Source organism: Dermacentor andersoni, chromosome 4 (assembly GCF_023375885.2).
Source record: "Dermacentor andersoni chromosome 4, qqDerAnde1_hic_scaffold, whole genome shotgun sequence".
Classification (NCBI taxonomy): domain Eukaryota; kingdom Metazoa; phylum Arthropoda; class Arachnida; order Ixodida; family Ixodidae; genus Dermacentor; species Dermacentor andersoni.
In genome coordinates, this window is record NC_092817.1 from 173,184,652 (window position 1) to 173,313,570 (window position 128,919).

General features: G+C 47.6%; 1 protein-coding gene across 2 annotated transcripts; it reads right to left on the reverse strand.

The window, feature by feature from the left end:
• Positions 1-21,681: 21,681 nt before the first annotated feature.
• Positions 21,682-108,885, reverse strand: LOC126530682 (arginine kinase). Of its 2 annotated transcripts, none has more exons than XM_055070720.2 (10): positions 108,592-108,875; positions 105,348-105,395; positions 102,270-102,524; positions 98,016-98,366; positions 93,521-93,574; positions 55,891-56,102; positions 46,967-47,193; positions 41,159-41,485; positions 38,079-38,283; positions 21,682-23,706 (listed from the first exon to the last, which is right to left on the reverse strand). In XM_055070720.2, the coding sequence occupies exons 1-10, from the start codon at positions 108,606-108,608 to the stop codon at positions 23,564-23,566; spliced, it is 1,839 nt and encodes a 612-aa protein (XP_054926695.2). In that variant the 5' UTR covers positions 108,609-108,875; the 3' UTR covers positions 21,682-23,563. The 2 variants fall into 2 exon arrangements, with proteins under 2 accessions (XP_054926695.2, XP_054926694.2); XM_055070719.2 differs by lacking the exon at positions 21,682-23,706 and adding an exon at positions 31,391-32,451 and having other exon boundaries at positions 108,592-108,885.
• Positions 108,886-128,919: the final 20,034 nt, after the last annotated feature.

Sequence of the window (128,919 nt, forward strand, 5' to 3'; positions counted from 1 at the left end):
TTTACTTTTGGCTCGGTCGGCAGGCATCAATGAGCTTTCAAATGGCTCTGCCTCAGCAGAGACAACAGCTAAAGCAGCTACGTGCACTCAATATGGCCTGCTCACTAGCCCGCAATGCTGTGTCTGCCGCATCGCCTACCTACCGGGTGTTTCATAACAACGGACTTTCGTCTGTGTCAATGGCATGGTCCCGAAAGGTTTTGCGAGGAATTTCGAATGGCGTAATATCGTACATAATATTTTGTCAGATATGAGACAGATGACCCGGCGGTTCCAAAAGCGTCATCTTCAATCGAATAAACTTCCGATGTAACCTGTGTGAAATGTCGCACACGCTAATTAGCGCCCTTTGCGAATTAACCAAGCCCGACAAGAGGCCTTGCCAGAGCCGAGATTATTTTCTATCGTGTGGGGGCTTGATAGGATTGCATGGCTTATAAAGGTATGTTGCTTTTTCCATCTCTGTCCGCACTGCAATGTTGCGAGACATCGCTCACTTCAGCGACGCGCGCGTCGTCGTCGCACACTGCGGTACATGTTTGTTCAAGGCTTTGCAGCGAAGACCTGACCACGAAAAGCGGCGGGGCACTAAGATCGCAGGTTTGTTCAAGGCTTTGCAGCAATGACCTGACCTCCACGATAAGCTGCGGCGCACTAGGACCGCAGGTTTGTTCAAGGAATTGCAGCGATGACCTGACCTTAAAAGCTCAGGGGCATTAGAATCGAAGGCTTGTTCAATGCTTTGCAGTTATGACCTGGCATCTATGAAAAGCTCTGGGGCACTAGGACCGCAGGTTTGTTCAAGGCATTGCAGCGATGACCTGACCTCCATAAAACCTCCGATGAACTAGAATCGAAGGTTTATTCAAGGCTTTGTAGCGATGACCTGACCTCCACGAAACGCTCTGGGGCACTTGGATCAAAGGTTTGTCGTTCATTGCTTTGCAGCGATGACCTGACCTGCAAAAAGCTCTGGAGCACTAGGATCGGAGGTTTGTTCAAGGCTTTGCAGCGATGACCTGACCTCCAAGAAAAGCTGCGGCGCACTACGACCGCAGGTTTGTTCATAGCATTGCAGCGGTGACCTGACCTCCATAAAAGCTCCGGTGCACTAGAACCGATGGTTTGTCCATTGCTTTCCAGCGATAACCTGATCTACACAAAAGCTCCGGGGCACTAGGATCGGAGGTTTGTTCAAGGCTTTGCAGCAATGCCTTGACCTCCACGAGAAGCTGGGGGCACTAGGATCGCAGACTTGTTCAAGGCATTGCAGCGATGACCTGAGCTCCATAAAAGCTCCTGGGCACTAGGATCGGAGGTTGGTAAGGCTCTGCAGCTATGACCTGACCCCCATAATATCTCCGGGGCACTAGATGCGAAGGTTTGTTCAAGGCTTTGCAGCAATGACGTGACCTCCACGAAAAGCTGCGGGAAACTAGGATCGCAGGTGTGTTGAAGGCATTGCAGCGATACCTGACCGCCATAAAAGCTCCGGGGCACAAGGACCACAGGTTTGTTCAAGGCATTTCAGCGATGACCTGACCTCCATAAAGGCTCTAGGGCACTAGGATCGGAGGTTCGTCAAGGCTTTGCAGCAATGACCTGACCACGAAAAGCTGCAAGACACTAGGTTCGCAGATTTGTTCAAGGCATTGCAGCGATCACTTGGCCTCTAAAGAAGCTCTGGGGCATTAGGACCGGAGGTTGGTCAAGGCTTTGCAGCGATGACCTGACCTCCATAAAAGCTCTGGGGCACTAGAATCGAAGGTTTGTTCAAGGCATTGCAGCGATGACCTGGCCTCCATGAAAAGCTCCGGGGAACTTGGACCAGAGGTCTGTCCACTGCTTTGCAGTGATGACCTGACTTCCGTAAAAAGCTGCGGGGCACTAGAATCGGAAGTTCAAGGCTTTACAGCGATGGCCTCCACGAGAAGCTGCGGGGCACTAGGATCGGAGGTTTGTTAAAAGCCATGCAACGATGACCTGACCTCCATAAAAGCTCCGGGGCACTAGGATCAGAGGTTGGTCAAGGCTGCAGCGATGACCTGACCTCCAAAAAGCTCCGGGGCACTAGAATCGAAGGTTTGTTCAAGGCTTTGCAGCGATGACCTGACCTTCATGAAAAGCTCCGCGGCATAGGATTAGAGGTTTGTTCAAGGCTTTCCAGCGATGACCAGATCTCCATGAAGAGCTGCGGGGCACTAGGATTGGAGGTTGGTCAAGGCTTTGTAGCGATGACCTGACCTCCACGAAAAGCTGCGGCGCACTACGACCGCAGGTTCGTTCAAAGCATTGCAGCGGTGACCTGACCTCCATAAAAGCTCCGGTGCACTAGAACCGATGGTTTGTCCATTGCTTTCCAGCGATAACCTGATCTACATAACGCTCCGGGGCACTAGGATCGGAGGTTTGTTCAAGGCTTTGCAGCAATGCCCTGACCTCCACGAGAAGCTGGGGGCACTAGGATCGCAGACTTGTTCAAGGCATTGCAGTGATGACCTGACCTCCATAAGAGCTCCTGGGCCAGAGCCGAGATTATTTTCTATCGTGTGGGGGCTTGATAGGATAGCATAGCTCATAAAGGTATGTTGCTTTTTCCATCTCTGTCCGCACTGCAATGTTGCGAGACATCGCTCACTTTAGCGACGCGCGCGTCGTCGTCGCACACCGCGGTACATGTTTGTTCAAGGCTTTGCAGCGATGACCTGACCACGAAAAGCTGCGGGGCACTAATATCGCAGGTTTGTTGAAGGCTTTGCAGCAATGGCCTGTCCTCCACGAAAAGCTGCCGGCGCACTAGGACCGCAGGTTTGTTCAAGGCATTGCGGCGATGACCTGAACTCCATAAATGTTCCGGGGCAGCTGGACCAGAGGTTTGTCGTTCATTGCTTTGCAGCGACGACCTGACCTCCATAAAAACTCGGCACTAGAATCGAAGGTTTCGTCAAGGCTTTGCAGCGATGATCTGACCTCTATGAAATGCTCCTGGGCACTAGGATCGGAGGTTTGTTCAAGGCTTTCCAGCGATAACCAGATCTCCATGAAAAGCTCCGGGACACTAGGAACTGAGGCTTGTTCAGGGCTTTGCAGCGATGACCTGATCTCCATAAAGGCTCCGGGGCACTCGGATAGGAGAGCCGACGCGTTGCGAGTTTGCCGAAAATTGCCCATACTTTGAACTACATTGGACTGATATTCGAGTAGCAGCGTGGCCTGGCGTTATTTGCGATATCTGCATGCGGGTTTGTCAAACGGCGGCAAGCCCTTTCTTACCAAGACCAAAGGTACACACTTGATCAAAAGCTCAGGGTCACATGTTCCGGGAAAAAGCTGAATTTTTTAACAGCTTGGTTGGGCATACGCGTAGCCTGAAATTGAGTACCTTACTCCAAAGTTTACTATACGAACATCACAGTACAGTCGTTAAATTTCAACTGTGCAGGTGAGTGAGTGAGTGAGTGAGTGAAACAACTATTTGGTCCACTATAGACGTAAGCAAACTCCGTAACCTGGCTAGGTCCACTCGGGGACGATCAGGTGAAACCTGACGGCCCTCTCGCGAGCCCTCTGGACTGCCAGGATTTGAGAGGTCTGATCCTGGGCCCTAATTAGCTTGATCATTTCCTCTTGGTTGAAAGGGGGACCGGCAGAGGCGCAGCCCCACAGGACATGTTCGAAGTCCGCATAATCACGCAGAGGGCAGTCCGGACTTGGGAACCGTTCGGGGTACGTTGTGTGCAGCGCCGCGGGGCTCGGGTAAGTGTGTGTTTGTAGAAGTCTGAGAGTTACTGCCTGGGCCCTGCACAGCGAGGAGTGCGGCAAAGGTAGGAGTCTTCTTGACAGATAATTATATTTGCAGATTTCGTTGTACGAGCAGAGAGGCTCGGGTCCCCAGGAGAGGACACGTTGCCCAGCGCACGGTCAGTCAGACCTCGTGCAGCCGAGTGCGCTTCGTTGGGGTTGATCGAGGCACCCTCAATGGTTCCAAGGTGCGCAGGGAACCAGGCCAAAGAGTGATGTTTCATGTCTTTGGCACTTTGGATGATACGTAGGGCCTGGGGAGCCACCATTCTCATCTGAAAGGCCCTGACAGCGGCCTTGGAATCCGAATAAATCGTGTCATGTACACTGTCCGTCAATGCAAGAGCAACAGCAACCTGCTCTGCAACGCAGGAATTAGAAATGTGGATGGTAGCGCAGCTAAGGATTTTAGAATCACAGTCGATGACCACTGAGGAGAAGGCCTCTTCTTCAACGTACGAAGCAGCGTCTACGAAGCATGTTCGGTCCTTGTTCAAGCGGGCACTGGCGAGCAGAGCTTTACCCCTGGCTCGTCTTCGTCCTTCATTGTAGGTGGGATGCATATTTCGTGGCATCCGGTGTATTTAAATCTTGGATCTTACGTCGCTGGGCAGCTTCACAGCGTCGAGACTGACAACCGTGGGGTTACGTCCCAGCTTGCCAAGTATGGCTTGGCCCGCTGGGATACCGGTGAGTTTGACAAACTGGGAAAATTCTTGGGCTTCAACGATTTCTTCGAACGTGTTGTGAATTCCCAAATTGAGGAGGTCTTTTGCGTGCGTTCGGATGGGAAGGCCGAGGGCAAGTTTGAAGACTCTTATGATTAGGGCATTGATCTTGTTGCGCTTCGATACGAGCCAGTTGTGCATAGCCCTTGAATAAGCGAGGTGACATAGCACGAAGGCGTGGATAATCCGGATCAGATTGTCTTCCCTGATTCCGCGGTACCTGTTGGCGATTCTTCGGATCAGGCCGAGGGCGCTTTCGGTCTTGGAACAAATGCGTTTGAAGGCGGTTGCATTGGCCCCGTTCGACTCAATAAACATTCCTAGGACCCTGATAGTGTCTACCCGCGGTACTGGGGAGCCCTTACCGGTGAATAATGTAATGTGGCTCTGTTGCTGGCTTCCAGGACCGGTGTGAACCGCCTCTGGGCCTCTTCTTGTAGAGCAAGAGCTCGGATTTAGCGGGCGAGCACCTTAGGCCGGTGGGGATAAGATACCGCTCCGTCACATCGATGGCCTCTTGCAAAGCACCTTCGACCTGACCCTCACATCCGCTGGAGCACAAGATGGTGATGTCATCCGCGTAGATCGTGTGGTTAATTTTCGGGATTTTGTTCAAGGCCCTCGACATATTGATCAGGGAGATGTTGAACAGCGTCGGGGAGATCACCGCCCCCTGAGGTGTTCCCTTTGGCCCAAGATGGATTTCGTGGGTCAAAAACTCGTCTAGTTTTGTCAAAAGCCTTTTCCAGATCCAAGCCGAGAATTGCCTTAGTGTCGGCGGAGGTAGAGTCAGTGATCTGGTGCTTGATCAGTCTCATGGCGTCCTGAGTGGAAAGCCCCGACCGAAAGCTAATCATGTGTGTATAGCATTCGTTAGACTCGAGATGGTCAGTGAGGCGGTTAAGCATGGCGTGCTCGGCCATCTTTCCAACACACGACGTCAGGGAGATGGGCCTTAGATTGTCGATGGTCGGCGCCTTACCTGGCTTCGGTATGAGTACTGTGTAGGCTGCTTTCCAGCTCTTGGGAATGAGGCCGCTGCACCAGATATCATTCATCTTGTGCGTAAGAAACTCGATTGAGTCGTCGTCGAGATGCTTGAGCATTTTGTTGGTGATCCCGTGGGGCCCAGGGGCAGATCTGCCGTTGAGGGATGCGAGAACCCGCTTGACCTCAGCCATGGTAAAGTCCTCGTCCATAGATGGTACGTCACGCCTTTCGTACTCGGAAAACTGGGGGGAGGGCACCGGATCGTCCGTGGCCGCCATGTACTTGTCTATGAGGTGCTCCGTGACCGCCTCATCTGGAGTCGAGTCGGTGGCCAAATGGACAGCTTTCGCCAAAGCTCTCTTCTGATTGGACTTGATGTTGCCATCGCGCAGTAGGTGCTTAAGGAGACCCCAGCTTTTACCGTTCTTGAGCTGGTCCTCCACCGAGTCGCACGGCTCGTCCCATTGCTGCTTGCATAGCACCTTGCAATGAGCCTCTATCATCTTGTTTATATCGGAAATTTTCTTGCGTAGTCTTCTGTTATGGCGCTGAGTATTCCATCTCGCGAGCAGTGCCTGCTTGGCTTCCAATAGATGCGCCAGCCTACTGTCCATCCTGTCCACCGGTCCATCCTGATCGGTTGTCAACTCCTTGGTGGCTATAGCCGCATCCTTCTTTATCTCGTCGCACCAAGAGTCTACGTCGATATCATCGTTAAGGACGAGCTCGGAGCGGTTGGCTCGGAACAAGTCCCAGTCAGTGAACCTAAAGGTCCTCGTTTTGTTACGGGCAGCCTTGATCACCGCTTCGATGATGCAATGATCGCTACCGAGGTCCATGGCTGTGTTGGTCCACTTGACGTTTTCCAGTTTCTTGACAAAGGTAAGATCCGGAGTCGTATCTCGGCACACCGAGTTCCCTCTCCTGGTTGGAAAGTCTTTATCGGTTATCAGCGTAAGATCTTCCTCCGTTGCCGCGTCCCATATGTCTCTACCCTTCTTCGTATTGGTACAATAGCCCCACGCCTGATGCTGGGCATTAAAATCCCCCATGACGACTAGAGGCTGACAGCCGGCCAAATGCATGGCCTTCTTGAGAATACCACCACGCCTGGCTCTGTGAACGCTGGGTCTGCAGTAAGCATTGAGTATGAAGATACTGTTTCTTCTTACGCGCTGCTTAGGGGGGTCGACAAGGAGTTCGGCCATCTCGTACTCGATCCCATTGTCCGCGGGACCAAGGTCTCGCTGAAGGCACGTAAACTTTTTACTGACCAGGGTGGCGAGCCTCCTTCCTCCTTCAGTGGAAGCCACCGTCAGGAAACCGGGGAGCTTGATAGGTGATGATGTGATCGTTTCTTGCTAGGCGATTACTTGGGGTTTGTCCTTTACGCTTTTTAGGTATTGTCGCAGGGTCGCCCGTTTGCTGACGAACCCTGCGCAATTCCACTGCCACATTGTTATGACGTTAGTTCCGTTATCCATGTTTGGGCTTGGGGGTGTATTGTGAAAGTGCCGCATTCAGAATGGCACCCACCGTCGGTGAAGCAATGACGCTGTGCAACTTTGGGACTTGTGCTGTAGGTGTGCTTGGCAAAGATCCGTGGCTGGTCCCCTCCAGCCTAAGTATTCTAGCTCTGAGGGCGACCATGCCCAGCTGAGGGTACGCGATCATTTCTCTTACGTGAGAGACCTGTCTGCATGTTGGAGATGGCGTTCTTGAGATCAGACAGGAGTTCTACCATCTCGTCTCCCCTTGAGTCATCCAGGGCACGACGCTTCACTGCAGCCGTCTTAGGAGGGGCTTCCACTGTGTCCATGGCCGAAGGGCGTGCGGCAGGCTGAGAAGCTGGCTGTGTGAGCGCCAATCTTCGTATTTCCGCCATCTCGGCGGCTAGCCGACTGATTTCCTGCTTGAACAGAGTGTTTTCTTTCCTAAGATTAGCATTGGCACGCCTAAGCTCTTCGAGCTCGTTCGTGAGACACGGGTCGTGCGAGTCTTGAGAGTTGGACGCCTGCGCTTGGTTGCCACGGGCCCTATCGGCCCACGTTAGAGAGGACTTGCCTTTACCGCCATTGGGGGTCTTCGATCGTGAGCTGTTGGATGAGTCGCTCCCAGTAGGGGACTTGGAGTAGCTTCTGGAGCTGGAGCGCGCTGGAGAAGGCAATGTGAGTCGCGATCTCGAGGTAGAGCGACTTCTGGAGCCCCATCGGCTTTTAGAGCGGCTTCTCGAGCGCAAGCGTCTTCTGCCCCTAAGGTTGGTGCTGGATGAGGCTTGCGGATCGGAGGAACGAACGATCGACGGCGTGGGGAGCTGCTCTTGCTGCCTGGCACGCTCGAAGCGTCGTCGGCGAACAACGTACGGCGTCTTGAATCTATGCGCACACTCTTTACCGGCTGTAAGGTGCGGACCGCCGCAGATCTTGTATTTTGGGGTGCATTGATGCTGCTCATCGGGATTTGGCAGGCTGCATCCCCGACAGATGACGTCGCTCGGTGTTGGACATACATAGGCGCGATGCCCGAGTCTTCCGCAGGCGTGGCATACGTCCACTTGCTTTCGATATAGGGAACATTTCATCAGGAGCGTTCCGTACCTGACAAAATTCGGTACCCGGTGCCCGTCAAAGGCGATGATGATGGTCCCAGTCTGAGCGATTCTCTTGGCTGCTAGTGCAAGAGGGTTGTTCTGGTTAACAATCTTGCCATCCACCTTCGCTGGGTCGTCTTGTAACAGTATGCCACGTATGACCCCCTTGCACGTGGAGTGCGGGGCTGTCTCGTACGCGCAGAGTTCGTGGACCTTGCCCGAGATTTGGATTTGCTTGATGCGGGCATATCGATCGGCATTCTTCCGTCTGGGAGTGCTGGCCACCATGATGTTTTGCTGTAAGTTCGGGCACAGAGTGTCTTGTGTGAGCTCGTGCTGGCTGATGCCGGAGGCTGCAAGTATTGCGTCAGCCACCGTGGCCGCTCCAATTTTGGAAATATTCAGCCCACCTCTTGGTCTAATAACGATCTTTGTGTCTTCTTTGGGAAGAACCGGCATTCGGCTTGCCCTAACAATCTTCGTCTTCAGCGCTGCGCCGCTAGACTTGTCGCTATGGGTAGCCAAAGGCTTTGCCATGGCGTTCGGGTTAGCTTCCCGCGATATGGCGCCAGCTCTTCTAGCACCCGCGGTTTGCCATCCCTGCTATTGAGTGACTTCCTCCGGGAGAATATTTTCTCCCTCTATTTGATATTCTATGATGGTAGCGGACGAGTGGCACTGAGCCGCCCCGGAGGCCAAGGCGTGGTCTCCGAAGTGCTCGTTAGACGATGCCAACGGATGCACAGGAATGCCCGTAAAATGGTGAAAAGTCACTCACTTTGGCAAAAAGGGTATCCACTTGGTCCTTACAACTTCACGGAAAAGATGTGCACAAATAAACATTGGCACGCGACGATTAAATACAAGAAAAGCTGGGAAAATGCGGGAACCGAAGAACGCGTCCTGACTCGCCGCCTTCTTCTCCAACTGTGCAGGTAAAAAAAAACATTTCCTTTCTTTTCTAGAAAGATGCAGCCTGGTGCAAGTTTGCTCAAGGGTGTAAATGTGTGTAGAAATGTAAGTGAACACGGCAACTGTGGCCTAACGGCAGTTAGGGCACAGCGCCCATGTTCAGTTACTTTTGTCCGCGCTTGTATACTTGGTTTTTATCGGCGACGTGCTGGATAACGCTTTGAGCGGTGTCTGGGCTAAGGCCCCAACATCCTACTCACTTTTCCGGTGAATGAAGTGTTATCTCCCTGTTAGTCGTCTGCCAAAATGGACCAACAGGCGCTTTTACTGCCAACAGCGGCTTTAGTCTCGCAAATGGAGCGATCGCGTTATTTCGCTCGCTTTAATATTCGCTTTGATAAAATAACACTTGCGCTGGCTTCCCGCTGCGATCGAGCAGCGATCATGCCCTTTCAAGCAGGGCTCTCTACCCATTGCTTCGCGGTTGGCTTTTGCCAGCGAACAGATAAAGTCACATGTTAAATCGTCCTTCCATATAAAAAAGAACGTGCAGAATGCGCAAAATGAATATTTGCGCGAATTTGTGTTTGTTTGCACTTGTCTGAAGCATAGAGTATTTAGACCTCAGCGAATAACCTTGTTTGGGCCAGAGCCATAAATAGCAATCGATATAAGTATGTTCGAAATTTTACTCGATGAATGAAGCAAAAAAGCGTGTGCAGGAGTTCTTTGAAAGTGTCGGGCATAACAGTTGGCAGCGTAGTCAAAGAGATCAAGTAATCTCCGGAGTCTAATTTACTGTGTGCGTTTCTGTGGCAGTCCCTCTCAAGATAGCTGGATTTTTAAAGTGCACGTTCCGCGTGATAAGCGAGTGTAGGGGTCACTGCTAGTGTGCATTGTCTATCCCATTTTGCTTCCATGGTGCGCTACATTCTCAGACATGTTTGCACCCTTTCAGGCTTATCTTGTTAACTCTGCGCGCCCGGTACTTCTAGGTCACGAACCGCATGCGCGTCATCAGCGTCACATAACATTCTAGAAAGGAAAGTAGGGAGCGCAGAGAGACAGAAGAAAGGGGAAAGGCAGGGAGGTTAACCAGATGGGTAGATCCGGTTTGCTACCCTACGCTGGGGAGAGACGGGAGGGGGAGGTAACGTGATAGCAAAGTAGAGATCAAAAAAGAAATGAGCATAGATATACAATCACAGTCAAATCTTGTCACCGCATACCTTCACCGCACAGCACAGTAGTACTTGTAGCACTATAAACATCTGGTCAGACTACAGCCGTTTTTCCAATTCTGTTGCCCTTAAAAAAGTGCAACAGTGCCCTTGTCGCCCTCCGCTGCGATGGCTTGTGATGTCGGCATTCTAAAATAAGTTCCTCTGTTAGAGGTCTTTAGCCAAATCGCGCTATCGCGATTTCGAGCGATCGTCTCTGTAAATTGCAGCGAGGACAGTCAGAGAGAAGGTGTTGAGTCTCCTCGCTACCACAGTCACCACACAAGGCGTCGGAATGCAAAGGACTTAGTGAAGGCCACTCCTAGCCATATTAGACAAAGCAGGGTAGCTTCGCGACGGCAGAGTCCAGCTGGAATGCAAGGGCGTAGAAAGGAGTAGGTTGTGCAGCCGGTTGGGGGGGGGGGGGGGGGGGAGGGCTTGAAAACTTCCTGCGTTCCACAAGGAGAGCGTGATATCACGGGTGAGCATTCGAATCTATCCTTGATAACGGTATCGGCTCCTCTTCGTCGCCTTGAAGAGCCAACCGAGTAGCGTTATCGGCGTGTTCGTTCCCTATGACACCGCAGTGCCTTGGAAGCCTCTGAAGTATCACGTGGTGTCCTTTCTCAGTCAAGGTATGGATTAGTTCTCTAATGTCGAATACAAGTTGTCCGCGTGGTTCACGCCGCAGGGCTGATAGCAAAGACTGCAGTGCTGCCTTCGACTCACTGAATATTGACCATCTTCGAGGTTCTTGGCTGACGAGACCAAGTGCAGCGCGAAGAGCTGCAAGTTCCGCAGCCGCCGGTGTCATTGGGTGACATGTCTTGAAACTGATGGTGGTGACTTCAGTTTGACGCAGTTCAGTTTGAATCAGTTTCACGCAGCGCGACGTTCCAAGGCGGCTCACGTGCGTGATGACAACACACTCACATGCTGGTTCGACGAGGACAGGCAAGTCCGCGTTGGGAATGGCGACATCAATGTCATAAATTACACCTGCTGTGGATGCGTCATCCATCGACATACAGAAACGCACTTTGATGCGTCCTAGCTCTGAGATTTGCTTCAGTTTTTCGAGCGCGTTTTTGGAAACATCGACTGCGAGGACATTATTGCGCGTATTTATCCGAATGTCCTTACCTTCATTCGGCACGACCCCTTCCAGCGCAGAGTTTTCAAAAAACGAAACGAAATCAAACCAGATGATTATTGTGGGACAAGATAAACCCCAAAGTGTCCAAACATTTAAAGAGTGTATACTACACTCTAAAAACGAACGTACGTCCTTTAGGGCACATCTTGTTCCAAAACAATAATCGTCATGTGTCTCGCTTCACTAAAAAAAACATAGGCAGAAACTCCACTGGAGCTGTCTAATTATGCGAAAGCACTGGACCACTTGCTCATCTCCAGGCAGCCCAATGTCATTACCAATCTTATAAAACTTGATCTGACTAGTGTAAATCCTTATGAACCCTTATCGATCGTTATCAACCTTGAATTCGATCTGACTCTTATTAACCATTATGGGTGGTCAGTCTTATCACACATGATCCGACACTTATCGGTCCTTCTCAACCTTATGATTGTTCCTACCATTACAAGCCTTTATCGCTCTTTAGCACCTTATTTATCCACGTCTAACCATTATCAACCGTGATAAGACCCATATAAACCCCTCATCACTCCTTAAGATCCTTATCAACTCACTGACTGCTTACCTGTCTGTGTTGTGCGACGCGAAGCGCATGAGCCCTCAGAGGTCGGTGGCATTTCGGTCGTTGAAGGAACGCCCCAACGGAAGGCGCATCCCGCGGCCACCGAAACGCATAGGGCATGTGGCGTGTTTGGCAGTAAACCATGGCAAAACTGGAATTTTCCTATGTCTGCAAGGCGCTCAGTCGGCTCTACATGTGGTCCCAAAGGCGGCTTTCATTCCACCATCACCAAATCCTTCAACAAAGCCTTCATAGAAACTATTCTCCTATGACATTTATTTTGTACTGCCTGTACAACACATTCACGTGGTCCAGATATATTCACCTTCTGCAAGCGAGAGTTTGCCCACTAGATGAGACACTAGGCTTCTGAGCGTGGGGTCGTAGGTTCGAAACTCGCCACTGCCAACGTTTTAAAAGCAGTTTCCTTTGCGAACCTCGCCGGGCTTCGTGGCTGCGGATGCTGCGGCCTGGCTGTTCCCTTGCCGAATAAGCCAACCAATCGTAGCGGAGTACGTGCGACGCTGTGTTCCTTGCAGCACCGCCAGATGGCGCTCGCCTCCGCGCGCAGCGGCGACTCCGGCCGTGCGACGGAAAGAAAAAGAAATACAGCAGTTCCAACGAGTTGGAATCTGTATACAGGGAAGATTTGTGCGAGTGCATAAAGAGGTAAAACACGAGTGTACGCCTGACACCGGATTGTACCGCTAACTTCAAGCAAACAACCGCATTTCCAAATGTAAATCCTGGAGTCATTAACCTTTCCCGGAGCACCTCGTACTATTGTATCCCCGTAGCGCTCTGTGTTTTATTATGACCGCATTTCGCTTCCCCTTTGCTGTTATTGCTTTTCCTGTGTTTCCATATTGCCTTCGTTTATCCATATACCAAGGTATTTATATTCTTTTACCCGAGATATTTTCTGGCCCTGTATTGCCACTGTCTGTTCACTGTTTTCATTAGATAGCTTAATGTCTGATTTTCTAACGCTAAATTTCAAACCTAAATTCTCGCCTTCCTGTCCACAAATATTAATATTAGCCAGAAGTTGCAAATAACTTTGCTTGTTAGCTAGCAACACAATGTCGTCCGCACAAAACAAACCTAGAAGCTGCTGCTCTACTACTGTACCCGCCTGTTTGCATGAAAGACTAAACCCGATATTACTTCCCTCTAGCGCTCTTTCCATCCTCATCGTGTACACCATAAAGAGCAGTGGGGATAAAGGACACCTCTGCCTCAATCCCTTGTTGATGTCGACTTTCTCCTCCCTCCTCATCCCTTCCAATTCAATGCAAATGGTATTTCCTAGGTAAATCTCTCTCAAAAGCTGTAGTCAATCGTCGCCTAAGCTTTCTCCTTCCAGAATATCCGACAAAATGTTGGGGCCTACGTTGTCATACGCTCCTGTAATGTCTAAAAAAGCCACATATAACGGCCTCCTGTCAACTATTGATATTTCAATACCATGAGTATCGACAAACAAGTTGTCATCTAGACGCCTACCGATTCTAAGCCATTCTGAAGTTCTCCCAATCTGCGATTAATCTCTGACCATGCTTGCAGATTTGATTTAATCGCCTGCATTGCTAACCTGTATATCACCGATGTAATGGTCAACGCTCGATACGAGTGAATTCCGTCTTTTTGCCGCGACCCCTTCCAGTTTGTTTCCATCTTCGTCTAGGATATGTTGTTGTATTGTTCCAGACTTCCTGCCTAACATGTTCATGTGCTTCCAAAATATTCTAGGTGCGTACTTGTTTTTCTCACGTATTTCTGACAACCAACGTTCACTTTCACCTTTTATCTTTGCTTGAACCAGTATTTGAGCCATAGATGTTTTCTCCCGGCATATTTCCCATTTTCTGGCTACTTCGTCCTGCGGCAACTGCGCGTTTTAAACTCTGCCTGTGCTCTCGGGATGCTTTCTGCTGTTTGGCGATCGCTTCTCGTATCTCCCTGTTCCACCAGCTTTTCGGTTTCTTTTTTCCTTTCCAACGAGCATGTTACTTCTCATACCGTATTTCTGTCGTAATTACACTTGGAAACTCACTACGTTCTACGTTCCCATCCTGCTTGGCCATTTGCCAAGTACTTCTTCGGCTCTTGCGACTATATTTGTTATTAATGCATCTATCAAATTTGGACTGGTCCTTCTTCGCTTCTTGCTCTCTTTCCCAACTACATATCCCATTTTCAAAATGATGCGTTTATGGTCACTGCCTATGCTCGTCAATGACCATTTCTCTCAACTTATAAATTCCTTCTGTCATCAGACGGTAATCAATGGTCGATTGCGGGTTTCCCACTTCTATCGTGATCTGCCCTTCACACTTAGGCCCTGTACTCGCGATAACGAGGTTATGTTGTTCACAAAGGTCTAGCATTGACTTCCCGTTGTTGCCGGTATAGCCATCTAGATCCTGTATGTGGGCATTCATGTCACCTAATGGAATAATTTCGGCGTCTTTCCCGGAACCCTTTCAGCGCTTAGGAATTCCACTAACTCTTCATTCTTCTCTCCGCAATTATTTCCAGTCCACAAATACGTTGCGCCTAGCCAAGTTTTCTTTCCACTCATTGTGCATGATAATCAAAGATGCTCTTGACATTTTGAGTTGACTCTTTTCCATTTTGCTCCCTAGTGGAAGAGCTTACCGACCCCCCTCCCTTTCTTTCCGATTTAGTTCTGTTGCACGCTTCCCAAACAAAATTCTAAAAAAAGAACATAATTCGCTTCCCGCACGCTGATTGGCTGCGGCGCGTGAAACCGCCCTATCAGCTGACCCTCACGTCAAGGAGACGTTATGAAACGTGTTTGAGCTATTTTTTACTTTTTTTCCGGCCGCCATTCCCGGGCCACATGTTGATCGCGCTATCACGGCGCACATGCGTTTAGCAAGTTAGGCGAGCTTCGTTTGTCGGTACCATACCTGGCTGTTAACGAGTGCAGTGCGCTTTCAAGCATGTTTATTTTCCCCCTGCTATCGCTGAACCCAAGGGCTTCCGGTAGGCCAGAGGAGCCTTAACCGGCCGCTGGGTAGATATCTTCACCTTCTAATAAAAATTCTGTTTCCGTAGCTTTATCAACCCACGTAAGGCGAATGCTAGTTTCGGTTTCAATAAAGCCCCTTGATACTTTAGGTTTCAAGGAACATACGCGCTCCAAGCGGTTGCCATTTATCTTAACTCATTTTTCTACTTTTGTTTTTGCGAAATTTAAGTCGGGCGGAGCGCGGGAAGTGGTTGTCTTCGTGCGTCCATCGAGCTTACCTCCGCTCACCCTTGCCACTCGCTCAGCGATATCACAAGTCGGATCGCGCTTGGTCATCTGCTTCGGTTGTCGTGCCTAGTATGAAGATAGGACAGATAAGACAGAAGCTTGATCAAACGTGCAACGAACGGGAGACGCAGGAAACAGGTCAACCAAGCATTAAATGAAGATGGCTAAAGCGGGGCATCATATGTGCTGCGCGGCTCTGTGGTGTTCTGAAACCGGGGAATTCCAGTTCTGCGATGTTTTTCAGGTTTCCGAACGACAGCAGCTAAGAACAAGTATTTCTCTTTATTTTCTGAACAGGTATTCATTTTGCATGAGTAAACCAGTTCTGTGCAAGCCTGAGTGCACTGACATATGAGCAGTGTCGCTCGACCCATTCGTCATGACGGCAGCTGTCGGTGAAATACTTGTACTGAAGGGCTTGAGTGCGTGTTTGTTAGGCTATACATATTTTGTGCACCCTTTGTCGACACATACAGCCAAGGCTAAAGTAAAGACAGCCGTGATGTTTTATCAAATTTCAAGAGGAACGACGGCAAGGTGATGTACGCACGTAATTTTTCGTTCCGTTTGTATGCACCACTACTAAGATATCGTACTGAAGAAGCTTTAAGCGCTCTATTTTATCTGAATTTTGGAGCGTAGACACTACTATACGCTCGGCTACCTTGTTTTAGGCTCAGCTTCGGTGTGTGCAAGTTTTTGAGCACATGTATGGTGAGCATTATATTACTCCTTCATGTTCATCTGTATGTATTCATCATGGCCAGCGTCATCCTCTTCAGCGCGCGGCCTGAAAAATAAACCGTCGAGGTTTAATAGCTGTCTCGCAAGTGGTTGGGGTTTGCACAGCAATCAAGTGCGTCAAAAGAAAGCGGACTTTATTGAACGAAACACACTCTTATATACATACTATCAGAGGGGGCGTTACAACCGAGTGCTCGTGTGCATGACAGTGCATTGCGTGGCAGTGGTGAAGGCTGCTCTCGATCCCTTGGTCCTCTACGACTTCGAGTTTCCGTGGAGCTTCGTTCAGGTCGCCGCTTGCTCCGCCTTACCGCCACCATGCCCCAAGAAGATCCACCAGGAGCCTCCGGCGTCACCGTCTCTGCCCCACCGGCCGTTCCTTCGTGGACCGTCAGCACGCGGCAGCGCGACCCCGGCATGTTCGCTGGCCCTCGTAGTGACGACGTGGACGACTGGCTGGACAATTATGACCGCGTGAGTGAGTCTAGCCGGTGGGATGATCTTCACAAGCTTCGCAACGTCGCATTCTATTTCACTGATGTTGCCAGGGCTTGGTTTCTTAACCACGAGAGCACCTTGCCTGCGTGGGCGGCGTTCACACACCAGCTTCGGCAGATTTTCGGTGCCTCCAACGTCCGCTCTGAGGTCGCCAAGAAAAAGCTTGATGGACGCATGCATCTTCCCGCGAAAACATACACCTCTTATATCGAAGACGTCCTCGCCCTCTGTCACCATGTTGACGCCACCATGACGGAATCTGATCGAGTTCGTCATATCCTAGAGGGCATTGCCCACGTCGCGTTCAGAGCACTGGCGATCAAGAATCCGAATACCGTTAACGATGTGATCGCGACTTGCCAACAGCTGGCCGCACTGCAGGCCGCCTGTTGACAACCTGTCGCCTGTGACAGGTCTCGTTCCTCGGATATGGACCTGCGTATGCTGATTCGTACTCTCATACGCGAAGAGCTCCAAGCGTGTGGCCTGCTCAGTCCTCCCGTTCTTCAGCCTCAACCTTCGGTTCCTGGCCTGCGCGACATCATCAAAGAAGAGCTGTCCCCCATGACCTGCGCTGCGAGCTGTGCCCTTCCTTCCGCATCGACCTCGTATGCTCAGGTTGTGGCTATGCAACCAGCGTTCGTTCTGAGAGCGCCTCCTGCTCCCGCTACTTCTCCCAACCATCTGGCGACTCTAGCACCCCGTCCGCCTGCCACAGCATTTTACACTACCCGGCCTTCGCCCCGCCCCATTTATTATCGCGGTATTCGCGGGCGCATATCGCGTTTTCGTCGAAGACGACAACAGGACGAACGCCGTGGCTACGACGTTTATGTGAGAGACCCGTTGCTTCCTCCGAGTCCCTACCAGCGCCGGCTTTCCCCACGCTTTCTCCACCTCCCGAAGCGCTTCGCAACTACCGTCCAGGGCGCCGCCGCTCGCCCTTCCCTCTCCGACGCTCGACATCACCCCTGCAACCGGCCATCCGCACTCCTGAATACCGTTCGGAAAACTGGATGGTGCTGTTTATGGAGGGAGAGCTGCATGGCTCGCACAGACTACTATTCCTACAGCGTGCCCGGTCAATACTTTATTCATGTGGGTAGAAGGTGTACGAGTTACAGCATTGATTGATACGGGAGCAGCCATTTCTATTATTCACGCTGGCTCGTGCTCTCGTCTACGCAAAGTTACTTCACCTTACAATGTAACTCTCCTACGTGGTGCAAATAATGTTGTGATTCGGCCATAGGCGCTATGCACCGTTCGAGTTTCGATTGACGGGGTACGCCACCTCATCCAGTTCGCAGTGTTGACTTCCTGTGCTCACATGCTTATACTAGGGTGGGACTTTCCCGTTTCGGCGTCTGCTTTCATCTCGTGCCGTCAACGCCTCGTTAACTTGACAGAGACCGACAATTCCGACGACGTGCACGAACCGCGCCTTCGCTTGCGAACTGCTGACGGTTGTATGGTGCCCCCTGGCCGCGAACAACTCCTTGCAGTGAACTCTGACATCACCGATGGTGACGTTTTAGTTGTACTGTCAGCCCTTGCTTATCCAAATGGATTGCTCTGGCACCCAGCCTTGTTCGCTTCCCCAACGGCACGGCCACGTTGGCTGTACTCAACACAACCACTGAGCTAGTACTGCTTCCTAAAGGCGCTGTTGTCATGTGCGTGTTGGACACTCTGCCTGTCTCTGTGCTTACCTCAACTACTGCTGTTTCACAACCAGCGACAGCTATCGATGCGGTCCCTGCTTCTGTTCTCACTAGTGCCATCAGCACCGATCTAACGTCACAGCAGACGGAGGAGTTACTGGCGTTGTTATCCAAGCATAAATACTCCTTCGACGTGCACGCTCCTCTTCTGGGACAGACTTCTGCGACGGCTCATCCCATACACACGGATGGAACTTCCATCGTGCGCCGGCGGCCATATCGCGTTTCTTCCACCGAATGCCAGATCATCGATATCCACGTTGCCGGCATGCTGAAACGAAACATAATCCGCCCATCCTCAAGCCCTTGGTCGTCACCTGTCGTTTTGGTGCGTAAGAAAGAGGGATCAGTGCGATTTTGCGTAGACTATCGTGCCTTGAACAAGATAACCCGCAAAGATGTATATCCACTGCCTCGAATCGATGATGTGTTAGATTCAGTACAAGGCGCTGAGTAATTCTCCAGCCTTGATCTACGCTTCGGATACGGGCAGGTCCTCATGCACAAAGCAGACAAGGAAAAAAACCGCCTTTACCACACCCGATGGACTTTGCGAATTTAACGTAATGCCTTTCGGCCTGTGTAATGATGCCGTCCCATTTGAGCGGTTGATTGACACCGTACTACGGGGCCTAAAGTGGAAGACTTGCTTATGCTGCCTTGACGACACCGTCATATTTTCGTCGACTTTCCATCAGCACTTGCAGTGCCTCGACGAAGTCCTGACATGCCTCTCAGCTGCTGGCTCTCAGCCGAATACAAAAGAAGTGCCACTTCGCCAGCAAAACCATTAAAGTACTCGGACACCTTGTCAGCAAAGAAGGCCTTCGACCTGACCCCGATAAGATTACCACTGTCCTCCGCTTCCCCAGGCCTCAACGCGCCAAAAACTTGCGTAGCTTCCTTGGCCTACACTCTAAAACAAAATTACACCCTTTGGATTGCATCTTAATTGCCACACAACAATAAACGTCATCTGTCTTATCTGCATTTCCTTTCTTTAACGCTGCGAGCCCGGTACTTCCCAGTAAGGAACGGCATGCGCGTTATTAGCATGACATAGCATTCCCGGCAGGAAAGTAGGGGGCGCGGCGTTTTCAAGGAAGGAAACGCAAGCAAGGCAGATGACGATTATCGTTGTGTGGCAGACATACACGTTCTTTGTTTGAATGTTACTTACTATACCAGTCGCATATTTGCTGGTAAGCTTCCTAGTTGTTCCCCTCCAATGTTAATGTTTTTTTCCTGTACTCTATCCAGCCTCCGCGGATGGATGGATGGATGTTATGAGCGTCCCCTTTGGAACGGGGTGGTGGGTTGCGCCACCAAGCTCTTGCTAGTATACGGCCTAATGTCCTACCTAGGTTAAAAAAGAAAAAAAAAAGAAAGTTCACGATGAATTCTAATAACAATATTTTCTGACCCTTATTGCGAACTTTGTTTTTGTACGTATCTCTTTTTTTGCCGTTTACCTACTTTTCTTCTACCAATCTTCCAATCGCATCTTACTAATCTGTATTGCAGACATGTTTACTTTTCCACTGCTCTCGCTGAACCCAAGGGTTTCAAGGAGGCCAGTGGTGCCTAAATCGACCGCTGGGCAGACATCTTCACATTCTAATAAAGCATGCTCCGTCGTTTCCCTAGCTTTACCGCAGCAAGCAGATTCTTCTTTCTTGTTGTATCTTCAAAAAGCAATGAGCTTCCCTTTGAGTTATCATAAATTGTTTCTTTCCTGATTTCATAATTTCCCCTTAAGTAGTTGCCGATGGCAGGTCTCTTTTGCATTGCCGCCACCCGTGAGATTATTTCAGACTCTCTGACTTTGCGCTTGACGTTCTTTGTAGCTGTGTTGCCCACCCTACAGGCCGCATATACTTGCTGGTAAGCTTCCTAGTTCTTTTCCTCCACTGTGAATCAATGTTTTTTCCTGTACAGATACGTCAGCACTCTCCCAGCCCATTTACTTTCTTCCATATTGCTCAGTCGTTCTTCACACTCAACTTTACTGCGAGCTTCCCTCACTTCAAAACTGCGTGGAGCGGTTGCGTGGAGGCGAGCGCCATCTGGTAGTGCTGCAAGGAACCCAGCGGCGCGCGTGCTTTGCTGTGATTGGTTGGCCTATTCTGCAAGGGAACGGCCAGGCCGCAGCGCCCACGGTCACGAAACCCGGCGCGGTAGGCAAAGAAAAGCTTCGCTTTTGGAAACGCCAGCAAGCTCAACTTCGCGCATCCGCGGCAGCGGCATTGCGTTAGCCTCTGTGCAATGCCTGAATGAAGCCCTTCCGTGTAACTTTGTGCGGAAATTAAATAAGCACAAACTCGGGGTGTTTCGACTGCCTGTCCGCTCACCCAAGGCTTCGCTGTACGTAGATTCCAACTCGTTGGATCTGCTGCACATTCTTCCTTTCGAATTTCTCCAGTTTTTTGTCTTGATGGAGCGCATCGGGTCACGCGTAACGGCCGGACAGGCCGTTACAGACGTATTTCGTGGGTAAGTCGCCTAAACATGCTTGCGCATCAAATGTTTGCACCCTTTGGCTGAATTATCGTGTTCCACAGCGATATCGTCTGCCTTGCTTACTTTTATTTTCTTAAAAAACTCTGCGCTTGCTACTTTCCTGTCGGGAATGCTGTGCCAAGCTGATAGCGCGCACGCCGTTCGTGACCTGGAAGTACCGGACGCGCAGCGTTGGATAATGAATTGAATTCTGGGGTTTTACGTCCTAAAACCACGATTTGCTTAGGAGGCACGCCGTAGTGGGGGGGCTCCGGATCGATTTTGTCCAGCTGGTGATCTTTAACGTACGTGCTTTGAATAATGGAAAGGTACGCAGGATAGATGGTAATAATTGTTTGGGGAGAAGATAAGCCCCAAAGGGTGCAAACATTTTTTAGAGTGTATGTGCAGCACGGCTGTCAACTGTGAAAATCTTCAGCGCATTGTGTCTATATAGACCAGGAGTATTGTTCTGGTCACTGTCGAATTCCGCAACGGCGGCATTTTTTAACCAATCAGAGAGGTCCAGAGGGATGGAACGTACGGCGCCTCTGATTGGCTCTGAATGCGGCCATTACCGAATTTGACTATAGGGCAGAATTTGACAGCGTCCGGGATAACGCCAGGCTAATTGTAAGGACCCTGCGCTCGTTCGTCAGCGTGCATTTTTTCTACACGCTCAGCGTTAAAAAAAAATTAAATTATGGGGTTTTACGTGCCAAAACCACTTTCTGATTATGAGACACGCCGTAGTGGAGGACTCCGGAAATTTCGACCACCTGGGGTTCTTTAACGTGCACCTAAATCTAAGTACACGGGTGTTTTCGCATTTCGCCCCCATCGAAATGTGGCCGCCGTGACCGGGATTCGATCCCGCGACCTCGTGCTCAGCAGCCCAACACCATAGCCACTGAGCAACCACGGCGGGTCACGCTCAGCGTCGGCAGCGAACAAAGGAAAAGTGCAAGTTGTCCTGTTTATCGATGCTTTATTGACGTTGTCCGTCGGACAAACCTTCCGTTGGGCTTCCCGCCAAGAAAAATAGCGGCGCCGTCCCCCGCAGCTGCGCCAGTGACTGGAACGCGGCTCGGAAGCTGCTGTGCCTGGCGTGTTTTCCCTTTGAGCATGCCTATGTGTGCTGACTAGAGTCGAGGCTATGGCGAGTCTGTCTGTCCTCCTTACGAAGAGGTAACCGAACGAGAAGAAAAAAAAAGAAAGTGTTGACTAGAGTCTTGCTCAAGAGGTGGCTACAGTATGCGCTGCGGGCTACGAAGAAACCAGTGGGAAAAAATAAACGACGCTAAGGGCACCACTCACGCATCATCATCATCACGTTTCGTTCGCAAAAATAGCAGCACCAAGGAAGGATTTCCTTCTCAGCCTTACACGTCCTCGGCGCCACACTGCGGTCCTGGCCGCCTCTTTCCTTCGAAAAATAGGAAGCAGCATTTCGTTGAAGCCTCTCTGTTTGTTCTAGCGTATTGCGAAGCGGTATACTGCGAGTCTATACAAAAATGAAAAAGAAAAAGCGACAGAGAGTTTACAGTACGCTGTACTTTTCGTGTTTCTCTCTTCTGAAAACCGCGGGTGGTCCTCTCTGAAACTTTGGCGGTTTTTAGAACTGTTCTGTTCCAGGGGTGCTTTTATGGAGGCCGGAGTGAGCGCTAACCGGCGTCTGGGAGAAAGAGGATCGTCTGTGGAATTGCAGTGAGGTATAGGGGGGACCCGTCGATGTCGGCTGGAGTAGGAACGCGGTCAACCTTCATTTTATTTGGGACAAACTGTCACCGAATGACTCAGGATGCGATGTATTTGCCGTTTCATCAACGTTTCAGAACTATAAGCAATAACCCCGAATGCTGGCGCCAGCATGGGCCGGTGAGAGCAGTGAGACCGAAGCAGATGACGTCATCTTTGACGTGATGTGTGCGAAAGTGCTACCGTCGTTGAGGTGGACGCTCTTTGTGCAAAACCAGCTGCAGACATCTTGTACGACCACTGAGTGGAGCGAGTTTCGCGCAGGTATATCCATCTCTAGAAAACCACATCGCTGCGACTGGGCAGTAATAGAGCAGTAGTCACAACCACATACGTAATCGCGCAGCGTTTAAGTAAGTAGTCCTGGCACTCGTGTCGTATGCCGTCTTATAGGCTTCTTGAAATGTGGCACGAGTGTTTAAGAACGAACGGACTTGGACACTTTCAGGCCGACATTGCTTGCAATGCAATTGTGACCCGACCTTTAACACTTCCAGGCTTTTATACCAACCGTAGTCAAACGCATTGACGTTAGCCTGCACTGAGGAAGTCTTCGGAAGCGTAACAAAAGGTGTTTTGTAAGATTAGGTAAAAAAGAGCGTAGCTGTTGCCTGCCACCAATGCTTCGGACTACTTTGTTGAGTTGTTTCACCCAAGAGCAGTAACCGTTGCACACGTGCGCCCCTTAGACATCCTTGGATATATCTGCGGCAGAACGCTTGCGCTCAGCACGCACCTAAATCTAGGTGCACGGACGCTCCCGAAGTTTATTTTTTACCCAATAAATGACTTCTCTAGCAGAGCACACAGAACTGGTAGCTTCAATATGATCAACACGGTGCGGCCCGTGACCTACGGTGACTTGGCGCACACATCCCTGGGGATCATCGCCAGGCACAAAAAATGAAGGCTGATCGAGTGCTACCCCTCCAGCCGTGCACCGACGGCGGCAGCGAGGGGGCGTGTTGCCCCCGCAGCCGTGTTCCGGCACGAATCGCGTCGTCGTGCCTTACAGGGCGCGCAGCAGTGCGCGCATCGGGACAGTGGAGAGGAGGGGAAGGTCAGAGGTGGTGGTGACTTGTGGCGCCCTCTCTAGGCGGCTTGCTCAAGCTTGATAAGTTCTTGAATGCCGTCCTGCATCTCCTTGACGGCCTGGTACTCGGTCAGACCCATGCGGCGCTTGTTGGAGATGTCGTACACTCCGCCCTCGCTTTCCGTGTGTTCTCCGCGCGTGCCTGGGGAAAGAGAAGACAGCGGCGTTTTAGATGAGCAGTTCCGCATGGCCGTGCCTCGGAGCAAGTATACAGCCTAGCGAATGTACAAGACATACGGAAACCCGCGAACCATTGCAGGCGCATAAAGCCCGCTTCACATGCTAACAAGGGTCTGCGATTCCGGCCGCAGCGGCTGCAGAAAGCAGTCCCGTGCGGCGGCGCGGAGGAGTTTGGACTTCGCACAACTTTCTGTAGCAGTGCGGTGTCTGAGGAACGGCAGCGCGGCAGCAGCAGGGTGTGACGTATGTGATGACGTGTCAGCGGTAGCGCGCGCTGGTGCATGGCACTTCGGCGGATAGCGAAGTCGGAACACACAGAGCAAACCTTCCGCGGCAGAACCGCGGGGCAACATCTCGGAACGTTTCGCGAAGCAGAATTGCAGAACGTAGAACAGGCTAAAAAAATCCTAAAGTTTCGACACCGGCCCAAGGAAAGTGTCATGATGATACGCTCTGTGTGTCCTCAGCTCGTGCCACGTACAAGGCATCAGAGTGCTGCTAACGGTGACGAAACGTCGTGGAGGCCCTGCTATGCACTACTAGAGTTTATCGATAGCTTTTATAAAACTGTATCCAGTAGACGATGCAATAAACATTATTATTATTATTATTATTATTATTACTATTATCATTATCATTATTACATGTTTGAAAATTAGTGAGGAGGAAGCCGGTACATTCGAGCTAACAGCTGTCTTTGCTGGACTAGGGGTCGATACTGTTCACGCCTGAAACCCCTCGCTTGAAGGTGAAGTACGGATAAGCGAAAACTCGTCCCTCGACGCGCCACCCTGCGATGCGCGACTTACTCGTGTGAACTAGCAGCAAGGCCAAAGAAATCGCGCGATACTTGCACAAAGGGAAGTATATTGTGTGCCGGTAATAGCAAACAATTGATAAGGACACTCGAGAAAACACAATGCGCAGTTGGTCAGGTATTACAAAATGTACACAAGTGCTCGACGTCCCAGTAGTATGCTCAGACCTCGGAGTGCTAATAAATAACGTAGAACAACGATCATGCCATAGCACCGAGGAACAATAAAGCAATTGAAATACTCGGCACACCACAGATAGTATTACGTTGAGGCACTTCCTGGCACCTCTTGTTTTGTCTTGTCTTGTCTCAAGATACTAACTCATACTCACTACGGGAAACTGGCCAAGAAGCAGGCGGTTTCAAGTAGGCTTATTAAAATTAAAACAAAAATAATATTTGAATATCAAAGCGTGGGTTAAGGGAATTTTAGACAAATACACTGTTAGGAATTTTGAGATATAATAATTTAAAATAAAAGAAGTGAAATAATAGGAATCATTTATAATTTTAGAAATTAAGCAAGGTACTTTTTATGTGTCTGTAATAAAACTGTACTTAGGACAGGTAGTGACTGCGGATCCAGATCATGAGACTGAAATAATCAGAAGAATAAGAATGGGCTGGGTTGCGTTTGGCAGGCATTCTCAGATCATGAACAGCAGGTTGCCATTATCCCTCAAGAGAAAAGTATATAACAGCTGTGTCTTACCAGTACTCACCCACGGGGCAGAAACCTGGAGGCTTACGAAAAGGGTTCTACTTAAATTGACGACGACGCAACGAGCTATGGAAAGAAGAATGATAGGTGTAACGTTAAGGGATAAGAAAAGAGCAGATTGGGTGAGGGAACAAACGCGGGTAAATGACATCTTAGTTGAAATCAAGAAAATGAAATGGGCATGGGCCGGACATGTAATGAGGAGGGAAGCTAACCGATGGTCATTAAGGGTTACGGACTGGATTCCAAGGGAAGGGAAGCGTAGTAGGGGGCGGCACAAAGTTAGGTGGGCGGATGACATTAAGACGTTTGCAGGGACAACATGGCCACAATTAGTACATGACCGGGGTAGTTGGAGAAGTATGGGAGAGGCCTTTGCCCTGCAGTGGGCGTAACCAGGCTGATGATGATGATGATGATGATGATGAATAAAACTGTAAACTGCGAGAAAAGCATTCTTGTGGCTGAATCCCAATGAAGTCACCCCAAAAGAAAGAATAGTTGGCGAGGTTAGCGATAGACCAAGTTGTCAAAATGAAATTTCTAAGAGGTTGTCTTAAAAATCGGCGGCACGAGAAAAAACTGCTCGGTAGATTCAGGTGCATTGCAAGAAGAACGCAGAGTGGACACAGCAGTACCATTCCTGCGCAAGTAAAAATTTAGAGGCGGAATGCGGCGTCTCAGTTTTCTAAAACAAACTTCAAATTGCCTTGAAGGACACCAGATATTATTACACGGGAAATAAAGACGGTGGAATTCAGAAGACGACGCTAAAACGGATTTTGCAGAATTTAGCGATACAGAGAAATTTCTGTACCTAGCCCCGGTGACATAGTTTGATGTCGGCAAAACAAATACGATAAGGCCATTGAGGGATGCTCGTGCGAGTGAATCGGTCATTTCATTTAAGTGCAACCCACGCTTTCCCGGTATCCAAAACGAGTAAACTTGCCCTAAGTACGGAGGAACCACTGAACAATATGTTCGCAGAATTCTTGAAGACGCGGTAAGTCCTGTGCATTCAGACAACGAGCCGGTCACAATAACAGCTAATGAGTCATTTAGGGAAGCTTTCGTAATGCTAATACAATCGCGAACAATTCTGCGGGAAATATGAGTGCGAAGTCGGGAAGGCGAAGAGAGTAAGACCATTGAAGAGATTCAGAAAAGGTCCCTACTTCTGCCTTTCGTTGTACATTTTCGGGCCGAATGGTTCTCCTCTTTCTCTTCTTTCCTTTTGATAGCCACATTACTCCCCCTTTAAGGAAGCTGTAATTTACAAAAGAAAGTAAACACCCCGATAGCCCAAAACCTATAGTCAGCACCATTCATCGCCGCCATGGCCAGCTTCGCGTCGTTTCTGCGAATATTTTATATTTTCGTTTCATGGGCAGCGCAGAGAGCATAAAATTGAGCATTTCATTCGCAGAATAATGCCTTTTTTATCGGCACACCATCAGAAACGCGGGCCAACACGTATAGGAATAAAGTTGCACTGAAGATTATCAGCCGGGATGCTGTTTCGGGAGGGCCTCGTGCAGGGCGACGACGGACCGCGACGCAATGCCGCGAGACAAATGACCGGGATCTAAAGAGGCCGACCTGAGAAAACAAGGTGCGGCAGATGTGGAAGACGAAATATTTTGACGCGAATTGAAGTGTCAAAAGCCGGCGTATGTCGCCCGTAGCAGCGCAACAGCGCCTGAATTCGCATTGCCATTGGCTGCGACGCCACGTCACGAGCGCTCATCGACGAATTGCAGAGAGGCCTGGGAATCCCTGCTGCGGAGCGAGGACCCTACTCCACAGCAACACGCCCTCCGCCTGGCGGAAGAAGCCGCGAAGTGTCAAGACCTCTTTGCTTGCTTCTAATCGCGGAGGTTCCGGCCCCGGTCCCCAAGGCCTGTGTGCCGGGGACGGGGAGTAGGGGCTTCCTTATCTCGCGGGTTACAATAAAGTTGCTATCATCATCATCATCATCATCATCATCATCATCATCATCATCATCATCATCGATGGAGTAGAGTGGGTGAAAGCGAACACCTGCTGCCTTGCCGGCTGCCCGATAGCGTGCCAGGTGCTGTGTGAGGGGAGAGTCAATCGCCGCGAGGCCACGTCCCCCTCGCACTCGGAAGCCAGTGCGTGGTTCGTATATATATATATCTCTCTCTGACCCTCACTGGGTTTAGCTGCCGCGCGCGCCTGGCGGCCTTGGTGGCCGCTGCTGCTTTCTCAGTCTCGTCGCGTAGGACGACGATGGCAGGCCGCATTGACACCGCTAGGTGCTGCTGCTGCTTGCTGGTTTGGGGAGCACGTACTGCTACGGCACGCTGCTCGCAGTGCGAAGTGGGAAAGACCGCTCAGCGCCGTTCTTTTGGACGTAATTGCTTTCGCGTTCACAACGCTAAGAGGTGCTTGGGCGTCCTCAGATTTCATTGAGATTTGGGGCCCTATAACGTAAAACTGTTCTAACATGTTTTCCAATCTCCTGACGTCAAACTTGCGTAAACGCCGACGCAAGCATCGGGCGGTGACCCGCAGAGTTTTCTGAATAGACCAATCAAACGCTCTCCTCGCTTATAGGAGGTCAGTTTTGTTAGCTTTAAAAACGAATAACATTGAGCGGCTTTTCTCATCTAACTCACTGACAAGAGGCGAGGAGCACGCTCAAGTGGAGAGGGATTCGATGGGGCCGAGCCAGTGCACCGAAAATCGATAACCGGATGAAGAGGATAGTGCCGGCGTCTGCGATTGGTCCGCTTCCCCTAACATGGCTTGAGGTGGCTGGTCGAAAATCGCGGCGGCATGCAACGGAAGCCCAAGAATGACGCTAAAACGGAGCCTCAGCAAAGAAGAGTTGGCAGAGCGAGTTCGTAAACGTTCCCAAAATGCTTGAAAACGTTACACGACCACGCAAAAAGGTTTATTGTACGCAAATAAATCCATGCCCTCAGGCAGATGCGAGTAGCCAGTGCCTGAGCGATCAGCGGCAGCCTCTTTTATTCCTTTCTGAACGGGGCAGCCTGCGGCTATTCAGAAAAAAAAATCAGTTTTGTTCGGCACATTATTGCATCTTTAACGCGTACACGTCACTTTGACGTGTGAATTTCGCGGTTTTATGACGTCGCGTGACAGGCGGGGGAAGTGGGTGCAGCCAAAACCCTTTGACCAATAGCCCACAGTTAATGGCTAAAAGGCGTCGAATGAGAAATAACTAGTTTTTTTTTTGTTTGGTCCAATGATGCATATGATGATAGCAACTTTATTGTACTGCCGGATAAGGAGGCCCCCTACTCCCCGTCCCCGGCACACAGGCCTTGGGGACGGGGGCCGGGACTTCCGCGATTAGAAGGAAGCAAAGAGGTCTTGACTCTTCGCGGCTTCTTCCGCCAGGCCGATGGCGTGTTGCTGTGGAGTAGGGTCCTCGCTCCGCAGCAGGGCTTCCCAGGCCTCTCTACAATTTGTTTCCTTTAGCCCCTGGGGTACGCGTCATATCAGATGGGGAGCTATTGCGGTTTTCGTGAAGTCTCGTGACAGACAGGCGAAATGGGGGTGGTTCAGAAAATTTTGGTTGCAGTTTGAAAGTTTGAAAGCTGATTGCAGAATTGGAATAGAAAAGTTTGGAATAGCTTTACGTTATAGCGCGCTTGATTCGGGGCATAGTGAAAGCAGGGAGAAGGTGGTAAAACAAAATTATTTTCCTATTGTCTCTACTGCGATCCCCCCCCCCCTCATTCCTCCACCTGCTGGCGTTATACGTAGTTCCCGATACACACAGCATCACTGACACTACAAATAACAAAAACATATTCTGACTCGGGGTTCTGATAGAAAGAGTGAAATAAATATCCGTCTTCAGTAACATTAATGCGCTTAGCTTTCTCGCGTAACTAACCTGCGATTTTTCGGACATGTCTAACCGTTTAATAGGGGTCCATTCAGAATATAATACAGTCTAAAACAAAAGTAAAAAAGAGCATAGTGGTGCGGCACCACCATGGCACGGTGGAAAGGGGAACGTTCTCGCATTTTTTTCGCATGACAGCTATCGTTTGCAGGCGCTGTCGTTTGAGACGCCGCGCCTCTGGTCGAAGACGCTGCACGGGGTTTCGAACAGGTCCCGAGGAAGGGATGTTCGAGGTACCGGTTGGCACCCCGTACGGGTAAGACACGGTGGCAAGTGGAGCGCCATGCATAACACAAAGTGCAACATGGTGCCACAAATAATCTCCGCCTAATGCATTCTTCGGTATCAACCGTGGTTGGTTGTTTATGGTTGCTTATATATGTATATATATTAAACGGGCTGCCTTAATGTACAAAAGAAACAAGACAAGCAGAACGAGACACGATCCAGGCACAGGGCACCGAGGACACCGATGAGGACTGCCCAGGCATACGACGCATTCGGGAACCCTTGTTCAGGTTGTCTGACCTCTGCAGTGACCGGCATGCTGAATTCAGCAAGTGAGGGGATTCAAGATGAGCGCCATTGCAGAGCTTTACTGGACTTCCTGCTCGATGCGGCGTTACATTGAGATTTACAAGCCTTCAGCCATTTCTTTGTCTGAGAATCGATTTTCTGTGACAGCAGCGGCCTCTTGCGGCGGACGTCGCTACCTTCTCGCATGCAGGAGCTTCGAGGTGGTAGTTCTTGTTGACCACAAATACGGCGCGAGACACAACACATCGTCGTCTTCGTCCGCTACACTATTGCCTGCTGCGACTCCCGAAATGCACGCACAGGCGCCGCCATTCCCAGAGTTGGCGTGGCACGCAAATCGTCGCGGAAATCGTAGAGTCAATTGGCTCCATAACTGGCTCGGTAACCAATGCTCCGAACTGCACGTTGTCGCCAGCGGACTTTTTGTATACAGTCGTCGCGGCGCCTTGCAAAGTTTCGTTTTCTCTTCGTTGTGTTGACGCCACTCTCCTGCTACTTCTCCGGGACGTTGTTCTCGTTCGCGCTAAACAGATTGTAAAGCAGCCCACGCTCACTGTCGCGAATGCAACTGTCGAATGCTCTTACACGACCAAAAGTCTGCACACGTGATTTCCCATACCAAAATCGCAGGTCTCTGGCATAGACTTTGCAAACGTTACTATAGGGGGCACTAGTGCCTATATACGAGAGCTCCAAGTAAGGTGCTTCGGCTAGCATAAAGCATGGTGTGGAGTTCACCATATTTAGTAATCATCATACGTATGACTTCAAAATGGCTTTGCGACTTTGCGAATTGGTCGTTTTGAACAAAAGATTGCGGCATGAAAGCAACAGTTCCTTATGATTTTGTATGTATGCAGATACATATTGCCTTGTGGCTTTTGGAAAACAACGGTTGCTTGAAAACGTAGATAGATAAAAATTAAAGAATAGCGCGACAGGAAGGTCTGAAGCCACAAGCAGAAGCTTAGGCAAATACATGTACTACCCATTATTGTCATGGCAGCTGAAATATGGCAGCGCCGCAGTTCTCTCTAGTGAATTGTTTGTAGTAGAACATATGGCTTCGGCTTCTGGTACAGACATGCCATGCCGGAACGCCTCTAGCAAAATGTTATTATATTTTGCTTGCTATGTCGTACTTGCGCGTCATCCATGTTTAAGTTAAGGTTCGAATCTGTCCCATGCTGTTCTGTACACTGGTGTATCAGCGATAAAGTTGATTAGCGGAGCCAGTGACTAAGGTTGATGTACTTTGTAAATGCTCTACCACTAAGCTCGAACTTTCTGTGCTGCTTGACTTGTTTCGCTTCTGATACACCTACAACTCGTGAGGCCGGGACCAACTATGTCACACTGTGCGTAACACCAGGGCTTGTGTTCGGGAACAAAGAAAAAAAAACTTTCTGGCGCTAGAACTTTTCGTTGGAGCACAAGCCGGCCGGTCAATGGCAAACAGCACTTGCGAACAAAAAGCATCTTGTGAACTCGGACCCCAGTTACCTTTCACGTCTTTCGATCGGTGCCTTCAGTACCGAAGAAAACTCTCGCGCATGTGGATTGCACACAAGCCCTGCGACGAAAACCCTCCTGCTCTCTGTTGACTCCCGCGGCCGTCATGATTTCTTTTCTTCCGCATGAGTTGCCACGCGGCATAACGTCAGTATGAAACAAAACACAGACGTGATTTTATTCGCGGAAGAAAGCAAATTTTCCCAGCGGGAGAAACGAACGTCATGATTCAAAGGTCAACACATACTTTCGCAAGGTTTGCTTTAGATCGGCGAAAGTGGACGCGTTCAGTGACACGCAAGCCTTCGTTGGTCCCGTGGTCTCAATTTCGGTGCGCCACCGCAAGCGCCACGCGCCTGCTGCGGCGGCGTTCAGCTTCCTCCGCGATTCGCCGTGGTTTCGCGAAAATACCTGCGTAACCTGCGCGGCCGGCACATCGTCTCGGCGTGCTACGCGGGACGCGGTGGAGGTGGCGGCGCCCCGCCGCCACCCGGCGATCCTCCTGGCGGTCGAACGCCTGGGGAACCGCCGGGAGCAGCGCCGGCTGGTGCGATGGGCGATGGTCCCGGCGGTCGAGCGCCTGGGGAACCGCCGGGAGCAGCGCCGGGTTGTGCGAAGGGCAATGCTCCCGGCGGTCGAGCGCCTGGGGAACCGCCGGGTGGTGCAAGGGGCAATGCTCCCGGCGGTCGAGCGCCTGGGGAACCGCCGGGTGGTGCGAAGGGCAATGCTCCCGGTGGTCGAGCGCCTGGGGAACCGCCGGGAGGAATGCCGAGTGGTGCGATGGGCAATGCTCCCGGCGGTCGAGCGCCTGGGGAACCGCCGGGAGGAATGCCGAGTGGTGCGATGGGCGACGGAGGCCTGGGTGACGAGCCCGGTGCTAGTGGCGCCGCTGGCCGTGGCGCGGCCGCTGACGGAGATCCGCCTGCACCTGGCGCAGCAGGTGGCGGCGCTGGCGATGGCGCGGCCGCTGACGGAGATCCGCCTGCGCCTGGTGCAGCAGCCGGCGCGGCCGGTGACGGAGATCCGCCTGCGCCTGGGGCAGGCGGGCTGGGAGCGGCCGCCTCTTTGCTCATGAGCTCTTTCTCCAACTTGATGAGTTCGAGCACGCCGTCCTGCATCTCTTTCACGGCCTGGAACTCGGTGAGACCCAGGCGCCGCTTGTTGGAGATGTCGTAGACGCCGCCTTCGCTATCCGTGTGCTCGCCACGGGTGCCTGGAGTGACGCGCGCGAGTTCGAGCGCAGAGCTGTGTCAGGAGGAATGGCCTTGCGCGCTAGGGCGTACTGAAGATTTCTTCCGTCTTGTGCTCTGGGACTTCGCGCTGTCGCTCGCCCCGGCCGTTCACGATATATGCGAAAATACCGCGGCCACCGTGCACGCATACATCGGCAGAAGGAAAGAGACGCGAAGCTAGATAATGGTGAGAATTCGAGAAGGGAGTAGGATTGGGCTTGTTGGTGAAACATGCTTTAAAAGTATGACTACGACTATGACAGGCGCATTTCTCTGCTGTCCTTGCGCTGTTATAAAGAGTGAGAGATCAGTTCCGGCCAATGGGTTTCTCACTGGCTAGTGGGAAATCTGTTGCCACCACCTGTGGAAGCTTCTGCAATGACGCTGTGATATACATGAAAACACCGAAGGTTCTGCTTGTTCTAACGCGACAGCGTTAAGGAGCTCGTGTCGCAGAAAAGCCGGTGTCGTCGGTGTCGGCGTCGGCGGCGTTGGCCGTGAGCGATAAATACCAGAAGGCACTTCATAAATAAAAAAAAACAACTTGCAAGATGAGCTGGTGGGAATTGAACCACGGTCTCCGGAGTGTGAAACGGAGACGCTACCACTCAGCCACCAGTTTTTTTTCTTCTTTATTACCGGCTTGGCAAGTACATACAAATATTGTCAAATAAAACGTCGCTTTATACGACGTTTTAACATTCGGTTTTATTTCACTCAGCCACCAGTTCGCTCCTTCAAAACGGGACAAAATCGCCTCTAGTGAATGCGGTGTTGCCTTAGAAACGTGCCGTAGAAAGCTATACTGCGGTATATATCGGTAATTATGACCATGTAATTTACAGAAGGCGCAGTTTCACGAGTAGCGAAGTACGTTTCCGCTACATTTCTTCTGCGCTCTGCGCACACGCAGAGCCATCTTGCGGCAAACACAAAAGACCCCCTCCTCGCTATGTACGGCGCTGCCCCGACACGTGGCGCGCCACTCGCCCCATGATACCCTTGATCGCGTCCGCCTGCATGGCGCGTCGGGGCCCGGCTATCTGTGCCGATCGCGACGTTTGGCTGGCGTAGCGCGTTTGAGTAGGCGGTGCGAACGGGGTGCGATAACGCTATCGCGTTCCACTCTTGAAGGCGAAGCTTAGGCGTCCTCCAAATTTTTGAATGTGGGTTCCCTATGAAGCTTTCTTGAAGTAGGCCTTCCTAACAAGTCCTGGTTCTCTCGCAATAAAATTTTGCTTGAATGGTCATTACGTTGAAAATCCCACGGGAACCCACGGGATCTCCATGGCGTCGCGACCGTGTCCATGTTATTCTGTTGCATGTATGACTATTACGTTCGTACCTTAATCTTCACGGAAAGTTTGTTTGGTGTGCAGTAGCTTAACAAACGCAGACCCATGTTTTTAGCGACGGTGCAACGATGTAGTACTTTGCGGCTGCGTCAATATAAACCATACAGCAGCTTGAACAATGACGAGAAAAACAGTGATAAGGTACAAAAACTGTGAAGTAATGCCAGTGCCAATAATACCAGTGCCAACGAAATCATTCGAGCCGTATTAGGCCGCTCAACCATTTCTTCCCAACGACTGATGCCTGCGTGGCGCCAGATTTGCTTGACGTAACGCTTCTTTCTTGGGAGAAGCGTGTTGCCTGCCACTAAAAAATGTTGGCAGAGTTTGTTTCCGCAGTTGCCATAGGAAAAAAAAAGAGTTATGTTCGCTCAGTGCAAAGGTAGTAGCAACCGCGTGGCCGCGCATGTTTTGTTTGGTTAGTATTAGCACTTTCTTAGCAAAAGTCACTGATCGTTGTCACGTTATCGCCTATAACTGATGCGCTTGCAACATTATATTGTTGGTAACCCTTAAGTCCATATTAAAATACGTGGCCTAACGTTTCCAAGCAACTCACGAGTTACGTGAGCAGGTGTAATGCACGTGTGGCTCTAGGCTAATAATGGACTACGCGGATTTCCTAAGAAGGAGCTTTATGTCCTGTTTCAGTAGTTACGTGCAGCACTGTGGAAGCTACAGGCTTCATTGATCAATAGGGGAGGCGAACACATGTTGAAGGTACCCTTCCGATCCCTGTCGTCTGCTTGTGGAGAGCGCTGCAGCGCCGGCGGCGGCAGCATCTGATAAGACTGTAACTGCGCAGCGAGATCAGCTGTTGTGATAGCAGTCGTAAAAAATTCGTTCCATGTTCGCTCTAACGGCAAAAAAGTCGAGCTTTTTCAAAATATCTTGAGACATGCAGGAGGAGGAGAGTTGCAGAGACTTCGGAAGCGGAGGGTTCAGAAGGAGCACTCGGCCAGCGAGTCGCACGGGTGGCGGCGCCTTTTCTTGATCCCTTTTGTAACATCTACTTGGACAGGGTGCGCTCGCTCACATTCGTTAGCGCAGCCGTTTCCTTAATTTGGATTCGTGCACGTATACTGCGCTCCTTCCGCACTGTTCCAAGCATGTTCAACGTCAACTTAATCGTTCCTATCGCGCAGAAGAGCAGCTTGGAACAATGTACCACGCAATTAAGTCTGTGGAAGCCATTTTTACGAGGAACGAAGCGCTGCCGAAGATGGAGTCCTCCGCGGTGTTGCGCCTGTGCCGACTACACAAATGAATTTAGCCATGGTCAAATCAATTAATTGTTTGTGCTTTTATTGCGATAGCAACTATACGGACACTCCAGGTGCATTTCTGCCGTCGCCGTGCGGTTCCGCAGAAAGTCAAAAGGCGATAAAATCGTCGACGCGCGCCGTATGCTGTATGTGTGATTGAAATTGTGCGAGGGTGAGACGGCGCACGCGTTTCAATCTTGCGCACGCAAGAGAGGAAAGCGGGGAGGCAGCGCGCCGTTTACCGTCGCGCGCCGTTTTCCGTCGCGCGCAAGGCTTCGGGGTGAGGGTAAAAGGGAGGGACGCGTTCTACTCCGGGCGGCGGCGCTCGCTCGCCCGGACCGTTGTATCTTGACAAGCCATCGGCGACAGGGACGGACTCCGCCACGCCCTGTGTTTTCGCGGCTTAGTTCGTGCTGATGTGAGACGCAGCACGAAGGTCAATTCGCTCGCTGTTGCTGCCGCGCTTCCTCACTCTAGCGTTTCGACAGCGAGTTTCCGCGGCTATCGAGGGAGATGTGCTCATGCTTGCATGCGCGTGCGTGGCACCATGCTTCTTAGTTTAGTTATCATAGCTATGTTTACAAGTTTATACGACCGACAAAACTGTTCTTCTTACTTCGTATAGCTGTCCGCTGATTTACTATGACAATCGATGCTACGCCTTTCGGGCGAGACTGCGACTTTGTAAGTGCCAATAAATGTCTGCACGGGAGCGCTGCATCAATTTTCCTGTGCTTTGCACGCTTTCATTCGAACAAATCGAAAACTCTGTTATCAGTATCATAGAGCTTCAGTCAATATTTTATTAAATAAGGATGCAAAATCGCGCAGTAAACCAGCTTGAGGTCTGCAGAAACGCTTCCAACTAAGCACCTATCGACAAGATCACTTGTCAAGGCCGTTTATCTGTCCGACGGTTTTCGAACTGTGGCACTACATCTCGCTGCGCAAGAACCTGCGCTCGCGGGTCGCGTAGCCTTGGCTCTTCTGCACGGAACTACTGAAAGAGTATAGCTCGGGGGCTCTTATCTAAATACATGGGAGAGGGAAAATAGTTTTTCTCTGCGACGATGGCACAGACTTTGATGAAGTTTGTTGTATATAAAAGAAAAGTTGAAATATGGTAATTCTTGGTAGCGAACTTTCAATTTAGGCCGTGGGTTTTTAAATAAATATGGTTGAAAATCGCCAATTTTTAGAAAACGAAATTATCAAGTTGACAACTCTGTAATTCAGCAATGAAAGACGATATCACAATTCTGTAAATTGCATCCAATAGTCCACCGAAAGAGGACAGAAGTGTTGTATTATACATGGATCTGAAGCAGATGACTAATTTATGAGTAGGACTATTGCAAAACCCCTGTAAACAATGTAGCAAATTGACGCAAAATATAAATTGATAGTTAAATCTGTCCATTTCGACTGCTATAACGGATATAGTCTACAGAACTGCGATAAGTGTCCTTGGTGCAGAGCTACGAATCTGTAAACTTCCTGCTTCTATTTTTTTCACACTTACCAATTTATGAAAATTCCTTTTAAAATATTCAAACCTTAAATCAAAATTCTGCTTGCGACAGTCACTGCAGTTTAACTCTATCTCTCATATGCAACAGATTTCATTAAACTAGGCCCAGTGGTTTTCTCAGAAAAGCGTTTCTGTGTTTTACGTGCATTTGAATAAGCGGAATCGGAGTTGGGCTGCAGTTAAAGATTCCTCTTAACGAGCGCTAAATACATGGTTGCACGATCGCTACTGCGTTCCAACCGCATTTACAAGAGCTTTTACGGGACATTCGTATCAGATTCTGGCAAGTCTATTACAAAGTTTCGAATTTTCGCCATTACAGCCGCATTGGTGTGGAATACGGATACGGCGACGTGGGAACAGGAGTCATTCGATGGAAGCGAAATGCAAGAAAAATAAAACATTCCGCGTACTTAGATTTAGGTGCACGTTAAAGAACACAGGGTGGTCAAAAATTAATCCGGAGTGTCACACTACGGCGCAGTTCATAATGAGGTAGTGGTTCTGGCACGTAAAACTCCATTTTTTTTTTCTCAACAGGGGTCACTCGTACACTGCGCAATATGACACCATCTAAATTCAATTAGCAACGACACTGCTCGTCACGGGCTCAAGAAGTTATTAGATGATTCTGCTGCTGTCTCCGTCGCTGCAGTGTGTCTGCTTTGCGGGCACAGGTTTGTCCGGCAGAAATGATACTTCGTGAATGTTGGTCGTGATGGCTTGCCCGCGGGCCGTGACCCAGCGCGACGATGTTGCTCGACGAAGAGTTCTCCGCGAGGGCGAGTGTGCTTGCTCTAGGACGCGATGACTGTAACCTCATCACTCGACCGCACAGATGGCGCAGCGCGGGCCGTATACGGTTCGTTTATACCAGCTACAATGAGCAGCACTTGCGTTAGCAACAGCGGTGCAGACAAGGCAGCGCAAGCTGGTATAAGAGCGACGCCCGCTGGTTGACGAAGGCGAGACAAGGACAAGGTGCCGGCCTTGTCGGTTATGTGGTCACTCCTTTGCCGCGAAACAGTACGGATTCGGCGGAAAAGTTGCGATTAGAAAGAACGAAATACTCCTGACGGGAAGGTTAAGACGAGAGTGAAACGCGACACCAGTCGACAGTTGTCAGGGTCACTGGTATAATCAGCGTTATTACAAAGCTGGTCGGTGTCATCGCACTCGCGAAACCTGAAAAGGAAGAAATAAAAATGGTGGACTTCGTTTTGTTTTTGGCCGATCCTGTACAGTGTACGAACGTTCGTGGCTCAAGGTGCAACAGATAAATAAATAAAAATAAATAATGATAATAATAAAAAAAAACAACGTGCACTTCCCTCTTCCCGAAAAGAAGAAAAGAAATAGAGAGAAAAGCACAGCGGTGGAGCTTTCTCTATCTGCTGCCGCGGGAACCATTACTGCCGTGTCGATCAGTCACTATAGTGACTACGCAGTTCACCCACCTCGCACTTGCAGGTTGTACTTGGCTGCGATGGAGTCCAGCTTGGCCTTGTCGGCGGCCAGCTTGGGCAGCTTGATGTGCACGCTGGCACGGATGGTGGTGCCCAGGTTTGTGGGGCAGAAGGTCAGGAATCCGAGCCGGTCGTCCCGCGAGAAAGGCAGCTTCTTCTCGATCTCCTTCACGCCGTTCACCATGCGGCTAAACACCTGCACGGACAGCGAGAACGGAGTCTCTCAGCGCAGCCCCAGAAAGCGGCACGAAAGAGCGGCCAAGTACGCACGATTAGGCTTAGCCAACGATCGCACCATCGCAACATCTAGCTGCCGTGGTGGCTGAGTAGCTGCGGCATGTTTGCCCATCGAGGACGAGGTCGCGAGTTTTGTTACCGGCCGCTGTGACTGCACTTCGATGGGGGGGGGGGGGGGCGGAATACAAAACACTCGTGTGTTCATTTGGTTCGATCTGGCATGTCATCATCGCATCTGTCTTACGCTTGCATGAGCTAACCGCTCGCTAGACTTCCCCAAACGCAACCTTAAACGTGACCCAGCTAACTTACGTAGCGTGCAACACATCGCTCTAATACGTTCTCGAGGAAAGTATTCCCCAGCCCTATTCGGGATGCATTCGAGAACTACCCTTATTCGGGAAATCTAATCACCACAGAGTTGCGCGGCCCGTTTCTGAACATTCACTTTACGCCACATGTCTGCAGTAAGGTCGCGCCCCTCTTAACGACTTACCGCACCACCGCACAATCGGTCAACTTTCTCTGCTGCACAAAACCTGTAATCTCCTGTACCTTTACCCAATTTTCGAACCACCCAAAGCATTTTTCCTACGAACAGATCATTATTTCACCATAAATCTATGAGCTGATGCTCAACACTTTAAATCCCTCGAACGATAGTAGAACACTGCTAATCAAACAGACTTCACAACTTTTGAGTAACTCTTGCGCAAAAAGATATGTTTAACAATGTTCATTACCTCGTTTTACGCTTGTTCGCAGTTTTCTCAGCGGATATATTACTTGCTTCAATGTTCTGTTCGAACCCATAACCTAAATTGCAGGTCACACTGCGCTTACACAATTTTTCCAATTTCTTTTTTGTGCCCTTATGTATCTGGTATCTGATTTCGCTTGACTCCTGTCACAATGCTTTACTATTTATGCAATTTACTTTGTAGTGAGCTTGTTCGTCTGATTTGTTCATAGTTTTGCCCATTTCATGTATGCCATCTCCTTTTCATTACTCATATTGTCAATGTGTTTTATATTATGTTTTGTCTATTCTGTAATTTTTGCGTCCCAAAACCTCACCTCGTTCTTTTCCCCTGCGTTACCCCCTCCATTTTTTACGTATTACCCTTTCTGTACTGTACTATTACTGTACTATTAAATAAATAAATAAAAAAAAAGATTCTATGCGCTGCTTTACATTGTACTGCGCGTACTTATTTGTACTTACCCTATTCTTTACGGTTAGCTGCTCTGTCCAGAAGCTTTCTAAATGCGAAGGATTTCTTGGCAAACATTTGGTACTCTGACATTATCTATCTAGCCGCCTACGTCTTGGTGCTCTCATGGTCGTTTCGTTAACTTTGTAAGTTACGAAGTTTGCGGAGGGTGGACAAGAGTGTATGACGAACATAAATGATCGGTCATGACATGAAAACCATGACATGTGTGTCATGGGGTAGGACATCATACAGCGGCCTACGTCTTGATACTCTCATGGTCGTCTCGTTAATTTCGTAGGTACCAAAAGTGGCATAGTATGACAAGAGTGCATGACGAACATAAATGATCAGTCAGGACGTGAATGTCATCAAATGCGTGTCATGTAGGTCATGAAACAGCCGCCTACGTCTTGGTATGTACCAAAATTGGCGTAGTATGATAAGTGTTTATGACGAAGATAAATGATCGGTCATGACATGAATATGAACTTTATATATTATATATATGAACTTTATATGTTTATATGAACATAAATGATGGGTCATGACATGAATGTCATGACAGGCGCATCGTGTAGGTCATGGAACAGACGCCTACGTCTTGGCATGTACCAGGACTGACAGTATGTATATGACAAAAAGTGTATGACAAACATAAATGATTGGTGACGACACGAATGTCATGACATGCGTGTCATGTAAGTAATGAAACAGCTGCCTATGTCTTGGTGCTCTCATGGTCGTTTCGTTAACTTGGTATCTACCTAAACCGGCAAAGTATGACAAGAGTGTATGACGAACATAAATGATAGGTCATGACATGCGTGTCACGTAGGTCATGAAATAGCCGCCTACGTCTTAGTATGTACCAAAACTGGCATAGTATGACAAGAGTTTATGACGAACATGAATGATCGGTCATGACATGAACGTCATGACATGCCTGTCATGTAGGTCATCAAACGGCTGCCTGCGTCTTGGTGCTGCTCTCTGGTCGTTTCGTTAATTTCCTAGGCTCCCCGCACACTGCTTCACATAAGATCGATTCCCACAGGGCGTGGGATCTGCCAGCTTTTAAATGCAAAGCATTTCTTGGGGAACACTTGCCACTTTGACAGCACCTTTCTATCTGGCCGCCTACGTCTTGGTGCTCTTACGGTCGTTTCGTTAACTTGGTATGTACCAAATTAGCATAATATGACAAGAGCATAAGGGATAAATCATGACATGAATATCATGACATGTGTGTCATGTAGGTCGTGACACAGCCGCCTGCGTCTTGGTGCTCTAATGGCCGTTTCGTTAACTTGGGACGTACCGCAATTAGCATAGTATGACCAGTGTATGAAGAAACATAAATGATCGATCCTGACATGAATATCATGACTTGTGTGCGCTCTCATGGTAGTTTCTTTAACTGGGTAGACTCCCCGCACGCTGCTTCGCCTAATATCGATTCCCACAAGGCGTGGGATCTGCCGGCTTTTTCTATTTTAACTAATAATCACTAGTCTCGTTGCAGTCTCCGGTTTAGGGACCATTGCCTGTACACCAGCCATACGTAACGGCGTGAATCCCGGACGAATAGTAAACGAGCGAGCCAGGACGAGAGCGCACCTGCTTGAGGTCCCCTCCCTGCTGCATGGAGATGATTCGCAGGTGGTCCTCCTCGTTGCACCACACCAGGAAGGTCTTGTTGTCGTTGTGGAAGATGCCTCGCCCGGTGGGCCAGTAGCGGCAGGCGTTGGCCGCCTGCAGGAAGCGGTCGCCCTCCTTGAACAGGAAGTGGTCGTCGATGAGCTGCTGCTGCGTCTTCTTGTCCATGCCGGTCAGCGGGTAGTAGGTGCCCTTGAGCTCGCCGTCCAGGCCTCGCAGGGCCGAGCTGACCTTCTCCTCCATCTCCTTGTACTGGGCCTCGGTCAGGCACGGGTTGAACGGGTAGCCCTGCAGTGGAATCGATTCGAGCACGTGTTAAAAGGATGAGGCAAGATATTCCGGGGTAAGATAAGTGTACACAGATGCAGGCAGCGCCACAGTAAATCGAGCGTTTAATCCTATGGCTGTCCCGGTTTTCGAGAAAGCGGGAAATTTCTTGTCTTCGGTGGGGATGCAGCGGTCCGCTGCATCGCCACCGAAGACAAAAAAAAAAAGAAAAACAATCTGTAGCATATTTTATATGCTACCAGATGACGATGCAATCCAGGATGAAGTGAAATACGAACCGCCATGTTAAACATGAATAATAGGTTTATTTACCATCGACGTTGATGAGGGGACGTATAGAGAAGCTACGGCATGCAACACGTTCTTTATTTGTTTTTGTTTTTTACTTGCAATGTCAGCCTGAAGAAAACATACCTAAACAAACGTGAAAAAAAATCGCAGTACAATAAGAAGTGACACGATTACAGTACATGAGGTTGCTGTTGGAACGTGCCATTAGAAAGGGCACAGATTCGCATACACACAGCAATGAACACAATACGTGAATAAAACATGTGCCATAGTCAACTGTGACACAAGCACCAATAAATGTAGAATCACTACAGAGAAATACAGTAAGAACAAGAAATGATGAAAACGCTGGTTTGGAGGATTTTAAGTAATACTCGATGCGATGCATTGTCTCCTTTTTTTGTCATTTGAACAGGGTTTACATTACTACAGAGGCATACATTTAGTAGTTTAGGAAAGTGCGCTTTTTCATTTGTTCGCCATATGTCGTCCTGCAAGAGTATACGTGCCACGTAACAGAGTTTCTTGTGTGTATGATTTCTATTTTACGAACTAGTGCTCCTCCTTTAAGATAAGATACAATCTTAAATGCGATACTGTGACGTTAGGCGGTATTTATAGATATGAAATACCTGTATTATGGGAGTTCCTTCGAACAGTGATGTTGAGGGGTAGTCATACGCCACACTGTGTGCATTTCATAACATTTGTTTCTGAAGTATATTAAGTTTCTTTAAATTTGGCACTGCTGTGTTCCCCCTATTAAGTGACAGATACATATATATATATATATATATATATATATATATATATATATATATATATATATATATATATATATATATATATATATATATATATATAACACAAGGAAATGTTCTGTAGGTCCGGTGCATAGGTAGTTGAAGAAACGGAGCACACTTACGAAAGTTGCATTTTTAATGGTTTAACATTTCGGCCGTGGCACGGCCTTCGTCAGAATACCGTCAGAAGGCCGTGCCACGGCCGAAATGTTAAACCATTAAAAATGCAATTTTCGTAAGTGTGCTCCGTTTCTTCAACTATATATATATATCTATATACGCGGATAAACCAATGCGTTACACAAAAAGAAGCTTCACTTTGGTGTGTAACGTGTGCATATTTGCGCATGTTAAACCAATGATATTACGTAATTTCTTTGTTATGCGCTCACTATCTAAACACTACGTCACGTTTTTCGCGAGGAAGACGCCTAATGTTTTAGAAGAGCTTACTCTCTCTATTTTTCGTCATGAAGCATGATCGCGTCATCGATGCAAACTATCTTCTTTTCAAGACGATAAACAATAGCCTTCGTTTTACTCGTGCGAATATTCAAAGCGTTATACTGTGACCAGATACGAAGCTGCATAAGCGTGGTGTTAACTCTGGTGATGAACTCTGAGTGAGTTGGAGCTGAAAACAGTAATGTCGTATCATCCACCTACATAAACAATTTTGGTTCAGTGTCAATGTGTATCATATCATTTAGGTCGATGTTAAAACGGAAAAGATCGAGAATGCTCCCTGGGAGGACTCCAGAAACAATTGTTCTAATATTTGAGGAATGTCCATCTATATCCGCATGTCGCTGTCTGCAACCTAGATAGTTTTGTACGAGTGTCAAGCTTTCCCGTAAGAATGCATACGTTTTCAGTAAAAAAAAAAAAAAAAAAAGAAACAATATGGGGTTAGAGCGGTCAGACGCATTTGTGAAATTTATGTAAATTCCAAGCGCTAGTTTGTTATGCTCGAATGATTTTAAAATGATGTGCGCGTGTCTTTAGGCAAACAAAAGGTGCCTAATCTGAACAAACTGGAGATGTGGGCTCTATGTCCCCATGTAGACCTACTCATGCTACATGGTAAAACAGGTACTTTTGTCAGATTCGTAAGAGGCCGTTTGAGAATAACGAACTGATGTAAAAGAAGCATTGCCCCACTAGGCTTTCGTTTGGTCTGAGGAGGATGTTAACAGCTCGCCTCCCAAACGCTCATTCGTACCAAGCAGTCAAAAGTTGACGCCAAGTACTCCAAACTCGCGCTTTCTGGTCTTCCTTTCTTGTGTCCTTGCTTTCTTTCCTTTTTTGAGCTGTAAGGAATTCTCACAAACTCGCCCAAATTTGAGTTCTTGTACACTCCAAACTGTCCTTTTGGACAGCGAAGACATCTCGCACGCTTGGGATCGCCGAAATGCACGCGTTTCTCAGCTGAATGTGGGCGCTCACGCGAATATGGGCGTCTGTCTGTGCTGACTGTTTATGAGCGCCGAACCCTCCAGCTTTCTCTCTGATGCGTGTGGGTGAGTGAGCCACATCCGACAATGGAATGCGCCTGCGCGGATTCGGAAAAAAAAAAAAAAGAGAAAGCAGCATGCCGGGACTTGACCGAGCACCGACCGCGCGGGATGGCCGGCCGACGATTCCACCTCTAAGCTGGGCGAGAGTGTTTTTTCGGGAAGACATGAAAGCAATGCACCTTGCCGGCGGGGTAGCCTTCCGCCTTCGTTCTCGAGCAGCATTTGCAGCTGACTTCTCTTCGCGTAACAATGTAGATGAGTGTCTTGCTTTATTTTTTGGTTCAATGTCGCCTCGTAACTGCCCGGGCCTTCTCTGCTGATCAACGGAGTCCAGTTCCGGGCCACTGAACCAACGCTATCGCTCTGTTTGTGGAGCTTCTTGCAATAAATGAAGAAATATAACAGAGATCGGTGCCTGTACGTTCTGCGTCGTGTTGTCTGTCTGATTTTCCACTGAATTTTTTTTTTACTGCTATGGATTACCAAGTGGCACCGAACCAACGTTTTGCCATTAATAAGAACATTGCTGGTGACACAAATGCAAGGCGTGAAATGTGCCAGTTCTCTCGGTAAGGTTAATTTCTCGTGGCACTTAAACGACATGACTATGCTGCTGTGGGTGCGAAAGGCCTCCGTGATCAGTGGCGTAAGTACACCGTGTTGCTGCAGGAACAGTTCCTCCGGTAACGCATACAAAAGAGTGTGTTATAACTTGGCAACGCAGAGGGTCCGATGCCGATGGTTAGCACAGATGGAGGATGGAAGCCAGTGCGTTGTAAGGGGGCGCTCTTTCCTCACAGTTTTATGCTTGGAATGAATGAAAGTGCACTCAAGTGGAAGTAAAGCGAAAGTTTCCTGTAGTAGAATCAAACTTCGAGAGTGCAGCTTTGTTCTTCTCAGGCTCTAAGGTTTCGCTATTCACGTGTAATCCTATTGCGAAAATAGAAGATGAATGATTGTTGTGATGAAAATCTAAAAAAAAAACGAAAAAGAAAATGTCTCCCGCTGCCTGTTTTGTTAAAAGGCCCTCAGGGGTTCTGATTTTGTGCTGCAATAAAGTCAATCATAACGGTACGTTGGTATCCATAAAAGTGGCGATCGGAGAGACAATGGGAAGCGAAACGTTCCCTTCCGCAGAACAAGCTTGGTAGCTGGCGAAAAATTTGTTATGGTTCGATGAGGAAACCCGACATCAACGCATTTACGGGGTAGTCGCTCTGCAAGCAGAGCTAGCGTACTAGAACATTTTTTTTTACTTGAGTAGCTCTTTTGCGCAAGCAGATGCGGCAAATTGAGCATTTTGAGCACGAACTGAAGATGATGGACGCACAGATGCGACAAGCAGCGCGCACACCTGTAGTTTAAACATGAGCTGTAATGTATTTACACTGTCTGGCCGGTAAGAGAGAGAGAGAGAGAGAAATAACGTTTATGAAAAGCAGAATGCTTAACCTGAGTACATTCGTCTACATGCTACTTTGCAGCGAAGGGGACAGAGTGGAACGAGGACCTAAAGGAATGTGGGAGAATAATGTAGAATAAATAAAAGAAGAAAACGTGTGCAAGTGTGCTCATCCTATCGGCAGTAGAATAGGTGCCCTAGGCAACGAGGCCTGTAATCTTTTTATCTCGACGGATGATGCTAGAACTTGACACTCTCGATGAGATAAGGTGGGTGAGTCACAGCTTACAGCGGGTGCCTCCTAGATGGTCATCTTTAAGTTTCAATAATTGTCAATTGATTCGTTTGCCCTGTCCTACTGTACAAATAAAAGAAAGTTGGAAATATGCGCCCTTATATGTCGCGCGTGTGCATTCACGTACTGTTTATTCATATTGCAAATGCTGGCTACCGTGAGAGCAACGTACAAACTAGGCCGTGGACGAATTTTCTTGGACGGTGACTGAGCGCGCGCGATAGGCGTAAAAAACCGTCCAGCAGAGCAAAGTAATTGCTATAGTGCGATAGCCTTGCGCGAAAGGAAAACATTGCACCGTCCTCTTCTGTTCTGTCTTCTTTTGCGACATCCTCTTCTGCGATGCTTGTCTACGCGTGGAAAGGAACCCACACACATCTTTGCACGTTGATGCTGTCGAATCTTCTTCCGCCTCACGAATTTACGCACAACGTATTTTGTCAAGGAAAGGGAAACGGTCACCGATCACCCGTCGTAAGTAGGAATGATTTATAACAAAAAAATACAAGATCTCCCGTAATCGAGAGTAGATGTAAGCATGAAATGGCTACCGCCAAAGCAGATTGGTTGGAGACGATACTAGCCACAATCTTAAAATGGGTGTAGTGCATGTTCGCAACGGCACACCCCACCGCACCGCACCAAGCCATATTGTGCACTGGTCCATACGTACACAATAGTTTCTTGTCATAGACAGAACCTGATTGAAAGTCTCGTCTCGGTCAAACATGCATCGGCGGGGCGCCGGACGCTGCCGGACGCTGGCGGCGCTGCAGGCGCGCCGGACGCGTCGCGGAACTCACGGACCGGCGGCGTTGAAAAAAGCGCACGCAACTCTCTGTCTCAGCGTCAAGATATGACAGTCAAGTATTCAGTGTCCTGTATCTGCCTTTTGAACGTCACTATAGGAAATTATAAATAAAACTTGAGTGTACCAGAAGTTACAGCTTGAGTGATATTGTGAACAAACATTTGGAAGAACTTGGAAGCAATATTTTTTCGTAACTTGTTTGTGAAGTACCTGGCGTATGTAATGCGGCTTTGACTGGTTGCCCGGATGTTCTCGTTTGAGTGCCCGGATGAACTGCTCTGGCTTTTGGCTCAAGGTCACTCGAAGGTTGCCGACAACGGAAGCTACGAAACCATTTCATGATAAAAAAAAAGTGCACTCACCTGCAGCGAGCGACCGCAGCGGACCCTGGTGGAGACGACGAACTTGTTCTCGGGGTCCAGGTTGACGAGCGTGTTGAGGTCGCCGAAGTCGGTGGGCGGGTGCTTGTCTGTGGACTTGAAGCCCCCGTGGTAGTCCTCAATCACCGGGTTGAATAATTCGGCGAACAAGGTGTATGACTCGGCGTCCGGCGCGTACAGGCCGACGCCGCTGTCCAGGTTCTCCACGCCTGAATGAACGAACGAACGTAACCTAGATAAACGGGCCTAATAGTTGCAAGTGCTCATTTTATATATGCACATTATGATAACCACTTACAAAAGTATGTGTGATGCGCAAGGAAACAATCCCTCCCCCCCCCCTCTCCAAGAAAAAAAGAATAGTTTTAACAGCTGGCTCAGCGGCGTTCTCTAGTAAGTAACGATAGTGGTCGAGTTCAATAAAGAATGAATAACTAAATAAAAGTGTTTCATTGTTTTGGTCTTGTGAGATGCAACGTCTCTCATGCTGCGAGAAGCCGGTCAACCGGTTGGTATTATATGGCAGAGCGTCGTGAATGTGAATAAATTCCGCCGCGCTGTTTCTTTTCTTTTTTTCTATTTTTGAATGGTTATTATTTACGATCTGACTCAGTGTCTTATTTATTTAAATATTTACTTATGTAGTAGACCCTCAGGGTCAAAGCTATTACAGAGGGAAGTGGTTACAAAGTGCATACAAAAAAGCTTGGCGCCTAATATAATGTTAGCTAATTACTAATAACGAAATATAGGTTTAAAGCAAATGACAAAGCAATGAACGAACTAATAAGCAGTAGGAAGTTGGTAGTACAAATATTTTATATCTATCAAATGTTAGCTAATGCTAGGTTAAAGGCACGGTGATCGTTTTTTGAAACAACGCCAGCAGGAAAGTGGCTCCACTTTTGTGATGCGCGAGGAAGAGAAGGCAATGAATTAGTTTTTCCGTACAGAATCTAGTCCCTAATCTGTCACGATGATCAACGCAATGTGAAACGTATATCGGTCGAGGGATGAGACGTTTCGCAGTACAGGGTGATGGTATAACTTGTGAAGTAGTGCTAATTTGGCTACTTTGATGGGGTAACTCAATACTGGCAATGAGTATTGCCTGTATTTACCGCAGTCCGACTGAAGCTAGAGAAAATGGAACGAAGACAGTTTTTCTGGACTAGTTTGACAGATTTAATAAGATTGTCCTGATAGGGTGTATTAGTGTATTATAAGGCAACAGATTTAGGGTAGAGGGATCGAAAGAAAAATTTCAGCTCAAGTAACCTAATGTCCTATTAGCATTGGTGACTATGTAATCTGTATGAACATTCAAAGTGATATTAGTTGTTATGTGAACGGCAAGATACTGTAAGAGTTGACACTCGATTCAAGAGCAATGTTACTTAACTGATACGTGTAGATGAAGTCTGAGTTGTGCGAGATAACCTCAGCACTCTACATTTATTAGCATTAAGCTCCCCTATTTCTTACACCAATTATATACAGTGTTAGGATCAGCCTGTAACAATTTTATCATCATAGTTGTTTATTTCACGAAAAAAATACACAATCATCAGTGAACAGTTGAATATTAGACGAGATTGAAGAAAAGTCGGTATATTATAAAGGAATAAAGGGGGACCCAGTACTGAACTCTGAGGTACATCTTAGTTCGCATTAGAGAAAGGAGAGTTATAATCATTAGGGCTGACAAAGTGTGAGTGATTAGGTAGAAAACATTCGAGTGACTTAAAAAGGTCATAATCAAAGTTAACAAGGCTTAGTTTATGCAGTAAAAGCTTGGGGCACACCTTACCAAATTTCAGAAAAATGTAAAGGGAGAATTGTATTCTGTAATTTATGCGTAAGTGACATCTTCTGCGTTTCAGATCATCTCAAATGAGGCAGTTGATACGGTTACTGAATTTAATATGTTCGAGCATAGTACAACACGTGGTCGCTGGAGATATTGATATATAGTTAGCAGGATGTAATTTAGTACCAGATTTATATAGAGGAACCATCATCCCTAATTTCTAGTCTATCGGTAACGTTGATTGTGTCTAAGGAATGTTGAATATTTTCAGTCCATACAGCTCCACTCAGTTCGGAGGTATTCTTCAGAAATTTGCTACCCACGGAATCACACATACACGCACACGTTACAGAAACGTTACAATCTCTACAGCTACGACCTAGAAAGGTCCCGAAGGCATAAATTCATTTCTTTCAATGTCCATCGCTGCGCATGCGGACTAGCGGAATATCGTGCGCACTGCTCTCTCGTATGTTTTAAGGAAATAGTTTGTCTGCGAACTGCCACACGCACCGATAGTCTAAAAAACGCCAGGTGAGCCTGGCAAGAGACAAACATCGAAGCGTCTGTGGCCTATGATGGATGGAGCACAGGGCTTTTGCGCTGGGCGGGACTTGAGCTGTCCATCGGGCAGGTACATTTTTTTTTCTTGAAGACGATTGAAGAGAGGCGATACGGAAGCGTACCTATCGCAAAGTGTCAGGTGTGGGACAAAAGACTACCCGGCATAATGTATAAAACCCCAGATCCATCGCTCTCTTGCTCTGGCGACCGATCGCTGACGAAGAGTGAAGTCGCGCTAAGTATCGAATTGGCGACAAGCGGCCATGAAAGCGTGGATGCCGGACAAGCTGTGCAACGCTCTTTTCACGCCTCGCTGTTTCGAGCTCACGTTGGGAACGGCGCCCGCGCCCTCGATATAATGAAAGATGGGCTTCCCTGTAGCAGGTACTCGTTTAGTGGCTGAGCTTTTATTCTGATGAGCGAAGGAGTTCGGGTATGGATTGTATGAGTAGTTTTGAATATAATGCGAGATGCTCTCTCACGGTGGAACATTGAAAAACGAACAAACATATTTATGCGAATACGACTAAACCGAGTGGCGACGTCAGGATTTGAATCCAGGTCTTGTGAGCCACCTCGAACGACATCTTTTGCGATACTCGCTTTGACAGCATCACCGTGGTTTCCTCGTTATCGCAATCGTACACAAGAAGCGCTTGCTCTATCGAAAAAGAAAACTTTGCAAAGGCTGCTGCGAATCTGAAAAGGCGACAAGCCCGTCCAATCAGGTCGCACGTGCGACGCAAGCAGTGCAATATACTCTCGAATCAATGCGATAGCCACTGGCTGCTTTGGAACGTGCGGTGTGACGTGCGCATAAATATCGGACTGACTCGAACAACGAGATTCGATTCGAAGGGCCGCCGACTGTGCTCTCAGCTGTTTTCATCGCTTAAGCGTTGCTTCAACCTCAGTGCGTAAGCTCGCCCTATAGAAACAACGCCAACGAGTCCAACGAGTTTTAGTGACTTCACCTCATTTAGTGTTTTGACCTCACTATGAAGTAAAACGTTTGACCGAATTGCTCGAAAAGAGAGAAAAAGAAAGCGGCAACATCACAAGTCGTCATTGTCAAGAATTGTGTGGGGCAACCATATCCTAATCTAAGGTTCTCACTTCGCGCGAAACCGCTGACAACAAATTAAAGAAAAAATTACGCATGCCGAAACTTCTGCATCGTTCGAGAAGGCGAAGCAGCCACCGGGTGCAGCCTTGGCGAGCGAAGCGGACTGCCACTGGCGCGATCGAACACGTTGTTCCAAGGTCGGAAAAACTGAGCGTAGCTCGTTCCTTTTCGAACCTCGGCGTCATCGAGCGGCGACTGGCGTGCGACGCGAATGGGTGCCACCGCGGAGAAAGCGGAGAATCGAACCGGTCGCGCACTGTTTACAAGACACGCACCATGTCAAGGGCGCTGCTTGACGGCTGCGCTGCGTCGATAGCTCCGTGACGTGCGTGCAGACACATGCGATCTCAATTCAGACGTCACCTTTTCTTCTTTCTTTCTTTCTTTGGGGGGGAAGCGTGATGAACAGCTACAATATCAGCGGTTTTTATTGCTTGATTAAGCACTATTCTTGCTTTTCCCAGCGCGGTGATGCTGAAATTGGAGCTATGTCAGTGGGGGCAGTTATTGCTAGGTGTCTTTTCTCCGACTGTGCTTGAAAGCTGACTTTCGCAGATGTATTTTTTTTTATCATGTGTAGAGAGCCTCATCACTTGGAGTAGCTGTAGAATGGGGATATGTATTCTTGGGTAACAAAGACACATAAAGAAAAAGAAAACTTTTTTTTTGCGAATGAAGATGTTCGCTACTGTTGTAAGTTATTAATAGGACGCTGTCTGGCGTCGCACGCCAGCTGGATTGCTCGAAGCAGCCGTGAAGAGATTGTTTGACGGAACGCACGCACGTTTTCTTGCGCAGTAAAGATAACTGCAACTGAAATTTCAGTAACCACGGCTAGCTCAATAAATCGAAAGATAGCTCGTGCCTTGTCCTCATCGGCTATAGCGCAAACGTGCGATAACGAAATAAGCGACTAAATGGGATCGGAAATGACTGTAGCCACGAAACTCGAGCGTAGTGTGCGCTTAACCGGCCGGGTGCAATTACATCATGAAGTTTCGACGCTTCGTTCGTATGGAGAATACCATAAAGAGTGCAGAATGGCAGGCTGGAGAGATGACCCGTCGTGGACTAAGCGAAGCGTATAGGCGAACTTTAGCGTTCTCAGTTAGGATCAAACAGCGCGGGCGGTGCCTGTATTGACTATTCTTCCAACACTTCATTTCGTACCTAGTTTGATTCGCACCGATTGTCGTTAGCTATGTTTAGGTACCGGCAAGGAGGGCGCTGAATGTTCACGTTTATGAAGGTGACATAATTCGGGACGATACCAATATGCGCCTGTTGGCGGTTATGTGGCTGACATTTACATATTACAAGATCATTATTACATACATGTTAGGACATATTACAACATCATTCTCTTCATTTTCTTTAGTTAAACATGTAAGAAAACATCATGCGTTCCTAAGTGAAATAGTGTGATTCGTGTTTTGAAGATGTGCAGTACGAAGACAAGGCTGCAACTTTGACGAGAATTGGCGATTACCTCATCTGTATATCGTTAAGCTGTCTAGCATGTATTGAAGTCTGTCTAGTGTTCGTAGTGTTTCGTGCTATGTACGGGGCGGGGTATAGTGACCTTCAAGGTGGTCATCTCGAAGGTAAACGCAAGTATCACCTTCATGTGAGAAACTGCCGCAGTTGGCCTTAGAAGCCGAACCCATCGCTACGGTATCGGATTCCGGTCGTGGCTGCCGAGAGCGAAGCGTGAAACCTCTCACGTGCCCAAATTTAGGTGCGCGTAAGCCATCTATAGGTGCACAAAACTTTATCAGCAACATCTGGTTCACTAAAACAACCATAATATCGCTCGCTGCAAAATGTCTTGTCGTATTTTCAAGACATTTCTGAGGCAACAGCGGTTGTCAGATATGACACCTTTCTGGGCGCCTACCTAAAGGTATTAGATCGAGCATGCGCGACCTCTGTCATTGAGCTAGCTATACACACGGCTGATTGCTGACAGCCACAAGACAACGACATAGGAGGAGGTGGTGATAAGAAGCGGTGCCCGCATTGGGAACACTTCCCTCGAGGCAGAGCCCTTCCTCTCCGACCGGCATTCGGGCATCGGCCACTTACGGTAGCGATCGCCTCGATGATGGCCCTTGCGGCGATGGCCAGTCGCGCACCAAACGTACGGAAGAGGAATTTTGTGATTAGGTCCCATCCACTTTACTTCCGCAGAAACTATCCTAAGGGTGGTATACCGGAACACCGCCGCGGCGCCCTCTTCAATCGTAATATTAGAGCCCCGGGAGCATTAGTAGCGAGTGACGAGAACTTATACCAAAACGACTCTCCCTCCCTACCTCCCCTCTAGCCCTGCCCTTCTACCCCCGCCAGCAAAAAAAAAAAAAAAAAAAAGCGAATAACAGAAATGCCGGCGTGGGGCAGGAACCCGGGGAGATGGAGGGACGAGGGGAGGAAGAAACCCATCTTCCGCAAACAACTCTGCGTCGACGGATCTTCCGCCTTCGGCGGGGCTCCTTTCCTAGATGGCGTCACTCTCTCCCTCTGCGACTTCTCTCTGTGGCGGAAGCCGTTTGCGAAGCTTGTTTGTGTGCGCGCGGCGCTTAATTTAGAGAGAGCGCCGCGAGCAGAGAGGCGGCTCGAGCCGAAAATAGGCGCGCTACCTGCTGCCACTGTGCGCCCGGGGTCCGCTCCGTCCGGACCCAGACACGCGGGCGGACCCTGCGCCGTGATATATAAAAGTGCCAGTCCGCTTTTGGAGCACGTCCGAACAACGAGGGTGGTGGGGTTCGGCGGGGCAACCGAATACCCCGCGAGTAGGTTTATGTATACTTGTCTTAGCCTCCGCGCAGCCGCCTTGGTAGCCGAGTGGTCAATGGCGTTCTGCCGATGAACAGAAGGTTGTCGGTTCGATACCGGGTCGCGAAGGACGCATTTGTAGGGGGAGGAAGTGCGAGAGCATTCGTATGCTTACATATATGCTCACTTAAAAAATAACAAAAAAAAAAGAAAAAGAAAACGAGGTGGTGTATTTATTCAGGAGCCCTCTACTACAGTGTCTCTGATAGCGTCATGTAGCTTTTAGGACGTTAAATATCATGATTGAATTAATTACTACTGTTCACCTGTTTTTTTTCGGCCTTACACGCGTGTTCCTAAAGTTTATGTGTAGGAGCGTTTCCTCATTGACTGGCGTTCTTGCGTTCACAACTATTAAAAGTGATCGGATTGATTGTGACGTCACAGTCACCGTTACGGTGGCCAATCACGGGCGGAACTTGCGTAAACGAATCGAGGGAGATACGAACATTCTTGATAGGAACTCCCTTGATACAAACATGTCTGAGGCACGAAGGACAGACGCGGTGATATACTTATAAGATAGGCGAATATTTGTTCTAAAGTTAACCTTCATTACGCACACATTCAATGCGCAACAAAGAAAGTTTAAAAAAAAAAAAGATGTTTGAATTTGGCGTAGGTTAGCCTTCGTTACAAACACACCAAGGCAAAGGTGAAGCAAGATTTACAGGGGAGAAAGTCACTCGTGTTTCATTGGTGGGTTTCGAGTCCGTACACGCGGGTTTTGTCAGGTCGGCCACTGAGGAAAAGGTTAAAAAGAACGCATGTGAGTGTGCCTGCCTAAGCCCATTGCATGCAAGAAGGAGTATATAAAAAATAGGTTTGTGCTGGGACTGTGTTATGTAATGCCGAAAGCCTTCGGTTGGCCTCGCTTAGCTGGCCCACTGAAACGAACGCGACTAAATGTAGTGAATAGACGCGGTCGCTCACAGAGTTATTTTTTCTGTCGAATCTTTGAGTGAACCCGTAAGACAATGAGCTGTAACTTTGTGACGTTACACAGTGCCATTTGTGATAGTGAGACTTTGCGCTGAGTATTCCAGCTCTCGAATACAGCTCGAAGTGATGCGTCCACTCTGGTAGTCGCCGTGGTGTTTATTCTTTCGCATCGTGTTTCTGTTATACAGAGAAGAGGATGGTTTTGTGCTTTTAATCTGCGCGGAGGCATCTGAAGTGAACCGACAATATGCCGCTAAGGGTCGCGAGTACTCGGAATGAAATGTAGACTTCCGAAATTTCCAATAAAACTGCAGTAATTTTCGTGCTGACCGGAGTTACCCGCTGATTACTGCAAGGGCTGTACTTGTGTTTTGCAACGGCGATAGATCACGATTTGTTCAGTGTGAATTTTACATACAACTTGTTGCACGTGAATTGAGGCATCGTTGCTTTGTTAACCCTGTCTATCCAAAGCATCGTGTGTTTAGAAATCTTCAGCTCAGAAATGGTGAATTGAAATAACGAAACGCGATATCATGAAATAATGAATTTAAATAATCAGTATGTCATGTAAAACGTAATGCCTCGAAAAAGTACATCGGTGTGGCACACTGAATATAGCAATGGCAGTTGCATCAAGTGCCACCACACGAGCAGACTTCCACGTAATTCTGAAGTCTCAAGCATGCGGCCAGCGGATCGTGTGCAGACCACGTGACTGCACTGTTAAGATCCTCGCTCAATATAATCTACTTTGCCCTCAAAAAGTTTTATTACTCTGCCGAAAATGTAACAGTGCCGTTGGCGGGAAGCGATGTGCGACACTGCGGCCCGATATCTGCGGCACTCTCCAGCGTTTGTTCATCAAGTGAATACATTAGCTGACAGCAATTGTGAGAATTGTGGGAAAAAATATACGTAACAGAAAGCTTGTTCATCAAGTGAATACATTATCTGACAGCAACTGTGGGAATTGTGGGGAAAAATATGCGTAAGAGCAGCTTGACTTGTACCACGTCCCCATAAACTATCAGCAGCAAGTGTATAAACATTAGGAGTACGGCAGTACCTATAACTACCACACGAGGTCTGTACTTGAAGGAGCTTAAAGCAAGCAAACAAAAATTTCCTAGGTAATTTTCGGTCTAGGAAGTCAAACATCCTAGAGAATTTTTAGATGCAAGGCGCAGAGTTACTAACTCGCCTGTTTGCATTCGCAGTTAATTTAGTAGGTAGGGTACAGGCGAATGCTTGGAAACACTAGATAGTTAATACGTTGACGAGGAATAAACCAGCGGCCTGTGCGATGGTTGAGACGTTAAGGGACACAACGACGCAAGCTATGAACGGTTCGCGTACGTGTATTATCGTTGATTAGTTGGCTTCTAAAGTAAGCAGTCCATAATCATATGAAGCTTCTACTGGTAAAGTCCTGAACTTAGTAGTCTGCTTGCGCATTCATAAAGAGGTCTGAGGTTGAACGTAGGGTGTTTCTTTGCAATACAAATTAGTTATCAAGTAGGCCGCTAGTTTGTGAACCCTTGTGCAACCTCTACGGTGGCCAAATGCGCCTATTGTATATTGCTTCGGTGGTCTGGTCAAACCGGAAGGGACGTGAAAAGAGCTTACCCGACTGGATGACGTCCAGCAGGGTGGCACCCATAGCGGTCTTGCGGTTCTTAAGCTTGTCGAAGACATCCTTGTTGAGGTACTTCTTAAGTAGCGACTTGCAGTCATTGGCAGCCTGCAGCTTCTTGAAGCCGGCCTCAAGCTTGTCGAGAGTTCCCTGGTCCACCATCTTGTCCTTGGAAGGTTTGTCTTCGCCCTTGTCCGAGTAGACCCTGCGTGAGACGGCGACACGGACGGGTTTATAACTGAGTGATAGACTAGCACAAGTATACTGGGCGCAGGGACATGGTCGGAACCATTACAGCGGTCTAGCGGACACAAGTGCACCCTATAATTCGACACCGCAAATCTCACTTGTTATTCTCTATCCTCTTATTTCAAAGTTTAATTCCCCGTCGGGACGTATGCGCCTTAATCCCTCCGTGCGTATGCTCCGTTCCCTGTAGTCCTGCTCCGATGGAGGAGGTTTATATGTGCTGAGGCGACCCATACCCATTTCGTTAGCTGGGCCTGGGATCCAACCCGTGAATACCCATTTTAGTTGTCCAAAGTATGGTGCTCCATCATCTACTGCGGAGATTCACAACTTGTCGTGGCTCTTCCCAAAATACGAGGTACAAGAGAAAGAATTTCACGATCTGCCTAGCTACGAAGGGATCAAGCAGGCAGTTATACCCGTTGACTCATGGACCATAAGTTTTCTAAGCTTATTGTGACATTTGTTTATGGGGAGGGTCACCCCAGTGTAATTTAACTGCATATACGTCGGAGGCCAAGCTGTCAGAAAAATAACATATGAGAACATCTCGGTCGGTACAACATGGCGATATAGCAGTCACCGCCATCACTTGTGGACAGCGAAAACGTGCCCGACCTAGCTAGATGCGTGACCAGCACTACGGGAAAAGTGAGTAAAATTCAGCTACGATAACTCGATGAGGTGCGTGAAGCTTTCGAGACACAGAGTTCTGAACACATTTTTAGGGTGGTATCGTCTTTGGTCAACGAATGGCGGCTACTGAATATTAGAAGGGTGGGTTACGAAATCTAAAAAAAAAAGAATACAAGAACTAAGCTAGCCGCGGAGTGACAATAGTTCAACGTACGTCTTTTATTAAACGGGCAAGTCACAGAGTTATTCTGTTCAGACTTATCGCTGCAGTTGATTAAGCAATATCTTGCATGCCGAGTCGCGATGACAGAATCACTGCTGCGAGTTAATAAAATTATATCTTCTGCACGTTCAAACGAAAAAGAAGGCACTGAAATTGCCATTTGCCTTTCTTACAGCTACTCAGAAGGAACAAGGACGAGTTGAGAGCTGCTCGTGCTTCGCGAGATTACTAAGCAAAAGAGGTGAGGTCGCGTTCTTGTGTGCCATGGACAGCAGCACGCAACTATTCTGACGCCTTTGTTTTCTGTACAGTGTACGAGAGCGCGTAATAGCAATAGCACTATGAATGGAAGAAATGCTTCAGTTCTGTTGAATTAAAATTAGACCACACACTGCAGAAGAAACTCTCTGGGGAGTAGTAGCATCGTCAATGGAGCGTCCTGTGCATTCATTTCGGCGCGATTGCAGTAGCTGCTGCAGTCCTCGGGTTTCATTAGGAAAGGAAGACTGTTGAAATCTGCGCTTTCTTTAACGGAGGCATTGTGTGCAGTGTCGCCTTTACATGCATTTGCCCTCTTCCGTATAGCGCTTGTCTTTCTTTTTGTTTCTCTCTCTATTCACGGCTCGCTTTATAGAACTTTTTTTTGCAGTTGCATTTCAGCTGATTGGTGCGTCAGCGTCTACAGCAGACGCGGTGAAAACCTTGAAAAGTAGCGGCGTGTTCCGCAGGAGCGTGGCTCATTGCGTCCAGCCTGAATCGCGCACTCGTCGGCAAATCTGGAAAGCTTCTGTTGACGCTCTCGTTTGCCTCGCGTCCTCCGATCGATTTGTTTGGCCAGGCTCGCCCTGGCAGCGACGGCGTTGTTGAGCGAAACGCGTCTTTCGTAGAGCTGCGATTTCCGTAGTGACGTTGGTGGCGCACCGCTGTGACGTTTGCCGTCGCGATAAACTCGCACACTTTACAACAAGCATGCTTGCTTTGTTCAAGGCAATTTTCAAATTGGCTTGGAGTCTGGTATTTACCCGACTCTACATTAAGCGACGGGCATGTCGAGCGCCAACTGGAGAGCTCAGTAAAGATTCGAAACTTGATGACACAAGCGAGGCCACAGTTTCGGATTGCGCCGTGTCAGCCGAGACGACCGTTCGGCTGTCAGTGTCATTACATTTACATAATCTCCGCAGCGAGGGCAAGCTCGACAACGCTGTTTGGTGGCGTATTGAATGGCCACTTAGGCTAGCGAGTCTGTGATTTGTAGCAGTACGATAAAGCAATGCAGCGATGAGCGCTCAACCATCATCATCATGGGCATCATCATCGTATGAAGGCCTCTCGCAGCGATCACTTAGGGCGCTCATGATGGTGCACGTCGGTTCAGCGAACACACATTGTTGCCCAATTTCGGTTAGACCGTAAGCAGTCTACCTTTAATTGTTATCATGGTTCTGGACGCGTGTATCGGACAGCTAATACAGTTGCAGTTAGGTATAGCAAAGCTTTGTAGCGGAACTAGAGGGAAATTCGATGTGTCAGCAATTAGCCCAAAAACAATAAAGCTAAGAGCAATACACAGAGAAGGCGCGTGCGAGTCACCAGAGAGACCGAAAAAGAAATTGTGCAGATCCAACGAACACATTTCCTTAATTCTACGGGAAGCGTGGCTTTCGTGAAACGGTTGGCGAAATGCCCTACCTTCGCCCATTTTCATTCCTGCGTTTTCGGCGTAAAGGAAAATGGCGCGCGCCCACGTTCTCTCGCGCAACCGGGCTATGAAATGTGGCAGCTCTTATATTGCCTAGCATTATTTCATTTCTTCTTACTTATCTTTAAATGTACTGCCCCTTTTTAGCCAATCCCCCCCCCCCCCTTTGGTGAGGTTATCTGCCATAGCACGTAAACCACCATCGTAATCGATACGCGGCGATGATCTGAAATAGCTAAATTGGCATTGGCACGACAGAAGTATTCATGTGATTGTGGCCCAATGGTTAGAGCATCGAGCCACTGTGCTGAATTGGGCGGCCGAGATCCGACCTTAGTGCTAGTTCTCCTCTTTCTTTTTTTAAAAAAAAGAACGGAGGCTATTCGGTAGGACAGCAGCAGCGCCCATCAAGCCAGCAGTCACAGTCGGGAAAGTCTGGGACGGTTTGTAAAGAATGTTTTGGTTCAAAACGACTTTCTACTGGCCGGCTTCTTCAGGAACCTGTGCCCGAAACAACACATAAATGAAAGCAGACTTCAATGATTCATGCGTGTCGGAATTCACTTACGGCGACATCATTTTCCTTATAGTGATGAGGACCGCCATTTCTTTTTTTGCGCTCACCCAATCCGCTAACTGGACTGGGAGCCAACGGTTATTGGATGGTTGTTTGGGAGGAGGGCGATCGTATAAAATGTAATGATTCAAAGTCAGAACTAAATGAAAGTGACATTTAATATTTTAATGATAGTTATATTGCATGATATTAGAGAAGGAAAAGTGTGGATTAGATAAATAAGATGTGACTTTGTCTTCTTTGCAATGTACGCTAGTTCATTTCTCAATTGCACTCGTGCTGAAAAGACCCCGTATTCCGCATACCTACTATAACCTATACCATCATATGACATATGAAAAAAACGGGCTTTTATATGGGATCCTACGTGTTTTCATTTGGATTACTGGATACGAGAGTTATGGGGCGTATGGATTTTTCAATAAGGATAGTAATGCATGTTGTGGAGTTTTAAATACGTGCATGCACATACTTTATCACTCAGACTTTCCAACTCTAAGTATGCTAAACTAACTTAGTTGAAATCTGAAGCTTTACGGAACCCTTTATTCGTAGCTGTTTGGCTAAGGGCTTAAGTTATTTGTTTTTGTTCAAAGCGGTTCAACATTTCACTGTTTGACTATATTTGATTCAGACGATCTTGCTGCCTGATGTTTATTTTCGTTTAGTTTGTGTGTTATAGTGAGGTTGCGCTGTTGTCAGTGTATTAGGGTGCGATAATTTGTGAACGCAGTAACGTCTGTTTTTATCGTTGGGTAGGACAACATCCAAGCACCTACCTACCTGACGTATCCGCAGTGCACCAGATGAAATAGCCTGTAGATATAATGTTGGCTCACAAGCTTTTAATAATTTGTGTTTGTGTATTAATGTTTTAGCCGGTGGGGATGAAGTTGCTGTGTTGAAGGCTTCTTGCCCTTCAGGCTTGAATAGTTTGTTTTTTTTGAAGGCCCTGCCTGGACACTAAGCAGCACTGAGGCCAAAACTTCTACTACAACTCATGTCACGAGCAAAATGACGCAGTGCCACTGACGAGATTTGAGTGAATTTTTTTTCGCTATACATTTGCAGTACTGCTTCATCGGGTACTTGGTGACTGTGAAACCTCTGAGCTACCGTGTAAATCATGTGGTGTGATCGCTGCGACGTCATTGTTTGCATTCACATCGTCCGTGCTTTCCGCGTTTTTCACTGCTGATCTCCACTACCCTTCAAGTAGAGATCAGTGTTTTGCAGCAACTGCCCGAATCACGGCATATCATCTGTTGTGGGTACGTGGCACGTTTGAAGATGACGATGATCAGCATTGTCAAGTACGCCTTTTTCGAGCCGCGTACGATGTTTTCGGGACCATTATAAGGAAGAATTCACCATCTTGTCAAAAAAATTTCTATGCGATGCTTGTAATGTCCATGCTCATCCAATACAGTTACTTTTCGTGACTTTCAAAAATACGTGTACAAGCTGCACCAGCCTCACAGTATGTGTGGAGCGCAAAACGTTGCGGTAATCTCCCAGCGCTGTTGTTGCTAGTCAGCGCACGCGACTTCGAAATTCACACTGCTCCGGCAACGTGGGTTCGAATCCCACTGGGGACGGTTGTGGATCGGGCCTCTATTTTTCCTCGCCCTGCGGCAATGGGGAAACTGTGGAGGACGGGGTGCCCTGTCGATCGACGAAAATCGTCGTTATCTGTCGATAACGGCGACGACGTTCGACTTCAGCGCTAACGGAATGAACGGACGGACAAGGCAGACCCAATTTCGGGCATTGAACTGCTGTCGCAGTGAATAAGAGGCCCTACTTGAATGACGTCCGCCTTTGTGTTTATGTTACTGGACCTGATGGCCATTAAGATATAAACCATCGATTTCTAACTTAACTACATTAAGTGTCTGAGATATAAATCCATGGCGTACTACATCTGCGCCAGAAGCAGCTCGGGCGAAATCCCAAATGAAGCACGTCGCACTCAAGTTCGCGACGCCGACGGGCAACGTTCGAGTGCGCAGCTTCGCAACTTCTTTTAAGGAAACGCCTTGACCAGATTGCATTACCATTCATTTAACCCTTCTGTCCCGTCAGTGACTAGACAAATGACGTTCATTTATGCATTCGCAGGTCTCTTTCGCAAAATGGGATTTCTGTTAAACGAACAACTGGTTCAGCAGAACTAATACGAGCTTCACTCGATCAAGCGGCCCCGCAAGCCAAACCAAATGGACAGAAAAGTCCGCCAGAATCCCCACGTCGGTGCCACTAATTGCGTTAGCTTCTTTCGCAAGGATAGCGACTCAGGACGGAAAGGGAGAAGGAAGCGCCGCTGGGCAGGAATCCCTTCCGCGATCGCTGCTTAATTCGAAGACCTAATCAAGGTCCTCCATAACCGCGGTAACCTTGTAAAGTGGTTCCAGCGGCACTGTAATGTGGTCAGCATGGCAAGAAAAATGAAGGCCGTTCAGGCGGCATGCGTTCATATGAATGACTAAATCCACTTTGATGAAAAGGCAGCTTAATGTATCTGGTTCTCCCTCTCGATAATGTTAAATACAGCAAAAGTAGGATCACTAGAATTCGGCATCTCACCGAGGTTGGCGTCGAAACCATATAACTGAAAAAAAAAAGAGAGGTTCAAGCTTAGAGAAAGAAAAAAAATATAAATTTGTTTCGCTGAATCTTTTCATTAAGTAGTGTTATGACTGAAAAAAAAAGGTTGCCAGTGTTGTAGAGACGAATAATCGATACCGGGTATAATCGTAATCTCCTACGAGTTTGAATCGACTGAACTGTGCTTTTTGTCAATTGGTCGAAGCGGCTATTTTACCTCCCTTTGTTTAGAACTGACGTTGAATAAATGATATGGGATATCTACGCCTGAAGTTTATACTTTGATGAATGATACGTGCCACGAAAAAATAAATTAGACATAAGGGAAACATGTATCTAAGTCTTTCCAAAATAAAGAAAATGTAAACAGGATATATTGTGGTGGTTATCACTGACAAGAAAGCTATTCCTGGAGCGTAATATGGACTAAGAAAATTGAAAAAAAGCGTTATCAATGTTTTAATATGACCTCTGCATAAAGAACATCTATTAAAAAAAAAAAAAGATGCAACCGCTGCCTCAATATCACAGGTCCTTGACTCCACGAACTGTGAACATTTTGGAGATAGAGAATTTATTTGAAAGAAGGCGGAAAACATTTTAGTAGCGCCTGGTAGATTACTACGGACGAGATCAAAAGGGAGTCTAGCTTTATATACGCAGAATATATTGAACACATTCTGTTGTTGGTGATATGTTGTATCCAGTAATATCCTTACAGTACATTTATTGTCATAAAAAATTAGACATTTTTCAAGGTTGAGGAAGGTGAAGTAACGGGTTACGTACGTCGCAACTAAGAAATGGTTGTTCAGGTGTGTTTGTCTGACGAGATTTTGGACGGTGGCTGAGAGAAATAAATCGACGAAAAAAAAAAGAAAAAGAAAACTGCGTATCCACTCTCGACACTCTAAACAGGAAGAGTCAGAAGTGCGGCAGTGATCGCGAAAGGCTCGGTGTTAGGATAGAAATAACGCGAATCATTTTGACGCGAACAGACATAATGACGTCAATCACCGGCAAAACAAACGTACGCCGAAACTTCGTGAGCGAACGCCGTACTCGTCACCTTATTTTTCATTACTTGAGCAATCACGAGCGCCTTCATCAACACGCATCAGCAAATATCGCTGGCACAAATTACTGACGCCTGCGAGAAATTAAAGTGTTCACAAGGGGAACAATTGTGGTTTGATTTCCGTTTTTATAAACTTTTCGAGAAACGAACGACTACTTCGTACTTTCCTTCCGAGTCCTATAGCTGACATTGGCGAAAGGTCGTGTCCCGTCCAGCAGCCCTCCCAGCGGTGCCCCGTGGTGCTCCGGGAGCGCAAGGTCACTCCGCATCCTCCTCACAAGGAAAGTCTCTGCACCTCGCCTTGACTGGGAGCATCATTCGATCGCGAATTTGAAATCGCTGCTCGCTTTCGCGATTTGAGCGCGCATTACAGGGTTGGTCCACGCGATCGCTCGAAGCGTCAACACCGAATTGCACTTCGCGCAAGCGAATGTAGGAGCTCAGCTTGTAGCTTCTTGAACTTGAGTGGTTCACGAAGTCTTTCCCAACCCGGTGGCAAGAAAATACATTCTTCGCGTCGCCCACTACGGGTGATCGATAATATTCCCGAGGCATCCGCCGTTTCTGCGGGCGAAGCGCAGGGACAGTAAAATGAAAGAGTTAAGGGTAGTGAGTGCGAGTTCATAGTGAGAAGTGCGAGCGACTGACCTCTGGTAGTAGAGCGATAGACACCGGCTCCTGCGTGAGAGTGTTCTTTGCTCGAGCGATGCGAACACAGTGACTGTGAAAGCCGCGGTATTGTCGCGGTCCTGGGGGAGAGGAGAGCGAAGGAGTCGTCCGAGGAGGAAGGTAAGCGCCTCGGAGGATCACGGGAAGGCACACGCTCTCGCTCTCGATCATCCCTTCGTGCTGCAATTCTTTCTCTCTCTCTCTCTCTCTCTCTCTCTCTCTCTCTCCAAGCCGACATCGGAGCTTGGACCCAGGGCGGCGCGGCTCGGGTTTAGCGCGCGGCAGAGAGAGGCACTTCGAGGAGGGGGAGGCGAAATAGGAGGAGGAGAGGCGCCGGAATGCGAGAAGCTCGAGTGGCGAGGGAAGGGCCGTGGGAGTTGCAAGACTGAGCGGACAGTGTAAGAGCGGTGAAGGGCAGGAGAAACTGCACTGCACTGTGGTGCACTGCAAAACAAAGACTTCACCTTGCTTGAGCGGACAGCCCCACAGAAAGTTGTGCAAGCGCCGCGAGGCCATTCTTTTTTTGTTCGTGCACTTCTAGCAACATTGTGGTTAGGGACATAAAAGATCAAAGCGCAAAAAAAATAAAAATGGCGGTGCTATATTTTTTGTTGTTAATAGCGCCGTTAATTTCAGAGGGCACTGTTCTGAAGGTTTAACAACAAAGCAGACATACTTTTAGTGAGCGGCGTTGAGCTCCGGGATAAGTTTTTTGGTGAGTTTTTCGCCTAAGACCCGTGAAGCGTTAGCAAAGTAGTGTACGTTGTGTGCGGGAGCGTACAAGGCAATTACCATGTTAAATTCAGAAAGCTCTTCGTCAGCAAGAACTGTTATTCATCGGTCAGTCGACATCGTTAAAGATATGCTTGCCATTACGATTGCCTGACGCCCGTAGTTAACAATCGCAATTGTGCATGAACAGCTTTGCGAATTCAGTCTATGAACGTTTAACGTCTGTTGGACGTTCCAGCGAAGCGTTGCATGTCATCTTAAAAAAAAATCGGACAAGGAGAACATGTTATTCTATCCTGCCGCTTCTATCACTTCCGACCTTTACTTTTCTTTTCGTGCCCCTCAGCTGAGCTAATAAGAGCGTTTGAGGTGGTATGAACCTGCATGGCTTTCCGGAAGCTCCCGTCCTGCCACTTTCCATCAACGCCTTGCGCAAACCGCCTCTGGCACAGAGCTAAAGACGAACTCAAAACAAACACGCCGGACAGGGTTAATGGTTCAAGAGCAACAACATACAAAAAAAAGAGAGAACAACACATCTATGGAGCGACGAGCGACGTTCCTTGTTTAAAACTAGTCGCCTACATGTGTACGCGAGCGGACGAGAGTGAACCGTTAAGCTATACTAGAGAAAACACGATCGCCTGCCAGCTTCGCCAGCCTGCGCGTCGTCTGCACTGGAGAAGTCTGTTCGGCCGCGCAGGTCGCGGTCGAAGAGCCCGCGCCAAGATGGCGGCGCGGATCGATTTCTCGCCCACTCTCGTGGCCTTGTAATGGCACGTCGGATTCGGAGGAGGCGCTCCCGTTGCCCGAAGAGAAGTGGTGCCGGGTAATACAAACACACCTCCCTGCAACCAACGCCCTCGTACGCCAGGCTTTTTGCCTTCTCGTTTACACGCGTCACGTGATGTGCAGTGACCGGCGAAGAGGGACACCGTGACTGCTACGTATCTGCTGCCTGTATCCAGGAGGGTATGGTATGTTTTGGCGTCACAACACCGACCGAAATTTTCTTAAATTACTGCGACAAGAACGAAGCTAAACATACAAGCGAGTAAGACGCCATCCCCCCTTTCCAGTGAAACTGTTCCTGTTGCGCCACTGCTCTGTGTTCTCGGAACAAATCTTCACTAAGTGGAGAATGACCTGCAGCAGTCTTGCAACTTGAGCAGGGCTGTCGAAGACCAAAATAAGCAACGGAAAAGGACGTCTGGGAACGACGCCGGCTTGTAAAACGCCCCCGAAAATCGATGCGCAAGCGCTATCGGGAAATAGGAGGTTGGAGGTTGGAGGTTGTGGGAAGGATTGTTTGACAACAAAGAAAGCGTCGACGGGTGTGTGAGTGTTTCGCGGGCAGAGGGGCATGTATCAGGAAGGCGCCCAGCCAACAGCTCTAATACCGAATAGCTATATGTTGTCTTTCTGAGTATTTCACGGTTGCCGAGGGTTAGCAGGGAGAGGACTAAGTGACCGACAAGTACGCACTTTTCTGAGATAGTTGCTGTTCAGCATTCACCCATGCTTTTGCTCTACATTCGTGAGCTCGGCGAGAAAATGATAGCATCTGAAAAAGCAAGTACCAGTACTTCCTTATAGGCCGAGTAACGCAAGATGAAGGCGCAGAAAGAGGGCCTTCGTGGAGGAGGAAGGTAGGCGGAGGCGCGCAGGGTTGACCTCCTCTGGTAGTTGCTACAGGTTTTGTTTGCGATACGGTCGTACCGGGTTCGTGTCTTGATGACATCGTCCTTGTACACCGTACGCTGTGTGTGCGAGCGAAAGCGCGCGACGGTGAGCCGACGATGATGGCCTAATTTCGCGTGCGCAAGGGAGGAAAGCGGGCAGGAAGCGTGCCGTCTTCCGTCGCGCGCACGGCACCGAGGGAGGGGAGGGAGGGGGGCGTTGTACCTCGGTCGCGCGCGGTCGCGCGGGCTTTATCTTGAAAGCGATCACATTTGCGGGCACAGTCTAGGTGTGCCGATGGTTCGTAGCGTTGCGTGCGCTGTGTTCTCGCCTTCCAGTTTGCGTTGAAGCGATAGACAGCACGAAGGTCACTTCACTCGCTGAAGTATACTATTGTCGCGATTCCTCACGCCAGCGTTTTGACAGCGAGCGGCCACGGTCATCGAGTGTGATGTGTTCATGGTTGCCTGTGCTCACCTACATTATGCTTGTTAAAATATTTAGTAAGCGAATGTCTACAAGGGGGTGTTGTACTCCGGTGGCTGCTGCGCATTGCGCGGCCGCGCGAGCCCTGCTTCGAATACGATCTGTGATGTGGACAGTGTAGGCATCAAGGCGCACCGAGGGCCGATAGCTTCTTGTGCGCTGCAGCACCCATACGCTTGCGCATCCCCCGCGCTCACGAAGTGAAACGTCACTGTAACTTTTTTCGACGTAAATCACTTGTTATGTATGCTGAAATTACTGTTCTCAGAGCTGATCGAGAGAAGCGCTTCCTGTTTAAGGGCCGTTTCAAAAAGTTGTCAGCGCGTAATTTTGCAGAACGCCCGCCCTCCCGTCAGTTGTGGTTTCTTTGTTAAAACGGTTTGACATAAGAAACGAAAACTCGTCCTACAATGCCAGCAAGGCTATTCGCATTAAGATCTGTGAAAGGTCGCAAGATGACGCGGAGTTTATAATCTTGCCTCATCTTGTGGCGTTCCACAGACATGCTAGTAGAACGCGCATTGATTCACGTAACAGAAAACAAAACGAAGATACGCACAGAGAGCGCTTTCTCGCTCTCTGTGTTCTTCTTCTGCATTACGTGATTCAATGCACTTTCCACTAGTGAGTATGCCATACCAACTCCCCCAAAGTTGAACTTTAGCAACTTTCAGCAGGACCTATTGACTCGCGTTAGAATTAGTGGCCTGCAGGAACACATAGCCTACCCTTGCAGTTTGCCCAGGCTCAAGCCATTCATTGTAAGGCGGGCTTGCTGTGCATACTCGTCACTTTTGCGAACCCCCGCCTAGATTGATGCGACACTCGTATGTCACAAATACGTTAACGTTGATGTTTACCTTCTTAGGTCCTAGAGGCTTAGCTTGCCATACCAAAAGATGGTTTCGTTGGGCGCGTAGAAAGTTCAGCCGAGCCAGACATTATTTTATCCACATAGTTCATGCAACAGACGCTTGCAAATGAGCAGTCATCTCGGGGACGTACGTCGATCCGAAATGTGCACGAGGACAACGAGCGATTCCCCGAAGGTCGAAATGGCTGGTCCCTGCGAGAGCGCGGCCTCTCCCGCTTCAGCACATGTTTCTATTTGCAACGACAATAAAGGAAACGGGAATGGATTCCGAAGGAGAAAGGCGGGAGCTCTTAGGCGTCGGGAGAGGAGGTGGAGAACGTGCTCACCGAACGAAGCGGCGACTCGAGGCGAGACAGCGCGGGCGGCCGGCCAACAGCCTAGCGCCGGGACGCAGAAGCGCCCGCCCCGACGCGGTCATGTTGGGCACGCGTGTTCGAGCGGCGTGCGTCGGGGGGGACTTCGACGCGGCGCGCGCGCCGGCGTTGGCGTCTCACTCGCGCTTCGAGGAGGAGGGGGAAACGGCGGCTCGCACGACGCGAAAGCGTTCGCTGGGACTCATTCATAATTGCGGCTGCCGCGGGCGGACGTAGTAAATGAACGGCAGTAAGCTCCACGAGGCGCCCCTCCGGTTTACTACCCTGAACTAGGGCAGAGAACTTGCACGACGTGTCATTGCAGCGAAACGTGTTATTGCAGGAAAGAGGGCAAGCGCTCAGTAAAACTTGTTTAATGGAAGCGTGGAATATATATGTATATATACACGTATGCAGGTGACAGGCGAAGCACATTCTTTGATAGCACTAGCTTCAGGACATGCTGTTGCGTGTTTTTCTTCGCTTTCTTTGACTTCTTTCTGCCTGGTTCGCCTGTCACCTGTAGATATATACCATGCTTTGCGTAAACAAGTTTTGGTAAGCGCCAGTGCCGCCTTCGTCAGTCTCTGTTCGACTAGATTTGAATGCGTTATCCTTGAACAAAACATATCTTACAAGGAAGGAAAAAATTAAATTATGGGGTTTTACGTGCTAAAACCACTTTCTGATTATGAGGCACGCCGTAGTGGAGTGCTCCGGAGATTTCGACCACCTGGGGTTCTTTGATGTGCACCTAAATCTAAGTACAGGGGTGTTTTCGCATTTCGCCCCCATCGAAATGCGGCCGCCGTGGCCGGGATTCGATCCCGCGACCTCGTGCTCAGCAGCCCAACACCATAGCAATTGAGCAACCACGGCGGGTCTTACAATGAAGGAGTAGCCAGAAAGGGCTACTCAGACCAGCGGCTTGACGGGTTGGCTGGCCCTTTACGCAAGATCAACAGTGTGCGAGCACTTTTTGCACATATAACTGTTTCACGTACTTTTAGAGAAAATGAATTGCACTAGGAACATAAGCATTTCATAATGTTCAGAGGATCACGGCTAAAATTGACGTAAACATAGAACGTTGCTCACACAAAAGTGACCTCTCAGTGCTTTTCTGGACTTTACAGAGAGGGGGGAGGCATGGTTAGTTTGTAAGTGTCCACCTATTGCGCACGTCAATTTTATCTGCTGCTGAAACGCTTATTGGCAGGGGGCGCGCGTCTCCTTCTCGCACGTGCCTCAGCCTAGCGAATTAGAACTTCAGAAGCAGACGAAATAGACATGTCTACTATAGAAAATATCTCCCCTGCTCCCCTAACCCTTGCCGGAGACGGGTTTCGCTTCAATACTATGGTTATGGATGGACTAGCCCAATCTGTCTGGAGGGCGTGAAATGGCAGAAAAAGAAAGAAAGAAAGAAAAGGAGACTAAGAGAACTACAGTTGGGTTCACACGTGAAGGCGCACACGAAGTTTGCAAACAGTCACAGTGAGCTGTCTACTTGAGTAAATGGCGGCAACGCTTGCGTTGCTTTCTGCGCAAGCGAGAAACCGGGCCACGATCCAAGGATCTTGGCCTGTGAAAATTATCTTGGGTCAAGTCCGTTTAATGACGTTCCAAGAGGGCAAGACACAGTCGCGCTGGAGTCAAACGATGCGTAACATTCGCCGGTTCAACTGCTCATATTCACTTTCTCGTTTAGCCTTCCTTTTTGTGTTTTCGGACACGCGAGTCAGTCGCGAGTCTTAGGCATTCCTCAAAGGCGCAATGACGCCCACTTCTCCCAATGGGTGTTCGCGACGCCCGCTGTGTCCCGCCTGTCAGCTCTCCTGAGAAACAGATGGTCAACTTGAGCAGCAAATGGCAGTCGAACCGCACGAGATAAGTGCGTGCGATGTGTACGCGGTAACCAGGCGAACATATCTGGAACTCACAACCATCTCCGCCTACGGAGACGAGGGATCTAGCCGAGCGAGAAAGCCGGGGGCGGCGGCTGTGCCGGCGCCATAGGGCCACGTCAGGGCTCCGACACAGGCTGTGTCGTTTCGTTGTTCTCGGGCTGACATTCAGTAGAGAGTTTTAGTTTATGGGACGCAAGGCGTTGGGGCCCCTAGCGCTTGGGTGCGTTTGTGTTTGGGTCCGCAAGCAGAAATACGTTATAAGTTAGCGGCCCCAAACGCAAGCCGCACTGAGGTTCGCAAGCGCTCGCAGCGCCATCAGCGTCTGATCGTTGCTGAGTTATCATTTTTAAAAATATGAAATCAAGCATATGAAGTAAAGTACATTAAACTACTTTTATTAAAAGCAGTTAATATATATTAAAACGATGTCTGCCGACAGTAGGCGAAATATTGATAAGATTATCTACGCGCGTACGTTACGACTGAGGCCGAGCCGAAGCAATCCAAACATACGTTTGGTAAACTGTAGTTAGGCGTATCGTGCAGCATAATTCGTTGTGCTCTGTGTTTTGTTTGTTTATTTAGAGTCTCCGGCAAATTTTCGCATGCCGCCGTTGCGGCGACGGCGTGCCGGTGTGCTGTGCGACCACCTTCTTTATCACGTGGGCCGTGAAATGCACACGTGCACACGTCCTCGCCGGCGCAGCCATGTTCTCCGTCTGTGTGGCGGAATGGGCGGCTTGTCTCGGCTGGTCTCGCTTCTCGTAAGTTCTCGAACGCCGCGAGAGTCACGTGGGTAACGTGACCGCTTAGGGGCAGCGATGTTTTCGGCCGCCCCAACAACCCAAGGACGCAAGTAGACGTAGCGGTCTGCGTATGCGCAGTACAGTCGTCCCAAGTTCTTGCGTACGCAAGTCGCTTGCGTCCCCTAAACTAGAACTCTCTAACATGCCCGATCACGCCGCAGCACAAAAACCGTTCTGAAACTCCCCTTAACAGCTTCGTTGTAAAAGAAGCACAAAGTTTTTTCACGAGCAACATTACCGCGAACGTCGTCTTGAAACAATTAAACGTAGCGGCTAAGTAAGGCGAACCTAAAAACGCGGAACTCTACAGAAATGGGATGTCTACAAAAATCAGCTAGCTTCAGGAATTCACGCCGAGTTATCTGTGTCTGCATTCACTAAAGTAAAACAGCTACGAGGAATCGGATTAACGTAAACCGGTGAATAACTCGTCCGAACTACTTTGCGTAGGAGCTTTAGTAGCTTTCGCTTCATAGCCAACAAAAGTGGTTGGCTAGCATGGAGGGGGGGGGGGGGGGGCTAGGAACTCTGCGCCCTTTTTCTACGCGCGTCATATCCTCCGTGATCTCCCGCTCCACCACCATACTTACTCCCCGAACCGCGCCAACACACTTGTCCGCACTGGTTTTGCCGCTCTTGGATAATGATCTCTTGTTGAAAGGCCTCGTCGTCCTTACGTAACTGGACTCCCCCAGACCGCTACCAGCACACTATTGCAAACTTGTGTCTATCGTCCACCTCGTGCCAGACGAAGACAGTTCTGCTGTTTTCAAACAGAGATGGCTTCCGGTTTTCCACAACGAGAAGTAGCGCTCAAAACGTACCCGACCAAGGCGACCAATACCGGCAATAGCGCGCGGTACAGAAGCCCACAGGCGTTCAACACGTTTTCTTTGCAGCTAAACACAATTTCGCAAATTAATTTTCTTGTAAGCTAATTACGCGCACATTTTACATAGTGCAGATTGAGCCATCATGTGCATGTCCTTTATTTGAGAATGTAAACAGAGACGTCGCGTAATATTACGCGACGTGTATATTATATATATATATAAGCCATCAGTGCAAGCTAATGTGCGCGGTGTCTTGTGGGAGCCGAAGCTAATTCGACGATTCGCTCGTATGCGGTCTTATAAAGCCACCGCGGCTGCTTTAGTAGTTATCCAGTCTCCGCTAGTTATTCCCAAGAGATTACAAAAACCTAAAAGCAAAAGCAGCTGTAATTGAAGAATTTCATTCGATGCACGTTCCTTTGAACTTATTATCACAAATGACAGGTATAAAAACGCAAGACGCCCCTTTGAGGTCAAAATTATCAGTAGAACCTACCGCCGCGATAACAAAGACGGCAGATACCTAAACCAAGTTGGATTACCACAGAAGTTACTGCCGCTGAGTGCTATAGGAGCAGTGAGAGTTGTCATAAGTAGGTAAGCGAGTACATAGCACTGAAGCGTGTACTATCAATGGGAGAAGAATATATTTCTAGACGATGACGTAAAGGTACTTAAAAGACGTAGACGATCGGGGAAGTATGGTGTACTGGAATGGGACAGTGTGTTGTCTGTGCTGCAAAACAACGGCAGAAATGGGGACGCTTCAGCGATGGCGCCACCAAACGGGCGCTGCGATTGACCGGCATGCCTAGCGCGCGAAATTTAAACATCTTGGGAAAACTTCCTGCATTTATAAACTAAAACTCTTTAAAAACGCAATTTAAAAAATTAAAATTCGCAAAAATTAAGTACTAGACACTGTTAAGATACGTCAATAGCGCCGTCTAAGCTTGCACGTTTCCAACCACAGATCATGGAGTGTTCCTGATAATGGAGTGTTCCGGTTCCGATCCGCCTGCTCGGCGTCTCGGTTGCAGAAGACAAAGAAACGCTCGTCTGCTCGTTCTGTTCAGTAAGCGCGCATATGTATTTAGTGTTTCGAAACACACGAGGATGAGAAGCCTGGTAGGAGCACTTGCACTGTGCCTAGTGGGTTGCACGGGATTCCTTTCATATTGCGTTAGCCTGAAAAGCGGTCGCCAGGTTTCACCGAGAAAAAAAAATACTGCTCTGCGAGAAAGATGGCCTCCATCGTTTGCATATTTCGCTCTGCAAAAGGACGCCGAAGGTCAAGAATACAGCCAACGTTCTCAGTGTGCCCGATCTGAAGCAACCTGGTGTTGTTCTGATCGTTACCTCAATGCACAGAAACACACAAAAAATACATTGACAAGCCCAGCGCTTCCCGTGCACACAAAGAATGCGCGAACGCGGCAGGAGAAACCACAGCAAGCAAGCTATCGACGAGTTCCGCATGTACATGCATGACCTCCGTGACAACCATAACTGCTGAGCCCGGAGGCCCTGTGTTGCACCATTTGTTTTTCTCTTGCCAGCAATTGCTCTAAGCTGCATCGACAGATGGCGCCGCAGTTGACCGGCGTGCTACAGCACCACCAGCCGTCATGGCAAAAAGAGGACACGTTTTCGCCGCCGAACGACACACTGCAGGTGAAGACGACACCGCAGGTGAAGACGAAAAATGCATAGCGCAACTTAAAACTTGTTTATTCAAAAATACGGTCGTCACTTATATAAGGTAACAATACGTTGATTTGGGCGAGTTGGTCTATCTTGACAGTTTTCATAAAAAACGCTAAAGACGAAGGAACACCTACGACAGGACTGGCGCCATTCCTGTCGTATGTGTTCCTTCGTCTTCGTCTTCAGTGGTTTTTTATGAAAACTGTTATATAGGGTGTCCCACGTAACTCAAGCGAAACTTTATAGAATATGCATATGCCACGTAGATGGACAGGACCAAGCTAATGCTGTTTTCCGTTTCTTGGAGATACTCAAATTACTAACGCGAAAGCACTATATGCCCCATTGCGCGAGAATCCATCGGCGGACCGAAAGATTGTACAAAAATGGCCGATGGCGAGAAGAGTAAAACCACATAATAAACGCTCGGACTGACACCAAATATATCTGCAGGATCCTGCAAATGAAGTAAACTAATAGGTTTGAACATTTTAGTGCAGGTGGGAATCGAACCCGGGCCTCTGGGGTGTGAGACGAGCACGCTTCCACCACGCCACGGCGGCACCACGGTTGTGGCTGACTAAATCTGTGGCCTAGCGCGTGCATTCATGAGCGCGTTCATGACGTTCCGAGGTCTACAAAACGGTATAACGCTTTCGCATTTCCACACGTAAGCCGTCCTAAGTGTCTCTGCCGGATTTTTCTTTTGCACTTCGCTAAATTACATAATTAGTCTGACTTAATTCACCAACTTCTCAAATATTATAATGACAAGAAAGGTGTCGATGAGAAAATTGTAGAGCAACATGAAAAAAAAGAACTTCCGGTACAGCTTTCTGCTGCTTAATACGTGCTACATAAAAGTTTTAGCAAGCATTAGAGAAGCCCGTGAATACACGGAAAATACCTCGAGCGGAGAGTCGCGCTGCAATTTTTCGTGTATTTGATCATATTTCGAGAGCTGAACCTGAATGCAAAAGAAAATATTTATTCAAACCGAAATCTGTGGTAATTAGTTTTTCATTAAACAAGGCCCAAGATCACAATGAACACACGAAGGTATCGAGATTGTATTGAGCATTGCTAAGTGTGCCCTGTGATAGCTGAAATCGTTTACACAGGTTTCACAAACCACGTCACTTGCGTTCCTGACGAACAGTGCGTGAATGGAAATGTTGTGCACAGCCGCTTATAAACAGCATCGCTTGCAAGGTTCAAGAGGGAGAAATTGTTCATGAACATTAGAAACCACTTATTATTTGTCTTTGAAGTACATTACCATTGAAGATCCCGGTGACTATCACCGGTGCATTGTAGAACCGTTATCTATGGCAGAATGGACGAGGAGTAATGCCGGAGCCTGTTCTCTAAAAAAAGTCTTTGCTTCGCACTCGATGAATATTTGGGAAAATGTACGCACAGAAGAGGACCATGTTATATGGCCCTTTTGATTGTCGTCAAAGAATTATTCTCTTCTACACAATCTGTGCTGAAGCCTGCTTCGTGCATTGAGATATTTTGTGTGTCATGTTGAGGCGTTTGTCGTCATTCTAGTAAATCGCAACGCCAGCCACCCTCAATGTGCGTCTGCTCTCGCGCGTTACACAGTTGTCACCAGCAACCACAGGCGGTGACAGCCACGCTTCAGACATTACTGGGTCAACCCGTCTGTACACGGGAATGGTGTCTATGTCTTGGCCGTGTTGGTCCAACTGAACGTTCAGGGTGAACAAATATATTCTTTATTCCCTACTGGGATACTTTCTATGGTTACCACACATAGGGTGCACACAGTGGTTCTCCGTGCAGTCGTTTCTATTATTCAGTGATTTATGTGTTGTCTCTGCCTTCGTTGCGATGCAATGTATTACAGTGGAATTTCCATGAACGTAAATCGCTTGAACAAAACTGACGCTTAAACGGAACATCATCCTCAGGGTTGGTTGGCTTTGTATATATGCAATGCTTAAAAACATTTCTTAAATGGTACCATCATTTTTGCGACCTCCGGATAAACAGAATTGCGAGCACCAAGATTAAAGGAAAGCGTCTGCGATAGACGAAGCAAACGAAGCTGCGGTTATTTTTCACAGCTCCAAATGCTGCCAGTGTGTGACTGGGAAACATTTTTTGTTTAGTTTTTTTAATGTTCATTGGTGCTTTTTGATCATCTTTGAGTGGTCAACGCGGCAGCACAAGAGGCACTATGCTGACGAACTCTTTCAGGTACTAACTGTCGTGCATGGTGTGGCGCCCGTGCTACAAGGTCCCGCATCGAATGCTCAATCTACTGTTCCGGTGCACTGCTGAAGCCCCGAAGTATCGGCGCGTCATCGCAGCTGTGTCACCGAGTGGCCCTTCGTGCCTGCAACCGTGGCGTAAGCGCTTGCGCCAACATCGGCGACGTCGACTGAAATGCGTATAAGAAGTTCCGTCCCACTTGTTTCGTCGAGGGGTCAACATGGCAGTGCAATATGCACTATGCTGACGAATTCTTTCATCTTCGCTTTGCAGGTTTGTGCTTACATACCGGCACCTTGCTATCGTAGGGATAATAGTTTTCTGTTGCTGCTGCCTTATCCACTTGATGCTGAAGATGTCTTTTTGTGAATTTGTTCCATTAAAGTCAGTTTTCTCGTACGTGGCGATATTGAATCGAACCCAGGCCCGACAGATCAAGAGCTCTTGCTCAGGGTGCTTACCGGGCAAAGTGAAATGACTGCCTCAATCAGTACGGTTATATCGCAGCATCGGAAAACTGGAAACGGACATGGCTTGTCTATCTGAGGGAACGTGTGGCGTAGAGGCCCAGACGACGCTTATGAATGAAAAGAAAGCTGAAGTTAATTAGCTAAGAGCAGCCGTAAGTGAAGTTCAAGAGGTACATGCGCTGCTAGTCAACAAAGTTAATGATCTCAAAGGGATAATGGGCGTCCTGTAGTCGCAAAGTTGATTGATCATCGGGAGAAGGCGTGTTCCGAATCGAAACGAACAACTATTTCAGTCACGGAGGAATATTCCTAGAAAGTGCGCGACACTCGGAAAAGCTTGTAGCGTAGCTCATCGTAGGGAAGGTCAAAGGACAGCAAAAGTCAAGCTGGTGTTTGATAAAATGAGCGTTGAAGTCACTCTGTGTACGGCTGGGACGGAGAAAAAGGCCGTCTTTATAGGATTCCAAAGAAAGATAAATGACCTCCTATGGAAAATATCCAGAGCTATAAGCGTACATGTTCAACAGGAACTGCCGCAGCATAGTTAACAAAGGTGTACAGTTGGAGGCTATGATCATTATACAAGATCCAGATATTGTTATGCTCATCGAGACGTGGTTAGGCGACGTCGTGTTTGATAGCGAATTCTCACCGTTGGGCTATAACGCGTTCCGGAAGGATGGTGACAGGAAAGAAGCACTAGCCGTCATTTTGTTTACGAGCTCAATAGTTCTTCAGGAAATGTTTGAGGTTGTGGGAGTAGAAGGCGTGTTTTTCAAAGTATCCACCTATAAAATCGGCTATATTTTGGGAGTAGGTACAAATCATCCAATTCATCTTCGGTTGTGCTAAAGAAAGTTCAAAATTATATAAATTGGCATGTAAAATCAAAAGAGAAATTAATTTTAGGAGGTGACTTGAACCTCTCGAAAATGTCCTGGACAACTTTTTCATCACGTTCCTCGCAAATAATTGAAAATGATATCTAATGCATTCTGTTTGACTTCGATCTTCTGCAGATTATTAATGATGCTACTTGAATTGGAAACGGCATGATATATATTTTTGGCTTCATTTCGTAATTTGAAATATGAAAAAAAAATTCTCTTTCAACATATTGAATGACATATCAGATCGGGAAGCCGTTTTGCTGATATTAAAAGGCGAATCTTTGGACCACCAAGGTCAATTGAAGTGCTTTCCTAACTTTTTTTGAAGGGAAAATTAATCTGCTGTATTATTGAAGTTCTCGTGTTTCACTTAGATAACGTCAAAAATAGTTCTTGCAGCATCGATAAGTTAGGGTTGTGTTTTAAACACATGTCCATGATTGTATCCAGCAATTTGTGTCTATGATATTACTCAGACACGTAATCCGTGGATTTCACGAGAAACGTTGAGATTGCAGAGATGTAGAAACGGCTCAAAAAAGAACCTAACGGAAGAACTGAAATGGCTGTTCAGCACAATGCGGTGGCGGGCTGGTTGGTGCGAGTCCATGATTACTTTGTTTAGCGCAAAACAAAGTAATTATGAAATGGCAGATCTTTAAAGACCAGCAAAGCGATTACAGTAAAAAGCTTCTTACATTTAATAAAATATCCCCTGAATAGTTTTGGAGTTTGATTAATCCAAGAAACAGTTGTAGCGGTACATTTTCGCTGGATGGCAAATGTGTTCGGGGTGACGGCGCTGCTTGTTCTGCATTGAAGGATAACTTCAAAAGCGTTTTCACAAAGGACGATGGTTCTCTTCCACCCTTCGCTACTTCTGCTCCTTCTATACCTGATTGTATATTGTACAATTTCTAAATAGGGTGCCTTTAACTTATTGCTGAACCTTCATGTTAAGAAGTCGCCGGGACCAGACGACATCCCAAATGCCTTTTTGAAATGCTATGCTGAGTGGTGTTCGAAGTATTATTGTGTGTTGTTCACTCGTTGCCTCGATCAAGGTGCGTTACCCGATGACTTAAGAAATGCCAGAGTCGGACCTTTGCTTAAGACAGGAGGCAGAACATGTCATTCAAAACCGCCGATTTAATTAACGTCTACGCCCTGCAAAATTCTAGAGCGTATAATACATGCGCATATAGTTCGTTTTCTTGAAGAGCACAGCGTTTTAACATGCAGGCAGCATGGGTTTCGGTGAGGCTATTCAGCCATGACACAATTAGCGGAAATTATTCATGGCCTCTCTACTGGAGTAAATGAATGAAAACAAACCAGCGCTATCTTTATGGATCTGAGAAAGGCGTTTTATAAGGTTTCCCACAACAAGCTTTTCTATTAATTAATTTACATAATAAGGAACAATCAGTTATAAGGTTGGATGAGAGGATATCTTTCGAAAGGGTATGAATTTGTTCCATTGAATGAGGCCAGTTCGGGAAAAGCTTGTGTCTCTGGCGGGCCCCAAGGATCTGTGCCTTGTCCGATTTTGTTCTTGATATTTATTAAAGATACGGTTAATGATATTTCTGTTAATTTAGGCTTTATGCCGACGACTGGCTGCTGTGCGAAAAAATAACTTGTATCGATATGAAATTAGGTTGAAGAAGGATTTTGCTTAAGTGACTAAGTACAATGAAGAAAGGCAGGTGGAAATTAATTACAAAAAATTTTTACATGAGAAGAACCCAAAAAAGTAACGACTTCTTTACAGCTATAGCGCTCGCAGTATTTGTCTATTGGAAGTTACCTACTATGAATACCTTGTTTTGTGTATTAATAATAATCTTTCTTGCACAAAGCACACCGATTCTGTGACGGCTGACACTGCCTTCGTAAGCTTTCTTCCTCGGGGCGCTCTTTGAAGCTTGTCACACCTGCACTGCGTCTTCTTGCCTATAAGTCTATCATTTGCCCAATCCTAGAGTGTGCAGCTATAATTTCGGATCCACAGACTCAGGCGAATACCAGGGAATTGAAAACAAAAAGGTTCGAAAGAAAGCATTGAGGATCATTTATAATTGCTACGGCCGAACGTCACTTGGTGAGCTATTTAAGCGAAGTTGGTTGCCAGCAATTAGAGAAACAAATCGCATTTCCCACCTAAAATTTTTCTTCAGGTTATTGCCAGGGCAGTATAACATAGAAACCTCGAATACTTTGATGTACTCCGCAAGCATTGCAACTCGGCTACGCCATTCCTTCACCATTAAGCCATTATCTACTAGAGTTAACTGTTTTCTCCTACTTCCCTAGAACCATAACAGACTGAAACAACCTCAGCGAGAAAAATCTAACATATGACCCTGTGACACCGTTTGGAAAGCACCTAACTTGAGATTGTGATCTGCATTTTACTTATTTTGGCCTGGCTCTTTCTTTTATGTGACAAAATGTTCATTCATCCTCCTATGATCGTGACAAAAGATCACAGAATTCATAAACGAAAATCATATTGCTGTGTTTAATATAGCGCGAGTGAGTGGCTATCACACTAGCCAGTTTGATAATTAAGTCGGTTTCATGTACTAGTCAGTTGCTATGAGTGATATTTGAGTCAGTGATTATAAACTTCCTGTTTTATTGATGATATGCACTGTCTCCGTGCTACATAATTTATTTCTTCTACGTAATAAAGTAGTTACCTCTCTCTTTATATATATAACACTTTGTGTGCCCTTCAGCTTTGTTTCTCAGCAAATGGAACTCCTGTAAACGAAACTAATCTCCCAGGTCCCTTCAGAACCCAGAACTCCCAGAATCTCCCAGAACCCTTCAGGTTCCGTTTAAAGAGAGTACACCGCAACAGTAAGTCGGATACCCTGACTGAACCTTTCTCTAGGCATTGCCACTTAGACCAAAGGAATGTCGTGGGTTTTCTGAAATGAGTAGGTAACGTTGTCGTAACTCGCTCCCTGGGATTTACGAACACTTGTGGTCGCACCCTCTACAATATGAAACTGCGTGCATCTATATGTTATTCATTTGGATAAGACAACTTTGACTGTCACTTTGTCGACTTAGATGTGATGTAGCCATCAATCCTGAATGCAGAGTTGTTATACCCGTTACCGAAGCGTACAGTGAACATTAGCCACGTGAATGCATGTAGAATGCATGTAGAATGCATTAACGAGTCATGGTGAAACATTATTGCAGCGAATCGCTCCGTCGTGCGCCTCCACTCGGCATCTGCGTGTTTGCGGCACGACAATAACGACAGTGGCAAGCGCCATCAAATGCCACTTCTCGCTACTTTCAGTCGTCATCTGAGCGGTGGGCTCTACGTCACGCCAGTGTAACTCTCTTCACGTAGCCTTGATCTTATAGGCTCGCATCCCTTTCAATAATGAAACGTTGAGTGCACCACATTTGGCGACGAGGAGAGGATTCGTTGGACAGATCAGGTACGCGGCACGTGAGACAAAGCTCGCCGCTGAAAGAGAAGACAAATGCGAGATGACGTCTCGGACCATGCCCGGACGCCCGCGTAAAGGTACCGCATCACGCACACGCTCGAAAAAGTGCCCGCCTTTGAAGAAGAATCTAGCGAAGATTTTGTTTCATACCTGGAGAATTTCCAGAGCTTGTTACTGCCGAACAGTCTGGCCGAAACAAAGCAGAGACATATCCTCCTGGCGACGCCGCCACGGAAGACGCACGCTGCTGAAAGGCCTAGCAGGTCCCGTCAAGCCCAAATAAAAGCAAAACAAAACAAAAAACATTTCATCGTCCCTCCGAGCTCCATCTCAAGCCGGATCTCATAACCATGGCCGAGTAATTCGGGTTTCAACAGCGTCAACAAAAGGAGAGCGAGTTGGTCGCGGAATCCGCCGTGGCCCTGCGGAGCCTTGCCAGCTAGTGGGATTTCAAGCAGTTCCTAAATAATGGGCTGCACGATGGATTTGTTTGGGCATTGTGCTACGGTATGAACGTTTTCAGCAACGAACGTTTTCTGTAAGAGTGAGACTTGACGTTGCACCATGCGTGCTGCCTGGCGCTTAGCTTGGAACTTGCTCACAAAAACACTCTGACCCTTCCCGAGCAAAGCGAAGGCAAGAGTCGAATAAGCAAGGTAGCAGTGAAGAAATCGGGCCCAGCTTGATAAGCGAATACGAGGAACGATACGGAACTTGTGCCCTGAAAAGCAGCTGTCAGCAAACCGTGCCATTGTTGCGGTGGATGCTACAAATAGAAATGTCTAAGTTATGGATGCTATTGTCCTAGTACACGATCACGCAAATCTACAGCGCAGGCTAACAGAGTGCATTCCACTGAAAAAGAAAGGAAAATCTCTTCACGATCAACAGAAGCAAAGAAAAAAGGTCCGGAATTCAGATTCCAATCAAGTTGCGCAAGTCGTTGGTAACGCAGTTATTGGCCACCGAAGCCGCTCTTTCGGTCATAGGTGAACAGTACAATGACTGGCAGCACTTTATTGCCTGCGGCCGAGCAAGTTGAAGCTGACATCGTTCACAGGCAAGGACATTTTTTATCAACGCGGCGCTGGACCTGCCTGCCGCATATCAAGGTGACAGGATTACCGGAGGTTCCTCTCCTGTAACGGACAGGATGCGGCGGACCTTTTTCAAGAGAAAGGTTGAAATCAGACATCCAGTCAACAGTCACGAAGCATCAGGGTGAGCAAGTAGAGAGAGTAAAACGTCTTTATTATTAATATTTGAACGGCGAGAGCAGTGTGGGAAGGAACCCTCAGTTCAGGGTCCCTAAGGTGGTTCCGGCGATGTTTCGAGCCCGTTGTGTCACAGCTCGGAGGACCTCGGGAGGTCCGTCGCGGAGTGCAGGTATAGGCACACAACCAAAGCAGACGTGGACTTTGAGTGTTTCAACTCTATGGCACAGTCCTTGCGTGAACTTTCGGGAACCAAGGACCCAAAACAGCGCGAGTCATGCTGGAGAGCTGGCCAGGAGTTGGCGCATACCCAGTGACTAAAGCCTTGGTAAGAGAGCAGCCGCGACATACCCACTGACCCAAAGGGTGTGTGTGTGTGTGTGTGTGCATATATATATATATATATATATATATATATATATATATATATATATATATATATATATATATACAGATAAAGCTTCAGTTTAAAGCGTGTTATAAATGTTTGGTACTCTTTCATGACAACATCAGCGGAGTTTGCGGATGCAATATATTATAGCCATACATTCATCATCATCATTACCATTTATTAAGGCTTAAGGGCCCCTTTCGGGGTGTTACACAAGCGCAGGCGAGGAGCTAAAACATCAGTAAGGACCATGGTCATAATTACACAAATCGAAATTAATAATGACACAAGATTGTGGTAAAACTGATTGAAATCTGTGCAAGAATCGGTGAGCGAAACGACAAGAAAAACTCATAAATTTATGCCAAGAATGCTATGCATAGAGTTATCACAGTGAACTCACATGTGACAATGCATCCTCAACGATTTACATGATGATTCCCAAAATTCTTAAAGAGCACAAATGTAACAGTACAGCTAGTTAACATAAAGTACAGTGACATCAGAGCGATGGTGAATTAAGGGTTGAAATAAAATAACAAGGGCTACATTACGGAGCTTATTAATGTCCCAAAGCAACGCACAGGTGTTGCATTGAGATCGGCACCATCTCGAAACAAAAAAGAAGCGCCTCCTTACACGAGAGAGCCCGTGCTCACGAGCATTCACCTTTTGTTAGATGCATTAATGGATCAGGACGATCCCCTTGATGAAGTGTTAAAACTTTATCTGACTTCATTCTTTCAGCTATTTAAATTTTTCTATAGTGCTTCTTTTTAGCAACGTTTGCTATTTTGCTTACGTCACCCGATTCTTGGCCAATTCCCCATAGTGTGCATCGGACACCTTTAGAGGCAAAAAAAGAAAGAAAGAAAGAAAGAAAGAAAGAAAGAAAGAAAGAAACAAACAAACAAACAAACAAAAGAGCACGCGCAGCGACAGTCTAACAGAACGGCTGAAAATAAATATAGCTCGTGATGCTCTAAGCCTCGCTTCTTGCCAGTGAACCGTACGCCATCTTAAACATTTGGTGCCGAAGACCCGCGATCTACTACTGGGAGACCACGGAAGGCTACGAGTCGACTGACCATCATGGAGAGCCTGAAATGGAAGCGGACGTCAAGACGATTTCTGAACACCAGGGTTATCAACGAGGCAAGAGCACTTCTCGGTGATGAAACAGCCACCACAGATCAGCTGGACGCCAGTTACAGGACGACTCAAGGCGAACGACGATGAGCTCAACAAAATCAACGAGGAGCTAGCGAGCCTCATAGCTTATGAAGAGTTCGATCAAGAATACAGCATCGTTGTGGAATACGAGGACAACGCTACCAGGATCATGAGTGAGCTGCTTAGCAAGCGAAACCGCTTTGTTCAGTCCAAGCCACCAACACCAGAGCTTCAGACTTCATCGGTGGCCAGTACTTCGAGAGCCTCTGGAACCAAGCTACCCAAACTTACCATCGCCCCATTTACTGGTGATCTCTGTCGATAGAACGACTTCTGGGAACAATTCGGCCAGATGATTCACCGCAACGGAAGCCTCACAGTGACGGACAAGTTCAATTACCTGAGTTTCTTCCTAAGAGGCGATGCAACTTCAGCTATTATATGCCTGCCAACCACAAGGACGCTATCGACATACTCAAGAAGCGCTTCGGTACCCACCGTGGTTGCTTAGTGGCTGTGGTGTTGGGCTGCTAAGCACGAGGTCGCGGGATCGCATCCTGGCCACGGCAGCCGCATTTCGATCGGGGCGAAATGCAAAACCAGCCGTGTACTTAGATTTAGGTGCACGCTAAAGAAGCTCAGGTAGTCATAATTTCCGGAGTCCCCCACTACGACATGCCTCATAATCATATCGTAGTTTTAGCATGTGAAACACCATAATTTAATTTTGAAGAAGCGCTTCGGTGATAGAGGGAGACAGGATTACTTCTACAAACTTCGTGTGTTGCCTGCGGTCTGATCAAGCGACCCGACAGCTCTTCGCAAGCTGTCGGGTTGTCATCAACGTCCGAGGACTGGAGACACTTGGGCTGAGCAAGGCGCCCTTTTCCACTATGCTGGGCGACCTGTTGCTGTGGGCTTTACCACATAACCTAACGATAAAGTACCTCTGGTCTTGCGCCATACGGGCGACAAGTGATAGCATTAATGCAGCGTCTATCATGGAGCTAGAACGCCTGTTAAAGCTTCTGTCCATCGAGTTGGACAGCCTAGAGAAAAGCGAGTTCCCGAATCACCGAGGAAGAGAGAGCCACAATGAAAGTGCGCTAAACAAGTCTCGCCATTTCCTTAGCTCTAAACCCGCATCTTCAGTTCTTCATAACACTACAAAATTATCTGAGAACTGTATGTTTTGTAAATCGAGTCAACATTGTACGGAAAACTGCTCGCTTGATCTCCCACTATCGCAAAAGAAGCAGATTTTAGAGACATAAGGTGCTTTCGATGCACGACAAAAGGTCACAGGGTTTGTGATTGTAGACGCAAGGTTGCCTGCTGTACCTGACAAGGACGCCATCCGACGAGTGTTTGCGATCCGTATAAAGCAAGCCAAAAGACGCGTGAAACCGGCAGAACAAATCACAGAGTACCAGCAAGGAGTCCAAGCACAAGCACGACCGTGTGCGCATCTTTAGGGAATAACCGGTGCACCATCAATGATTCATAGATGAGCGTCATCCAGCAGACGTTCTGGACAGTGACAGATGTCACAATGTCGATATGTCCGAGGTGTCATAGACGGAGGCAGTCAGCGCACGTTCTTCACAGAGTGGATGTCACGACAGCTGAAGTTGCAGTGCGTTGTCTCTACCATCATTGCGCTCAACACATTTGCAAGCAAGTCTAGTCGGTCAGCTCAGAAACGGCGTGTTGTGCAGCTCCACAACGCGGAAGTTGCCTTGCAAGCGATAGAAATTCCACGCATTCGCCAAGATATTGTGACAAGTACCACTAGCTCATCGTTCGTCGTGGAAATACGGAAGTTTGGAAAGGACATCGCTGATCAACGACTGTACGAATTCGTTGTCGGGGAAGCAGGAATAAGTGCTCTCATTGGGTCTGACCAAATGCGGAGTGTAATGACGGGAAAAGTTACTCGATGCTAGAGAACTGATGCATTGCTATGCAGTGTCGATGGGTGCGAAATGCGAAAACACTGGTGTACTTAGATTTAGGTGCACGTTAAAGAACCCCATTTAGTCCAAATTATGCAGAGTCCCCCACTACGGCGTGCTTCATAATCAGATAGTGGTTTTGGCACGTAAAACCCCATGATGTAATTTTTTTGCCATGAACTTTAAGCTAGGGAGGACGTTTCAAGGCATTACCAGTTGTATGACATCCCATATAGCAACTTCGTGGATCATGGTCCGCGTACTGAAGACGAGTGTACAAGAGACCGACATATTCTTCCCCTCATTTTGGGAACTCGAGAGCGTGGGAATACCAGACGCAGTTGACAGTGACAGCAAGCTCAGTCCAGTATTCAAGCAATTCGGTGAGATCATTAGTCTCCGGGACGGAAGATACAAAGTGGAAGGAAGACGTCGAGCTCTCGGACAATAAGCAAGTCGCAATAACAAGACTTCAGAAGACTTCTCTCCTTACCGCCGAGCAAGCAAGGACGTTTAAAGACGCATGACAACACCATACGGGAGTACCTGCGAGCTGGACATGCGGAGATTGTTGAAGGGTCACCCCTTGATTCGACAAAGGTTTATTATACGTATGCTGAGCAGCAAAGTGCGTATTAACTACAAAGGTGAGAATCGTTCTCGACGCTTTTTCGCACGACAAAGGGTACTTCATTTAATAATTGTAATTTAATTGTAATAAAGGTAATTTAATTATTGTCTCGAAAAGAGTGAAAACCTGTACCAGGACCTGTGCCAGGAAAACCTTTACCAGGATTTACATGCTCCTACAACACGCCATTGTTTAGCGCCGACGAACCCATTCTAAATCACTGGAGTCGATTTCGCAGGACCGCGATTCGTTGTGACTCAAGCCGGAAAAACAATGTTACATAGCGTTCTTCGCATGTGCCACATCACGAGCAGTGCACCTGGAATTGGTTCCCAGTATGAACTCAGAAGCCTTACTTATGTCTTTACGACGCTTTCTAGTGGGATGAGGTCTAGCTCGCGTCATTTATTCAGACAATGCAAGAAGATTTAAGAAGACGTCAAAATAGTTAGAGAAGCTCTCCAAGTTACTTTCCCAAGAGGACCTAACGCCATACATGAGCCACAAGAGTATGAGCTGGAAGATTATTCTTCGCAGCTCTCCATGGTGGGCCGGCTGGTGGGAGCGTCTAGTCAGGACAATAAAGCTCTCACTAAGAAAGGATCTCAACGAAGCTAGGCTTAACTTTGAAGAGCTGACGACTGCGCTAAGTGTAACGACGCTACCACAAGGTAGCAACGACGGGTCAGGGGACTGGACGCGCAAGGAAGCTTCTGTAAGAGGTGGACGAAAGAATATCTGCTGCAACTTCGACCAGCACACTTTTCTCGAAAGGGACCCACCAATGAAGTTAAGACAGGGGACATCGCCATAGCCCGCTCCGAGAAATTACCTCGAAAAATGTGGAAACTGGCAAGGGTTCTTGAGGTCTACAAAGGTGCTGACGGCCATGTCCACTCGTGCAAGATTCAACTATAGCAAGGAGTTGACATCGCCAGAACAACATAAACACTTTATCCGCTCGAGCTGAACATGTGACTTGGCGACCGGGAGTGTGTTGAATTAAGCTCGGCATTGTCTCGGATCAAACAAGAAGAAGGAAAGGCTCCTTCCACGATAGAGCCCGTGCTCACCGCAGCCAGTCTAGCAGAATGGGGGAAAATAAATATCATGCCTGATTTTTAAACTCGCTTCTTGGCAGTGAACCGTTCGCCACGTTAAGCACAGGCTACGAAGAACGCTGTAGTGTAATTCTGGCATAATTTCGACCAAATACATTCTTTAACGTGCACCTAAATATGAGTATACACGACATTTTTCGCAATTCTACCCTGTTGTAAAGCGGTCGCCAGATGCAGGGAATCGGTCCAGCTACCTCGTGGTTCATCAGCAGAGTGCCGTAGCGGCACGAACACCCAGGAGGGTCGGTGCTCTCGAAAATGAACGCACCTGGCGCGCTAAGCCTCAGCTTGCTCACACAAGGCATGGTTATTTTGCGAGGATAGCCATTGTCACTTCACTTATTGCCATGTGGCTAGCGATAGGCACGCAGGGAAATGAGAGTGCGCTGCATTACAGGCACAGGTTGATATTCAATACAAGTACGCCGATTAGAATAAACAGCCCGTTATGGTAACATCAGTGGCGAGACTACATGGCCAATATAATACGAGGATTTCTTTCGCTCGATTCCATTTCTTTCTCATCATCCATCATTCACGGCCAGCTGATACGTGGGATATTATGGTAGGAGCAGCGCTCGAAACTCTGAGGAGACGCGACAAGAAATTCTGCCGGAATAGAATCGTTCCATTATCCCGGCCTAAGATTCGCACGAAAATCACCTGCCAATGGCAAATTTAGCAGTGAAGCAAAGGCGACCGAGCGGAACGAGTAACACGACGTCCTTTCTTCGTTTTCTTGTCCAGATTTATCTGCTTAATTTGCTTGTCTTCTAATCCACACGGCGCTGGGGCTCCACAGTGCTCGTAATCATTCTGTGTTGAACCAAGCGCACGATCCACAGTTTCTGAGCTACGCGCGCTGTCGCTTGGCGAGGAACGGACGCGACGTGAGAGACTCAAAAATCGGTTTCGTACACCTCCAACCTGAGAGAGTAATAGCAGCCGTCGTAGTACACCCAGCGAAAGTGTAGGCGTCTGTAGCAGGAAAAGACTGAGGTCAGAAAACATTCCGAGCGAGCCTTCTCGGACGGCGTAAGGAAAGACGTTTCCTGCTTGAAACAGCGTCTTTGGTTTTTTTCGCTGACCCGTCGTCTGCCGCCCTTTGTGCGTCAGCATATGCGCACTATCCGAGAGCGCGGTGGCCGAAGTAAAGGCAAACATTTATGCTAGCGCTGACACAAAGACGCGAGGCGACGATGATTTTGCCTTCTGGTGCAACAACTCGGTGCCGGGAACAGAGCAGTCAGTGTTGCGGGCGCTCTCGTCGACATTGCCGTCATTGTCGATAACAAAAATTTTCGTAAGACATTGCCTAATGTTGTTACTGTTGTTTATTTGTTGCTTTTCTTTGTTGCTGTTTCCATTTTACTACATACCTACGTAATAATTGCCCCTTGATGTCGAGGGCCAAGAAAAAAATATTTAAAAATCTGTCTGTATTGGTTCCTTCTGGTCTCGCTGAATAGCCGATATTACTCTATAGGGCAGACGTGACATCTGTGAACTTGCGCTATATTAGATGGAATACATTAAACATTCAAGCTGCATGACTGTGTTATTCGTGTCTACAGGGTATTCGATTCGTTATGGTCTCTGGTAACGAAATCCCCCAACGATAAAGTAAAAGAAAATAAATTATTTCTACCACTAACACTTATTCTGATGTTATAAGGCACTGCAACAATGACGCGGCTAAAAGTGGGCTTGTGATCTGGCAGTAAACCGCAACTATATATTTTCAGCACCGCAATCGGCCTCATCCGCTCTTCTTGAATAGCCTGTCGCCGGCCCGCTGTCACACGTCTCCACTCTTAGCGAAATATGTGAGCTCAGCACTCGGTGTCCGGTATTTTCCATTTAAAGGGGCACAAATGACGCTTCCCTCTATGCTAGGTACGATGACTTCATTTGATCTATCGATTGCTCGTACCTTGGAGAGGAGGCAGAGAATGAAGGCAGACAGACGACCCAGCGACCGAAAGTGAAGTAGTTTGTTAGCTTAGGTCGGTTAGTCAAATTAGCTGCCGTTTAGTGCATCTGTTCGTGTGGTATACGAACATTTACATGCGTTCACTGCTCCTACCGAACTTTTTGGAACCATATTTGTGTGCACGTGCTTGTGCGTTGGGTAACGATGGATATTAAAAAAAAATCACCTGTTACTAATCGGGCACCCCTCACAACGGCCCCGTTCATAATCTACTGTGCAGTTTCAGGATGTCAACATGCAATATTTATTTTTATGTTAAAGCCGAAATCACGGATGTCAAATTATCGGTACCTAATTGGTAGGGATGTGCCGACTGTCAGCAACAAATTCTCAGAAGGGCTCAATACCGCTGCGAAGTGGAAAACGGCTTCCGAGTCCAGGTCGAGCTTTTGGGCATGTTCGAGCCAAGAGGGCCGTTCTACTCGCGGAAGAATAATAAACAAAAAATAATAAAAGAGAAATAATAATAATAAAAAAGATGAAATTGCATTCCCCGTGCCCTCTGACAATGACAAGGCATCGGCATTACACTGAAAATGCGTTTCTATCACCATGCAGAAGGAGGGTCCGACAAATACAAACAAACAAACAAACAAACAAACAAACAAACAAACAAACAAACAAACAAACAAACAAACAAACAAACACATCAATTTGCTCCTGATAATGACGCAATTCCATCGGTTACCGGTTACAGTACGTCGTGGTGTACGCCTTACATAGTGATGGGCCGCCGTGTTTCTGGCAGTCAACTGCATGGAAACATGTGTGCAAAGATATTTCCCGCGATTTAAAGGAATATTTTTGCAGTTTACGCGTACCACAGCAGATGGGCGCATGGAATTTGCCTTCGCACGTGCTGACATACGGACATGGAGGGCGTCGTGAAAAAAGTTGCGACGCGAATGAATTCAGGCACCTCGATGCAACAGAATGGACGGAAAAAAAATTACTCCGAGCGAGCGTACGGGGTTGTTTGACGAGAACGTTTCACTGGTGTATTTGAATTGTAACTTTGAGAGGGGGGGAACCACGGTGAAAAGAAAACGTAGACGAAGCAGAAAGAGAATGTGCCGGCGTCGTTTTCGAGTGTCGTTGTGCAGCGTTTCATCGCGAAGATGTTTCATTTGTCCGGAAACATCACTATTTCAGCAGATTGCCAAACGGTTTCATCTCCAGCGGTGGCCTGTTGAATGAGCCACTTGACTTTGATGACCCCCACAAGAATAAAACAAAATAAATAAATAAATAAATAAATAAATAAATAAATAAATAAATAAATAAATAAATAAATAAAGAGGAATGAATGAATGAATGAATGAATGAATGAATGAATGAATGATTAAATGAATTAATCGGTTATAGGACGCCACAGAAATTGTTCTTAGTGTGAGTGGTTTTCGATCACTAATATTATTCTACCTTCTTTGCTTGATCATTAGTGCTTTCCTCTTCGTGAGCCAGAGCGCTATTATTTGGCTCTTTACTGCTCATCCGAGTTTAGCAGCTACATAAGAAAGTTGGTGGCCAGAAGGTATAATTTCCTGGCAACAAACATATCGACCATTTGCAAGGCTGTTTGCAATTACGCCCGCAGCGTAATTACTTCATGTCATAACTTACAAATCTCAATACTTGTATGCGGGAGGCACTGTGTCCGAATCCCGATACCGCTGGAAACCCAGTTGTTATTGTAATGGGAAGAAATGTCCCCCGGCCTGATTCTTAGCCCCTTGGAGGGGGCGGGGGCGGGCTAGTACATTGAAAGGGGGGCCCTGTAGAGATTACGTGCGTGGTCTCTGTGCGTCCTTTGCCGAACCACAGACGGCCTTGGTGCAGGGCATCCGGCGCGGCTTATGGGAGGCTGACTAAAGTTGCCACCGGGTACCTACCCGTAAAATAGGTACTTGATACAAGTGAGCTCCCGGCCAAGTGCTAGGCCATTACGGGACCCGAATTCTTGAAAAGGGGTGTACGTCCCCCAAAGCGAAGTCGTCCCCTCCTGATTGGTGAATCGAAATGCCACATGGAAAATCGCCGCCACGGGGCCGGCCCAGAGCCCCCACTTCGCCACTGATTTAAACCAGCAAGGAAGAAAACACATACAAAAAAAAAATCATGATGGCTTGAAGCGTTGGTGCACGGGTGTGCGATTGTTTGAGAAAGAGAGGGGTTTACCGTGTATCTTTTGTTGCAAGTTAGCACCCTTCTTTCGTCGTGCTGTCTGTCCTGCGCATGATTCCATTTTAACCTTGGCTAAGGTACGCCAACTGACCTGCCACTTGTACACTCATGAAGAAAAGCATCGATGTACTGGATTTCTTTAGCAAATGAGTGCTGATTGCAGCATCAACGCTTGATCCAGTTGTACCGTTACCACTACGTTTTGGTTAGTTTCAGCGCAGCTATGCTTGATGAAAGTTATCGTTCTATCGATAGTGTTACAGGCATAATTTATACGTGACAGAGTGTTACAACACCGCTATCGCGGCACTGAGTGGACGGAATGCTCGTGAGGATGGTTGGATCAAGTATGCAATTTAAAGTTAAGTACTGCGTAAGGTGCGCAAATATTTGCAACTACTCTCGCCAATAACCACTGCTGCCTTGGTTTATGTGCAATTCCACAGGAATGGAGCATAAGCGGTTGTCCTCGGTTGCAGGCGGTAACTGGACGTTTGCCAAGAGAAGGGAAACGCACTTGAGCACGCAAGGCGGTGCTGTGAGATTGCGAAATTTTCAGGCATGCGTTATTGAATCGGCTGCCGCGAGACATGGCTGTTTGGAGATCGATGGGAGAGATATTAGTCTTGCAGTGAACTGAAGACGGTGAATAAAAGGAAGCATTGACAGTCCTTTGCGTGTTTAGCGGTACTTCCCAGTGGTGTATAACGGCAGTAATCTCGAAAGAACGTTTTCGACAGAAACAATTGTTATGACAGGTCATCACCTTGATGAAATTTTAATTGTGTTTGACATCTTCTTTCATTTATTCCAGTGCCAGAAAATTTATTACGCTGAATTAACTCGCTAGCAATAGGTAAAGATAACAATAGGTTTGTCATTCTTTATTCTGCTTAATATAAAGAACAATGGTTACAATACCTTTCCACGGAAAACGTGCACGAAAAAATGAAATAAAAAACAAATAAATGCATATCCGGTTAGCGTGCAGCATACGATCAGCGGCTCAACAACTAAGAATATCGGCTTCGGTGCTTGTTTGGGGCTTACGGCCACAAATATGAAAAACAAGCTTTGGCAGCCTTCTGAAGAACGATATGTTGATACCAGTGCGTTCATTCACTTGTGCAGTCAACGGCACCACCGGTTGTTGGGCAAAGCGACCGCCATAATAAATAAGTAATGTAAGAACCGTGGCGACAGCGCGAACGCCTGTAATTCTGTGCGCGTTCTGTATAAGTGTGCTGCTGGCGGTGATGTCGTATTCATGTGAGACACAGCCTGCAAGCGAGCGCTTGCACGTAGGCTGCCCAATTCGCGCGCGCCCAGCTCGCTCGGCTGCGCGCAATACACGTCGGTGCGATTTTCGCGGCACCTCGTGCTGTGAATATCTGCGCATCGCGGTGAATTCGTGTTTGGCACGTCGACACGGGATCTGGAAACGCGTAAGCGTGTGCTTGAGCATAGTAGTTCAACGAGAAACCATGTCCCGACCTGCCAACCCTACGTGCATGCCCAAGCGCCCGGAAATTCGTTTTTTTTCCCCCGAGGTATAGAAATGATTTCGCGCTTCCGTACAGTTAAAGCCGACTTTTTGTCGTATCATTGTCTCAAGGTTCTTATGGTCCTAAGGTGAAAAGAAAAAACTTCCTTTAAAACTTAACTCCTTAGTGTTTGTCCCAGTACCACGCGAGACTGGAGCAGGTTAACAAGCGATGGGAATATAACTTTAAGCTATGTACATCTAATGTCGCTCAAAAATATAATCTAACTTGTATTGCGCAATAATATGCTCACGAAATAGGTTGTAGCATGTACTCACATGCGTAACACCTCTGTTGCATTTGCGAAGTTTCGTTTGTAATATATTTTTATTTATTTCTACATCCGGCAGCCAGACATTTGGTTAAAGCAGGAGTAGGAAAAGAACAGTGAATGTGACAGATACATTACAACTATTAAATAGCCGTAAGAAATTCATATTAAGAGCATTCGAGTACATTACCGGGCAAACCATTCCGGCACTGAATCGTACGAGCAAAGAAAAAAAAATCTGTACAAAAGCAAGTCTGAACGAAAATTATGCGGAACAATGTTTAGAACATGATATTGACAAGTATTTGAGGGTGCTGAAATTGAAATATAATCCTGAGAAGAACAACATGTTGAATTTATATAATTGTAACTTCAAGCAATCAAAGTGGCGACGTTTCTAGAGTGTCATTATGTTCAGGTTAGAAAGGTATGTCATATCTGTCACAACGACGACAGATAAACCTAACAGCTTTTTTCTCTACTGATTCTAACAATTTGGTGCCTTTTTTATCATGGGGATTCAATGTATCCGACTGTAATGGCTACAAAGGCTTTGTGATAAATAAACAAATGAATAAATAAATAAATAATAAATAAATAAATAAATAAATAAATAAATAAATAAATAAATAAATAGAACAAACAAACAAGGTGAGATCTGTTAATCTTCTCCGAGGAAACCCTTACTGCATTCGTTGCCCCCTTAAGATGGCACAGAACTTCAATGGGCCACTATGGGATATATTCAAGATAATTCGCAGCTGTACTTCGTCTTATTAAAAAAATAGTTTTCATTTTATTTCGAGTGGTCGAAATCGTCTAGAGAAGCGGCTCCGGGCTACAGTGTTACTGCTGGCAAGAAACGAGTTTGTGCTGTATCGGCGAGCGACAGTGAGAGCGCGGCTTCTTGTTCGCCGGCCGATGCGCACTGACGATGGACTCACCTCTGGACGACGGTGATGTAACGCTTCATGCTGTCGGACGAACCGAGCGCGTATCTGCGCCGAAGAGGAGAGAGAGAGAGAGACAGCGCCATCTCGCGTTAGGCCTAGTTCGCGCTCTAGAGCGAGGTCTTGTGCACCGTGCGTAACAAACGACCGACCCTGCAAAACCTGGGCCTCGATTCGCAAAAAGATTTTTCTTTGCAAGAAATATTCCGCGCTGGCGGGTGGCCAAATATCGCTAATGAAATGTTCGTTGACGCAATCAATCGGTGCCTGTTCTACAGGACGGCTGCTAGAATGCACAGGCTGCAGGGAATTGGCGACCCCGCGTGCAGCAACTGCGCCGATTTGGAGACGCTCGACCACTTGCTACTTCGCTGCCCTGCCTTCGATGTGGAGCGCACGGACTTGTGTACAGTCTATCGGCGACTGGGACTGACTTACGATACGGCGACCGCGCTGCTATTCCCTGCAGCCCACTCGTCCATCGTGAAGCACGCTCTTTCGGCACTGCTAGACTACTGTAATGCGACGCACTTGCAAGCGCGGCTCTGAGCCCCGCACTCACATTTTTTTTTCCCCTTGCCACGTTCGACCTGTCTTTCTCTCCTTCATCTTTTTCTTCCCGTTCCCCCTTCCCCGTGCAGTGCTGTTGAGGTGTCCTCCTGTGAGAGACAGTTACGGCGCTGCACTCATCTCTTCCGTTTCCTTTCCTAAAATCACTTCACACACACACACTTGCGAGGCGCCGTTGCTTGTACAGAAAGCGTTGGTGAACGCTGTTCCAACGCGCCATTCAGAAAGCTTTTTGTTTGTCAGAAGTGTTTGGTGTTGTCTGGCCACCTTAGCTATTAAAGCTATTAATGATTTTAAGACTGATAATAATGAGTAATAACATTGTTATTATTGGCAAAGTCCTGTTCTTACGAACCGAGCTTCCGAACTTCCTAGCGAATAGAGGGGCAAGACCAGTTTTCATCCTTACCAGCAATCAAGTTTGAAATGAAGGCGCCGGCCAGCACAGCGCAGTTTCTTGCTTAGCGAAATATTTATTTACGAATCCTGCTGCTTCTGCAGTGATAGACAGATATGCGCATGGTTTTCCAGACGCATTGTTCGACTTGGGCGGCACTTGGCATCGTACCGTTGTGCCGTTCATTTAACGCTATGCCGAAGACCGAGCCATCATCACGTCCAACAGACATGCCATAGCTTACCGGCTCTCTAAGCGATAGTCACAACAATGAATTTTGGCCCGCTCTAAAACACGTGTCAGTCGTTGGATGGCGTTAACTGAACGCACCCTTCTGAGCACAGTCAAATTTCGCCATGTTGTCTATAGTGATCACTTCGTAAGCCCTGACTGGTTCGCAGTCCTGCTGGACGGCCTCGCTGATTGGCTCAAAACACCTGCTTGGCCGAATCAGACAACATGGTGGAATTCGAAAGTTCTCGGAACAGCAAACCGAGAATACTCTCGAATGTGGTCGCAGCTTCTGACTCGGAGAAGCGTTTGCTTATGCTGCAAGTGTTACGGCCAGGGTATCCAGGTGGAACTGAACGCAAAACAAAACAAAGAACAGGAAACCGTTGTTCTTGCTGGAACCACAACTGAAGCGGAACTTTATAGTTTCTTTTAACTCCGGAGCGAAACCGAAAGAAAAAAAAAAGGAAACGGTTTTTCGCTCCGGTTGGCGATCTTTCCTAGCGCTTTTCATCCATGCGTTGTCTGTACTTGTGGCTCAATTTCTTTTACCTCATTTCTAAATACACACCATGTTCCTGCGAGTTAAATGTAGTAGAACCGTTAGCACGGTTTTCACCGTAGTGCGTTAAGGCGCTGCGTTAAGGCGACAATGTTTGCACCGCATCCTAGGCGCGGGCTTGCCAGACTTTGATGCGAGCAAAGTACACGAGAAAATGGAGCGCATATACTTGTTGGTTGTGCCCAGTGTTACTTTAAACGACAGGCGTTGACCTCTTCCTTAGCGACAACTAACAATGGGCCATTCAAGGCAAAAGTGCTACTGGGTCATTGAACGTACATATAAATGAAGTGAGGCATAAAATCTCTCTAGATACAAGGCTGTGAACGGGCCATTCGAACACAAATGTCTATATAGTAATCGCATCATACTGCCTGTCCTCTCTCATCATTACTCCTCAGTCTCATATTCTTCTCTTTGCCCCTTAGCAGAGTAGCAGGCTTGAGGACTATCTGCGTTTCCTCGATGCATTATCCTCTCTCTCTCTCCAGTGAAGCTTCGCTTCACAGATTCCAGCATTAGTGGTGGATTTGCATAATTGTTTTATAACTACGTGCAGTCTGAATACCAAACAGTGTAATCTTTCAGCGAAGCTTAGCAGCGGCTTCGAGTTTTTGTACAAAATAAATTTGTCCTGTTCGGCTGCAATTATTTTTTGGTTATGCAAATGAACTTGAAATGGTTCGAGCCGGTATGAATCGTTATTTTGTCGCCCCGGAGTTGAACCGGAACAGAACCATTTTGGTGAACAGAAACGACATTGGGAACGAAAAACATACACGCAGACACTCCTATGGGAGTTGTCTAACTATGCATAAGCGTTGTGGCACTTGCTCATATCCATGTTTCCCGGTGTCATTATCAGTGGTATGAAACTTGGCCCGACCAGTATAAAGCTCATCAACCCTTAGCAGTGGTTATTAACCTTATCGTACTAGATGCGACGCTTATCAACCCTTATCGGTTGTTATCAAAATTGTCAGACTCGATCCAATCCTTGTAAGCCCTTATCTGTCCTTATCAACCTTATCGGACACGATTCGACCCTTATCAACTCTTATCGGTCCTTATCAACCTTATATAAACTGATACGACCCTTATCAACCATTATCAGTGCCTAATATCATTATCAAAATTGATCCAACCATTATAAGTCCTTATCGTTCTTTAGCCCCTTATCCATCCGCGTCGAACCATTAGCAACAGTGATAAGACCCATACAGCCCATCATCACTCCCTGCCACCCTTATCAAGTCATTGACTGCTTATATGTCTGTGTTGCGCGACGTGAAACGCATGAGCCCTCATAGGTCGGTGGCGTTACGGTCGGTGAAGAAACGTATAAGGCGCATCCCGCGACCACCGAAACGCAATGTGTTCGGCATTAAATATCCGCAAAATCGTAATTTTCCCGATGTCTACAATGCACCGAGTCGGCTCCGGATGTGGTTCTAGAGATGGATTTTATTCCACCATCACCAAATACCTCAACAAAGCCTGCATAGAAGCGGTTGTTCTCTACATTACTTTCTTTATAGCGATTCGTCTTACGTGACGGACAGGTTTCCTCGTTTGGTAGGCACAGAAATGCTGAGGCATTTAAAATTTCCCTCTACATAGGCGCCGTCTGAAACTGGGCATTTTACATAAACCCAGCTAAAAGGGGATCACGTCGTCTTGTCGGGCTCGAATGAGCCTGTCGAGTTCATGTAAGCACCGTAGGTTTGCGTTGAGCGAGCGTCGAGGGTCGAGTTGTCTCGGTCGTCGAATGTCGAGTCTAGATGGACAGCCGCGAAATATAAGCTGCTGCAGACAGCTGGGGCAACGAGAATTCTGTTCGAACGCGTTGATGCCTCGGCTCGACACTGCGTGCCGGCGTTGTCCACACCCGTGAGAAGCGAGTTCATGTAAATGCGATCAACGTCCCACTCGGTGAGCCGGATTGCTGACGCGGCCCTCTCGCGTCATGTTTCTGTAAACGCCACCAATGTCGAAGTGTAACGAAGACCCAGCGCTCCCGAACCCCGTGGTGTTCAACACGTCCTTCGATTAACCTAAACAATGTTGAAAAGCAAGACACCCGAGTTTGAATCCGGATGTAACGACTTCATTGGAAGGGTTCTCGTGTCTTCACAAGCACACTGAGGTGCAAGCTACGTAAGAAAATCGAAGGCCGAAGAATGACGCGGGAAGAAAAAAGAAGAAGGAAAAAAAAAGAAGGAAGAACATATGGCAGATCACAAGCCAAGATCCAACTGATGTTATTTAGTACAAGAATAGATGCACCATGCCTGGGGTGCACGCCTCATAGTTCATTTCGCGTTCGCGCTTTGTTATTCCCTTTGTAGAGGGTACGTTTACCGCGTTCACGGGACCGTTGACTCTACTTGAAAGTTAATTATTGTTCCGAAAATACTAGATTCGGGGCATGTTCGCGTCCGTCCTGTCGCACGCGACCTTTGCACGTGCCTTTTGTAGCGCCGTTGATAACCCATGTGTGACTCAACAACTTGCCGAGACCTAGATTCTGCAGAGTCTAGAGGTTACGTACGGATTCCCGGAGGTCATATTTGTAATTGAAAGAAAATGCTTGACGGGGTCGTCCTTTCTTTTTTTTTTTCTTTTCCAGAGCCATACCCTCTGTCTGCGTTCCCGCGTGACATGTAATGCTGCTCAGCGAGCGTAGGGCGTCCCTTCAGCATGCGTTTACCGACGCCGTGGGGACGTACTTCTTCCTCCTGCGTCCCGGCCTGTCCGTCTCGTCCTCGTCCTCCTCCTCGTCGCGCCTTGCGCGCTCGCGGCTCGCCTTGCTGACGGGGCACGAAGGGGCGTGGCGGTCCGCCTCCTCGTTGTCCTCGGCTTCCTCGTCTTCCCTGCGGCGGCTACGACGTCCCCCTCCACGCCGCCGCCGCCGACTGGCCGTACCGGCGTCGTCGTCGTCGTCGTCCTCGTCCCCGCGTCGTTCCCGACTGCCGTCGCGGCCGGGCGGGGGCGGCCGCCTGCCGTCCCGGTCGTCCCGTCCTCGTCGCGGTTCGGGCCGCAGGTCGCGGTAGCTCCGCCGGAACCTCTCCGGTGGCGGCCTTCGGGATCAAGCTGCAATTCGCTGTGGTCTCTACTCTCTCGGCTAGCGAGCGGTGCACTTAATGTCTATAGTACCGACGTGATACCCTGCCGTTTCTTTTTCTTTTTTTGCGCTCTTTTCTGCAGAAGCCTAAACTGTCTGAACCTTTCGTGAAATGCTGGCAATTGTCAGAGCGCCCTAAAACGCCGTGGACAAGTTTCGGTTTTGGTGCCAAGGAGGTGGAAGCGTTATGACATCACGATGCACTGGCTCGCTCTGTTTCCAACTGACCGGTTGCCGTACATGCATTTAAATAATTCCCGGTTCTTAATTTTACAGTTGCGCTTGCACGCCTGGCGGACTCGCCCTACGCGGCCACGTTGCCGGCGTCGAGGTGCCGGACAACTCTCATGGAAGTTGCGCAGAAGTTACGTGTAATCTATATATGGATTCTGCAAGAATGTACGGAAAATATATGGAATTATTCGAATGGTGTACGGAATATTTCAGTATAGGGTTCCTGTGATGGCGAAGCTTCCAGAAGCGACCGCATCCCGAATGAAGCTGCGCAGTGCACTAGTTTATTTGTTCACGAGCAACATCATTGCACCTAGCCATACTGCTACACTAAGTCGGCAAGTTTTCCTCCGTGTAATGACGTCGAAATAACGTCAACGGCGTTATTTTCGTTCGGCGATGCGAGGCGACTTTAGCATCAAGTAAGGATTCTTGTCGAGTGTTTCCCGATCTTCATTTTGCTAAGTATGACCCTTCAACAGGCAAAAAAGAAAGTAATAACAAAAACAAGAACGTGTTCTCAAGCTTCAAAAATACTTCAAAAATGCAACTAAATACAACCACACAAATAGTGTCGGTACTCCTTTAGGCTTCGTTTTTTCGCCCCCCCCCCCCCCCCCTCATGACGTCCAGTTGAACTCTTCGCGCTTTTGCGTCACATTCTCCTTGAATCAATTACGTTATTGCCTTTTCTATGACACTTTTTTTGTCCGACTCGTTGCTCGTTAGGTTTAAGAAAGGAAAGTCTACTCCGGCTGCTCTATGCAGTCAATGAACGGTGGTCGGGAAGGACGACGACGGAGATCGATGAACGAATGCACAGAGTATAGTTGGTGCGCACAGGTATCCACGAACCGTGACAGGGAATAAATTAATGGCGAAGGCGGTCAGGCTATCGCATGAAGTTCTGACAAAGGAAAGTACGGCCCCCGAGGCCGAATTTGCCAACCTTTCCCTTCCCAACTGCTCTTTGCCATCGACCGCTCGCCTTGTGCGGCATATGTTTTTACGAAGATTCAGGCGTAAGAGCAATGCGAGCTCTGGGGATGAATGCACGAAGTGTTTCTTTCGTAAGTGATCTTTGCCGTCGGCCAGCCACCTTCGCTAATGATATGCCCAACGTCGGGAATGGTCAAAGTTATCTCCTGAAGAACAACTATAGCGTAACAGAACATTCAGCCAATCCTGATGTTGGGCATATCACCAGCGAAGGCGGCAGGGCCAACGGCAAAGGGCACTTCGGAACAAAAGTAAAAAAAAAAAGCTTTATCAATCAGGCTCCTGATATTTTCGTGTTCCGCGTGCTCCGAAGTCATTGAATTTAGGCCTGCTCAAATGTAATTAAGGCGTACGCCATGTCTGACTGCAATCGCTCATACCAGTGCGGAGAAAGCGCACCTAAGGAGCGTCTGCCGCCCTCTGTTTTCGTGGCCGGAGGCTTGTCACACATTTACGCTCTTAGGTGTCTTAAACTATCGTGTTGAAGTATAGCACTATTAGCCGCAATCGGTACGGGTTGTGTAGGTTGCTGTGGGCTATGCAAGAAACTACCGACAGTCTACTTGAAATTTTGAGGCACTCGAGAGGACAATGAAAAGTCGGCATATTGAAATATTGAAAACGATATCGTAAATAAGCGAAGGACAGAGGAAAGACACGACAAATGTTCTAACTTAAGAAATGTTTTCTTTCTGAAAACACACATATCCAGAATGTGTGGTGTCTTATGTTGTTTCAAAGATGCTACTATTTAAAAAAGGTAAGAAATAAATAAAACATGCACTCTTACTAAGTTGATAGCTGAAGGTGCCAAAGTTTATGAAGTTGATAATGAAGTTGGGAAAATTGATAGTCCGATTTTTTACTTCCCTACATCTATTGAAAAAAATAAAAGTTATCTTTTGTGTAACGTCGATTACTGTGCGCATGACATCTGGTATTTTGAGAGCCATCTGTGTGTGTACGAATTTGCGGCCTGTTTCGAATAAAACCGCTTGCGGAAGCGAGCGTTTGTGCCGTGTCCTTCCACACGCATTATTCCTGGCAATACATTGCACCAGGTAAGCTGCACTCTACCATATATATATATATATATATATATATATATATATATATATATATATATATATATATATATATAAAGTACAAGTGGTGACTAAATACTTCGGCATTAGAAAATATTCAAAATATATTCAACAATTAAAAAACAAGTAGAAGACATATTAGCTCAAGAAAAAAAAATTAGCGGTCTCCTCCTTACCTTACATGTGTCAGTGTCTCGGGTAGTCGCAGCAATGCTCAATGGCAAGGCGTGACAACCGGTAGAGGAGCAGGCATGGGAAAAATAGCTGGATTACGTGAAGCCAACTCACCTGGCTTCTTTTCGTTAGTTATGTCCAACTTAACAGCACTGTCACGCACGTCTTGCTTATCAGGGATACACTTCTCTGTTGGTCTGCATACGGAGGGCAGTTGCAGTAGAAAGAGGCGAACGCCTTTTCTTCAGTAAACTCTGCGACAGACTTTGCTAATTAAATATCTCTAGGAGAGCTGGCGTTTGAGCAGCTGCCCTGTGTCGACCCCTCAACAATTACGGTTGCTCCCGACCGTTGCAAAATGCATGCACATTGCAAAACTAGCTCGGCTTGAGGTGCGATAGCGCGAGGAATCTTCGCAGCACTTTATGACGACATGCTCCTACAAACTCTACACGAGCATACAAGGTGAACCTAAAAGAGGACTATAATGTAGGCTGGTTTGCAGCTATGAGAGGGCGAATTGGAAACAGGGCAGTCGTGCTGCAAGATAAGGCTCGGAGTGCAAGAAATGGAGTGATAACAACGCCACGGGTGTATGTCATAATAAAATCTAAGCGCACCAGCTGTTCATGACGCCTTGTATATTGAAAACGAGCGGTCGAGGTTAGATAATTGTTCATGTGTAAAATAACTTTGCCGTCGTGCATTCTAAAGCAAAAAAAGAGCCCTTCACACGGCAGATTTCATTAATTTTAACGGCGCAAAAGCAACCCTCTAGAGGGTGAAAACACAAACTCGCTACGTTACCATGTGGTCAATGTACGGGGTGCTGTCACGGGGCAGAATCCAAACGAAACATTTGCGTTCCTATTTTGTGTTATTAAAATACCTTGTTCCGCTGAAGAAAATCCGCGGTTGCGTTATGAAAGATCAATGTATGCCATTGTAAACAAGGCAGTGGTTCATAGGAGCGCGGACACTTAGGATGACATCAATACTCAATAGTGCTTGAACAAGGGATGCATCTGAAGTGAGACACGCTTTCTGCGTTCGCTGCTGCAACCAAAACTTGCACTCAGTTGTTCCGTCGTTAAAAACAGAGCAGACAAATAACATGTATGCATGTGGTCTGAAGTCATTACCATTTTACGACAGGTTGATAAATGTGGAGGTTTTTACACGATGCGCTGCTATCGCACATCTTTTCTATGTGCATCGTGTTATTCATACACCTGGAGCCAGATAATGCTCCACATACATACTTTATCCGACCACAGTTGTACACGATAAATCACTGTAGGTTCACGTAGTGTCTTCCATTTTCAGTATCGCTCTATTTCGGACTCGGGCTGGCTGCGAGGCCTGACCTTGCGAAGGGCGGGAACTGCTGCGGGGGTCCGAAGGGTGGCGGCCCGAACTGTCCCGGCAGCGGAGGCGGCGGGGGAGGAGCCCCGAACGGCGCCCTGGGCGGCGGACCGTACATCATGCCGGGCGGCTGCGGCATCATGAATCCACCCGGAGGGCCGAACATGGGCCGCGGTGCGTGCGACATCACCGACATGGAGCTCGTGTGGCTGGGCGACTGTTGCACACCTTGCGTGAACGTCTGGCTGTAGCCCTGCCTGTGGTGCGCGGGGTCCCAAGAGGAAGAGAGGCTCGCGCCGGGAAGTAGCTCGTAACGCGCTCTTGAAATACGTGGAGCTAGGCAGCTTAGCGACGCGCTACGCTTCGCGGCCAATGTTCGGGAAAAAAAAAGTTCCTGCGACTACTAAGTCAGTACAACTCAGACATCCCGGCAAATAGCCCAGACTGCCCAGAACTTTATTGCTCACTCTCGCACATGCTATGGCAATGTACCGCGTTACCAAAGGGCCCCCTCTCCAGTGAGCCCGAATGGGAAGAAGCCCTCAAAAGCCCGGACCTCAAACTCCAACTCAAGGCCGTCCAGAGGGCCCAAGAACTGGCGAAGCGTCACCACGTTCCCGTCCCGATTTGGGCGTCGCCTACGGTTTCGGCCCGAGTAGCTCCCCGCGTGGGATTTCCAACGGCTTAAAACTCGTCAGGACCTCAATAAAGTTCTTGACTGACTGACTGACGACAGAACTGTTCGCAAGAACAAATTACAGCCAATCGTGAAGCTGAAGATATTACTAGCGAAGGTGGCCGGCCAATCGCGTAAAGCACTTACGAAAAAAAAAAAAGAAAGAAGCTTTGTGAATTCGGCCCCGCCTGCGTAGAAGTGAAGTTGGATCCTATTCGCAAATATGGATCATTCGCACGTGACGTCAAGGATGCCGCTTCTCACCGTGCTAGTACTCGAATATGGTGGCCACGATGACGTCAGTGCAGCGTGTGATTACGCGTACATCGGCTTGCTTTTTTGGCAGTGACTGGTTTTCATCACTGTTATCGATTCGTCGCTGTTTGCACGACGCACCCGTCTTTCTTGTCGTACTGTCACGTTTCTCGCTGATGCAGATTCTCGACGTGCTAGTACTCAGAAATGGCGGCCAAGATGAGGTCAATGCAAATTATCTGTAGTTCTTACGCTAGTTGAATTCGTACGAATCTCCGGCGGGCGCGTATTCGTAAAGCTTTTATTATAGGCAAGTGCTGTCCGGGACTTCCTACTGCCACGTCAAGCGTGCCGTTTTTTTTTTATTTTGCTGACATTTGTGGCTGGTACCAGAACGCCGGCCAATGAGATGCTTCGACGTCAGAAGCTTTGGCACGACGGATTTGATATTTGCGCGGAGGGTGAGCAATAAGTTGACTCCCTCTTTGTGCCCACCATTTCATGCTTAATGGATGCAGTTCTTCGCGTTTGGTGCGTCGATATGGCCCGAATGGAGTCGTGGATCGCTCCGCCGGTTCCCCGTCTTTGTTAGTGCCTGCCTGACTATTTGTAAGGTTTTCAAACTGCCAATACCAGGCAACAATGCGCAAGAGACCGGTTTCTGCAGTTAAGAAAGCCAATGGCGACATGGCGATGCCTCGTTCCATTTCGAAATTGCTCGCCGCACGCTGGTTTCCCTCTATGTTACGAACATATTTCTGCAAACGGAATCAGCAGCTTGGCCTTCGCGGAGAACGAAGAATCAATGGGTGTAGCAGTTATAGGTAAGATAAGCGTGACAGTGCGAGGAGTCGCTTTGTTATCGATAACAACATGCACGTGGAATCAACATTCAGGATAACAAAATGCGGATAACAATATGCAGTCGGAATCTATTCACTAATATGTGTCATTGCTACGAGAAAAAGGACGCAGCAGCTTTTATGACTTTTTATCTGTACCGTGTAATTAGGCGACAAAATTTTCAAGGCCTGCATTCACAAAGCGTTTTGTTTCTTAAGGGTCCTTTGCGATTGATCGGGCGCTTTCGCTGATAATATGCGCAGCATCCGGTTAGTCTGAAACTGGCTTTTACGAACTGTTCGACCGTCAAACATAATTACAGCAGGCCTGATGCTGTGCATATGATTACAAAAGGAAACTATTGAACGGCAAAGCATATATATGCATCTATATATATATATATATATATATATATATATATATATATATATATATATATATATATATATATATATATATATATATATATATACTTTGGGAATTTGGTCACAAATAACTTGGGATTTCAGTGTGTAAGTTTGCTAATCAAGTTTTGTGGCAGTGGCGGACATCAAAATTTCGCAGAATAATTGTCGATCAAATTGTTAATTTACAACACTGCCCTGGTCAACGCTTTATGGTTTTCTTCAGGGGGCGTGTTGTAAGAGGGAGATCAAAGTGAGCCACTACACAACGCATAACATTTGTTGGGGACTTGCTACCCTTTCGAAGAGTAAGTTCTTAAAATCTGCTTTGAAATGCATTTCTGTTCCAGCTGATATGTTTCCGCAGTGTCCATGAATACAGTACACAGAAAGCTTTTCACTTGAACGGCAATGCATTTCCCCTGTAGATATTGAGTTTTTACGATTTCTAAATATTGACATTGGCAGTATAACTTCAAGCGAAACTTAATGCTTAAGGTGCTGACCAATTGTAATATGTGGTTACGACATGCTCATTATAATATTTATTTGGGAAAGCTTATTAGTTAATCTTCCTGTTACAAAATTGCATTGGAATATGGCACACAATATCATATTTATCGCTGGTTCGTCAGTGTAATTTTGGGACCCAATCCCATATTTTGGAGAACGCAAGAGAGTCTCTGCGAAAACACGCTATAAAATATATAAAGCGCTCATCGAGGTTTGATAGGAATGGTCGCGTCTAGTGTAGACATCCTAGACCGCCGCTTGCGTTAGGCAGGGCTAGCGCTTCTTCGAACGTAAATACGATCGGCTAAAATATTTCTGTGCTTGGTCACAGCGACATATTTCTCAGACGCTTGAACAATAGAAGAAACGCTTTTCTCCGAAATTCTTACCCGGGAGAGACGCTGACATTTGTGAGGGAGTTTACTTCCACTTGAAAGCTGGAAAAATTTGAAGAATGCGTATCTTCATTATTGGCGTTGTTAGTGACGTAACTGCTGAGAGAACGATAGGCGTTATGCAATGACACTTATAAATGAATTCTCACTGGCGTGTATTTATTGCAATGCAACCGCCGTGATTCGCCCTAGCGCCAAGTATCCCAAATTTGTGTGCTCGAAATAATGTTTCTTTGAAACAAACGTTTTATTGTCGCGTAGCACTTTGTAAAAGCACATATTATAAAACAAGTTGTTTGTAGGCGTATGCGCTTCGTGGTATGATTGCCAACGCAAACGCAAAGCAGAACTTGTCACTGCAGAAGTTCTTGTGTGTGTGTGGCATGGTATGTCGAGGAAAGGAAAACACAGGCTTACGGAAGCCAATTTTTTGGTGGACAAAAACCGTGGCATGCGCACTTCTAGAACCCCGACACAATGTCGTGATAATGTTGAGCTGCTGTACTTTGTATATAAGTCACTGACAAAAATAGTAACTATTAGCATAAGTCAGAACCAGCTGTTAGTATGTTAGTAGTATTTTAGAGTGTTTTTCAACACGCCTGAAGGACTGCTTGTGTTTCTCTCTGTCTCTACAAATAATAAGCTGTAATACATATCACTGAGGTATGGTCAAGTGCTTACGGCGAAGGGAGTAAAGGAACCAGCAAACGCATGAATGTTGTGCAAAAAAGGGTTTAAATCGTTACTTGTACGCAACAGGTAGCGTTACATAGGAGACGGGAGATGAGCCTATGACAAAGTCACTGCACCTAGAAAACCATAAGCTCATTTCAGTATAAAGTTTATTGGCGCCGATAGCACCTATCAGCTTGGTTTACTGCTCAACCGTGTAGTGGTGAAAAAAAAAAAAGAAAAGTAAGGTTAACACGATGTGCCGCTCCATCGTATGCCAACTTTCTTGCTAGGTACGGCGGATGCAGGACATTCATGGTCCTTGAATTCCGTTGGCGTTTGAGTAAAAGGCCCACTTTTAAAACGAAAAGGTTGTTTAAGGGCCTGTAAAGCAGAAAAGAAGAAACATCTTGTTCTTCGCCACTCAAACAATCGTTTCAATGGTCCTTTGAGAGTGTTGTACACTCAAAGCGTCGCTTTAGAGAACTCTAAATCGCTCTGGCGGTGCGATTTACATTTCGCTGATTCAAACGTTACGTTGGAAACAAATTCGCACGGTAAATTCAGAGCGTTCCGCTTCGGATCAGAGTGGTCGGCAGCGCTTTCACCTTCTTGCTGGGAGCTCGGCCCAGAACCCACGCAATTGTGTGAAAAAAAAAATGGGCATCCTCTCTTGAGTGTTCGTTGTGTGTGCGTGCAGGCGTGTGAGGGAGTGTGTTTGCTGGCTCTCTGAAGCTGTTACCGAGTAGGATTACCAACTAGCCCAGTTACTGGGAGGTGCCTCGGAATTCCCGTCACGTCCCTCCTCCGATTGCTCCGGGAGCGGTTGCGTACGCTTGGCTCGGGCGCGCGCTTTCTGGCTCCATTCTCGAGTGCTCCGCACAGCTGCAAACCGAACCGGCTCGTGGTAGGAACCATTGGAGCGCACTATAATACATTCCGTTATCGACAGCGCGGCGCATCGACGAAGCGTGTAGTTCCAACAGGGCCACGGTCGTCTGACATGAGGCGCTCGCCAACGTGCACCTTCGACTCGGCAAAAGTTCTAGTTACTGGCGAAAAGAAAGAAAAAGGAATGCACAGAGAGAGAGAGAGAGAGAGAGAGAGAGAGAGAGAGAGAGAGAGAGACGAAACAAGAGAGCGCCGTCTTCTTGTACAGGGACTGCTCAGTAGACGGGCGAGAGCAGACATATAATACGGTTCACCTAACCGGGCTGTGTGCAACTGCGTTTCCGGGACGCGTGGAACAAAGAGCAAACCGAGGAGTCACGCCACACGGCGTTCCGCAGTGACGTCACGACACACGGTTATTATATGCGTCTATGACGCGTATCGCAGACTCGCGGACGTCGTGGCTTGTTTCTGCCGGCTCAGTGGAGGACTGCACGCTCTCCCGGTGTCGGGTATCACCTCTATAGCCTCAGCGCCGAGGTGTGGGAGTAAGCGATGAGTGTCGACATATACTACGGACAGGACACTAAAACATTCTCGATGCTAGCGTGTGCCATCAGGCAGCGCAGGTGATACTGCACTGTACTGGCTATCTGTGACTGACCATGCCCGCGACGATCCTCATTGGCCGCCCGAACAAACGCCAATTTGATGTGTTAGAGTAATAGGTTCTGACGTGTAGACTCTTACAAGGCGTGTGCGTATTTACTCACGTGGACGTTCTAGATGCGTTAACACCGTGGTACTGTGAGTGCATCCAGAACGATGACAGGAACGCGATAGAGCGTGTCGCGTTTACCATGACGAGATGCACGCTGCCAATACGTTCATTTCTTGCGACATTGTGTGAATGCTACGAGTGGTCCTCGCGCTTATTTGGCAGCACTTTGGCTGGCTACTTTTTTGTTAGTGCTGAGGAATTGCGCCTTGCAAACAACTGATTCCGGCAGACCCTCCCTCACGACGAATGTCAACGTCATTGCCATTAGCATTGAAGCAACGCAGCGACACATCGTATGACCCTGTTCCTCACTTCTCTGTAGCCGACTTCAATTTTTGGTTACGGACAGCTTCACTTCTGTGTAGCTCAAAGGTCCTCGCTCAGTGCACGCCCTGGTCCCATTCAGTCCACTTCTCATGTTCCTCCACACTCGGCTTTTGATGCCAACTTTTTTTTCTCGCTTCTCTGTAGCCGACGTCTTCAGTTTTCTGTAGCCGTATTCTCTACTTCCTTCCTCGTGTTGTGCTTCTCTATCTGGGCACCTACCGAATAGAGCAATATTCATTGTGGAGGAGTGACCAAGAATGTTCACGCACCTAGTGCCACATGCCCAGTCGCACATACCCAATGGCCGAAGTTGTTTGTTCTGAACTTGCCTATTCGGCCACATACCTAGTGGCACATATCGAGTGGGCCAAGTTAGCGTGAAAGAGGTTAGATACGCACATACCGAAAAGTGCGCGAAGCTCCCAAATTATGCTTGTCGCATTGCCGCTACTGGCAGAGCCATCGCGCTGGAAACGAAGCGAGTTGCCGCACTCTGTATGGTTGACTTTGAACTCGTGTGTGCCACGAAAACGAGGCGCATCACGTTAAACAGAGCGCGCTCACCTGTTCGGGTTATTCATGGCTGCTTCTTAGTCGCCGTACCGAGGGAGAGATGGGAACAATCACGCGGAGGCGTGAGTGAGTGACCGCCCGCGGTGGTATACTGTCGCGGAGCCGCCTTTCTGCGACACGACACACCCGGCGGCCGGACTGCCGATGGGTCAGCGCTGGCCCCGACCTTCCGGCGCCCGGTCCTGCAGAGCGGTCGGCTGCATCCGGCGTCTTGCGCCGGGACGAGCCTTAGGTACGGCTTCGGGTAGACGGAGCCAGCCGTACCTCGGCTCGCGCACCCCGCAAACAGCGTGCTCTCTGTCTTCCTCCTCCTCTTTGTTCACTCATGAACATGGCACGTACCCACGACTCCTGATAAGTCGGTGAAACTACTGACGGTTACTTTCTGCAGTGACAGTGGCTAGGCTTTAGTTGGCGCCCTTCGTCGATATGCAGCAGAGACATTCTTCAAAACAGACCGGTGCTTTGCACCACATAGGCGGTGCTGATATGTGCCGCCAAGGTTGTATATTTAGACGAACAGAGGACGGGAACGAGCCCTCTATGACACGAGCTTACCGATGTTTTTCAGGCACATACACATTCGTGTAGTCGATTTGTTTTTGCGAGTTAATTCCAGTAGCGGCAGAGCGAAGCATTTAGCTATCGCTTTCAATGCTTTGAAGGCATCAGGCGAAACTGAGACTATTTATTCGCTCTTCTACGTAAGCAAGCAGAAAATAAGCGGGAGCAAAGCTTGCCGCCCACCTGATAGCTTTCGGTCTGACGCCCTCGACCTCTCCTGAGATATCCAGAACGCTCAGAATGTCTGCATATAGTGCGTGCTCAAAAGTTACAAGGTCTCGAGTAACTAACCCCGTAATGAAACGAACACACCTCTCTCGCAGTGTATGGTCGGCTGGTCGATCAGAGATATGGTGCAGCTAGTAACGATAAAGATGACGATGGTGGTTTATTGGCATCACCTTTGAATCTGGGCGGTGACAACTAGTCACCTAGCCTGCTTAAGTTACTCAGGTGTTCTATACATGCTGGTCATCCTCGCATATTTTTGTCTAAACCTCTTTAATGCTTTTTTTTTCTCTTCCACAAGATATCTCTATCCGCTACCTGTGCCTGTAACGCATCTCGTCGTCTCAATCTCTTCCCTGCTCCTTTTTTCCCACGAATACTCTAAACGTCGGAAGTTTATCTCTACTGCTGAGCGGTTGGTGCTCCTGTCCACTTTAAATCCACTCGCTTCTGGAACGTGTACATTACATCCGGGCCTCACTGGGCGAATCCATTCGCAGTCCATTGGGACATGCTGACTGGTCTCCGGACTTCAGCTGCAGCAGTTCCTAAAGAGCCAAGTAGCTCCGTGACCTCTGTTGGCGGCGCAGGGCATCGAATTTGGAGGTGGAAACAAAGCGGAACACGGGGAAGACGAAACGGAGCAGGCAACGAACGCGGACGGCGAGCTTTGCTGAAAAAAAAAGAATGCCAGCAATGTCGTTCCGCTGAAAGGTGAGATTCATTGTGCTTAATCGGAGGGAATCATGTAAATTAAGTTACGTCTGGCGTTCCTGTTGCCAAAGACTACGATTTGATTATGAGGCGGGCCATGGCGGTGGTCTACGGAATAATTTTGGCGACCTGTGATTGTTTAACGTGCATCCAATCGGCGGTACACGAGTGTTCTCGCATTCCGCCTCCATGGGAAAAACGAGTTTGACTGGAACAGCTTGTATTAGGCGCAGTACTCCTCGCCTGGGTAAATGATAAGGAAGACGGAAGGTGGCGGTGATGCGACCTTGTCAGATACACGGCATGCTCGCCGATGCGCACTTTGCATATGCAGAACGTATACGGGCGCACAAAACGTCCAGCCACAAGCGCACCTCTCACAGTCCCACGTTTACGTGACAGCCGCGTTACAAATGTACCAAACTCAAGGATCTGAGCCGTCTGACACAACGCAATTAGTATTTTTTTTTTACGCGTTGGGCTCGTGTGGCGTCTCTCCATATACACAAGACAGCGTGGGAGGGAGCTTAGATTAGACGTAAAGATGGCATTATTTACGATATCGGTGAAGGAGTGTTGCACAGCTTTAGAGCAATTTAAGATGTGTCCAATGTCGTTTATAGTGTGACAAAGATGGCTAACCGGATAAACGGCCGCTGGCTACCCTACGCTTCAACTCGACATAAAATCCTACTTGCTGATGTTAAAGCACTTCTCCAGATGTCCCACGAGAAGCTGTGTCCAGACCCGTCAAAATACATACGGCTCGAGCTTTTACAGCTGACGCTCCAATACAAAAGGGGGTGTTATACTCGCGTATACACCGTTTTATCGTCTAATCCGTCCTGAATAAGGGGGGAGTCGGGTGATGATAAAGACGGATGGCTGCGTGAAAGAAAATACGCTATTTCGCGCACGTTGCTGCGCCATCTTCTCGCTCGCTCTCTCGTACCTGGCGAAACCGCCGCGATGGCTTAGCGGCTAAGGCGTTGCGCTGCTGAGCACGAGATCGCGGGATCGAATCCCGGCCGCGGCGGCCGGATTTCAATGGGGGCGAAATGCAAAGAACGCTGGTGTCCCGAGCCTTGTATGCACGTTAAAAAGACCCGGGTGGTCAAAATTAATCCGGAGACCGCCACTACGGCATGCGCCTCACAGTCAGATCGTGGTTGTTGCACGCAAAACTCCAGAATTAAAATGAAAAAAAAAAAAAATATCGTCCATCATAAGCATTTTTCTGACCGCTTTCAAACCAGCGCGAAGCGTCTCAGCGACACATTCGTACGCAAGAGCCTCTAGACGTCTACAGCTATGCGTTCAAGCTGTGTGAATGCACGCGAAGGCATGCACTCTGGCATGTGGTCCCCGAAACCGACCCCCCTCCTTCCAGGGAAGGTTTCCTGAATATATCCGTGCACATCGTTGTCTTGTTTGCGTGAAGCAAGTCCTGCAGAAGGTTCTGGGGCTGTGCCAGAGCTGAACACATCCTTTTTGTCTTTTTCGGAGGAACATCGCGCGCAACTATAGCACGAGTGAAGGACACAAAAAGAAGGGTAAAATGCATGGGCTGGATATGACTTTGCTGTGCGGAGGTTATCCGTGGGCGTTGGACAAAATTTGGGCTACTTAGCGACGCAAGCGTAGAAAAAAGGAGGTTGAAAAGAATAAAGCCAAAAACACATATAACGCGACAAGCAGAAACGTCCGAATTCTTGCGTTAACACGCCTGGCCAACGGTGGTCAACCATCATGTGCCAGGCGAATAAAAAAGAGACTCAGCAGAGGTTTTGCCGCTGTTTCTTGGAAGGACTCCTGATAAGTCAAAATATAAAATTTCCATGAATGGTATAAATATTCTGTTTATATTTAGCCAGAATCCGGCAAAAGAAACATGAACTAGATATGTATTCTTATACAGGCAATTTACCGTTGTAAGTACGGCTAGTATTCATTACAATAGTGACATTACTATAGAAGTACGTGCCAATGGAAGAAGATAAACTTGCTTTGGGAAGTAAAACGTAGTGAACGAATCAAGCTAATAGAAATTTTATTGCAACGCCTATATTACGAAAGAAGAGCACTGATCACAAGTACTGCCGCTTATTTCCTCCGCATAAAGAAATTCCTCGCAAATATAACCTAAAGTCTGATCAGATCAGCTAAACACTTTTGTCCATTGCTGAAAGAAATTTATTACTAATCACGTAAAAAAAATAACGCTATCCGGTGATAGACATATTTGCCCTTAATAGCGTAATAAAGACGGCTAGATAAATGGGGTGATCATGTTTAAGTTTTCCGGAATTTTTAAAAATCCGGTGTTGCCGATAACACAATTCTAGTCATTGAGCTGGAATACTCTGAAAGGCTCACATTACTTACACGATAAATCAAAACACATGTTCATCCAATTACCAAGAATTCACTAATTAGCTTCTCAATTAGTTACTATATGTGTACATGACAAGTTAGGAATTGTAGCCAGTGAGCCTGCAAGGCGTCTCAAATTGCGATGAATTTACAGAATGATGCCAGTTTGGAAATATGTGTCACCAAACTGGGTGCAAAAATATATTGTTCTTCTACATACTTTATTTGACCAAACGTCTTTCTATGCACTCAAGCACAAAAGTAGCTGGAACGCTCATGTCTTTCTTCTTACACTTTGGGAAATTCAATATCGAAACTGGAATACTGCAAATTTATTTTAAGAGGATACATCTTGGAAGCTCACCGGCTACAATTCGTCACTTGAAATACATGCCGTAAGGTAATGCATTAGGACGTTAATTAGTGAATGTTCCTTAATTAGATTAATATGTGTTTTGAATTATACTGCTAGTAATGTCCGCCTCTTCGAATAGAACAACTCAACGACATGAATTATGCTACCTGTCACAGGCGACTTAAAAACAATTCGTAATACTGAACCGCGATCACCCTGCGAATAAAACGAAAAATATGCTGCGACTGTATAACACCGATCTTCAACGACATGCAAGCTGCGCATCCCTACTTTCCTGGCAGGCGGTTATCACGCGACTTCCCACTATGCCCTCCGCATAGACACCTTCCTTCCCTTCCTTAGCCAATCTCGCAGACCGTGGTCCCGGCAGCTGCGAACGCGGAATGCGTAGTGCTCGTTCCCCCGCCGGGGTCGTTGATCAGAAGAGGCGGCAGGAGGACAAGCAAGAGTTAGGCGCGGCGGCGGGCTCGGACGCCCTTGCCAAGACCTTGCCGGGATCCCGCAAGAGCCCACTGCTCTCGTGTGTACTATTCCCGGGTCGAGAGCGCGTCGTGGCTGGAGGCATAAAGAATAGAGAGAGAGAGAGAGAGAGAGAGAGAGAGAGAGAGAGAGAGAGAGAGACACCGCCGCACTCCCGCCACTGCCACCGCACACTCGCGTACCACCGACCGACTGGCGCAGTTCCAGAAGGTTGTGCACGCGGTGGCGGCGCGCACTATCTTGGGTACCCAGAGCCGTGCCCAAGGCTGTTCCGTGCCCCTTCCTGCTGGTCCTCGTGGCGCATACGCTTGTTGTTTCTAAACAGAGGAACTCTCCGGCTGCTCCGAAAGCGACGGAGAGGAACCAGACAATCGGGAACAAAGACGACGAAAGCCAGGGAGGGGGGGTGTTTTTGTCGCGTAGAAAATTTGTTCCGTGGTTTGTATACGTGAACGACGGCTGAGCAGCTACGAGCGTGTTGGATGCTAAAAAAAAAAAAAAAAAAAAAAAAAAGATGACAAGCGCTTTTACATCGGCACAGCTGAGACACTTTAAACAGCCATAGTTTTTTTCGATGACTAAACCGACACGTGCTAAATTGATGTCATCACGAACGCATCTAGTTCTTGAGGAGGAGTAATATAACGACGCACTTATCTGAACTTCATTTATAATTTGTTTTTTTGAAGTGAAAAAGTTTAGGAAGCCTTTTAGCATATTGAGTTTCTCTTTGCGTTAGTTCCAAAATGCCCGAGAATTTCACTTCTCTATTTATGGCATCGTACTGCCGTGATTTCTGGTTTTTCGCGTATACCAGTGCGGAATGCGTTTTACAAGAACGCTTCCTTACTCCATGGCACGGAGGAAACGCTTCATCCTCGCGTACTCCTTCAAAACATTTTGTTTTAACCGGTGAGCTCCTAAAATTATAGCGCAATGAAATTCGCCTAAATGAGTGGTAGGGTTCTCGTTCACCATAGGTGCATAATACCGACTGGTTCGTAGTTGTTACTACAGTCTTTTAAGGTTGTTTACGCAATCAACATTGCACCGGCTCTTGTTTAAGGAGATTTCGCCCTCCTCTCACAGCATTGGAATTGCACCACGTTGAGGGAGGTTATACCATTGGCGATGTCTATTAATAACAATAAAAAACGATGCCTACAAAAACTGACTATTCCTGATTTTCTGCTTTGCTAATGGGGACGAATTTAACCGAACAGAAGAACTTGCACCAGAATAGACAAAACTGTAATATTATTTTCGAAGTAGTGAGCAATATTATGTTTGAATCTATAATTTGCTCAAAAGCGGGCCAGCCAAACGGCCTTAGTACTACTTGACCTCTCCCAATTTGTTCTTATCTGGAGCTCTAGACCACGACTGAGTGCGCAACCAATGTAATTCACAATATGAGACAAAACGAAAACCAGTCGCGAGCACTGCTTCTGTACACATTCGTGTCCGCGTGTGATAGGTGTTGGGGGGCAGCGGGAAGGGGTGCGCGGCAGCTGCTTAGCACTTGGGGCTGCGGTGCCTTTGTTACTCTCTTGTTCTTTAGACGACAATGATGTATGTTTTCTTGACCCACGTTGCTGGATGCCGTCGAAGTTTCGGCACTCACCACGAGATGTCTCCGTCCCAGGCCCAGTAGATGGCCAACAGGAGGACAGCCACGGACGTCAATGTGGCAGAGGCTTTCAGGAAGGCGGCCATGGCGGGACTCGGTCCTTGCACCGTTGGCACCGGTGCCACCGTGTGTTGCCAAAACCTCGACGTCGTATACTGCGCTGCAGTGATGTGCCTCTGATGGGGGGGCCGAGGCGGGGGTCTGGTGGAAGACGGTGCTACGAGGAAGGCCAGACTAGTATCGTCATTTCTGCACACCTCCATGAGGATAGTCGATATCAGGCATCCCCTTGCATCAGACTTTAATTAGGACCGGCTGAACGAAGCATGTTGGAAGACAGCCTCCTGTATGCTGTTGGAAGCAAACTAGAAGGACTTGAATAAAGATTTCCCATGTTGCGGAGTTTCGCAACGTTGCTTACATGTCACGTTCTTCTTGAACATCCACTTCCATTGAATGGGCGAGTGAGATATGTCCTGGGATGATCGAGGCAGTTCGAAGCTGGAGTTGACCCTCGATAACGAAGTGCAGATACTCACGTTAATGACCCTGTTCCTACTACTGGATTTCTTTGCTGGCGTGCTTCGTTCCGATGTGAGGAGCGTACATTCCAGAAATGGTGATGTGGCTCTATCTTTCAATTTTCAGGCGTGTCGAATAAGTTGTAGAGCCCGATCACCGGTAGTGCTGAAGATCACTGGCAAACAAAATCCTGGAACTCTCCGGTGTACTGAACGCCATTCCGTGCTCGTTGTTCTAGACTGACCAGAAAGGGAACCCCTGCGGTGTAGTGGTGGTCAGTCAGCCTCGTGCGCAAATTCGCAGTAGAAAGAAGTCTTCGTTCGTCCCATCGTTGGTTGCTGTGAGCGCGCCATATCTGGCTATCGAAGTGACAGCGCCTGTGCGCCGAGTACGTGACCGCTTCTGATCGGCTCTCCTGCTGCGCAACGAAGGTGCGGAAACTCATAAACGCCGGCGCACAGAAGAGGACGGTTGATTTACAGCGCACAGACTCGCTCGCTTCTGTGTTCACGCACCGCGCGGAAATCTCGGCCGGCCAGCCTGCCGAATGACGACACGAGTATGATATGTTTTTATACACCGAGGGCAGTCCGCTTGTAGGGGGCAGCGGCAAACGCTTCAACTCAGCACGGCAGCGGAAGCTCGTTGGCACATACCCTCTAATGACACGTAGTGGCGCTTTTGTACTTGAGAATTCCTGAGCCGGCTGTCATTGAATACAACATACTTCCTGTTTGCTTAAGTCGCAGCTACACGTTGCATACTTCTTCGCATAAGGCACGTAATTTTTCCAATTCAGTATCTACTACACACTGTAACGTGCTAAGCAGAGTGGCAATTTTAGCATCGGCTCGAAGCTTCGCCCTTGCTTCCGTAATTCACAGATGCCGGCGACGATTACTTCAGTGCAACCGCTACAGTGTGAACACGACTGCACACGGCGCTCACCGTGGCAGAAAAACGGAAAAGATAGAGGGACGTCCTTCATCGCCGATTTCCTTCACTAAAAAAGGTTTGTCATCTGAGTGCGTGGCAATGCGTCAGCTCACATTGGCCCGGAAGACGTGCCTGCATGCGGTAAAACTTTATGTTCTTGCGCTTAACACAACACAGCTTGCACATTTACTCGGTCATGGCGTATTCGCGCCAGGAAGGACACCTACTGAAAGAGCCTGCAGCGGAATGATGTTGTTTGATGGGGAGCGTGAAAAAACCTTGCACGGGTAATTTTCTTGGCGCAATTATTTCCTTGAATGTTCCTGCTAGCATGTGGAGTGGACGATGATGCGCAACATATTCGTTCGCCCACAATTGACACCGTCGAGGCTGGTGGGGCAGAATCTTGAGTATGCTATCTTGGAGAGCTCGGAAGCTGGGGTTCTTGATCGGCAGTGTACTTAATTCAGTGACCGCATAATACACTCGCAATACGTTGCCTGATTCATTAGTTCGTGCGGTTCGTAACAGAAGTACCGTTTAAGGAACGATTTGTAGAAAAATAAGTTGAGCCCACGAAGGCGTGCAGTACGCCCAGTGCCTATGGGTCTTCAGTCACGGTAAACAAGCTTGAATATTGCACACCGCCTGCCGTGCCTGCTTGCACAATTTCTCACTAAAACCCTAGTAGTACGGCTGGTGCTGTAGGAACAGAATATAATGAGGTCAACATTCGTAACACGTAGAACCTCAGAATAACCTATTTTCCCAAAGGCTCATTAAGACCAGTGCTGTCACTGCACCAGGGTCAGCAGCAGCCGGGGCGATGGCCTGCTGCGACACCCCACTCCACCCCACTCCACCCCCTTCCCCCGCTCTCTCATGTCGTTCAAAGAAGCACAATTTTAACCTCATGCCTTGCTTCAGCGTGGTGTCGGTTTTGCAGCTAACACCTAATAATTTTATTTCCTTTTGAAATGTTCGAAGTAATGTGTGCACCACACAGCTGCCAATTCAGCAGGACATCACATCGAAAGCGTATATTTAGGCGTTTAATTGTATTAACAAGCAGAAAAACAGGAATGGGCAATTTATATTATTGAGGGTCAAGAACACTTATTAAAAAATGAATAAATAAACAGAGCAAATATTTTCATCGGATGAATGTCAAGAATAACATTATAAAGATAAACGTGCACATACAACACAACAAATGCAAATTTTGAGCAGGTAGAAATATCTTAGGCGATATGCGTATACATGTGTATGCGCAGTGTATGCATAGCCACGTGCTGTGCACATTGCATACGTGGCCTCGTAGGTATGTACAAGAACTTCTTAGCCGAATTCTTGAAGTGAAATTGAAAGAGACGTCTCGGAAGAAGGAAACTTGAAAGGAGACGAAAATGAAGATGAACCAGAAATACTAGGTGAACAAGAATACAGTCTCAGTAGAACGTGCCGTATCCTGAAGGAGATTTCGTAAGAAAATTAAAACGCTCACTTCTACGAATATTCGCAATAGGCCCTGGTGGGGAAGTATTTCTGCTAGAGTTACAAGGTTCATCTGCGAAATATTTTATGTACCTGGGAAAGGCGACGTCTCTAAATTATATATCGATTTAGCTCCGCACAGGTAGCGGGGATCTTTAGAAGGGTGTGGCTCAAAAGCCACGGCGTCAAGGAGACGGAGCCTCCTAAAGATGACAGAAGTCTTCATCAGCTGCATCTGTTACGCAACCCACTTTCTCGAACATCAAGAAAGCGGAGCGTGACAAACTCGACACCATAATTAGAAGATGTACTAAGCGGGCACTAGCGCTTCCCATAACCACCTCAACGGAGGTGCTACACAGGATGGGTATGCACAACACATGACAAGAATTAACAGAGGCAGTCCGAATAGCGCAGCTAGAACGACTCAGCTAGTTAGAGACCCGGAGGACCATCCTTGGATGGATGAGCCTCCAGACTGACAGAGTCCAGCGCGAAAAAACATACATCCCTTCCGACATAAGGAAACATTTATTGATTGCACCATTACCGAGAAATACGCACCCCACACACAACAATTAACGCAGGGAGCGCAGAGCTAAAACCATAATAATAAGAATGAAAGATAAAAGAGCTGATGAGGTATAGCCTACGCAGACGCAACGTACGGTAGACATGGGGCCGCAGTCTCGGCTGTCGTATAGACGGTGACGGAATACCCAAAATCACGGCCTCTTCACGCACTAGACATGCAAGTACGGCTGAAGAAGTCGCGATAGCGCTCGCTTGCACTGGTACGCAGGCGAACATAATCATTAGCGATAGCAAAACAGCTATTCGGAATTTGCGTAAAGGAAGAATATCGGAGGAAGCGAGACGCATACTCCTCGGCAACCCAATTAATAGAAAGATATCCATTACATGGACACCCGCGCACGAATCTGTCCCAGGCAATGAGGCTGCGCACGAGCTGGCCCGAACTCTCTACCACCGGGCGGCTGCGGAACAGCCCGAAGGAAAGATACTGTAATCACATATCACGAAATCGCTGAACATTACAAATTTGAAAGGAGCAACCTCCCGTCTCCGGATTGGTCTCTCTCCTACAACGAGGCGCATATATGGAGGCGATTGCTAGCCGGTAAATACATCTGCCCATTTTGGGTCTATCTTACGCAGACAGGGGACGAAAATGTCGCCAAATGCAAAGATTGCGGCGAGACGGGTACGATAGACCGCATAATCTGTGAATGTGCCCGTTCCCCAGGGATCAGCCAAAACATAGATATATGCATATATATTAGAGAGGCCTGAGAGGTCTGGCTGCGGAGCGAAGACCCCAACGTCCAGCAACAAGCCATCGACCTGGCAGCCAAGGCCGTGAAGAACCAACTTCGCTAGCCCTTAGTTTGCGGGGCAATTCCTGCTCCCCCCTCGGCCTGCGTGTCGGGGCAGGGCTTAGAAAGCCCCTTTTTTGGTGGAAATGAAAGTTTTCCATTCATTCATTCCACGTTTTAAAGAACCCTAAGTCATTAAACTATTCTAAGCGCACACTTCTACGAATTTCCATTTCATGTTGGCTTTCCGAAGTGAACGCATAGTGCCCCCTGTTCCACACGACGAAATTATTCACGTCAATTCTTTGTAGAATAATTATTTTTCATTTCCCGTACCGCACTCCCCCCTCCCCCAGCTGCACCCCCATGCTGCGCAATATGAGCGATGACAGAGCAGCGGTAAGGGCGAAACATTCCTTTAGTGTGTTTACATATTTAAGAGAAAAAGAAACGCAGGTCTCTATACTCTACCCCTGCTCCTTTCAACGAGCTAGACGCACGTAGATGTATTTCAGCAACTTTTATCTAGATTACGTCAATATAGCCGAGCCTTTAAAAACACAAATCGAAACAAAGCAATAGATTATCCTTGACCGTTCCTGTGAAGTGGGAGTGGAGGGCCAAGTGTTTATCGATGGGACACAATAATCAGCCTCTTTCGCGAACTCAAAAAAAAAAATAAAAAAAAATATAGAACGCGATGCCCCTCGCACGAGGTACGTGCAGGCCTGAACTAGGAAGCGAACCCAACAAAAGGCGGTGTAAGAGCTCAAATTATCGGAAGAGAAAACGCCCGTAATTGAATTTGTATATAACACTATCGTATATTGTTCTCTCGCGTACGCCTCCGTCACCGTGCACCGGAAGTGCACCGTTGACTTCTTCACCTGGCACTAAGCACGATGTCGTTGGATCAAACCCCGGCCACGGTGGCCGCGTTTCGATGGCGGGGAAGTGAAAAAACAAAAACAAAAGACACCCGAGTATTTAGAGTTCGGTGCACGTTAAGGAACCCCAGGTGGTCAAAATTATTCCGGAGTCGCCCACTGCGGCGTGCCTCATAATGAGATCGTTGCTTTGGCACGTAAAACCCCATAATTCTTTTTTCACCTGACAAAGATAATTGCACGAAACAGGACAGCTTGAGCGCGAAAGGAATGTTGTTTCAGTGTTATCACAGTCCCGTTTAGTAAATTCACGTGACAATATATTGCCCCAAGATGGCGGGCGATGGAGCTATAACGAAAGAAAGCTGATTATGAAAACATAATCTCGCAGTCAAGGCTCAAGGAATATAATGACTAAAAAATATTAGACACGTGGCAACAAAAGCCTCGCTCTTTCAACCACTGTTTAATTTTCGAAAGGCACTTCACAAGAATAAGATGCATTGCAACTGCCGACACGTGGGATCCTAGTGCTTCCCTCACGAACTTTTGATCAGCGACGCGTCGCCTGCGATTTGTTTACGTTTCTGGTGCTCTGTAGCCAACGCGTATTTAAGGCAACGGTAACCGACCCCACGTTGAGAACACAAACACGTCGTCGCAAGAAACGGTTCGAGCGGAGAAGCACGGCGTCGCTCCGACGTCCAGTTCAGCGGTTGAGGGGGAGGTCACGCGTCAAAGTTCGTTAGCCCCTCTGCGTACGTAAGCTTGAAGTGACAGCGCCGTTTAGTTTGAAGATCGTTGGCAACTGTAGACCGTAGCCCAAAAGCTAAGCGCCGCTGTTGTTCCTGCGCCCACGATATATGTAGATGCTTGCCGACAACTCGACTTTGTCTTAAGTCATGGCCTAGAGGTGACACGTGGCGTTCGTCACTCCGAGGGACTGCGACACGAACCGTGTCCTTCATGTGAACGACGCTTCAGGTGCATCGGGTTCTGACAGAAGTGACTTATGTGCGTTCGAGTGGAGGGCTAATCCAAGCTGCCAGCGCATACTAGAAAAATAAAAGTCGTACCAAACAGTGAAAGGTAATAAAAGAAGGCAACACAAACACCAACAACTCGTATGGCACCCCATTGTGCGCAGAGCAATTTTTCCCCCTCCGAATGAAGCGTCAACTAGTCTAAACATTGGCATTCTTGATTGAGCAGTCAACGCGATTGCCCTATGAGGCTGATGCTCGCTCTTGGGAAGTGGTCTCGTTTTTTCCTGAAGGACACTCCTCACGCGGCTTTATGCAAGGGGTGCCTTCTAGAGAATGCGAATCTGGCTTACAATTAAGCTAGGACTCCGTGAGGAGCGAGACTCTGTCACGCACACGTGCCAGCAGACGCGTGCTTTCCTTAGACTTGGCTATCACTAACACTGCTTCGCCTTTCAGGCGAAACTGCAGCCCCCCCCCCCCCCCCCCCTCTCTCTCTGTCTCCCTCTCGTTTTTTTCTGGGAGTCCGAGTACGAGCGCTCTGGCCATGATTGCTGTTGATTCTGATTTCGAGTGAACCCGGCTGGGTCTCATTTCGGTTACTGAGTGAATTATACAGTGTTCCCCAACTATCATGCACCAAGGCTTTAAAGAAGAATGTTTGCGTTACTCGAAGAAAACCTAGGGCATATTGTTTCCAGTACGGTGGAGTAGCTGCCGGTAATTCTTTTGTTACTGATTTAATTTGGTAATTGCATTTAATTAACTAACTCGAGAAGCACTGTCCTAATTTTCAAAGTGTCAATGAGGCATTTGTAGGCACCCAAAGTGACATCTAACTGCGGTGTTTTGAGCGACGCACTAATCGCGTACTAATTTGTTTTGACTGGTAAAGAAACCCCACGAAATATGAAAAATATCACGTGACTGCGCTCCCACCCACACCATAAGGTAGCGCCCTCAAATAAGCTGATTGAACGCAACTGAATTGCCTGTCGCAAACCCGAAGAGACAGCGCATCACCTTGATAATGGTATACGGCAGGAGCATCAACAGCAGGTTTCGTGGCTTAGCAGCTATTCCTTCCTCTCGTTTCTACGTCACAATTATTATCCGTCTATGAAGGTTGACCGATCACATTGATAACAAAAGCCCCTTGATAACGCGGCCGAAGCGCCGCTCTGACCACGCGGGAAATGCGAAAAGCAATGGAATAGGCTTAACATGTTTCAAAATCCAGGAATTACTCGCACCGCACCGAAAGAGTGCGCGCGAACCTATATTTCGCACCAGAAACTTGCTTCGATTGGACCAAAGCCAAATTAAAGTGACCGTTTTATTTTTAATAAATGTGTATCATCATCATCATCATCATCATCATAATCATCATCATCTTTTATGTCCACTGCTGGACGAAGGCCTCTGACCCCTGTCCTGCGCCAACCGATTCCAACTAGCACGCGCAAATTTCCTGATTTCGTCGCACCACCTAGTCTTTTGCCATCCTCTACTGCACTTCCCTTCTCTTGGTACCGATTCTGTCACCCTAATGGTCCAACGGTTATCTAATCTACGCATTACATGACCTGCCCAGCACCATTTCTTTCTCTTTATGTCAATTAGAATATCGTCTATACCCGTTTGCTCTCTGATCCAAACCGCTCTCTTTCTTTCTCTTAAAGTTATGCCTAGCATTCTCCGTTCCATCTTTCTTTGCGCGGTCCTTAACTTGTTCTCAAGCTCTTTGTCAGTATCCAAGTCGCTGCGCCATATGTCAGCACCGGTAAAAAGCACTGATTATACACCTTCCATTTCAATGATAATGGTAAGCTTCCAGCCAGGAGCTAACAATGTCAGCCGAATGCGATCCAACCCGTTTTTATTCTTCGATGAATTTCCTTCTCATGATCAGGGTTCCCTGTGATTTTTTTACCTAGGTAAACATACTCCTTCACAGACTCTAGAGGCTGACTGGCGATCCTGAACTCTTCTTCCTTTGCCCGGTTATTCATCATTATCTTTGTCTTCTGCATATTAATCTTCAACCCCACTCCTACACTCTCTCTTTTAGGGTCCTCAATCATTTGTTGTAACTCGTCTGCAGTGTTGCTTAATAGAGCAATGTCATTGGCAAACCGAAGGTTCTGAGGTATTCGCCGTCGATCCCTACTCCTAAACCTTCCCACTTTTATAGCTTGAATACCTCTTCCAAGCACGCAGTAGATAGCATTTTAGAGATTGTGTCTTCCTGTCTGACCCCTTTCTTTATAAGTATCTTCCTGCTTTTCTTGTGTAGAATTAAGGTAGCTGTAGAACCTCTGTAGATATTTTCCAAGGTATATACGTAAGCGTTCTGTACTCCTTGATTACGCAATGCCTCTATGACTGCTGTTATCTCTACTGAATCAAATACTTTTTCGTAATCTATGAAAGCCATATAGAGAGGCTTATTGTATTCTGCGGATTTCTCGATAACCTGATTATTCACATGGATGTGATCCATTGTAGAGTATCCCTTCCTGAAGCACGCATTGAGCAACAGAAAGCTGTATCGGCAGTTTTTCAAGTGGCTCTACAATTTTCTCATTGGCACTTTTCATGTAACCATAATATTTGAGAAGTTGATGAATTTATCAAGACCAATTATCTAGTTAGGTGGAAGGAAAAAATAATAATTTGAGTATCTATCTCCAGACGATGGCAAATAACATTACCTTGGTTTTGTCCAGCTACGTGGCATTCGCATATATTTAAACTCCGGCTAAAATTAGTTGGGACACCCTGTAGAAACTGTGACCACCGACCACGAAAGCTGAACAGAAAAAAAAAAATAAAATAATGCTGTCTGTTTGAAAACCCATATAACTAAAACTGGTGATGGTAAGCGTTTCATCACTGTGAAATACGCCACCGTCAAAATAAGCGTTACAGTGGTAGCCGGCAACTCTACAGTAAGACCTGCAAAAGGAACGGCTTCACAAGCAGCATTTAACATCGGTCCAAGTTTTACACTGTGGTAGAACGAATAAAGCCGTGAAACGCTCACCCGTAAGAGCCCTAACCATTCGTGGTATCTACGTTAAGAGCTTCAGTGGTAAAAAAAAAGACAGGAAAAAAGACCGCAAGGTTTTTCTACGTGACTTTCATCGTTAACAACATGAGAATAAAGAAACGACGACACCATCGCAGCATTCGATCCTGCGGGCATGCTATGGGCCAGTCGACACGCTACATGAGTTGCTGGAAGCACGCCACGTTGCAGAACGCCGCGACACCTTCCTGAGCATCACGCCACGCCCAAGAAAGGGAAGACGTCGAAGTCGTGAAGCATGCATGTTTGAAGGTTTCCACGTTGCCGCCATCGTGCGTATATCGTCATTGCGCCGAAGCAAAACACGCATGCAGACACAGATCGGAGAAGTTCGCTTGTTGTAAAAGAGCTTTATGCTTCGCTAATCTTAGTTATTAGCTAATTTGAACTGAAACGTTTCTATAATTTTTCTACAATATAGACATTTAAATTCGTTCTATATTGATGAGTTGGATTTATTCGTCCATGTTAATTATTTTTTGTTCACCAATCTCCATACTTAGATTCTAAACTACCCATGCTCAACCTACATTTTACATGTTTTACGCTGTTTATTTCTTAGCTTTCTAGGGCCTACCCGGCTTTTAGCCGATCCACCAAGTGGGTAAATGCCACTGATTCCGCGACCACACACTCCCTATGGTACAGACAGAAAATAAACTGGATTAAGTTGAGGACAAGAACAGGGCGCTAAAGCTATTAAACTTAAAGACACATCAGTTTGAATACTCTGGGAATCGCGCATCACGGGTGAACGATTCCCTTACCCTCTGTGACTTGTTCGCAGCGCAAGAATGTGGCGGTACGTGCGTGTAGGTCGATGTAGGTCCACATGTGCCAGTGAATAACCTCGTTCGAGTCTCCCCGTCCTACCGTAATCTTTGCGGTCGTTCCTGTCGCCATGTTCCCTTTGCCCGGCCCCCTGGTTGCAGCGAAACTTCTCACTCGCCCGGGGGAGCCTTTGTCGATCAAGCGCGATTCGTGGCCGCTGTAAGACGATCCGAGAACAATTCGGTGTGCGTGTTCCCGGCGGTGGAGCGCGCTCGCACGCCGGAGGAGAAAGTGCTCGAGTGGAAGAACACGAGAAGTCCCCAGGGAAATACATTCTCTAAACCCATGCACTTTGAAACCACGCGTTTGCGCTGTGTCTTTGTCGCCGCATTTCGCACTTTGGGCTGTTTTACGCGTGTGGTGCGTGACAATGGCGCGCTGATTCTCGGTAAGCGAGAAGGATTCATTCTCGTCGAGACGGTGACAAATGTAGGGGCACTATTTCTTGAAGCGCGGAGGGATAAAGGGCAGGCGCATCACGCTTTTGTCGGCGGAAACCTCTCGTTCCCTGTCGAGTTGCTCCGATTGCAGTAAGAATCGAGGCGTACGTTCCGCGCGTGCGTGCAGTGGTAGCTTGCTTTCGAGAATGTTGAGTCTTACTTAACTTCAATACGTGTGAATTCAATAGATAAAAAATAGTGATACGTGACACGAAGCGAATGGGTATTCATTGGCACCTAAATGACCAAGTAGGTGGCGATTCGCTTAAGTCAACGTGTAATTGCACGTACGTTTATTTATTACTCTACTAGAAAAAAAGAAAAAAAATGACGTTTGCCTGCAGTTTAACAGCCACGTATGCATTGGTAGCAATTTTATGGTGGTAACTGCTTTGCCTAAAAACATATAAAGAAAGGAACGTCACAAATATTAGCGACAATAATTCGGGACATACTTAAGATATTATTAGGCAAGCGAAGCGCAGCGCCTCGTAAGAACACATGTAGCGCTTTTCAGTGGTCATCGAGCACATACGAGGCCACAGCACCAGTTGAGTATAGTGCATACACAGTCATGTGAGCCACGCCATGAAATAGCAATCCATCCTTTAAGCTTGTCGCGAATTTCCGAGTCGCATTTTTTTGAAATAACGCATGTTTTTCCTAATTTGCGCAATTTATTTATTCATATCAATACATCCGCGTCCTATTTAGCATTATAAAGGGGGCGGGTATGATGCGCATAAGAACAGCAACACAGCAACAAAGAACGTCAAGCGGAAAGACAGAGAAGCCGAAATAATCTCATGGGTGGTGGCAATGGAAAATAAACCGCCATGACTAACATCTTAAGAGGACAAAACGAAATCAGGAAAGAAACAATTTATGATAACTTAAAGAGAAGCTCATTACTTTTCGAAGCGAGATTGGGATGCCTTAGAACACGCACCTATAAAGCGAGATATAAGAAGGAAGAAAAAGCATGTGGCTTGCTGCGGTAAAGCTAGGGAAACTATGGAGCATCTTTTATCAGAATAATGAAGACGTCTACCGAGCGCTCGATTTAGGCACCACTGGCCTCCTTGAAGCCCTCGGGTTCAGCGAGAGCAGTGGAAAAGTAAACATGTCCGCAATAGGGATTAGTAAGAGGCGATTGGAGCATTGGTGGAAGAAAAGTAGGGAAACGACAAAAAAATAAAATAAACGGAGACGTACAAAAGCACAGTGCGCAAAAGGGGATTAGAAAATTTGGTTGTGGGAGTTCATAGTATTTTTTTATTGTTTAACCTAGGTAGGACATTAGGCAGTATATTAGCAAGAGCTTGGTGGCGCCACCCACCACCCGGTTCCAAAGGGGACGCTCATAACATCCATCCATCCATCCATCCATCCATCCATCCATCCATCCATCCATCCATCCATACAGAAGAGAACCTAAGAAACAGTAACGAGCATTGGCATGAAAATTTCATAAAATGTTATAGAAATAGCGGGCAGAATTTACGCTCAAATAAAGGAAATCAGAAACACAACCATCAAACTTCTAGTTGTCAAGGTATGATTGCAGAACTGGAGAGAAGTATGCAGTATGCGGTCACTGATGGCGTTTCTGAAAATCGTTGTGTCTTCGATGCATGTGATGGAGGACGGAAGGTGGTTCCACTCGGGGCTCGTCATGGCAGAAAACAGTCAAACGATGCACTCATATGGCAAAAAAAAAAAGAAAGAACCGACATTTTTGATGGTGATTGACTCGGGATGACACATATGTGGTGTTGCTTTGAAAAAGTCGCATTTCAACTGTTTCTTTTGAAAGAAAATTTTAGCAAATAACACAAAGGCGAAAAATATTGCGTCTGATGCGTCAGTTGATGAGACCTGGGTTCGGTTGTATTGAAGAAATACTAGCTGAACGTGAATAATTAGAAATCATGAAACGGGGTGATCGGTGTTGAACTTATTCAGTGCTGCTTACTAGTGTGTAGTTTGTAATTTTCCAAGATTCCTTATAGATGAGGCGTACTGTAGCTTCAGTCAGATAAGTGGTTTGTACAGAAGCAATTGCAAGTGTCCTGTGGTCCGTGAAAAAATTCTTGCGCATATAGCCAAGTGTTTTATTCGCATTGCGGCTAATTTTGGCGACGTGTACATGCAAGAAAAGTATTCTTAGCGACGTGGACACGAAGATTCTTATACGAGGTTACTGTTTCAAGCGGAACTCCATTAACTTTGTAGCAGAAAGTCTTTGATGGGCTAGACTGCCGGGAAACTCGCAATACCTTTCATTTAGCTGGGTTGAGGACCATCTGCCCTGAGGACACCAGCTACAGATCTTGTCAAGGTCACTTCGCAGAATAAAATAGTCCTGCGGATTTGTTATCTCTCGGCAAAGGACGTAGATGTCTGTGGAGAGTGTATCTGAAGTACTAATTAGATTACAAAATTGAGAAAATAAGGACATGTCTTTGAATATGGTATGTTGCCCTTAACGACAAAGTTAAAATACCGATAAACTGAGTAGCTTCACACCTTCTTTTCAACAGAAGTATACAGAATAGTAAACGTGTGCCATCTTAAAGAGTTCGCTGAGTAAATAGCCGAACGTAGGTTTTCCTTCTTTTTTTCCAAATTTGGCTACTTGGAATACTTGTGAAATTTGGATAGCTGGATACCTGGTAGTTCTACCAGCGCGCATTAGTATTTCCGTGACTGCTAAAAAAGCCTTTTGAATTTATTTTCTGCAGTAATATCCGGCACCTTTGGTGTCGTGTTGCCATGAGAAAGGGATAATTTATACTTTCACAAACTTACTCTAGGAGCCGCGTTAGCAACCAAAAAGAGTTTGCAAAGCAAAATTGTTTTCGCGGTGACCTTGACATTGACCTTGTATGCGTAACCTTGGCGAGAGAACCGGGACAGCGTCCTCCACGCGTAAAAAGTAGCCTGTAGATACTCGAAAGTACGACCTACGCACGCAGACAGAGGAAGGCAGATGCTTGCTTTATATAACACCTGCGGCAAGGAAGGCGCGTATAGAAATCAAGGACTTCTAGAAAAGCAGGGTCCATTCGATGCGGAATCGCACGAGCAGTCAAGGGCGGTTTCTATTCTCGCCAAGGCATTTGTATGCACGCACGGGTCCACCTGTGGGGACGACAGTGTTTCGTCGCGCTCACTACGGTGCCAAGGTCGAAGGAGGCGCGAAACCCTCTTCTCGCACTCTCGAGAAAACGCGAGACAGGGTCAACAAAAAGGCGGCGGCAGCCGCAACGCGATTGGAGGGAAAGAGAAAGCCAACACACGACCACGTGATCTGCAAGCAACCCAGGGTTCCCAGCAGTTCGGCGTGAAAAGAGTCCGCTTCACTCACTCTTTCAGAAGCCAGTAGATCTCCCACGCGGCGAACATTGCTTTTCCGGGATCAGCAGTGCGA

What these genes read in the sequence shown, in the direction of transcription:
- LOC126530682 (XM_055070719.2), bottom strand. An exon ending in AATGTCAGCGTCTCTCCCGG is followed by an intron (nt 102,525 to 105,347) that starts GTAAGAATTTCG and finishes CGCGCACCACAG; the next exon opens with GCAGGGCTACAGCCAGACGT. An exon ending in AGGGAGGGGACCTCAAGCAG is followed by an intron (nt 38,284 to 41,158) that starts GTGCGCTCTCGT and finishes CTGTCCGTGCAG; the next exon opens with GTGTTTAGCCGCATGGTGAA.